Source organism: Cervus elaphus, chromosome 5, assembly GCF_910594005.1.
Source record: "Cervus elaphus chromosome 5, mCerEla1.1, whole genome shotgun sequence".
Lineage (NCBI taxonomy): Eukaryota > Metazoa > Chordata > Mammalia > Artiodactyla > Cervidae > Cervus > Cervus elaphus.
The window spans coordinates 3802056-3907461 of NC_057819.1; the positions used below are offsets into that span (position 1 = coordinate 3802056).

The 105406-nt window shown below is 57.2% G+C and overlaps 6 protein-coding genes and 1 long non-coding RNA gene across 12 annotated transcripts; 5 read left to right on the forward strand and 2 right to left on the reverse strand.

Moving 5' to 3' along the window:
* Positions 1–3510: 3510 nt before the first annotated feature.
* On the forward strand, positions 3511–7643 carry RNF215 (ring finger protein 215). 2 transcript variants are annotated; one of them, XM_043901363.1, is made up of 9 exons: positions 3511–3908; positions 4152–4295; positions 4793–4864; positions 4946–5031; positions 5464–5620; positions 6023–6142; positions 6235–6378; positions 6625–6727; positions 6814–7643. In XM_043901363.1, the coding sequence occupies exons 1-9, from the start codon at positions 3624–3626 to the stop codon at positions 6834–6836; spliced, it is 1134 nt and encodes a 377-aa protein (XP_043757298.1). In that variant the 5' UTR covers positions 3511–3623; the 3' UTR covers positions 6837–7643. The 2 variants fall into 2 exon arrangements, with proteins under 2 accessions (XP_043757298.1, XP_043757297.1); XM_043901362.1 differs by having other exon boundaries at positions 6023–6378.
* Positions 7644–7855: 212 nt separating this feature from the next.
* On the reverse strand, positions 7856–20650 carry CCDC157 (coiled-coil domain containing 157). Its single transcript, XM_043905791.1, has 12 exons — positions 20487–20650; positions 18319–18450; positions 17074–17332; positions 15261–15432; positions 13755–14379; positions 13007–13084; positions 12465–12637; positions 11937–12113; positions 11680–11848; positions 10457–10635; positions 9910–9998; positions 7856–9807 (listed from the first exon to the last, which is right to left on the reverse strand). The coding sequence occupies exons 3-12, from the start codon at positions 17319–17321 to the stop codon at positions 9558–9560; spliced, it is 2160 nt and encodes a 719-aa protein (XP_043761726.1). The 5' UTR covers positions 17322–17332; positions 18319–18450; positions 20487–20650; the 3' UTR covers positions 7856–9557.
* A 91-nt stretch (positions 20651–20741) lies between these two features.
* On the forward strand, positions 20742–39228 carry SF3A1 (splicing factor 3a subunit 1). Its single transcript, XM_043901359.1, has 16 exons — positions 20742–20880; positions 24462–24583; positions 28773–28980; positions 29940–30197; positions 31175–31249; positions 32246–32396; positions 32723–32916; positions 33756–33873; positions 34137–34322; positions 35031–35152; positions 35251–35496; positions 36014–36221; positions 36679–36833; positions 37785–37886; positions 38000–38071; positions 38725–39228. The coding sequence occupies exons 1-16, from the start codon at positions 20818–20820 to the stop codon at positions 38824–38826; spliced, it is 2382 nt and encodes a 793-aa protein (XP_043757294.1). The 5' UTR covers positions 20742–20817; the 3' UTR covers positions 38827–39228.
* An 8254-nt stretch (positions 39229–47482) lies between these two features.
* Positions 47483–76453, forward strand: TBC1D10A (TBC1 domain family member 10A). Of its 2 annotated transcripts, XM_043901361.1 has the most exons (9): positions 47483–47768; positions 65400–65499; positions 69497–69604; positions 72952–73058; positions 73653–73767; positions 73855–73920; positions 74543–74732; positions 74853–75007; positions 75614–76453. In XM_043901361.1, exons 1-9 carry the CDS (start codon positions 47560–47562, stop codon positions 76082–76084), a joined length of 1521 nt encoding a protein of 506 aa, XP_043757296.1. In that variant the 5' UTR covers positions 47483–47559; the 3' UTR covers positions 76085–76453. The 2 variants fall into 2 exon arrangements, with proteins under 2 accessions (XP_043757296.1, XP_043757295.1); XM_043901360.1 differs by having other exon boundaries at positions 74543–75007.
* A 2256-nt stretch (positions 76454–78709) lies between these two features.
* CASTOR1 (cytosolic arginine sensor for mTORC1 subunit 1) lies at positions 78710–83297 on the forward strand. Of its 3 annotated transcripts, none has more exons than XM_043901364.1 (9): positions 78710–78975; positions 79545–79615; positions 80833–81020; positions 81129–81261; positions 81528–81654; positions 82105–82218; positions 82387–82469; positions 82574–82668; positions 82783–83297. In XM_043901364.1, the coding sequence occupies exons 1-9, from the start codon at positions 78863–78865 to the stop codon at positions 82849–82851; spliced, it is 993 nt and encodes a 330-aa protein (XP_043757299.1). In that variant the 5' UTR covers positions 78710–78862; the 3' UTR covers positions 82852–83297. The 3 variants fall into 3 exon arrangements, with proteins under 3 accessions (XP_043757299.1, XP_043757300.1, XP_043757301.1); XM_043901365.1 differs by having other exon boundaries at positions 78712–78975; positions 81531–81654; XM_043901366.1 differs by lacking the exon at positions 78710–78975 and adding an exon at positions 79077–79356.
* A 10274-nt stretch (positions 83298–93571) lies between these two features.
* Positions 93572–98134, reverse strand: LOC122693683. Its single transcript, XR_006340967.1, has 5 exons — positions 98008–98134; positions 97146–97691; positions 96943–97066; positions 96327–96565; positions 93572–96106 (listed from the first exon to the last, which is right to left on the reverse strand). It is a non-coding gene; the product is annotated as an uncharacterized LOC122693683 (long non-coding RNA).
* OSM (oncostatin M) lies at positions 97187–101191 on the forward strand. 2 transcript variants are annotated; one of them, XM_043901368.1, is made up of 4 exons: positions 97221–97294; positions 98616–98683; positions 98901–99034; positions 99598–101185. In XM_043901368.1, the coding sequence occupies exons 3-4, from the start codon at positions 98930–98932 to the stop codon at positions 100150–100152; spliced, it is 660 nt and encodes a 219-aa protein (XP_043757303.1). In that variant the 5' UTR covers positions 97221–97294; positions 98616–98683; positions 98901–98929; the 3' UTR covers positions 100153–101185. The 2 variants fall into 2 exon arrangements, with proteins under 2 accessions (XP_043757302.1, XP_043757303.1); XM_043901367.1 differs by lacking the exon at positions 98616–98683 and having other exon boundaries at positions 97187–97294; positions 99598–101191.
* The last annotated feature ends 4215 nt before the right edge of the window (positions 101192–105406 follow it).

Below are 105406 nucleotides of genomic sequence, written 5' to 3' on the forward strand. Positions count from 1 at the left end.
CAGGGGCCTGGGTTCGATCCCTGGTCAGGGAACTAAGATCCTGCATGCCCCACGGTGAGGCCAAAAATTAAAATAAGTAAGTAAATAAATAATATTGAAAAAAAGATGATTGGCAAAATAACTGAAATCTTTAAAAAATTCAAAAAAAGTAAAAAATTCAGTGGTATTGAGTGTATTCATAATGGTGGGCAACCAGCTTCTCTATTCAGTTTCAAAACCTTTCTGTCACCCCAGAGGGAAGCCCTGAACCATGAAGCAGTCACATGTCATTTCCCCGTCCCCGAGGCCACTCATGTGCTTCCCATCTGATTTACCTATTCTGGACACGTTATACAATAATATTAATACATGGCCTCTTGTGTCTGGCTTCTCACTTAGCATAGTGTCTTCACAGGTCATTCATGTTGTCGCGGACGTCAGCACCTCATTCCTGCTCGTTCTGGGCTCAGTGGCTCATGACTGGCAGCTGTGTCCACCACTTTGTGACCCCACGGACTGTAGTCCACCAGGCTCCTGGGTCCATAGGATTTTCCAAGCAAGAATACTGGAGCGGGTTGTCATTTCCTACTTCAGGGGATTTTCCCATCCCAGGGATTTAACCCGAGCCTCTTGCGTCTCCTGCACTGGCAGGCGGATTCTTTACCACTGTGCCATCTGGGAAGCCCCATTCCTATTTGTGACTAAATAATATTCCATGATATGGATGTATCAAAAGTCAGTTTGGTTCAGTTGCTCAGTCATGTCCGACTCTTTGCGACCCCAGGGACTGCAGCACACCAGGCTTCCCTGTCCATCACCAAGTCCCAGAGTTTACTCAAACTGATGTCCATTGAGTCAGTGATGCTATCCAACCATCTCATCCTCTGTCATCCCCTTCTCCTCCTGCCCTCAATCTTTCCCAGCATCAGGGTCTTTTCAAATGAGTCAGTTCTTCGCATCAATGGCCAAAGTATTGGAGTTTCAGCTTCAGCATCAGTCTTTCCAATGAATATTCAGGACTGATTTCCCTTAGGATTGATTGGTTGGATCTCCTTGCTGTCCAAGGGACTCTCAAGAGTCTTCTCCAACACCACAGTTCAAAAGCATCAATTCTTCCGTGCTCAGCTTTCTTTATAGTCCAACTCCCACATCCTTACATGACCACTGGGAAAACCATAGCCTTGACTAGATGGACCTTTGTTGGCATAGTAATGTCTCTGCTTTTTAATATGCTGTCTAGGTTGGTCATAGCTTTTCTTCCAAGGAGCAAGCATCTTTTAATTTCATGGCAGCAGTCACCATCTGCAGTGATTTTGGAGCGCAAAAAAAATAAAGTCTGTCACTGTTTCCACTGTTTCCCCATCTATTTTCCATGAATTGATGGGACCAGATGCCATGACCTTAGTTTTTCTGTATGTTGAGTTTTAAGCCAACTTTTTCACTCTCCTCTTTCACTTTCAAGAGGCTCTTTAGTGTCTCTTCACTTTCTGCCATAAGGGTGGTGTCATCTGCATATCTGAGGTTTACCCATTTATCCACTGATGGACATTCCAGTTGTGAAACTGAGGGTGATGAGTCAATCCATCTCACCAGCCTTCACTAACCAAGGTCATTTTAAGATGCATGTCCTCTAAGCAGCCCGTGGCATAAACAATAAGATGTTCACCCGAGTTGTTCTCTAGAACTGGAGTCAGCTGTGTTGAGTTTGAGCTGAGCCAATTAAGACTGGATAGGACCACTGACCCTCTACTTGGGCGCATGCTGGGTTTGTGCTTCGAAAACTTTTGATTTCAGAGAGCTGACAATTCCTCCCTCAGATTATGCGATGAACCTGCAGAGGCTTGTAGCTTAGTTACGCCTGTGCAGAATGAAGAATACTGCACTTTCCCCCAATCACCTTTGCTGCTTTTTTTCCACCCCATAAATACTCTTCAGGGAGGCAGACTCAAGACTTGTTCTATTTCCTCACTTGGCTGTCTTGCAAATAAACGCTCTCTTTGCTGCAAACCTCAGTGTCTCAGCGTTTCGCCTCGTGCAACAAGCAAAACAAACCAGTTTCCATCTTTTGGCCATTGTGAATAATGCCCCTATGAATGCTGGTGTACCAACATCTGTTCGAGTTCTTGCTTTCAGTTCTTTTGGATATACCAAGAGGTGGGTCAGAGGGTAATTCTATGTTTGTTTGTTTTTGAGGAACCACCATCCTGATTTCCACAGCAGCTACACCATTTGCATTTCCACTGTTAGTCCATTTTGAGTTAATTTTTGTATGTGGTATGAGGTACGAGTCCCATTCTTTTGCATGTGATAGCCAGTTGTCCCACAACAGTGTGAGGTAGGAGTCCAACTTCACTCTTTTGCATGTGATAGCCAGCACCATTTGTTGAAGACAATGGTCTTGCCCTCACTGAATGGTCTTGGTGCCCTTGTTGAAAATCAATTGGTTGTGGATGTCTGGGTTTATTTCTGGACTCCCAATTCTATTCCATATATCTATATGTCTATCTTTCCCACGCTGTTTTTGATTACTGTGCCTTTGTTCTATGTTTTATTCTCTCCAACTAATTCTTCAGGAACATCTTGGTGGTTCAGTGTTGGTGGTCACACAGGTGGCCCCTGCAATATTCTTTCCGTTTTTCTGCATGCTTGAAATCTTTCATAATAAAATACTGGGGAAAAAAATGTCATGCCTCCTCAGGCCTTTGTTCTTTTATCACCATACAGTTTTTCAAAAGGCCCAGTTTTCAGACTGAGCCAGCTCCCAGCAGCAGCAACCCCTGGGAGTAAAGGACGAGTTTTGGGACCATTCGCATAATTCTCACATTGCTGAGGGCATCAAGAGATGAGTTGTCGGGGGTGTGACAGTGCTGGTCTTCTACCGTGCCCGTTTCAAAGCCCAGGAAAGTGACCAGCCTTAAGACCCAGCCTCAGGACCCCTCTGAGGCACGGGCCCCTGGGGCCGGGAACGCCTGGCATCTCTCTCTGCCCCTCTAGGACTCTTGTCTCAATCTCCCCCCTCCCCATCACCCACCCGCCTGCCAGACCAGTCTCTGGTTCATCTCCTGGAGTTCAGTCTGGTAGAGAAGTGGAGAACCAGGCCGACCTTGTGACCGTCAGGCCAGGCCGCTCAAGAGCAAGGATCAGTGTCTAGACCCCCAGAAGTTCCTTGCTGCTGCCCGTCTGGGCCCCTCAGCGTGCCTCGGCCTCCCCGAGTCACCGACTATCTTTCACCTATCTCTGTCAGTGTCCTTTCCTCTGGTCTCTGCCATCACACAACCGAAAACTGCGAGCGCCGCCTCTCTGACTTTCCACCTCCGCGCGGCTGCCGTCGCTCCGCGTTCTCCGCGGCCACCAGGGGGCGCGCGAGGCCCGGCCTGGGTGCTGGCGGTGCCGAGGGCCCGCCCCGCCTCCCGGCGCCGCGCCCCGCCTCCCGGCGCCCCGCCCCTCAGCGAACCCGCCCCGTCCGGCTGCAGCCCCGCCCCGCCCCTCGGCGCCCCGCCCCGTCCGGCTGCAGCCCCGCCCCCCGCCCCTCAGCGCCCCGCCCCGTCCGGCTGCGCCCTCAGTCCCGCCGCTCCCCCTCGGCCCCCCCGCGCCCGGGATCCCCCCTCCGGCACCCCTGCGTCGTCTGTTCGCCGGGTCCTGCCATGGGCCCCGCCGCTAGCCCCGCGCTGAGGTCGCCGCCGCCGCCGCCTCCTCCGCCGCCGTCGCCGCTGCTGCTGCTGCTGCCCCTACTGCCGCTCTGGCTGGGCCTGGCGGGGCCGGGGGCCGCGGCGGACGGCGGCGAGCCGGCGGCCGGGGCGGGGCGGGGCGGGGCCCGCGCCGTGCGGGTGGACGTGAGGTTGCCGCGGCAGGACGCGCTGGTGCTGCAGGGGGTGAGGATCGGCCCCGAGGCCGACCCGGCGCCCCCGCTGGGCGGCCGCTTGCTGCTGGTGAGCGCCGCTGAGCCGCCGTAGACCCTGCACCCACATCCGGTCTTCATCCTGGACCAAGCCCTGGCAGCCCAGCGCCCCCCTTCCCCCAGGCTGCCCAGGCTCCCAGCCCTCTGCCTTCCAGAACCTGAGATCGGGTGCCTTCTCCTGCGTACTCGTTCCCGAACCCTGGCCTTGCATCCGCTGTGCGTCCGATCCCCTTCCTCCCCGCCCTCCCTCTACCCACGGCCCCTCGCCCCACAGATGGACATCGTGGATGCTGAGCAGGACGCACCCGTAGAAGGCTGGATTGCGGTGGCATACGTGGGCAAAGAGCAGGAGGCCCAGATTCACCAGGAGAGTCAGGGCGGCGGCCCACAGGCCTATCCCAAGGCTCTGGTTCAGCAGGTGCGGGGTTGGGGGGTGGTGGCCGGGGTGGTGGTATATGGAAGAGGAGCTGGAGGAAGGGTTTTCAAGGCAATTGCTAGGACTGGACTACCCGATGGCCCCCTAAGGACCTTCCAGAGAAGCCCTGGTCCTGGGTGGGGCAAGGGACCCCCAGGTGTAGACTCAGATCAGGGTGTTTGGCAGCAGGGAGGTGGCAGGAGACCAGAGAGTGTCCGGAAGCTTGACCAGGCTCTGAGAGTATCCGATGGGGAGTTCCTGCTGGGGGCTGGTGGGCAGGCTTGCTCCACTTGGACCAGGGAAGGCACAGTGCTATTTGGGTGCCACAGGGCATCTGGAGGTGGGAGTGGGAGGAATAAGGGTTTCTGTCCTTGACCTCAAGTTGCTTACAGCTAGTCTGTCCAAGGGAAGTGCTCCCCAGGAGCCGAGAACAGCTGTGGCCGCAGGTGGGGGGCGGGCATGTGGGCAGGCTGTGTGCTGACCTTGGCTCTGCCCTGCAGATGCGGAGGGCACTCTTCCTGGGAGCCTCAGCCCTGCTGCTCCTGGTCCTGAACCACAACGTGGTCCGAGAGGTAAACCGAGTCAGGCTGGGGTGGGGTGGGGCTGGGGGGGACCGTGACCCGGGCAGACTGACCTCCCTGTCCCCCCTCCAGCTGGACATTTCCCAGCTTCTGCTCAGGCCAGTGATCGTCCTGCATTATTCCTCCAATGTCACCAAGCTGTTGGAGGCACTGCTGCAGTGAGTTGGGGCATGGGCTCCAAAGGACGGGGCTTGGGCGCTAGGGTCCCTCCCTGGCTTTGCCGTGAGGTCAGGGGGTCTTGGGACCAGGCCCTTCCATTTAATCTGAGCCTGTAGTCTCTTGGCCTGAGAAATCGGTGAAGAGACTGGAGGGAGGTGCCAGGGCGTGGAGCGAGGAGGCTGCTTTCTGGGTGGAGGGGATTGGGCTCCACACAGAGGAAGCCAGCTCCTGATGGGCTCTTCCCTGTGCTTGCGGGCCTCCTTGTCCGGCTGTTACGAGATATGGATAAACTAGTGGCTGGGAAAGGCCTGGGGCCAAAGCAGTATGGGGTGATACTCAGGGGATCCGCTTCCCAGAAGGCTGGGGCTGGTGGGTCTGAGCCTCTCCTCCCAAGAGCCCTTCTGTCTGGCGCCTCTGGCTTCCCCTCCCAGGAGGACCCAGGCCACGGCTGAGATCACCAGCGGAGAGTCCCTGTCGGCCAACATCGAGTGGAAGCTGACCCTGTGGACCACCTGTGGCCTCTCTAAGGATGGCTACGGAGGATGGCAGGACTTGGTGTGCCTGGGAGGCAGTCGGGCCCAGGAGCAGGTGGGTACTTGGGGGGCTGGGTACACACATGCCTTGCCTCAAGTCCTGTGGCCTCCTTCTGCCCGGGCAGGGAGACCACCTCTTGCACCTCCCAGGGCTGCTCTGAGGGTTCAGGACTGGGTGGGTGCCCTGTGTGGGTGCCTGACCCGGGGTCACGCACAGTCAGAGTTAGCGGCTGCTGTTTCACGTCCATTTGCCTCTTGGAAGCCTTGATTCCCCTTCAGACTCCTTACCTGGGTTTCACGTTTCTCCTGTGAAAGCCAGGAAGGATAGAGGCTTCAGAAGATGAAGCCAGGCGCCTCCGGGGTCATGATTCCCATGGACCTCACCTGCCTGGTCCTTAGGGTGGATTCACTGGGGGATGAAGGGGGGGTGGGGTTGACGCCCGGCTCCCCTCCCCAGAAGCCGCTGCAGCAGCTGTGGAACGCCATCCTGCTGGTGGCCATGCTCCTGTGCACAGGCCTCGTGGTGCAGGCTCAGCGGCAGGCATCCCGGCAGAGCCAGCGGGAGCCCGGAGGCCAGGTGGGAGCCAGCCCTTGGGGGGGGCCCGTGGGAGGGGGGCCTGTGTCTCCGGCGCTAGGAACTGTGCTGCCCTTCCCCCACCTCCCCCCAAGGTGGAGCTGCTCAAGCGCCGGGTGGTGCAGAGGCTGGCATCCCTCAAGACCCGGAGGTGCCGGCTGGGCCGGGCAGCGCAGAGCCCCCTGGAGCCTGGTGCTGAGACCTGCGCTGTGTGTCTGGACTATTTCTGCAACAAGCAGGTTAGTGCCCCGGGCAAAGGTCAGCTGGGGCTATGATGCCTGCCCCGCTTCCGACACACCTGGGAAGTGCCCCCACCGGCCTTCTTCCTGCCCCACCAGAGCTCTGGGAAGCAGAATGGGTTGGGTGGAGGGGGGCGCGGCGGGCCACAGGGGTTCCAGTTCCCAGCTCAGGTGAGGGCACGGGGCCTGGCCTCCAACACCGGAGGCCTTCCCTGTGGCCTGAGCCCACGCCGCCCACCCCTGCAGTGGCTCCGGGTGCTGCCCTGTAAGCATGAGTTCCATCGAGACTGCGTGGACCCCTGGCTAATGCTCCAGCAGACCTGCCCGCTATGCAAATTCAACGTCCTGGGTGAGCAACGAGGGGAGGGGCTCTTGGCCGGCTCCACCTGGTTCCCACCTGACGCCTCCCTCCCTGTTGTTTCTCCTCTCCTCCAGGGAACCGCTACTCCGATGATTAGCTGCCCCAGCGGGGTCTCTGCATGCAGGCAAGGGACCCTGCCTGCCTGCGCCCTGGGCGCCCGGAACAGGACAGCAGCGGGGGGCAGGACAGAAAGCCCTGTGATGGGAGGAGGGATGGGGCCTCCCCGCTCAGGGGCAAGGCGCCCACCACACACATCCATACCAGGAGCGAGGGACCACCGTCCCCAGCCTGAGGATGCACGGCCCGGACCTGGCAGGAAGACAGGCGGCTTTGGGGCCCTTGTCTGCCATCCTGGGTTGTCTCCGTCTGCCTCCTCACAGGCAGCACCCAGGACCCCGGGCAGGCATCTGGGGAAGAGGGTGTGGGCAGCGCCGCTGCTCCCAGAGCTCTGGCAGCTCCCTGGCCTGGCTGGCAGGGCGTCCCTGAGGGCTGCGGCTGCAGTGGCCTGGTTCTGTGCGTATTTATTGGGGGGTGGGGCGGGGGAGGTGCCATCTGGTCTTGGAGGCACCCTAGCCTGACCATCTTGTGGACACACCGTGGTCAAGGCTATGATGTGGAACCTAGAGGCCCCCACTGCCTGCTGTCATTGGGCCTTCGGGCACTGGGGGCCGTGGGTCCCGTGGCCTGTCCAGCTGGGCTCCCATCTGGGGCCTGGCTGGGACCAGAGGCCTTAGAAACCATCTAGCCCTGTGCTTCTCCGTGGGGCTACAGGTTGCTGACCAGGATACTTGAAGCCACAGGGTAGATGTGGTACATTTTCCAGGGTCATCCATTTTTATTGAAAAAAAAATTGGGGTTTGAGGAGGTTTAGTATTAAAATAAACATGGATATATTTTAATATAAGATGTAAGATTTGTGGATGTTTTAAGATAAACAAGTCACCTTGGGGGTCTACTGCCTGTGGGAGGAGGACTCTAAAATGCCTCCTAAGGGGACTTCCCTGGTGGCCCAGTGGTTAAGAACCGCCTGCTAGTGCAGGGGACACGGGTTCAATCCCTGGTCCGGGAAGATTCCACATGCCTCGGGGCAATTAAGGTGGTGTGCCCTACAGCCCATGCTCTGCAACGAGAAGCCCCCAGTGAGAAGCCCTTGCATTGCAACTGGAGAGTAGCCCTTACTCGCCACAACTAGAGAAAGCCCACACACAGCAAGGAAGACCCAGTGCAGCCAAAAATTAAAACAGCCCCTGGGATGCCCCCAGCCCCCGTGAACACTTGTGTGATCCTGGAACTGAGACACCAATGGAGTCTACTCCTGTGATTAGGCTGTGTTGTGTGGCATGGTTGACCTTAATGTGTGGGAAGGTGTCCAGGGAGGCCTGACCTAACCAGGTGAGCCCATTAAAAGCAGAGCGTTTCCTCCAGCTGGTAGAGGAAGAGGAAGCCAGGAATTTGAAGCGTAGAGGGGATCGGAGCCCTGAGATATCCTCTGTTGCTGACTCGAAGATGGAGAAGCCACGTGGCGAGAAGTTGGACAGCCTCTCGGAGCCAAGAGTGGCCCTGATGGCAGCCAGCGGGGAAATGGACCTCCGTTCTGCAGCTGCAGGAGCTGGAACGCGGCCAGCAGTCAGGAGCCTGGAACCTGCCCCAGTCCCTTGCACAAGGAATGCAGCCTGGCAGATGCTTTCATTTCGGCCTGGTTCCCAGGCCCTGAGCAGAGGACCCAGCCACATGGGGCCCAGACGTCTGACCTGCGGACCTGTGAACTGCTGAATGGACACAGAGCGGAGCCGGGCTGAAGGGTTCACCCCCGGCTCTCGGGCCCCTGCCTCAGGGAGCCGCCCTGTGAAGGGCCTAGATCAGGGAGCCCCCCCGGGCTCCACAGAAGCAGGACTTGGGCTCCCCCCAGCCACACCCTGACCACACATGCCCCGCCTTGACCTTTTTCTGTAAACTGAGGTGCTCTATTTGTTGGCTTCCTGACCAGGGAAAACTGTCCCAGAAAGCCAAGAGCACCCCCCACCCCCACCCCCAGAAGTCCTCAGCGAGGTCTGAATGCCTGCCCTTCACAGGTAAGGGGGCTCAGGGCAGGCCGGAGGCTTCGTGAGGAAAGCCGGACTACAGAGGGCTGGTGAGGCTGAAGGCTTCGGTGCTGGGGCCCCGGGATAGGCCTGGGACAGCCAGGCTGGCGGGGGTGTCCCCGCTCTGGCTAGGTAAAGCCTTGCCCTGCCTCCAGTGGCCTCGTGGGGATCCAACCTCCTGGGTTTAGAGAAAGCCTTTGTCGCTCGTGTTTCCTGAGGGTGAGGCATTCCTGAGTCACAGGAAGGCTGACTCTTGGGTCCTTAGTGTCCCATGCCCGGGTGCACAGCTGGCTGGCCCCTGCCTGCCTCTGACCCCTTCCTTGCCTCCGGGTCCCCACCGGGCCATCCCCCTTCGCCTGCACACCCCGACTCTGCCCCTGCTCTTTGTGGGCGGGGGTCAGTGTGTCTGCATTATCCTTTAGCCTTTGCTCTGGGCGGGGGGGGGGGGGTGGTCAAAAGGCTGCCTTTCAGGTTGCCCTGGTGCTGCAAGCTTCCTTCTGCCCTCAGCATGTCCTCATCCGCTGCTGCCCGACAGGAGGGAGGCGGGAGGTTCCCGTCCACTGAGGGCATGTGGTGTGCCAGGCCTCTGCCAGCCAGTGACTCTCAGGACCGGGGAGGAAGGACTCTTCCCCGCGGAGCCAGGGCAGTAAGGCCAAGGTTGCCAAGATGGCCTGGGCTTTATTACGCCTGGTGGGCTGCCAGCTGCCTGCCCTGTGGCCCGCCCCCCAACCTGCAGGTTACATGGGCCGCTTCTGGGGCTGGTGCGCCGGGCTGGCCTGGCCCCTGCCTGGTGACAGCCTCCTCCTCAGCCTGGCCAAGGCCCGAATGGGGTTCTGGGCGCAGTTGGTCAGGTAGGTCATGTCCTCCAGGGAGGACTTGCCAGGCCGGCTGTGGGGCTGCAGAGGCGGGGATGCCCGGGGCTGGCCTGGCAGGGTCCTGCCCGCGCTGGCTGTCCTGCTGCCTGGTGGGTGCCGCCTGCCCGGGGCCCTGTGGGAAGACCAGACGGCAAGACCTCCCGTGAGCGAGCGAGCGAGCGGGCTCCCCCGCGCCCCCAGCCACATGCCCCACCTCTGACAAAGCCTCACTCACCCCGGGGACGTCCTTGGGGCCTGGGCTGGGGGATCCGCTCCCTGAATTCCCTCGCCGGGAGGGACCCAGAGCTGGTCCTCGGGGATCAGCTATGAAGAAAACTGAACTCAGCAAGGCCCAGGGCCCCTCTGCACCCAACAGAGAGGGCGCCATAGAGGGCGGGGTCCGGGAGGGCTTGAACCTGTGGCCCAGGCCTTCCTCTGAGAGGCAGGTTTGGGAAGCCTCCTGGGGCCTGTCAGCTGTTAAGTGTGGGAAGGTTTGCTTTTGGACGAGGCTCCTGGTGCACTTGAAATAAAGGTTCAAAGGGCTGGAAGGGGGCTTGGAGGGGGACGACACATAAACACCCTCATGCCTTACTGAATAGTGGGAGGCTTTGCAGCAGGCACAGCTAAAGTCACCTGCCGGAAGTGCCCTACGTGCTGGGAGCAGGGCTGGCGGCAGGTTCCCCAGGGAAGCCCAAGACCTCCGCTGGGTCGGTGGCGGGGGAGGGCCTCTTCCGAGTCCCCAGGGGCCGGCCCCACTCGGGCGGGGGAGCCATACTGCCCACCTTGAGGCCCCCCTGCTGGGCCACCTCCCGGATCTTGGACAGCATGGACCGCAGCCGCCCGTTCTCCTCCTGCAGGACCCGGATGCGGATGTCGTTGGCCTGCACCTGCCTCTCCATGTCGTCCGTGACGTTGCCAGAGCCTGTGGGGACGCATGCCTGGCACCACACCCCAGCAGGTCAGCCTCTTGCGCTCAACGGGACAGCACTTCTGGGGGCAGACGCGCTGTGCCTTGGGCCGGTGGCCCCATGGGCACGGGGAGGTGGGCGGGGTCGGTGCTCTGGGCCTCCCGCATCTTCCTTCTCCTGAGGCCTTGCCCCCGCTCCGTACCCCCCTGCCTGCTGGGAGGTGACTGCAGCCTTGCAGAATTTGAGCGTTGGGGTGGGGGACAGGAACTGGACCTCACTGAAGATTTAGCAAATAGGTAACGAAGTGAAGCTCTTCCGAGGCTACCCGTTTTTGGAGGGCCCGAGAGACAGTGACTTGCCCAAAGTCATGGCCAGCTCCTGGGTTTGAGTGCCAGGAACTCAGTGAGGCTATTCGTTCCCGCTGCTGAGGGGATGGGTGCTTCCCCCCTCCACCCCGACTCTGTGAACCAGGCAAGCTGCTGCCGCTTGTTATCCATTTCCTGGTTCGTCACCTGCCTGTGGGGCGGTCAACAGGGCATCACGAGGCCCAGCACTCAGAATTGACAACCTACGTGACCAGCTAGATCGCACTGGGTTATCCTGCCAGCTCTGCACCGGATTCACCCAGAGCTCTAGGCACTGGAGGGGTTGGGACGAGGACCCAGGTGGCCTGGCAGCCAGTCTTCCACCGCGCTGGGTCCCTAGCACTCCCGTGCCATGGGGTCTCAGACACTGGACAGTTGGGGGTCACCGTGCCCTTGGAGGTTTGGGGAGATTCCGGGACGGGGGACACGGAAGCTGAGCCAGGACTGGCATGTGGCGTGGCACAGGGCACAGGCCACAGAGGCAGCCAGACTGGTGTCTGGACTTGGCTGCGTGACTCTGAGCGGTCACCTCACTGCTGGGCCTCTGTGTCCCTGTCCACACCAGGAGTGGACAACACAAGGCACCCCGTGTCACAGGGGCTCTGGAGGCCACAGTACTGCACCCCCCACCACCACCCTCGCTGCAGGCCCCAGTGTCGTGCCCAGACAAGCAGCAGCCGCCGGCCCGCCCCAGGCCCCGGCGTGTCCTCTGCACCAAGCCTGGGTCCCTACTTTGGATCTGGGCCTCCGCGGGCCGGTGCAGGTCCGGGAAGGCCACCAGCAGCCTCTCCCGCTGCCTCAGCTCCACGAGCTCCCGCTCCAGCTCCGAGATGGTCAGCCGCAGGTCCGTGGTCGCCTGCTCCAGGCCTTGCTTCTCCCGCTGCAGGCTCTGCAGCAGCTCCTGGGGGCGGGGCAGGCTCGGAGCTGAGGACCGGCTCGCAGCCCCGCCCCCCGGAGGAGCCGGCCCCGCCCCCCGGCCCGCCCCGCACCTGCTGGGCCCGGAGCTGGCACTGCCCCTGCTCCCTCTCGCCCTGCACGCACTGCAGCTGCTCCTCCACGTGGGCCCGCTGGGCCTCGGCCTCGTCCAGGCTGCCCCGCAGCTCCTCGCGCTCCTGGTCCAGGCTGTCCAGCTGCTGCAGCAGGGCTCGCTGTTTGGCCTGCAGGGACTGAGCCGGGGGTGGGCGGGAGGCCATGAGGGGCACAGGAGGCGACCGTCCCCAAGCCCACCCCCTGTGCTGCATCCCGTCTGTGCACCTCCAGGCAGGGGTAGGCGTGGAGGGGCGAAGGGAGCCGGGTCCCAGCCCTGGGCAAGGCCAGGGCCCTAGGCTTGCAGACCCCGCCCCCTGGAAAGCAGTTGGCCGACTCCCATCAGCCTGGCTCCCCCACTTCTTTCGGGTCACGTCTCCACTCAGGAATTCTCCGGAGGTCTCCAGCATGTCCCCCCTCGGTGGAGTTCCGTCTCCCCGCAGCCAGCCTTTGTCGCGGGAGCCCAGGCGCTGAGGAGGCCCCAGCCTCACCTCCTGGTGGCGGACCATGCTGTCCACGCGGGCCTTCTCCTTGTCCAGCTCCGTGCTGGCCCAGCGGATCTGCTGGCTGGCCCCGTCCAACCGCCCTGCCAGCAGCTCCACCTGCTGCTCCAGCTGCCGCACCTGCTGCTCGGCCTCCGCCTGCAGCTGCTGGGCCTTGCTCTCTGCAGGACGGAGCACGTGTGGGGAGGGGCAGGGCCCGGGAGCACCGCGGACTCCCCACATGGCCTCCGACCCAGGATGGGACCTGGGAAGGGGGGTGCAGGGCTTGTCACAGCACGTCTCTGGGCCTCGGTGTTTGTCCTCAGCCACAGAGTGGGGCTCTGAGCCCCGCCCGAGGGTGGGTGCTGCAAACAGAAGGCCCTCTCTGGGTGGGAGGTGGCATCACCCAGCGGTGTGACCAGTCAGTCCCAGCCTCCTCTGTGGTTCCCTTAGCTTTGCCCCCGAAGCCCGGGAGACAGAGACAGGGGGCTGGTGGTCCGGCCGCCGAGCGCAGGGCTCCCGGCGCCAGGCTCCACGGCGGGACTCCTCACCCATGGCCTGCGTGGACTCGCGCTGCTGCTTCAGCTCCCCCTCCAGGCTGGCGACCTTCATCTTGAGGTCACTTGTTTCTGTGGCAGCCACGCGAGAGAGGCCCTTCAGAGGCTCCTTCAGAGGCTCCCCAGGGCCTGGCGGGCGCTTCATGCCTAGTGCGGCCCGCACCATGGTGGGACACTTGGGAGGGGCTCTGGGGAGGTGCTGGCAGGCCTGGCCCCTCCACCGTGCTTTCTCTGGGCGGCTGCCCCGTGTCTGCACCTCTGGGCCTCCATGTCCTCCCGGGTGGCCACAGGGAGGCTCAGAAAAGGCGGCAGCTTGCCCCAGCTCCCTCAGGCTTCACGACCTCCATGGGGGCTGGCCCGCTTCGAGGCCCAAGGCCGTGTCTCTCTGCCTGACGGCTTCTGCGGAGGCCAGAGGGGTGCCTCTGCCGGCTGGGGGTACCAGGGTGGCATGAGCTCCCAGCAGTTCCCTTCTGTGACCCACAGGAGTGTATGAATCCCCCGGCTCCCTTGCCCCTCTGGTGGGACAACTCCTGTTCTCCACAGGCTCCTGCGTTCCCCAGCGGGATGGGGCTTAAGCTCCGGCAGGGTGGCCGGCCTGGCAAGCGCGCCCCTTTCGCTGCCTTCCGCCCCCTGCGTCTCCTGCCCACTCCCAGCCCAGGTTTCTTCCACACCCTTGATGCAGGGTCGGCTCCCTGGGGAGCCCGCACTCCAACGGCAGCACGCCCAGTGCTGGGGGGCTGACCTGCAAGCAGCTGCTGCCTCTCGCGCTCCCACTGGGCCCGGTGCTGCTCCGTCTCCTGGGCCTGCCGCTGCCGCGCCCCCTGCTCCTGCTGCAGGGCCTGCTCCAGCTCGGCCACCTGCATCCTCAGCCCGTCCTTCTGGCCCTCGGCCTCCTCCAGCTGGGCCCTCAGGGGCCCCACAAGCTTGCCGAGGCGCGCCAGGTCTTTGCTCTGCTCGGCCGCCCAGAGGCCCACGGTGGCAGCCGGCAGCGGCCTGTGCCCCATGCTGTCCCGCACCAGCTGCTGGAAGCGGCCCAGCGAAGAGGGCAGGTTCTGGCTCTGACACAGGTTGATGAGCACCTTGCCCACCTCCCGCAGGCTGCCCTGGACACTGGTGCACGCGTCACAGGGCACCAGGGCCGTCTCCACGGTCTGGGCGTGGACACTTCTCGTGTTCACAGCCGTCCTGCCTGGACGCTGTAGCGAGACGCTGACGGCGAGGCCATCCCGCTCTGGGCAGGCCTGGGGCAGACTTGGCACTGGGGAGGGTGGCTTGACGAGCTGGGCGGTCACCAGTTCCGGGCTCCCAGCTGGCTCGCCCTTGGCTGTGGGCTCGGAGGTGAGGGTCTCTCCTTGATTTGCCCTTTTCTGTGGTCGGGGAAAGAAAGGGGAAGCAGGTGAGGGAGACGGGCCTGGGCGGTGACCGGCTCCCTGGGGATCTCTGTGACAGCAGCCTCGCCCGATGCTCAGACGGTATCTGGTAGCAGCGTGAACGGGGGCGCGCCTTCTCCTGTCTGCGGCCTCCGTTACCAAGCCCAGGTCAATGTGGGTACATGCCTGGCACTGGGCGGGTGACGTGGTGACAGACACAGCTGCCGGGCGCTGGGTCCTTGCTGGGTGGATTCACCTGCTCGCGTGTCACCGAAGCCACTCTTGGTTTTGGTTTCCTTACCATTACGGTGACAGCGGTCCTGCCCACAGGTGCTTGTGAGGGTTATGGGGTGACCCAAGACAAATGGGGCTCATGTGAACCCCATCGGGGCTTCCCTGGGGGCTCGGATGGTAAAGAATCCACCTGCGATGCGGGAGATCTGGGTTCGATCCCTGGGTCTGGAAGATTCCCCTGGAGAAGGGAATGGCTACCCACTCCAGTATTCTTGCCTGGAGAATTCCCGTGGAGAGAGGAGCCTGGTGGGCTACAGTCTATGGGGTCGCAGAGGCGGACACGACTGAGCGACTAACACTTTCATAATCCCCATTACTCAGCCACACCCTGGGAGGGAAGAGCTGCCGTCACTTCCACTGCACAGATGAACAAACTGAGGTTCAGCGTGGGCAGCAGTTTCCCGAAGTCCCACAGTGTCAACTACAGAGCCGGGTGGCCTAAACGTGACCCTCAAGGCTTGCGTCGCTAACTTCCAGGCTGCGTAGGAGCCAGCGACGGGCGCGGTGCTTGCGTGGTGGGCAAGGCGGCTGAAGGGGCTGGCCTGAGGGTGACCGCAGTTGGGGAAGGAGAGTGATGGACCCACCTGGAGGGCTGCCTGCTGGCTGAGCATGCCCAGCCTCAGCAGACTGTTCCAGAAGCGTCGTACTGTGAGCCCCACGGACATGCAGGGCCCTGTGGCCCGGGCTGGGGGCACTATCTGCTCCAAGGTTAGGTTCTCCAGGTAGCTCGCGCAGCTCTGAAGCAGCAGCAGGAGCCTGCAGGCGGAGACGGTAGGGTCGACTGGGGCAGAGCCTGGTGCCAACGCACCCGGGCACCACACGACCAGTGGCCTCCGGCTCTGGAGACTGGCCTGGGTCTCAGGGGCTCGGAGCATCTCACAATATGCTCTGCCCAGCCCAAGAGCCACTTCCTCCAGGAAGCCCTCCCTGAGGCCAAGCTTGGGGCCTCTTCGGGGCCTCCTGGGTGGCAGCACTTCTGCTTGGCTGCTCCCCACTGGACGGGAGACTCTGGGAGGTTGGAGGTGCTGGCTGAGCAGCTGCCTTACGTCACGGGGCTCAGGGCCTTTACCTCACAGAGGACACAGCTGAGGCTCCCACGGTGGGGGAGGCCACACACGCCTCAGGGTGAGGGTGCCGGGCAGTGGGCCCTGCAGTCTCCTGGTTCCAGCTGTGTGTGTGTGTTGGGGGGGCGCTTCTCCTGTGTGATGAGCTGCTTCTGTGACAGCAGAGGCTGGAGGGAGAGAGGTTGGTCCCTCTCCTACCCCGACGCAGGGGCTAATTTTAAGGTAAAGGGGTGCTGGGGAGAGACGTAGGCATTTGCATGGGAACCTGGCTGTTTTAAAAGAAGAGGAACTGTGTTTACAAGACAGACCGGGCAGAAAAGTGACTTTCAGTTGTTGCAGGTACAAGAGGGCTGTCCAAACCCCCTGGGGCGTTGGGCCAAGAGGGCCTGCGGGAGGGGGTGCTGGGCGCCTCCCCAGCCCTGCCCCTCTCTGGCAGAGGTGCCTCCTCTGTGAACCGTGACAATGAATGAGCAGCCTGGGGGTGGGGTGGGGGGAGGGTGGCCTGGACGGAGCAGCCAGGCAAGGGCTGGGAAGACATCTCAGCACCAGCTTCCTAGAAGGCGATGGGTAGACTGGGCTGTGCCTGGCAGGTGGGGCTTGGCCGGCCCAGAAAGGAGTGGGCGGGGCCTTCCTGGGAGAGGGCGCAGCAAGGAAGGAAGGAGGGTGTGTTCTGGGCTCACACCCCCTCACAGGGTCCGAGAAGTGCTTTCACACCCCCAGTTCCTCTAGGCCTCTGAGTGGTTACCCCGGGCCTCTTTGTCCCCAGGCAGGTCTCCCCCAAGCCGCTGGGGTCCCTGCCTGTCGGCCTGTGACCTCGTTAGCATGCAAGGTTTGGAGCACAGGGAGCCTGGGGCTGCGGTCCCCAGGGAGTGGAGGGTATTGACCCTGCTAACATGAACGACACTGTAGAAGCGATGGCGCTGCAGGCGGGGAGTCCAGTGACCTCTTCCCAGCGGGGCCAGGATGCGGACAAGCGCACCCTGTGTCTGGTCCCGTGACACAGAGAAGGAACAGGGTAGAGCCTGCAATGGAGACTCTGAGCAGCAGACAAAGCGTCCTCGACATGCAGAAACCCTTAGAGGCAGCTGGAGAAGCAGGTGTCAGAGCCGCGGGGCCACACGGACCGACGGGGTGGCCGGCAACTCCCTGAAGATGGACGGCGAGACACAGCACAGCACAGCACAACACGAGGAGCTGACCTGGCCCTGGACGGCACGCGCTCAAAGGTGATGGCTGTCACCGCCGGTGCCGGAGGGGACCCCGTGGCTGCTGCTGGGGTTTGAGGGGCGGGGGCCGGCATCCTGCGGTGAGCGGGTTCGGGCGAGGCCCTCACCTGTCAATGACCAGCTCCAGCAGCACAGCGTGGGCCAGCTGTGTGAACTCGGGGTCGCCCGGCACGTGGTCGTAGTGCTCCAGCAGGGCCACCATGTCCAGGTCACAGGCCACGCGGTCGGGGAACTTCCAGGAGGGGAAGCGCACAGGCCCGGCGCGGGAGAACACGTCGACGATGGCGCCCTGCAGGTCGGTGAGGTCCTTGCGCAGGCTGTCCATGCAGGCCGGGCTGCCCAGCAGGTGCGCCATCCTTGTGGCTCCTGGGGTGGGCAGAGAGGGCCCCCCATGAGCCAGAGCTGCATGGCTGCTCCTGGAAGAAGCTTCCGGAAGCCCCAGAAAACCTGCTGAAATCCAACCTTGACAGCAGGAAGTCTGTGGCCTGGCCCCTTCGGGACATGCTTGTGGGTGACCTCACCGGCCTCCCTCTCGTCCACCCCACCCCACGCCCACACTGCCGAGGCTGTCGGTCCACAGCTCCTCTGAGGACCTGTGTGCCAGGGCCCCTGCTGAATGCTGGGTGCCTAACAGCTGTGTTCCCAGGCAAGAATACCGGAATGGGTTGCCATTTCCTCCTCCAGGGGATCTCCCCAACCCAGAGATCGAGCCCGAGTCTCTTGTGTCTCCTGCATGTCAGGCAGATTCTTTACCTCTGAGCCACGGACGAAGCCCATTTATTTTTATTTATTTACACAACTGTGCAGGAGGATGTACCCGCCGGCCTCCCCTCCCTGCGCAAAACCCTGGACAGGCCGCTGACAACTAAGAGAGAGTTGTAGCTACAGCAGGACAGGGAGCGCTGGGCCACTGTCATCTCCTGCTTGGGCCGCTGCTGCAGCCGCCAGCTGGGCCACGGGCCTACCCACTGGAATCCGATCCACTTCTGCTATGGAGATCTGGGCCAAGCCTATCTGACCACATTACACTGGCCAGCAGCCGCTTGGGACTCTCTCTGGCCCCGGGGAAAAGGCCGCCCCTGGGTACACTCCTCCCCTTGTTCTCTCTCCTCTCCCGTCCCCTCCACTTTGCACACCGTCGGCTACAAGCGGCAGCTCCCGTGCGGGCACTCATTTCTGAACCCGTGCCCATCTGCTCCTTCTGAGTCACACCTCCCCACTGCAGTGTGACCTGGCCACCTGGGCGGGGACCCTAGGGCCTGCCTGTACCCACAGGGGCAGGGAGACCCAGAGGGCCCCAGGGTAGTTCCTGAGAGCCAGCCAGCCTCCCAGAGGACCAGCCCTGTCCTTACCTCTCTACGAGTGTCTGTCCGTGGAGCTGGACATCTGAATGTGCCTGGCTCTCGGACTTGCCTGCAGGCTCTGGGGCTCAAGGTCAGATGCTCAGCCAGCTGCCTGGCTTCCCGTGTCCAGCCCTTCGGTCCCTGGGAGTAGATTAAGGGAGAATTAGGGAGTGTACACTCTGGGAGGGCTTCCTGGGAGGAGGTTGCTGTGGAAGAAACGGGCTGCCCCAGGCGGGAGGAACAGCGAGGAAAAGAGCAGGTGGGGCTGTTGGCCTTGAGCTTGGGGCGCTGCTGGCTCTGACCACGGGACCTGCTGGGTCCTTTAAACAAATGAGGGAACTGAGGCTCTGGGAAGTTAGGGGGCTAGGCCAAGGTCACTCAGGGAGCTGGCATTCTGGCGTCCAACGTCTCTGCTCTGACTTCAGGCAGTGCTACTTCTAGAGCAGCACTGTCCAAAAGAAATACCATGCGAGCCACACATGGGAATGAAAATTCTATACTCACCACATTAAAAAAAAAAGAGTAAAAAGAAAGAGGTCAATTAATTTTAATAACTATATTATTTAACTTTATATACCGAAAATATTTCTTCAATGTAAAATCAGTATAAAGATATTGTCTCAAAAATCCCATGTCTATGTGACATGCACAGCACATCCCAATGTGGACCAGCCACCATTTTCAAATACAGCACCACGTGGGCTGGTGGCTACTGCACTGGGCAGAGCAGGGGGAGGGGGTCAGATCGTGTTCAGTAAGCAAAAAAAAAAATGGTGACTGAGTACCTGCTATGTGCCGGGCACTGTCTTTAAAGAATAGGGGCAGAGCAGGGCACGCAGCCCAGACCACCAGGAAGCTCCATCTGAGTCTGAGGGTCTCTGCGGGGAGGAAGTCATGGGTGTGTCAGTACTGCAGTTCCACCCACAGGTGGGGTGATGTGGGTGGAAATACACACAGGTCACAAATACACACAGGTCAACGTCCCACCTACGTATGTTGCCCCAGTGACGACGTCTCATGAGATATCACCTATGAGATGTTATGTTCCCAAAGGATGGGGCAGAAACAAATGGAAAAACCGACTGAAACATTCCGGGTTTCCTTCCTGGACTGCAACAAGGAAATAAATAAAGCAAGCAAGAAACCCCACCGTGGGAGGAGGGGTTCTCAGGAGGTAAAGCACCTGGAACTCAGGAGCTTGCTTGTGTAGACACAAAGACACAATAACCTGTTTGCCCTCAAATAACTACAGTGGCCCTCTGGGGCCAGATGTTAGATTATGGTTCTTTTAAAAAAAAATTTATTTATTTTGGACTCTCTGGTTGTGGCATATGGGCTCAGGAGCTGTGGCGTGTGGGCCTAGTTAGTGAAGACAAAGCAAGTAACTGCACTAGTAGAAGAGTAAGAAAGGCCTGGGTTTGGATTCCCACTCCACCATATAAATTGATGATCTGTAAATGAGTTGCTCTAGGAAATAAATGATGGGAATGCATGTAGTGTTTGGCACATGGTCTGGCTCATGGTACATGTTCAATAAATCCTAACTATCGTTATAATTCAACGTTAATAGTAACACTAACGTCAATCAGCTATGGTGTGAGAAAGAGACACGGGAGGAGACTTGGGAGGGCATCTTTTCCTATCACTCCCCCCACCACACCCCCATTTCATAGGTGAAGAAACTGAAGTCCAGGCAAGGCTTCAGAGCCAGACACATTCTGGAGTTGGGAGGGAGGGGAGAGGGGAAAGGGAGAAGTCCCCAGGAGAAGCGAAAAGAGGAGGATTGGGGTGTGCTAGGGGACGGGGAAGTGGTCCGCGGGGACCAACCTGCGGACGTGAGGGGTGGAGCCTAAAGAAGAACCCTAGATCTGAGTCGGTACACCCGGCTCGAGTGCGGGACTATGGAAGGCGGGGGTGGAACTGGAAAAGGCAGGACCGCGGGAAAAGGGACCAGTGGGAATTAGGGATTGAGACTTGGGAAGGGGTCTGGAGGACGTGGAGCTGAAGTAAAGAGGGGCCTGAGAGAACAGGCAGGCGGAGATTTGGCCGAAGTGGTAGGCCAATGGGAGAGAACCCGGGACTTAGAAGGCGGGGGTCGTTGGGAGAAGGGAAATGGCCTGGAAGAGTAAAGGAGAGGGGGATCCAGGCGTCGGGGCGGGAGATGGAAAAAGTCTCACCAGTCTCCGGCGTCGCAGCCTGAGCCCCTGTGTCTGGCGGATTCATGGAACTGCCCCCAGACGCTCCTGCAGCTCCGGGGATCCAGTGCAAAACCTAACCCGGCTCCCCGACCGCTGCCACGGCAACGGCGTCTCGCTAGCTGGAAGGGCGGGAAGTGACGTCACGGATAAGGGGCGGGTCCGGACATGCGTCAGCCTGGCCCCCTCAGCGACAACTCGGTCGGCCGCCGCCATCTTGAGAGCTTGTTGTACTGTTGGTGCGGGGAAGGCGCTTTGACGCCGCACCGCTCACCTACACCGAGGCGGACTGGCAGCCCTGAGCGTCGCAGTCATGCCGGCCGGACCCGTGCAGGCGGTGCCCCCGCCGCCGCCCGCGGCCACCGAGCCCAAACAGGTACGGCGAGGTCTGCACCTCCACCGGCCGCTCGAGCAGGCCTGGGCCCTCCCCTCCGACGCGGGCGCTCCTGACTCGTGCAGGAAGGAGCTGCGGGTTAGGAGGACTTGGGGGCACTCCAAGTCCCAGGAGGCAGCGCGCTTCCCGCCTGCCTTCGGGTAGCGGATGAAGCCTTATTACAACCGTGGTTCTCAAACTGAGGTCCGCGGACCAGCGGCACCTGGGAGTTGATTAGAAATGCTGATTTCCCACCCCAGATCTTCTAAAATCAGAATCTGCGTTTTTAATAAGACCCCACGGTGATTTATTAACGTTTGAGAAGCGCTGTGCTAGCTCATTCTCTGGTCTTGTGTGGTTAATTGGGCCCACCGGCCCCAAGCCTTTGCCCCGGAGTCCCTAATTACCCAGCCTGCACGGTCCATCTTTGAGTGTTAACTCTCAGCATTTGTTCTGTGCTTACTCTAAGCCCGACCCCGTGCCAGGCTCCGGTGTTAGCCAAATGAGTGAAGTACAGTTCGTGCCTTATTTAGGGAGCTCACGGACTAGTGGGGAGACAGATATGAGAGAATACGTAGTAAATATATTTACCGTCTCAGTCACCATAAAAGATACAGTTTCAGACAGCCCTTAAAAAGATTTCAGTCAGCTGAGGAGGAAAGACGGGCGTCAGTAATTGACGAGTGATAAACTATGGGTATTAGGAATGAGGCAGGAATTTTTTTTTTTTTAACTTGAAACTTTTTATTTTGTATCGGAGTATAGCTGATTATCAGTGTTGTGGTAATTTCAGGTGAAAAGCAAAGGACTCAGCCATGCATATACACGTATCTGTTCTCCCTCAAACCCCACTCCCATTCAGGCTACCACATAACTTTGAGTAGAGTTCCTTGTGATATACAATAAATCCTTATTGGTTATCCATTTGGAATATAGCAGTGTACATATGACCTTCCCAAACTCCCTAACTGTTTCTCCCCCCGGCAACCATAAATTTGTTTTCGAAGTCTGTTAGTCTCTTTTTGTTTTGTAAGTTCATTTGTATCATTTCATTTTAGATTCCACACATAAGGGATGCCAGCGGTATTTCTCCTTGTCTGACTTACTTCACTCAGTATGACTCTCTGAGTCCATGCATGTTGCTGTAAATGGCATCATTTCATTCTTTTTAGTGGCTGAGTACTATCCCATCATGTTTACGTACCACATCTTCATCCGTTTGTCTGTCGCTGGATGTTTAGCTTGCTTCCATGTCTGGTGCTGTGCTTAGTTGGTCTGACTCTTTGCAACCCCATGCACTGTGGTCTGCCAGGCTTCTTTGTCCTTGGGGATTCTCCAGGCAGTACTGAAGTGGGTTGCCATGCCCTCCTCCAGGGGTCTTCCCAACCAATGGACCGAACACAGGTCTTTTGCATCGCAGGTGGATTCTTTACTGTCTGAGCCGCCAGGGAAGCCCAGGAATACTGGAGTGGGCAGCCTATCCCTTCTCCAGGGGATCTTTCCAACCCAGGAATCAAACTGGGGTCTCCTGCATTGCAGGCAGATTCCTTACCAGCGGAGCTCCCAGGGAAGCCCTTCCACATCTTGGCTATTTTAAACAGTGGAGGCAGCAATTCTAATCAACATTGCTTTGTTGGGCTAGAGGAGAGGTTAAGGTAGGCAAAGCCCATGGGAGTTTAAGCTAAGTTGTGTTTAGAAGGATGAATCAGTAGTTCACCAGGTAGGTGATGCAGCGGGCAAATACCATTCTTTATTCATTCAGCAAATTTATTGAGCACATCCTGTCTGTTAACCACTACAAGTACCTCTGTATCTCTGGCATTTTCCCAGTATTTGGGGAAAAATAAGCCAGGTAAAGCCACCTAAGTGCAGAGATACCAAGGTCGGATTCAGACGGTGCCTCTGGTCAAGGGTAAAGAAGGTTAAAGCATGGAGTTGGGAAAGTGGTACTTAAGCGCTGTATTGCTGGGGGTTTGAAATTTTCCTAGCAGTCTTTTGGGAGAAGAAGAACGGATGTAAGCTGGAGGCTGACGTGTTTGTGTTTCAGAAATGGAGGTAGACAGTGATGTGGAGAATTGCTTGGAGGAAAGATTGGTCGTGTTATTTAAAAGACGTTGAGGACCTGGCCTACACTGGCTGGGGCATGGGACAGAGGGGACCGGTAAGCTAACATCACGAAAGGGCTGATGTGTACAGGCTCTGCCTCTAAACTGATGTGTTGGAATCGGTTCTGCCACGTGGGCCTCCTCACGGAGAGGTCTCCATTTCTCAGTTCGTTATTTGTAGAACGACAGTAGTAAGGATACCTGACGTCACAGGGCTCTGTAAGGTTTATAGATGTAATATGCTTAAAGTGCTCAGAGAAGTATGTGGAACCTACTCTGTGCTTGAGAAATGTTCCTTATCACTGAATGTGGAGGTTGTGGAAAGGAGAAGAGACCCACGTTTCTGCCCTGGATGACTGGAGGCACGGTTGGCCGTCCACCAGGAAGATGGTTAGAGACGAAAGTGCCCGGGATCGTAGGTTCTCACAGCTCTGTGCCTTGTGAGAGTGACAGGGGGCATTGGTGTGGGCAGGACGGTGCGGCCTAGAGGTGCTGGGAAAGTGGAGGATGTGCTGTCAGTGCCTGCTGAGGACAGTGTGAGGGGGGACACCTCACGTTATAGGGCAGGGGGTGAAACGGGAGCCCAGAGGGAGACTTGGGTGGAACGGTGGGCAGGAGAGACAGGGCTCAGGAGGTGAGGATCTTGTGACGGAGTGGTCACTGGTCACACGGCCAGATAACCACAGTAACTGGCTGTAGGCTGTCTTTCTTTGGCAAGAGCCCTTGACGTGAATGAGGATCAGATGGGAGGTGAGGAAGTGGAGACGACAAGACTGGGGGAACACGGGCTGTTGAGTTACCAGAGGAAGGCGGGGAGAAGATGGTAGCAGTTAGGAACGTGAGGAAGGCGGAGGAACTTTTTCTAAAATGAGAGGCTTGACCCTTTGTTAGAGGAAGAAGCTGGTGAGCAGAGTATTGGAACTTACAGGGCAGTTAATGCTGAGTATTCCAATGGTTTCACAAACCTCTTGAACATTGAATGGTGGTTTAGATCGTGGGACTGATGTAGAGGGAAAGGGCATTCGAGGCAGGAGTGGCCAGCAAGGAGTTTCCCATTTCTTTATTCAGCAGACAGTGGTGAAATATCCTGTATTAGGCACATCCAAGGGTGTGCCTTCTGGATTCTGAATCATGGTTTTTCAGAATGTGGGCAGATCCATGTCCCATTGTTCCCCCTGCCTACGTATCTCAATCACCTGGATGCTTGGTGAAAATGCAGATTCCCAGTGTCACAGAGTTGTTCCAGCTGGGGGGAGCCAGAGAGACTGCTCTTTTCATTGGTTCCTGGGAGAGTCCCGCACAAGCCCAGAGCAGTTGAGAGAAATGGTTCTTCTGGAGCAGAGGTTCCTAACTCCAGGAAGTTGTGATGGATTGAATGGGAGAGAGTCTGTGTTCTCAGTAATATCCCAGAGGAGTTTAATGGTGGGCATCCGACACCAAGCCTGAAACTTCAAGGCCTTCTTTTTCCTGTTTTCACAGCCCACAGAAGAAGAAGCATCTTCAAAGGAGGATTCTACCCCTTCCAAGCCAGTGGTGGGTATTATTTATCCTCCTCCGGAGGTCAGAAACATCGTTGACAAGACTGCCAGCTTCGTGGCCAGGTAACGTAGCTGCTCATGCTCATGTTGGTCGCAGGTGGGTTTTGGCACAAGAACTGGGTTCTCACGAGGGTAACACCTGGGTCTTTAGAGTGGCATTGTCGGCTTGGGCCTGTCAGCTCATCAGAGACCACAGTGTGGTGTGAGGTCGGCTGTGGGCAGGACTGGCATCTCTCACACAGTCTGGCGGTAGCAGAGGACAGGCCCACCCAGCTCCAGCGTCACCGAGAACCTCTGCTTCCTAACCACGCCTGAGGAAATGCCTGGAGGCTGTTTTGTCAGAGATGTGTGTCTGTGTCTGAGCTGCTGGCCTGAGGAAGACAGAACAGGGAGTGGATCAATCTCATGAAGCAAGGACTGCGTTCCCGACCCAACTGCAGAATGGAATAATGTGCCCCCCGCAGAGTTACTATGAGGCCAGAGGGAGGGGACTGGGTGCAATTCAGGTGCATCGTGTAGCTGTCGGCCCAGATGGCATGGAAGTCAGCTGGATTTCCTCTTGTCCCTACCCATTATACTTGAGCACACCCACGCTTCCTCAGATGGAGTCTCCTTGATGGCCACTTGACTCCAAAGGTCAACCATCCCTGGTTTAGGGCATTTCGAGTATCCCTTTGGCAGCCAGCAGGCCACATTCAGCTTTCAGATCTTTTGTTTGTTATCAACAATTTCCCTAACTTTTGAATTGGTTGTCACTGTTTAGAAATGAGATTGCACCGTAAGTCTGGATTTTTGGCTTCTCTTGATGAGTTGGACAGTTCCTTGCATGGAAACGGTAGCTGGCCTCGAGCAGACAGCTGCCCTCAGTCAGGGCCGGCGCTCTCCAGCGAGCCACACCTTGACCCCAAGACAGCGTCCCCACCTAGGAGTGGGCTAGCTTTGGTTCAAGGCAGAAGCATCATTGAGTAGATGGGTTCTTCCTTTCTCAGTCTCCTTATGAAATGAAGCATAGAAAGAGGTTCCTCTGCTTGATGTCTTTCACTGTGTCAGGCTCCATGTAGATTAACTGTCCACGTTTCCAAGGCTTTGATGAACCTGGGTACTGGGTTAAAACAGCTCTGTGCCTGATTAAACACTATCGGGCCATGTCTGATTGAGGGCAGCAGGTATTGCGTTCATAACTGTAATATCTCATAGCAACACTCATTCTTCCCCTTTTCCCCAGATATTCTGAAGACAATAAACAGGAAAAAGGTGTTAGAGGACGAATCACCAGTCTCACAACCAGAATAGTTTCTACCAGCTGTTTTCACTTTTTTCCTGTTTCCTCCTGGGCCTTGGCTTTCTTTTTTAGATTCTTGTAGTACTAGCAGAGATACTTTCACATCCTGCTTTTTCCCATTTGCCCTGTGCTGTGAACTTTTTCCTGGGTTGCCCCCTGGTCTCCTGATGCTGCACGGTCCTCTCTGGAGAAGACGCACCGTGTTGAGGCGTTGCGCCTTCCTTGACCTGGCCAACTCCTCTGTGTCTTCCTTGGAGGTTGTTCCAGCATTTCAGTTTGGCACATAAAGCTGGAAGGAAGTCTCTGAGCATTTTCTTTCCCTTTTTCAATGTTTTCCTAGAAGAAAACTCTGTGTGGCACATTGCTGGCCGAAAGAGCATTTTTAAAGATTTCTTAAACATTTTGCCAAACAGCTTTCCAATAATTTTGTGCCAGCCACAGAAATAAGAATTCTTTCCAAGTTCCCTTAATAATAAATCTGTACGCCCGCATCTCTAGATCTTGACTTTGACTGTGATGCTTGCCCTGTGAGTGCTCAGTTGCTTAGTCATGTCTGACTCTTTGCGACCCCCTGGGCTGTAGCCCACCAGGCTGCTCTGTCCATGGGATGCTCCAGGCAAGACTACTGGAGCAGGTTGCCATGCCCTACCCCAGGGGACTTTCCCGAACCAGAGATTGAACCCATGGCTCCTGCCGGGTCACCTACGTTGCAGGTGGATTCTTTACTACCGTGCCACGTGGGAAGCCCCGATGCCTTGTAGGCATTTCTGAAATCTGTGGACTTGGCTTTTGTTAGTGTTGCAATGAAAGCACAGATCAGCTTCTCAGGCTGGGTTACAGCAAACATGCAGGGCCCTCTGCGTTACTTGTGTGGAGTTCACATGTATTGAGTGAGTAAAATTCACCAGCCGTGTGGTTTTTCAAAAGGAGTTTTTTCTCTCTAGGTTTGGTCTTCCCTTCCCTGCATTTTCCTTTCAAGAAACTGAAGTGGAAATTACCCTTAAAAAGTCCCACCAGCTAGGTTGAGTCAGACTCATGTTTTTTTTCCTGCTGAAATCTATTCCTTGTGTTAGAGAATATAATTCTAAACTTAACATTAAGCCAATTTAAAGCAACAGAGTCGCTTGGAATAAGCATGCCTGCCTTCTCATCATTTTATATTTTCATTGTTACCAGATGTGAGGTTGTGGCTTAGGAGGTGGTGGTAGAGGGGCAACCAGAGCCCCTTCTTTAGCGGCCCTTTGAGTGGTGGCCTGGTTTAGCCGTGTTTAAGTGGACATTGACCTTATGTGGTTCACATTGTTTTAAGGTGGGGGGGACCCTTCGCCCTCGAGCGTGGGTTTCGGCTGGACTAACACACTTGTCACACCCAGACCTCACGGTGTTAGTCACACCGCTGAGTGTGACCAGAACTTGCGGAGGAGCTAGCTGGGGTGCTGATGACCTCGGCCACCGAGGTGGCTAAAGTGGGGCACAGCGTCACCTGCACCCTGCCTCCTCTTCAGCTGACTGGGCCAGGCGTGGAAGTCTGAAGATGGGGTGGCCTGGCTGCCCCCAGCCTCTGGAGCCCTCCCTTGGTGTGTCTGGGGCACTTCTGAGAGCAGGGCTCTGGCCGCAGGAGTGAGGGAGGCCCCGCAGACGTCTCCTGGCTCCCAAATCACCTCTCCTGTTTATAGGGCAGCCTCTTCCAACCTTCAGAGCAGTAACAGCCCCTGGGGTGTTCAGGCCTGTGTGGTTCAATAGACTTTGGCTTCTCATTCACTAATTTAGTTTTCTCAATACTTCAGAGGAGAGATGGAAGGTGGTATTTAGCCATATTGTACACATGGGAAATTTGAGTCAGAGACGTTCAGTAACTTGGTAAGTCAGTAGTGAACCCAGGACTTGAACATGTCCATATCTTGTGTCTTTAAGGTGAGTGCACTTTCTGACTGATACAGGTATTGTGAATGTGTGATACTTTGAAATATTACTGTTGGGACTCTTTATTAAAAAATCAGGGTTCCCTATACATCATGAGAGGGACGTTTTTCATTCTGAGGGTTTAAAGGCATACACACTGGGGACACAGGGTGTGTGTGGGGGAAACTCCTCCAGATACAGAGAGACAGGGGCCTCCCTGACGTCACTGCTCCCTGTCACGTGAGCGTGCTTTATGCAGCTGCTCGGACCCCGGGCCTTGGAGAGCAGTGTTTCCTGTATGAGTCTCACCCAGTAGTAAAGGAGCCGATTATAGCCAGTACTTGGACAAGGTGTTAAATCCTGTTTACATTTTCTTTTTTTCCCTATCCTTGCTAGCTAGAGGACAGCATCTCAGTTCAGTGTTAACATATCCTTGTACCTCCCAAGCAGTCAGTCGTCATGCTTTTCAACTAAGAGAACTGGTGTCAGTCTCAGCAGACTTTGAACTGAACTTGAACCATGCTGCTTTGATTGACTCCTATTGACTTGTATGACTGCCTTTTGTTAGCAAAGCCATATGACTTTTATTTGAAGTAGTAACATATGCCTTCCTCCCCCTGATGCCCCCTTCCCCCCGCAGCACCCTGGCTGCCCCCCGCCCCTGGCCCCGCCTGGAGCCCTCTGCAGTGCAGTGAGGACATGTGGAGTCCTAACTCCTAGACGCCAGGGGATTCCCATGCCTTCCTTTTAAAGTACCTTTTCTTTGAAGTGAATACATTTTATTAAAAGAGCAGTAGTGAGATGGTTTTGGAGATGATGAGACTGGTGGAGGTGCTGCAGGAATGTTGGAGGTCTGAGGCCCTGGGATCGCTGAGGCCTGTGCAGGCAGCAGGAGCCGGGGGCGCCGGCAGCTGATGCCAGGAGTCTTGGGGAGGTGCTCTGCTGTGCCAAGGGAGGGGCCCGTTTGAGTGGGGTGGTGGCAAGAATGGGACTTGAGTGAGCCGTATTCTGGTCTAAGCACTTGAAAGGGCTGCAGTACCGATGCTTCTCTTTTTTCCCTTTTTCTAGAAATGGACCTGAATTTGAAGCGAGGATACGACAGAACGAGATCAACAACCCCAAGTTCAACTTCCTGAACCCCAACGACCCTTATCATGCCTACTACCGCCACAAGGTCAGCGAGTTCAAGGAGGGCAAGGCCCAGGAGCCCTCGGCCGCCATCCCCAAGGTCATGCAGCAGCAGCAGCAGGCCGCCCAGCAGCAGCTGCCCCAGAAGGTGGGCTCCAGCCCCGCGCCTCGCTGCCCCGGGGCTGAGGGAGGGAGACGATGGACTGCTGTCCACACTTCATAGCCACTGGTGCCTCACAGGGGCTGCGTGAGGAGGCCAGTAAAATGACCCTTTTTCAGATGAGGACTCTGAGGCTTAGGGAAGCACAGTTCGCCCAGGGCCACAGAGTCAGGACCCTGAAGTCCAGGCTCCCAGTCCCTGCTCCTTGTCTTGATCGTGGTGTCAGGACAGTGCCACAGCGTGGCTTGTGGACCCCTTCTGGTGTGTCCCCCTCTCCTGTCTTGCCTTCCCAGCACCCCTCTGTGTGGCCTGCCCTCACCCCCATAGCACTGGGAACGACGCGGGCTGTCCGTGAGGACACATTTTGCCTCTTGTGTAAACCTGGACTGGTCCTTTCTCCTTGCTCCCTTCTGAGCCTTGGTGGCAAAGGCTGCCTCTTGTGTTACGGTGGGAAGTAAAGGTTGGAGAAGGTTCTGAGGCCTTGCAGTGCAATTGACTACTCCCGGTGCCTCACGCAACCTTGTTTCCTCATCTGTAGAAAAAATTCACAGTACTTGTGTCCACCTCATGATTCGTGTGGAGGTCAGATGACGGGTCCTCTGCATACATGTAGGGCTTCCTACATCCTCTGTCCCCCTTGGGTGGGATTTAATAAACTATCTCTGTTGGATCTTCTGCCACCCAGTTTTGGTCCTCAGTTTCAGGGCAGCAGTGGAGATGCAGAGAGAGACAGTTCTCACTCAGAAAGCCATTCAGAGAGTTGAGGCCACACTGGGCCGAGACATTGATGCTGTTTGAGTTAGGCTTCTCTCCCACCGTGTGCTGGGGCATGCGTGTGATTAACAGAGGAGTAGAGAGCCGTGCCATCCTCTGGTGGTGTGTTCCTGCCCCGTTTCTGGAGCCAGTCTGCCCCTTGCCTCTCGCCTCACATTCCCTTTGCATCTTAGGTTCAAGCCCAGGTGATACAAGAGACCATTGTGCCCAAAGAGCCCCCTCCCGAGTTTGAGTTCATCGCAGACCCCCCTTCCATCTCAGCCTTCGACCTGGACGTGGTGAAGCTGACGGCTCAGTTTGTGGCCAGGAATGGGCGCCAGTTTCTGACCCAGCTAATGCAGAAAGAGCAGCGCAACTACCAGTTTGACTTCCTCCGCCCGCAGCACAGCCTCTTCAACTACTTCACGAAGCTGGTGGAGCAGTACACCAAGGTGCCTGGACGGGCCCGGGCGGAGAGCACGCCCCCACCGGTGCTCGACCCGCTGCGCGGGGCCCACTCCCGTGTGGGGTCTTGGATAGTCATTCAAGTCACCAGACCCAAGGCCTACTGTAGTTAACAGTGTCAGTTTTAAGTGAGCCCTCGGTTAATTTCCCCTAGTGGGCTGCTGCCAGGGCTAACTGCTTCCTGTTCCTTCTCCCTCCGAACGTGGGTATGGACGTCTAGCACTCTAACCTGAGGGCGCTGGTGTGTCTCTGGACCTGGAAACTCCAGGAACAGATGTGTTCCTGGGGAAGGGGGACAGGGAGGGTGGAAAGGGGCTGAGCTGCTCTGCCAGCGAGGGGGATATGGTTGGGCCAGTTGGAAAGAGTGGCTCTTTTACACAAAGCTACCATTTGTTCTCTCAGCAAATAAGCTTTGAGTATCAGGCGCTACGTCAAGCTCTGGATATGTAGTAGTGAACTGAAGACAAAAATCTCTTGTCTTTATGGAGACTGGTCTAGCAAGGGGGCAACAAGCAAGTGCACCGTTAGTGTGTGTCAGATGGTGATAAACACCGTGGATTAAATGCAGAGAAAGCAGGGCATGGGAGGCCAGGGAGGGGGAACCTGTGGGCTGCAGTCTTCAGCCTGCAGGGACCCTGGGGGGGCGTGTGCAGAAGCCTAAAGGCAGATCCGCCCAGGGGCAGTCACTGCATGCTGATGGTGTGCATGCTGGTCTGATGGTGCTTTTGCTTACTTCCTGCTAATCCTCGCAGCCTTTTAAGCTGACAGTGCCACCTTTAAGTGGCGGTGTCACCGTTTTGTAGAAGCAAACCAAGTTACAGAGATTAAGTAACTTGCCCAGCGTTGCCCAGTCAAGTGAAGCTGAAGCTGGTCCCGTAATCCCGTGCTCTCCTCTCTCCTCCACAGGCCACACTGTCCCCTGTTGTGCTGCACTGACAGTTGCCTTAACTCTTCTGTGTTTCAGATCTTGATTCCACCCAAAGGTTTATTTACCAAGCTTAAGAAAGAGGCAGAGAACCCCCGGGAAGTGTTGGACCAGGTAAACGGGATTTCTTCTTTCTTTCTTTCTGATAGTCTTGTTTATTTGTGGCTGTGCTTTGTGCAGGCTTCCTCTGGTTGTGGCGAGTCGGGGCTGCTCTTCAGTGCGGTGCGTGGGCTTCTCATGTCGCGGAGCACAGACTGGACATGTGGGCTTCAGTGGGCACAGCACGTGGGCCCTCGAGCGCTTGGGCTTAGCTGCTCCGAGGCATGTGGAATCTTCCCAGATCAGGGTTCCAACCTGTGTCCCCTGCATTGGCAGGCGTGCCTCCAGGGAAGTCCAAAACTGAATTTCTTAGAACCAGTTTCTGACAGCACAAGTTACAGTGTGTGGATTCTGTTGTGTGTTTGGAAATGGTCTCTGAATCGGCACCTTGTTATGCTCCAGGCACAGTCGTGGTGGGAAGAAGGGCCTTGAGGCTGCAAAGACCAAAGAAACCTGGGTTCTCTGGTCCCCACCCTGCCGCTTTTCTCTCCACGTCTCTCGGTCTCCAGTTTTCTTCTCTTGATAGAAGCCAGCTTTTGAATGGGTTCTTGGGTGACAACTGCCTTTTGAAGTCCGGCTTTCAGAGTCAGGAGACCAGGCATGTTGATGTTGGCGGTTCTGGGAGGCTGCTTGAAGCCTTCTGTTTTGCAGGCTGTCAGGCTGCCGCAGCTCTTGTGAGCACATGGTTATCACATGGACTTCCTGGGAGGGAGGAGTTTGCTCACCACCTGCCAACTCAAGCAAAAAACTTTGAGGTTCTAACAGAGAGCTAGCTGCCCTTGGGGCCCAGACGGAGGTCTTTGGCATTCACATTTTCAATTCTGTCCAGAGTCTGGGCCTGGCTGAAACCAGATGCAGATTCCGTAGTCTGCTCCAGGAAGTCCCCCTGGTGGGCAGAGTAGCCTCCTGTTCTGAAGGAGACACTGGCTCTGGTGAAGGCCCTGGAGGTGACAGCCTCCTCGAGAGCCGACCCTGATTCAGCTCGGCACTGCGCTGTTCCCCTCCCTTCAGGTGTGTTACCGCGTAGAATGGGCCAAGTTCCAGGAGCGTGAGAGGAAGAAGGAAGAGGAGGAGAAGGAGAAGGAGCGGGTCGCCTACGCTCAGATCGACTGGCATGACTTCGTGGTGGTGGAAACAGTGGACTTCCAACCCAACGAGCAAGGTCGGTCTGTGACTCCTGTTAGCAGAGCCAGGAGCTTGGCGCCATCATCCTGGGGGAGTGTGCCAAGTTGTCCCCGGGTAGCGGGAGGATCCTGTGGAGGCTTCTGTCTCCTCCCTGTTTCCAGAAGACTTCGGTTCTCCCGCTGCCCCAGTTACACCCAGTTCAACAGATACCATTGTGCCCGGCCCTGGGTGGGCCTCTGGAGGTGGGAGAGAGACCAGGCGGCCCCAGCCCTGAGAGCTGACGGTGTGGGGAGGGCTGCTCGACCGGCCTCTGACAGGAGTGTCTGCGGAGCCCTCCCATGACTCCTGCTCGCCCTCTGCCAGGGAACTTCCCCCCACCTACCACCCCGGAGGAGCTGGGGGCCCGGATCCTCATTCAGGAGCGCTACGAGAAGTTTGGGGAGAGCGAGGAGGTCGAGATGGAGGTTGAGTCCGATGAGGAGGATGAGAAACAGGAGAAGGCAGAGGAGCCTCCGTCCCAGCTGGACCAGGACACCCAAGTGCAAGACATGGACGAGGTGCGCTCCTGGGGGGCCTGGGCTGGCTCTTCCCTGGAGCCAAGGGCAAGGGGGTGCACTCCTCCATCAGAGTGAGTGCTCCAGCCCCCTCGTGAGCCCTGGGAGGAGGCCTGGGTCCTGAATAAGGCATCCCTCTTTCCAGCTCGGGCAACAAAGATTCCTTCATAGGCAAGGCTCTGCGAGCTGCGCCGGCCTGTTCGGTGACCTTCCTCTGCCTAGAGGCTCTGCTCGCTACCGCCCCCAGGCTGGCTCTCCTTAGGGAACCCTCTCTGCCGCATACTTGGATGTTGTTGAGCCTAGGCCCGCGCGATCAGCAGTTTCCAGAGCTTTTCTGAGCGTAGCTTGTGCTTTCTCTGGGCGCCTCTGCCCCTTCGAGCCAGGCCTCCCCACAGGCTTAGAGTCTCCAGAGCCAAGCCGCTTTCCTCCCCTCGGAAAGAATTTGTGTGCAGCCTGAGAAGAAAGGCCCACGTGTCTGTGGGAATTGACTTTTTCTCTCCCTCCCAGCATTGCTCCTTGCGCGGCTCCCATTGAGTGCTGACTCGCCCCCCGCGGCCCTCCCCAGCACGTTAAGTGCCCTTGGCCTCCTGGGACTGCCTGGTGCCAGCTGCTGGAAATGCCTGGGCAGAGTGTCAGCACCACGGCCCCCAGCGCTCCCATTCATGCTGTGAGGAAGCTGCTTGGCCTGCTGCCGGCTGGCCCCGGCTGCCCGGGGAGCTCAGCGCAGGGATGCTGGCCGGCAGGGGCCTCGGCTGCTTGCCACCCTGCAAGCTGCCGGGCTCAGCTGCAGGAAGGTGGCTTCTCACTCCTGCTCTGAGTCACACCACTGCCTTGCTTTTCAGGGTTCGGATGATGAAGAAGAAGGGCAGAAAGTGCCCCCACCTCCGGAGACACCCATGCCACCTCCTCTGCCCCCAACTCCAGACCAGGTCATTGTCCGGAAGGACTATGACCCAAAGGGTGGGTTCTGTTTTCCCGCCTCATGCTTCTCAGACCTGTTTGTTTCCAGGATGGCTGGAGGGGGCTTGTCATGAGGCATTGATAGCCCCTGTGTCGTGGGCCTCTCGACAGGGCATGGGGCTTAGTCGTCCCTGGTGCCCTGGCACAGTGCACAGGGCCTGGGACAGCACGGCAGTGAGGGGACGGTGCAGGAATGAAGCAGCACCCTCTTAACCCAGGCTGCCACCCAGGGTTCTCACTCGGCCATCTCTGTTGCCTTTCAGCTTCCAAGCCCCTGCCTCCAGCCCCCGCTCCTGATGAGTATCTTGTGTCCCCCATCACTGGGGAGAAGATCCCTGCCAGCAAGATGCAGGAGCACATGCGCATTGGGCTTCTCGACCCCCGTTGGCTGGAGCAGCGGGATCGCTCCATCCGTGAGAAGCAGAGCGATGACGAGGTGTACGCGCCAGGTGAGGTGGGGTGTTCCCCACTGTGACCACGCCCCTTCTTTGACCCAGCCCTAACTTACTTCAGCCCATTGGAGTCTCTAAATTAATAGTCAACTTTAATCAAATGTAGAAAGCTTTGAGGTCAGCAGGAGCTTTTAAGGATAGGTGCGGGCTAGGAAGCTACAAAAGAACCCCTCATTTTCTAGAAGCTTCTGCAGAGGATTCCTGCAAAGGCGGGCCCGAGATGGGTGGCGAGTGCCTGTCGGTATCCTGGAGCAGGATCTGACTGCAGCCGGGAGGGGTACTCACTCCCAGGCCGTCTTAGAGTAGAGGCTCTGGTGGCTGGAGGGCACTGTGCATCTTGAACTGAGACGTGTTGGTCCCTTGACTGTGAGAAGCAGCCCTTTAGGGAAGGAAGAGACTGTTCTGGAGGATGGAGACCCCACTTTTGGAGTCTGGGCTCTTCTCCTTGCCATGCTGCTCATGTGGCCCTGTCCTCTCAGATGCCTTTCGTTAAGTCAGTGTTTGACACGCCTCGGTTTCCAAGCCTAGTGCTCATCAGGCGGTCTTCCCCAGGCTGAGAGGGCCGGTGCAAGGTTCTGGGACCCACAGATAGCTGTGTCCTGTAAGAACAGCCTCTGCCTGCATCAGTAGAGCCACCGCCTTGTCAGAAGGGCAGTGGGTTTAGTTTCCCTCTCTGTCGCCCACTTCTGTTCTCTGACTGTCCAGGTCTGGATATCGAGAGCAGCTTGAAGCAGCTGGCTGAGCGGCGTACCGACATCTTTGGTGTGGAGGAAACGGCCATCGGTAAGAAGATTGGCGAGGAGGAGATCCAGAAACCGGAAGAGAAGGTGCAGCTGTGACTCTGAGTGCCTTTCCTGCTGTTGGCTCCCCACTTCGGGCTCAGTTCCGGCAGCCCTGACCGGCTCTGGCTTCGCTTCCCACGCAGGTGACCTGGGACGGCCACTCTGGCAGCATGGCCCGGACCCAGCAGGCTGCCCAGGCCAACATCACCCTCCAGGAGCAGATTGAGGCCATCCACAAGGCGAAGGGCCTGGTGCCGGAGGATGACACCAAAGAGAAGATCGGCCCGAGCAAGCCCAACGAGATCCCCCAGCAGCCGCCGCCACCGTCCTCAGCCACCAACATCCCCAGCTCGGCCCCGCCCATTACATCCGTGCCCCGGCCGCCCGCGGTTAGCCCGCAGCCACCCCGGACGGGTCCCTGGGAGCTGGGTTCCCTGGGTTGGACAGTGCTGGCTCAGGGCAGCAGTCTCACAGGAGCCTGAGGGCAGAATGAGTCAAGTCAAGAGAAAGGAACCCTTTAGTTAGAAGTGGGAACCTCCAGCCTGACCTTCCATTTGTGTGGGAGGGCTGGACACGGGAGGGAGGCGGGTGGCAAATGTGAGAAGCGGGCTTGGGTCAGGGAGGCCTGGAGGACTTAAGGGGCCTTGAAGGACTGCTGGCCTGACTCCAGGGGACTGAGTCAAGGGCAGTGTCTTCAGTTGCTCTCACTTGGGTGGAGTCCCAAGTGGCAAGAGTGTCGCCCTGGGGGTCTCAGTGTAGTTCCTGTCAGAGCCTGTGTGAGGCTGCGCTCTGAGCCCCAGGGCGCTGAGTCGAAGCTATCCAGCGCCGTCCCCAGCGACTGCCGGCGGGTGTGCCTTAGGGTGCAGCTGTGGATTCCTGTGACCCGTGGGTCCCTTCCACCCACAGATGCCGCCTCCCGTCCGTACCACGGTCGTGTCCGCAGTACCCGTCATGCCCCGGCCCCCAATGGCGTCCGTGGTCCGGCTGCCCCCAGGCTCGGTGATTGCCCCTATGCCGCCAATCATCCACGCGCCCAGGATCAACGTGGTCCCCATGCCTCCCTCAGCCCCTCCCATCATGGCGCCTCGCCCACCACCCATGATTGTGCCGACAGGTCAGTGTCTCGTGTCGCTTTCCAGGCCACTGGGTCGGTCCTAACAGGCCAAGCCCTGAGCAGAGCAGTGGCTGAGGGGAGGGCCTTGACTTTGCTCTGTGAGAGATCCCTGAGCTGGAGGGGGTTAGGCTCCTGGCTCCTGGGGGAGACAGGCTGACAAGGCAGTGCTGGGCTATGTGCACCCAGTGGGGTCAGGCCTGGATGGGCACTGATCCTGTTGGCTGCCCCTGCTCCATCCATTGGTCCTGCCCCTCCTCCAGTTTCCTGCTACCCAGTCTGGGAAGGCTCCCAGGTCCCCTGCCAGGGAGCTTACTGGCTGCCAGACTCAGCCAGGAGAGGTCTTTCACACCTCTGACTGGGAGAAGTGGGAAACCTGTGCAATCTCCCCTCACTGTCGCCAGCCGGGGTCCTGGGCTCCTTCCTCCCTCTCATGTGGCTGCTCGCTCCTGTCCTGCAGCTTTTGTGCCCGCCCCACCCGTGGCACCCGTCCCCGCTCCAGCCCCCATGCCGCCTGTCCACCCCCCGCCTCCCATGGAAGACGAGCCTACCTCTAAGAAACTGAAGACCGAGGACAGCCTCATGCCCGAGGAGGAGTTTCTGCGCAGAAATAAGGCACGTGACCCCAGAGTGCTGCCCACACATGCAGTGTCTAGACTAGTAGGGGGACCAGTCCCGCCCCCATTACACTCCTTGACCCACCTATGCTGCTCCCATGGTTTTGGCTTCTGGGACCTAGGTCAGCTGCTGGAGGCCCGTGAGGCTTCTGAGCACATGCTCGATGTGGGGTCAGCTGTTAGCGGTCCCCCTGGTGTGAATGGTCATAGAGGCCAGCAGGGAGACCCAGCTGCACAGGCAGCAGGACTCCGGTATGAAAGGGCCTCTGGACACAGGAGGAAATCCTGGAGGCAGTTCTTCATTTCTTTGTGACCTTTGTCTCCAGTTGCAACCTTCAAGAGTCTTGTATCGTAGGGATCCTGTTGGGGTACTGGGAACAAAGACTGGGAACCTCGGCACTTCCGGGGCCTGGGGAAGCTGGCAGGCTCCAGTGAGGAGGCAGAAACAGTCCCAGCCCCACTGCCCCAGGGCATTTGAGCAGATCTTTTTTTTTTCCATTCTGATAGTAGTTTCCATTTCTTGAGTACCTACTCAAGTGCTGGGAGAGAGCCACGCCTTTTACGGAAGGCTCACAGTGTCACCATCCAGCAGTTGTGATCAGCTGCTTCCCTGAGTTGGGAACCCAGGTCTTCTGACCTCACAGTTCATGGTCTTTCCCTTGTGGTGCTTCTTGAGGCTTGCAGAGCACTTTGACGTCCCTTCTCAGCTCCAGCCTCACCAGTAGGCAGGGTAGGGATCATTCTAAAGAAGAGAGATCAATTCTTGAAAAGCGGAGTGATGTGTTCCACACCACAGGTGGTGTCAGTAGTGAATCAGGCCAGAGTCCAGGAGTCCCGATGGACAGGTGACATTGTCTTGGTGACATTGTCTTGAGGGCCCGCAACTAGGAAAGCATAGATCTGGTTGACCCAGGACTTCCCGGGCATAACTGCCATTCCTGATTTGCAGGGTCCAGTGTCCATCAAAGTCCAGGTGCCCAACATGCAGGATAAGACGGAATGGAAACTGAATGGCCAGGTGCTGGTCTTCACCCTCCCCCTCACAGACCAGGTAAGAGTTGCTGCCCCCAACTGGCCTCAGGCACAGGGGCACCAAGGCATCAGGGGGACGCTTCCTCCAACTGACCTTAGCGAGGGGTGACTGACCGTTCCTTCGTTCCACAGGTCTCTGTCATCAAGGTGAAGATTCACGAAGCCACAGGCATGCCAGCAGGGAAACAGAAGTTGCAGTACGAGGTGAGTTGGGTGTCAGCTGTCCTCATCCTGTCTATTGTCCCAGAAGCTAAGCCATTTGTGGGATCAGGAGTGGGGAGACTCCTGGTTGTGGCCATGTGAGTCCATCCTAGAAGCCATGATGCTGGCGGGGAGTGCTGGGGCAGGTTAGTTTGACAGGGTGAGTGAGGCTCTGGGAAGGTCACAGCAGTCTTATGCGGGGTCTGGATGTCTCAGTGACATTTGGGGACAAGACTTGGGGGTGCTTTGGTAGGTTTCTGTCCGGGTGGTGGAGCCAGTCTGGTGAGTGTGGTCTCAGGTAGCCTGGGTTTGTGCTTGGACACAGGTGATGGTCCAGCACACCCTGGTGCCTGCCAGATCATGGGGGACTGCTGTGTTCGCCCTCTTTGGACTTGGATCCCTACTCCAGGCCTGTTTCCTCATCTGTAAAATGAGGCTTTTGGACTAGTTGACCTCTAAAGATCTTATGATTTGAAAGTTAAAATTCCATAGGTTGATCAGGGCCAGATTCTTGGGAGTGTTTCACTCCCGCCCTGCGCCACTCCTGTTCCTGCCCCCGCTGCCTTCAAGCCCTGGTGTTTGCTGAGAGTGTTGGGAGCTGTGAAGCAGCCACACTGCCTGAGGCACTGGGCTGAGGCACTCCTTCTATTTTCTAGGGCATTTTCATCAAGGATTCCAACTCGCTGGCTTACTACAACATGGCCAATGGTGCCGTCATCCACCTGGCACTCAAGGAGAGAGGCGGAAGGAAGAAGTAGAAGAGAAAAGCCTGCTGTCAGGTTCTGGCCACTGCCATTTTGCCTCTCCTGCCCCCACTCCCTGTCCCCGAGCCAGGAGACCCTGACTTGCACAATTGTGTCCCTCTTACTAAGTGTAGAAATTCAGACTGGCCTGCAGAGTTCCCCACCCCCACCCAAAACGGTGACGCAGAGGGCTTTCTCAGGCTCTCTTCTCCCCAGGTCCCTGGAATCCCTTTGTGTTCGGGTCTTGGTTTGAGGGCATTCATTTGTTCAGGCAGCCTGTTAGGAAACGTGAAACCAGGGATGTCCTGTAGGATGTTACCATAGTGCCAAGTGGCTCATAGAGTATGGTTGTCATCATCGTTAATCATTTTGTATTTTGCCATGGGCTAATAAACCTCTTCAACCCTTCTTGTGAAATCACTGTCATGAGACTTGTCTCCTGGCCACCCGTGCCCTGTCTGGACCTAGGAGTATGGCACAGTGCCTGTGGCTCCTCTTCTGCCCTGAGGAATGCTGGGCTTCTCACTGAATTCTTGATTGCATCGTCTTCTATGGCTCTTTCTTACATATGTTTTTATTGCCCTTTTGAAACACATGGATCTTCAAAAAGCATAGCCCTGTACGTTTAACAGACTAACACGGAACACCTTCAACATGCCAGCACCGCAGAAGAACACAGACTGCTGGGCTGCAGTTCTGCGGTCAGTGGGCAGCACGCAGATGAGACCAGAGGCTGGCGGTTTCCCACAGGCCAGGGGTCACTCATCACCTGATAAGTGATCTTGAGCAGGTGGCTTATGCAGAGTGAGCACAAATATATGATGAGGTTTTTTTTCCTAAAACTGTATTTATTTTAAAAATACTTCATTGTTCCAAGGCCGTGAACTGTTTTTGTTAAACTTTATAGAATTATCCAACTACTCCTTACTGTTTCAAGCACTTGGTCAATTTTAATCAGGTGAGTGCTGTGTGGCTTGCAGGACCCTGGCTCCTGGACAGGGATTGGACCAGGGCCAAGGCCGTGAGAGCCCAGAACCCTAACCACTAGGCCAGCAGGGAACTCCCCGAGTCATGTGATTCTGGTGTGGGTGTTCTTTTTCACACGTGAGTGAACTGGGCACAGAGGCTGAATCACATGCCCACAGTCACACAGTAAGAAGATAAAAAGAGAATGTGTGCAAAACACTTGTCGCAGTCCTCGCCCGCTCGCGGGGCCAGGCTCACGGTTATTCTTGGAGTCGTGCTGTTACAGGGAGGAGGGTGCTGCTGTGTGTGGGTGTTCACAGGGAGGAAGGTGAGAGCCTGTTGATAACCATTTCCTGGTTTTAAACCTAATGTCGATTTCATTCTGAAGATATCGGGTGTTTGTCCCCTGAGAGTCCCCCAGTGCCTTTTCCTTGCAGTCCTTCCTTTTCATCCTGAGAAGTCATTTCCCAGGTCCAGAGGGGGAGGCCATCCCCGAAGTCACAGTCTTCTAGTCACCATTCCTTCTACCGCCTCGCCAAGCTCAGTTTCCAACTCTAGACCTTGGGCTCAGGTGGCCCTTCGACAGTGCCAGTTATGTGGCTCCATTACAAACTGCTCACATTTGTAACTTGGTCAGTGGGATGTTACTCCTCACTCTGACATTTGCTTCCCGCCTGGTAGCTAGAAATTTCCCCCGGGGGCCAGGACTGAAATTTGGCTTCCAGAAGCTTCAAGGTTTGGGTGCCAGAAGTGAGCCAGCTGCTTCTCCATGACCAGCACCAGAAATCCCCCTGGACAGCCCCTCGGTCTTGTTCCAGGAGGGAAGGGGGTTAGTAGAACTGGGGGAGTCCCACACTCTAAGCCCTCCTCTCTTCCTGGTATGGCTCTGGGACCAGCCTCTCCTTCACAGATGGGCAGATCTCACAGGACTTCCATGACTGAGGCTGCGCCTGGATGTTGGGAATGCTGCTGGCGGAATGTCAGTGAATGGGTCCTTTGAGCCGCCCTCCAGGGCCCAACTCAGCTTCCCGGAGCTCCTGAATGAACATCTGTTCTGGCTCACTCAGTCGCAGAAGGCCCATTGACCAGGCGGCCCTGTGGTCGCCAGTGGCCGCAGGCCCGGCGTGCAGCCCAGCTCTCTGCACTTCTTGTTTAGAGCCTGCAGCATGTAGGCTGCCCCTTGCTTGCACAGCTTTTCTGACCTCAGTTGCATTCCTCCGGGGATTATCTGGCCCATTTTCTAGATAAGATGGATATCCCGAGGCCAGCAAGGGCTCTGGAAGGCTAAAGCTGCTCTTGTATTCCTGGTGACCACAGGATCCTCACACCCGGCCAGACTGTGAAATGGGGAGAAATGCGCCTGTTGTGAGATTTCTGGGAAAACGGCCTGGCTCGGTGCTTGCACGAAGAGGGTTCTGTGAGTAGTAGACACTGAGGAATTTCAGTTCCACCAGCTGCTTGAAATGAAAACCATGTAGCCCATTGGAGGCCACTAATGATTAAACCCATTTCACATTCTACAATTATGCATTAAAAGAATGTGTACAAAAATTATATTAGAATACTTGAAATATGCGATACACTGTAATTACAGCCATCCTTATAGGTATTATTTCATTTATTCCTATAATGCAGAAATCAAAAAGGCAAAAAAATACAATATAGCTTTCTTTTTTTTTTTTCCCCTTTTTTCTCGGGCCCGCCGCCCGCTCGTGTGCACGGTGCGTGTGTCTGGGTGGCCGTCCGCGGGTGAGTGTAATATAGCTTATTTAAAAGTCCACGAATTAGTATGTAAGATTTTAGAAGTTTGCTTCTTTAAAAGTGAAATGTAAGTTCTTAAGATTATTAACTTGTCTGATTTGGGGATTTGATCTTAACTGTGTATGTTGCTTTATTTTTAAAATACATGTAAGTGAACAATTCTGGTACCCGAGTCATACAATCCATGATGCAGGACAGGATACACTCTTATTCCTTATCATAGTACAGAGAAGGTACTCAGTTCAGTTCAGTTCAGTCACTCAGTTGTGTCTGACTCTGCGACCCCATGGACTGCAGCATTGGAAAAGAGAAGGTACTATTGTTGTCTTAAGCTGGAGTCAACTAAACAAGTTGGTGTTCCCTACCTCTGAGCTGTGGTGATGATTAAATCAGATATAGACCTGTGTCCTAGTACAGAGTGAAGGAATACAGCCTTCTCAACACTGAGCAGTCAGTTCAGTTGCTCAGTTGTGTCCGACTCTGCAACCCCCTGGACTGCAGTATGCCAGGCTTCCCTATCCATCACCAGCTCCTGGAGCTTGCTCAAACTCGTCCACTGAGTCGGTGATGCCATCCAACCATCTCATCCTCTGTCGTCCCCTTCTCCTGCCTTCAATCTTTCCCAGCATCAGGGTCTTTTCTAAGGAGTCAGTTCCTTCACATCAGGTGGCCAAGGGCTTCTGCTTCAGCATCAGTCCTTCCAATGAATATTCAGGACTGATTTCCTTTAGGGTTGACTGGTTTGATCTTGCAGTCCAAGGGACTCAAGAGTCTTCTCCAACACCACAGCGCAAAAGCATCAGTTCTTCATTGCTCAGCCTTCTTTATGGTCCAACCCTCACATCCATACATGACTACTGGAAAAACCATGTCTTTGACTAGACGGACCTTTATTGGCAAAATAATATATCTGCTTTTTAATATGCTGTCTGGGTTGGTCACAGTTTTTCTTCCAGGGAACAAGGGTCTTAATTTCATGGCTGCAGTCACCATCTACAGTGATTTTGGAGTCCAAGAAAATAAAGTCTCACTATTTCCATTGTTTCCCCATCTATTTGCCCTGAAGTGTTGGGACCGGATGCCATGATCTTAGTTTTTTGAATGTTGAGTTTTAAGCTAGCTTTTTCATTCTCCTCTTTCACTTTCATTAAGAGGCTCTTTAGTTCCTCTTTGCTTTCTGCCATAAGGGTGGTGTCATCTGTATATCTGAGGTTATTGATATTTCTCCCGGCAACCTTGATTCCAGCTTGTGCTTCATCCAACCTGGCATTTCTCATGATGTTCTCTGCATATAAGTTAAATAAGCAGAGTGACAATATATAGCCTTGTCGTACTCCTTTCCCACCATTGAACAGAAGCTACCAGAAGAGTCATCCACTGGATGGATGGATGGAGGAAGCATGTGAGCCTGGAGCTGCTACCATGAGGAGTTCTAGCTTGAGGATGAAGTGACTACAGGAAGGAGGACAAAGAGAAAAGGGGGCAACAAGGCTGTCATTCTTGGTGACAACCTCTGTATCAAACTGCTCCTGCAGCTTACATACAAAAAAGTGAATGTTTTTAAGCTGTGGGACCTACTAACTGCAGTTTTGGGCTAACCCCATTTGTGTTGTCTGCCAAAACAGTCTTAACTATTATCCTCAGTGTAGGGATAAAGAGCCTCTTGATGAAAGTGAAAGAGGAGAGTGAAAAAGTTGGCTTAAAACTCAACATTCAGAAAACTAAGACCATGGCATCCAGTCCCATCACTTCATGGCAAATAGATGAGGAAACAATGGAAATGGTGAGAGACTTTATTAACTAAAAAGCTATGGTTTTTCCAGTAGTCATGTATGGATGTGAAAGTTGGACTATAAAGAAAGCTGAGTGCTGAAGAATTGATGTTTTGAACTGTGGTGTTGGAGAAGACTCTTGAGAGTCCCTTGGACAGCAAGGAGATCCAACCAGTCCATACAACCAGGAAATCAGTCCTGAATATTCATTGGAAGGACTGATGCTGAAGCTGAAACTCCCAATAGTTTGACCACCTGATGCAAAGAACTGACTCATTGGAAAAGACCCTGATGCTGGGAAAGATCAAAGGCAGGAGGAGAAGGGGACAACAGAGGATGAAATCATTGGATGGCATCACCAACTCTATGGACGTGAGTTTGAGTAAGCTCCCAGAGTTAGTGATGGACAGAGAAACCTGGTGTGCTGCAGTCCATGGGTTGCAAAGAGTCGGCACGACTGAGCAACTGAACTGAACCGAAGGGATAAAGAAGCTTTATAGTTTGTTTACTCTTCACAGGCTCCTGGGCACCAGCTATCTACTTTATGAACGTCAGCTCTGCTCTCATAAAGACTATGATATCTGGACATCTGTTTGCTCCTGGCGAACACTGACATTTCCTGAGCATTTTCCAGGATCCAGGATGGTGCTGACCAGAGGCCTGTGTCAGGGCCTCATACACTCCTACTTATGATGCCAGGAAGATGAGACACACAGGTTTTCAACACATTCCTGTAGGTCTGGCCATGCATCTCTCATCCTTTAAAGAATACAGCAGCTGGTCTACCAGGGTGTTTCACAGTGTTGCCAAAGGCCTCTTATTTTGTGCTCCAGTGAACCACGTGATTGTGCAGGGCATTCCTTTGGACCATCCATTCATTCATTTCTGCTTTCTTACTCCACTCAACTACACCATCTTCTGAACCTGCTTCCTCTTCAGGGCCTTTGTGCTTGCTGCCCTGCTTGCTGTATACTGTTCTCCCAGAGCACTGCAGAGAGCCTTCCTCATTTCCTTCCGCCTCCACTTCTGTCCACCCCTCCCCCAGAGTTACTAGAGTAACATGAGATAAGTTAAAGAGCTCTGGAGCCGGAAGTGAAGAACTGTAACATTTATTTAGTACCTACTGTATGCTGAAGGCTTCGGAGATAGTCCACCAACTCTTCACCAAGTAATTACTGACATTCCTATTTTTTAGAAGAGGAAACAGGATCTGAGAAGCTAAGCAATTTTTTTTTTTTAAATTCTGGCCACAACACAGGGCATGTGGGATCTTAGTTCCCTGAACAGGGATCGAACCCACCCACCCCCTGCAGTGGAATTTCAGTCTTAGCCATTGGACCACCAGCCAAGTCCCAAGCTAAGCAATTTTGCATGAGAATATCCAGTTACTGAGGGGCACAGCCATGAAGTGAAGTCTCCCAAGCCAAAAATTAGGAAAACTCCCCTGCTACAGCCACAGACTATGGTGGGAGACACTCAAGACAATAATGAATTTGCAAGTGTTTGGCAAACTACAGATGCTGCCACTCCTGGCTCCCATTGACTGGGTATTTCCATGTGCCAGATGCTTACCACATACTATCATACTAAAAATCTCAAGGCAACAACTCCAAGGAGACATTTTTTCATTTATTTACATTTTACAGGTAAGGACATGGGCTCAGAGAGAAGTGATTTGCTCAATGTCACACAGTGACAGCAGAGATTCAAACCAAGGGTTGTCTTTTTTTTTTTTTCCATCCCATGTGGCTTGTGGGATCCCAGTTCCCTGTGCCCTCGGCAATGAAAGTGCCATCATAACCACTGGGACACCAGGGAACTCCCCCTGGATGGTCTTATGTAAGAAAATTAGAAGCTGGAGCCTCAAGGCCTTAACTCAAGATAAACATCTATCCAGTCTCCTAAGGAGGGACACTGGATGCTTCTAACCTGCCCACCCCCACCCCCACCCCAAAAACCCCTGGAGTGAACATCACTGTACAGGTGCCTCATAGAGGTGAACGTGTTTGGGATATGTGTGTTGAACCAGAATTGCAGTCAAAGGGCTGTGGATACTTTGCCAGACCTGGGCTTCACATCTGATCCAGGCATGTGACTCTCTCTTCCTTCCTTGGGATAGGCCCTCATCCTCTGGCCAGGTGTACTCTGCCCTTCCTGGGAGCTGGGACTAAGAGCCCACCACTCTGGATCTGCTAGAGAGGTGGAACACATCCTCCCAGACTGAGAATTTAAGACCAAATAGCACATGCTCACCCCTGTGTCTGTTATTGCCCTGTTTATGGAAAATCAGAAGCCTATGGAATGTCAAGACTGCACAGTGAAGTCTTCAAGAGTGTCTGAGCCACATGGCATTAAGGAAACGGCTGGTGAAGTCACTCACGGCTTAAGACCGCCCTTCTTGGGGCTGCTTTGGGCCCCTTAGCAGCCTGTCCCAGGCTCTGCAGCTCAGGCTTGGGTCTTCTGGTCTCTTCTCCTCTCTAAGCCTGTCTCCCAATAGGTCTGCAGGGGAGTGTCAAATGACAATATGGTTGTGACTTATGAGCCATGAAGTACTGGACTGAGGTGAGGAGTTACCATTACAATTCTACGAGTTGATAATCCCTGGGTCAGAAGTTGGCTGCCAGGAGCTAAGTCTATATAAATACTATTAGCCTGTGCTTCCTAATAGAAGCTGTTGGTAAGTAGTAGTGCTAGTAGTGTTAGTCACTCAGTCATGTCCGACTCTTTGCGATCCCATGGACTCTGGCCTGCCAGGCTCCTCTGTCCATGGGATTCTCCAGGCAAGAATACCTGTTGCCAAGAATGCTGTTGGTAAGAACTGGATTCAAATCTTGGCTCTGCCACAAGTTAGTTCTGAGACTTCAGGAAGCTGACATCACTTCCCTGCACCTCAGTTTCTTTAATTGTAAAATGGGACTAAATAAAAAATAAATAAAATAAAATGGGACTAAATAGTCTCTGTTGTTTAGTCACTAAGTCATGTTGGACTCTTTTGTGACATCATGGACTGTAGCCCGTCCATGGACTTTCCCAGGCAGGAATACTGGAGCAGGTTGCCATTTACTTCTCCAGGGAATTTTCGAGACCCAGGGATTGAACTCGAGTCTCCTGCATTTGCAGGTAAATTCTTTACCACTGAGCCACCAGCGAAACCCAAAAATAGTATCTACCTCCTTGCTAAAAGATTGCAAGAGATGGTGTGACCAATTTGGAAAACAGCTTGCCAGTTCCTCAAATGGTTAAAGACCCAGCAATTCCCACTCCTAGCTATCTACCCAAGAGAAATGAAAATGGATGAACCTTGAAAACATCTGAGGTGAAAGAAACCAGACACAAGGCCACATGTATGATTCCATTTATATGAAAGGTCCAGAAAAAGCAAAACTATGGAGACAGATTAGTGGTTGCCAGGGACTGGGGGAGGAAGGATGGGGAGTGACTGGTAAGGATAGGAATGAATTTCTTTTTGGAGTGATGAAAACGTTCTAAAATTAGGTTACAGTGATGGCTGCACAACAATACAAATATTCTTAAAACACAATTATATACTTTAAATGGGCGATTTTTATGGTATCTCAATAAGGCTCTTGGAAAAATAAGTAGGTAGAATTCGTTCAGGGCAGTGAGTGGCTCAATAGTCGCTGGTCATTATTCTTATTAATTAGGTCTCCCTAATAGGCCCCAGAAGCAGTGAGCAGGGGAAGGAAAAGGCTGCTGAATTTCCATCTCAGCCTACCTCTTCAAGCTGCCATGTCCCTGGATGAGTCCCCGAACCCATCTCGAGTCTCCTCAGAGCTACTCATAAATGAATGGGAGAACAATCCTCACCCACGTCTTTAAGGTCTCGCGAGGAGAGGGCGAGTGTTCCCAGAGGGCGCCCTCGGTCTCTGCCTGCGCGGTGCTGCAGGTATACTCCAGGCCGAGGCTAATCCGGAAAAGCCCTAAAGCTCTTTCAGGTGAGCTCTCTGTGATTGGCAGCTCGGGGGGAGGGATTCGGGTGACGGCTGCCCCGCCCCCTCACGTCGGGCCTGTTGGCGCCAGCCTGGGGGAGGTGGGCGGGCCCTGGGGTCCGCGGCACCCATTGGGCATTGCGGGGAGGAAGCGCCGGGGAAGTCCTAGGGCCCCGCCCCCGGCCTTGCGGCGACCAATGGGCGCGGCGCGTGGGCGGGGCGTCGGCGGCGTCGGCGGAGGTCGGGTGGCTGAGGCGGCTGAGGTGGCCGCTGAAGCTGAGGCGGCGGGCGCGGCCAGGATGGCGAAGAGCCTAGAAGAGAATGGGCCGCGCGCGCCCGCAGCTGAGGGGAGCCTGTCGGGGACCCGGGAGAGCTTGGCCCCGGGCCCCGACGCCGCAGCCACCGACGAGCTTAGCTCTCTGGGCTCCGACTCAGAGACCAACGGCTTCGCCGAGCGCCGCATCGACAAGTTCGGCTTCATCGTGGGCTCGCAGGGCGCAGAGGGCGCGTGAGTATCGCCGGGGCTCGGAGCCAGGGGATCAGGGGCCGGGGCAGGACCCGCGGCGGTGCCTCGACGCTGACAGCCGCTCTCAGGAAGGACAGACAGGTCTCCCTTCCAACCAGGAACAACAATCTCTTATCTCCTTTGCCCCACCCGCACCTCCCCCCCACCCCCGGCGGACTGACCCGCCCCTAGGAAGGGCCTCGAGTGCTCTCCTCACCTGAGCTCACAGGTCGACTGATACCTTTCCCAACCCCAGCGCTGCCACCCTCGCCTTAGGGCTGGTTGGCTCGGCCAGCTCCCAGGCTCACAGGTGGTCTCCCCTCCCCCAACAGCGCGGTATTCTCCGTATCCCGCCCCCTGCAAGACCCCCTGACGTCCTTGTCTCAGCACCCACCACCGCCACATCGGGGGACACCTTAGGCTTCAGAGGGACGGGCTGCCCTGCCCCCACCGCGCTCGGGCACAGACTGACCCTCATCTCAAGGCACAGGGACCTCTAGATAGACTGACATTGGTCACCTCCCTCCTACCTTGGGATAGACAGTCACTTCCCCTCATGGAAGGGACAGAGAGTGCCCCCCTCCCCCTCAGAGGCAGGTTTCTCCCTGTCACCAGCAACAGGTGGGCAGGCACTGCCCCTTCCCAGTACCCACAGGGGGATGGTACCTCACCTCTAGGACAGACTGTCGGTGCTTCCTCTCCAAATGCAGACTAGGGGGCAGGCAAGGAGACAGCAGGGTCCCCACTTGTAGGACACCTAGATCCCCCCACCCCGGGGCCCCCAGCTGGCAGGCAGAGCAATGTGAGGCGGTGGAGCAGCACCTTCCCTCCAAGCTGGGTGAGCTGAGCAGCCACATTCTGCCCCCAGTCCTCACAGGGATCATATGTATGGATTGGTGATCCCTCTAGGAAAGATGGACTCCATAGCCCACTCACATCCCAGCTGTCCTGTCACTTGAGACCAGTGTTCTGCACGGAACTTACAAGCCTCCCTTGAGATGTACCTCCCCTTCAATAGAGAGTGCCACACAATCACCTGGGAAAGCCTACAGGACTCAGCCATGACCCTATTCTAGAGAGTCCTTCCTCCCCTTCTCTGACCAGCTGTGATCGTCTAAGGCTTCTTCAGCCTCTCTTATGACTTATGGAAGAGCCTTGACCGTCTGTAAGATCCCCACCCCACACAAGCAACCCCATAAAGTTCACTTCTGGGATTTTCCACAATCCCAAAGCCTCATATTCACCAGGCCTCCTTCTTTGGAAAGTTGGAGAGAAATGCAGGCCCCTCCCCTAAGGAGAGTTCTCTTTTACCCACTGGATCTGTCTCCTCCAGCCTCTTCCCACTTGCTTAGAGCAAGCCAAGCCTAGTCTAGTCCAGAACTCAGAGAACACCCCTTATTTTGATCCTTCACTCTGACTTGAAGCTTTGTCACAGTTACCCAGGGAATAGCTTGTGAGAACCCAAAGAGGACTTAGGGTATATTTTTGAATTGAAGAGCAAATACCAGATTACGGTCCTGGGAGGGATGAGGTCTAGAAAAGTGGGAAAGGAGTTACCAGTTGCATTTGTGGGTGCTTGGAAGGAAGAGTTCAGATTTGCTGGTGAATTCTGGGAGATAAAAACTCCTACTTAAAAAAAGAATCCTACTACATGCTTATCAGGAAGTTAACTAGATCTCAGGGTACAAAGCAGTGTGAAATAGTGGGAAAAGGCCAGATTTAGGAAGAAATCACACTTCCTGGCTGTGTGACCTTGGGCAAGAGCTTGAATCTCTGAGCCTGTTTACTCACTGTAAAGGGCAACAGTAACACCTATTCCCAAGATTACTATAGAGATTAAGTATTCAAAGGTGCCTAGCACAGTGCCTGGTGCAAGTAGTGGCCCAGGAAAATGTTAGTTTCCTTTCTTTGCCTTCTAAGGGTCTGAAAATTGAGGAGAAAATGAGGGCATACCTCTGGTATTTGTGAACAGAGAGAGGCCCCAGTGGGAGCACCTCCCTTTGGCTGTAGTCCCCAACCAAGCAGCCAGACATCTGTCTTTCCCACCCTCCAACCGCAAACCCGAACTTTGCAAGACTCCCTCTGCATCATTGGTGTCTATAGGGCTGGGGCTGAGGTGGGATTCCAGGTCTCTTCCTCTCTCTCTGCTTCACTTTCTTAACCCTGTTGGCCACCCTAAAATCTCTGGTGTCTGAAAACTTGGATGTTCCCTGTAGAGTCAATATTGTGGTTCAAAAAAAATAGCCAAAAGTAAGTCCCTGCCCAAGGCCATAAGAGAGGAAGTTATGGGAAGTTTCAGAGTGACCGCCCTGAACCCAGTCTCGTGGTTGAAGGCTAAGAGTCCATGTGCTAGCCCAGAGAAGTGAAACATTAGCCCTGATGGCTGCAGTGGAGATGGCTAGGACTCTGGCTCTGGATTAAAGGTCTGTCTCAGCCATCCTGGGCCAAAGGTTGTCTTAAGACAGTTTTGGCAATTGCCAGGGGCTAGTGGGGTAGGGGAAGAAAGTAGATCAGAAGCTACCTCCTCAGGTGACTGCTTGGTGCCTGTTGTGAGTAGATCATAAAATCATAGACTTATATCCCTCCCATAGAAGGGATCTTAAGAATTTGACCAGTGTAACCCTAACTTCTTATACGATGAGGAAACTGAGGTCACAGAGAAGAGAAGAACTTGCTTAAGCTTACACAGTACACTAGTGGCAGAACCAGGTCTTGAAACCACAGTTTCTGACTCCCAAGTCAGGACAGTTTCCATTGCCTTTACCACCCATTAATATGGCCTGGTGGCCCCAGCAGTAAACTGAGTCCTGGACAGAACTCAAGATCCCTAACAGGAACCTGTGTGCCCTTACCTTCCCTGGCTTAGCTCAGTACTTTTGACTCCCTCAGCAGTGTGGGAGGTCCACAGGGATGGTCCAGCAAGGATAAGACTGTGTTGTCATTACCACTTTGTTACACTTCATTAGACTGATGAGCTTCAGAACTAGGACCAGGCCTTTTTTATTTGGCTGCAGTTTTTTATTTGGCTGTGGGATCTTGAGTTGGGATTGACCAGGGATTGAACACAGACCCTTGGCAGTTTGGCAGTGAAAGCCCAGAGTCCTAACCACTGGACCACCAGGGAATTCCCTGGGACCAGGCTTATTCACTTTGTTCTCAGGCCTGCAGAGAAGTAAGTGATCGGTTAACATTTTCTGACACACATTTCAAGTCAGGAAGGTGAGAGCCACGTTATAGATGGCCATCTTCCTATGGATAGGTAAACTGAGGCCTGAAGGAAATGATTAACCTCACCTGTTCAGTCACTTGGGAGCAAAGCCAGGAAGTAAACCCAGAACTCCTGATTCCCAGCCCTAGGCTCTCTTTACTTCACCTTGTCTATCTTTTGAGTCTGCTCTGCAGGGAACCTTTGTGGGGTCTGAGATGGTCCCTGCCTGCTATGGAGCAGTAGCCAGTGATGGGGAGAGGCAAGAAAGCAGCCAGCCAGTGAAGGGCCCTGTGGTGGTGTGAGTGCAGACCAAGTGCTGAGAGCATTGGCTCCTTCAGCTTGGCTCGCAGCTGAGCTAGCTGTTGGAGCCCAAAATGGACCGGAGAAGAAAGAAGGGTCTTCCTCAGGGACGGGTGGCCAGAGGACTTTGGGAACAGGAGGAGCAGACCTGTTTGTGGGGAGGGTGTCCCTTTGGAGTTGGTCAAGAAAGGACAGAAGGATACCAGTGGATACCAGGTCTCTGGCCTGAGGAAGATGGCCTGAGGGGGGCGGGTCCCTGCCCTCCCCCTCCTTTTCCTATGTGATTGCCAAGACTGGTCTTGAAACTGGAGTTTCCCACCCAGCTTCAGTGCTCAGTGCTGCAGGCCAGATGAGGTGAGGAGCTGTGCTGTCTGGGATCCCGTGGGTGTTGGCTTCCTGTTCGGGGAGAAATGGATCTGAACTGGGCCCAGGGAGAAACATCTGGAACAGCAGTTTGTCTTTTGCTGATTCGGTTCCCCTGTCCCCTGGGCCCTCCACTATTCCTAGTCAACTGTGACTTTGGAAATCATGTAACTGGCTCCGTTGACATGCCTATAGTTTGGTCTCTGCCACTTACTGTTGGGCCAGGGCCCTCCTGACAGGCTAGGTCCTGCCTCCCTGCTTTTCCACCACCTTCTCTAGTTTGTAAATTCAGGACATCCTCTTTTCTTGAGCTGTTACAGTTCCCAGGAGAGCCTAGAGCTGGATGTGGAGTGGTCCCTGGGTGGCCCATCTGGAAAGAGACTACTGCACATGTGGGGCCCCGGTCTATGACTCGGGGCACATGTCCTTCATTTTCTCTCCTCCTCCTCTTCCTCCAGCTTCAAAGGAAAATCCGGTTTGGTAGCCCTGTGGGTGTTCTAGGACCTCAGATAAGACTTGACTTGGTGAAGGAGGGGGCCAGATCACCAGCTGCTGCCCTGGGAAGGTGACTGTGTGCCGCCTGCTAGGAAACTCTAAGCTGTGGGAAAGAGATAAAGCAGTGGGACCTGCTTGATGTTTTGTATTCCCAGCATCTAGGTTTGAAACAGGACCTTCGGGGGGCCAGTCAGGCCTGGCTCCGGTCCAGCCTCCCAGTCTGTTTACACTGAGGGAGGGGAAAGAAGGTGCTCTGTTCGCCCTCACACCTAAGGCTTTGAGCCCAGATGTTTGTGTGACCTTGGACATACTGCTTCACTCTTCTGAGCCTCAGTTTTTCACTGTGAAAGAGTTATGATAACACTGACTTTGCAGGATTGTTGTGGGGGTTAAAAGAACTGATGCTTGCAAAGAGCCTGACAACACTGTAGGTGCTCAGTGAATGTTCTGCCTCCTCATAGAGATTGGAGTACCTGGTGCGTCCTGTCTTTTCATTTTCTACTTTCCATCTCTGGCTGTGATGATGAGCATCAGTGAGATCCATCCCCTGTGAGCAGGAGTGAACACCAACCCATGATGAACCCTCACTTTCCCCTGAGAAGCGTGGTTATCCCATTTTGCAGATGAGTACACTGACGTTCTGAGAAGAAGGCACTCAAGGTTTGCCAGCTGGTAAATGGCAGAACTGGGACTGGAACCTGTTTCTTGACACCGAATCCAGTGACTAAGCCTTGCTAAGGTGTAGCAGGTAGGGTGCCAGGTGCTCACCATCCCTGAGGCCCCCACACCCAGGGCAGGAAGCCTGTGGGTAATATGGGGATATATAGGAAGAAGCAGCCAGCTCCACCCATTGGAGCTCAGAAAGAAGAAGTGGCATTTGATTCAGGCTTCAGAAGGAGCAAGGAAGGGCAATCCGCGATATGAGAGGGGAAGTGTGTGAAGAAAAGCCAGCTGTTTGAGAAATGTGTGCCAAGAGGCGACAGGAAGAGCGGGAGGTGGGAGGATGAGGTGAAGCATAGGGAGGGAGGGAAGTGGGTTGGGCAGAGGTCACTGGCCGTGAGTGTCAGACTGAGGCCTCCTGTGTTTCATTAAGGTCAGTCTGGTGCAGGCATGGAAGATGGTATGAAGAGGAGCTGGACCACAGGCAGTGAGAGCAGTTGGGAAAGTTTGGGACAGCCCAGAAGGGCTGCAGAGAGGTCTGGAAGGTTCTGGAGCCGAGAGGATGAAGAGTCAGCAAGTAGGGCATGGTACCTGATCAGCTGTGTGGACCTATAGGGACTTACAAAGGCTTTGGCTAAGCTGAAGTGGCCCTCACCATCCCAGGGCCTCTGACTACAGGGAAGGAAGGCCATCTGCAACCTTCCTTTGAAGCAGACAGTGGGCTGCTGCTGACTGCTTTGTCACAGCGCTGGGATCCCCAAGGTGCCTGGCATGGCTGGCACGCTCAGGGCCCATCAAGGGGTTCTTTGTATCTCTCCAGTAAGAGAGCGGATTAGCTGGCCTGGTTGGGAAGGGGTGGGTGAGTGGAACTGAGCTTTGTGGTCTCTCCTGGTAGACCTATTGGATGGCAAGGAAGGCTGTCAGAAGAGCTAGCCACCTCTCTATGCAGAGAGGAGGAAGCCCTGAGGGCATGGAAAACCTCCCTTAGGGCAGCGTGTAGCTTGGCCGGGGGTGGGGGGGGCATGTTTATAAGGCTCTTAGGCACAGCATAAGCTCATCGGGGGTTTCGAGGGTTTCTTACCTGGTTCAGTGGTAAAGAATCCGCCTGCCAGTGCAGGAGATGCTAGTTCGATCCCTGTGTCAGAAACATCCCCTGGAGAGGGAAATGACAATCCACTCCAGTATTCTTGCCTGGGAAATCCCATGGACAGAGGAACCTTGTACGCTGTAGTCTATAGGGTCACAAAGAGTCCGACACAGCTTGGCAACTAAACAACAATAAAAGCTGATCAAGAGGAGGCAGCCTGGCAGCAGAGGGCTGACTTCCTCCCACCTCCAGTCTTTATTTTGTTCTTGGAGCTGGTGCCTCAGCTGGGAAATGGAAGCAAGTCCAGTGCCTGTGAGAACATGAACCCCTCAGCCCTTACGGGCACCACCATGCTCTTCTCAGAGATGATTCTGGCTGGACATGGGGATTTATGCTAGTATGGGAAAGGGTTCTGAACACAGGGACCAAGGTGCCAGGGCTGGCTCCACCACCTGGTGGTCTGTGAGTTAAGCATGTCCTCTCACCTGACCATAGGACTAATGCTCCTTGCTTTTCATCTAGCACATGCTACGTGTTCAGCCATGTGCTAGGCTCTGGGGATGCAGAGCTGGAGCATAGCAGGCCAGGAGATAAAGGTGTGGTCTGATGATGAGGATCAAATGAGGTGACTGGATTAGGAGCATGTATAAACAAACAGTGCTGACCAGGGATCAGGAAACCCAAGTCCTAGGCTTCACTGGGCCCCTAACTAACCCTGTGGCCTCGAGAAATTTGCTTAATTTTTCTAAGCCTCAGTTTCCCTTACGTATAAACTAAGGTAGCTTTATTGAATGAAGTTGAAGAGTTCTTCTGCTTCTAACATACTGAGGCTGCCCTTGGAGTATACGAAAAGGGCTTTGAGAAGTTTTTTCCCCCTGGGTTGGGAAGATCCCCTGGAGAAGGAAATGGCAACCCACTCCAGTACTCTTGCCTGGAAAATCCCATGGACGGGAGGAGCCTACTAGGCTATAGTACATGGGGTCGCAAAGAATCGGACACGACTGAGCGACTTCACTTTCGTCTTCACTTTTGTCAGGTACCTCATAAGTGCAGGGGTGGTCAGGGCACAGCCCACAGAGGCCAGAGCTTGCAGCATGCTGTGTTTCTCTTAGGAGAGGACCTCTCTTTGTTTGTCAGACCAGTGGCCCTCATGTCTTTGGGAGTGCAGTCAAATCAAAGAATGCTTTGATCTGTCTAGCTCTTTGCTCTGCACAGTGCTTTCTTTCTCATTGCCTTGCAGTGATCCTAACAGGAGCAGTGGGAACTCAGGAGGGTGAGTTTTATTTTGCCCTGTTTACAGACAGGGAAACGTAAGCTGAACAAGCAAGGAAACTGTGCCTGGAAGCCAGGGTTCTGCCTTTCCAATTTTCCACCTTACCAAAGCTGGTTGCCTCTGTGTGGCCACTCCTCCCTCTTCCTGTCCCAGCCTTAGGACTTTCAGCCCAGCTCCAAATGTCTATACTTCTCCTAGTGGGTTTCTCAAGTTGTTTTTCTTGGCTTTTTTCTTTCTTTCTTTAAAAAAAAAATTTTATTTGACTGTGCTGAGTCTTAATTGTGTCATGTGGGATCTAGTTCCCTGAGTAGGGATCAGACCTGGGCGCCCTGCATTGGGAGCAGGGGTTGGGAGTTCCAGCCACTGGACCACCACTGAAGTCCTGTTTTTGTTGTTGAGTTGTTATAATGGATGGCACACTTCCTATCCCAGGTCCTCCACACATAGCACCTCACGCAAGATGAGGCGGGAGCAGCTGAATGCTAAGGGAGCCCAGGAACATAGTATGGAGAACTCTTGTTCTTCCTCCCTGCCTTCTGGGCCCTGGATTCTGTGTGTCCAGAAGTGGTCCTTCCTAGCCAGCCACATTTGGAGGATGCTTCCCTTTCTGTCTTGATTTCAAAACAGGAGAAACTAAGTTTGGGAGATCCTGGGTTCAGGACACCAGCAGACTGGCTTCAAGCCCTGGCTTTGTCACTTTCTATCCATGTGACCTCTCTGAGTCTGCAGATGGGCCAGGTGGTGGCGTTGGGAGTGGGAACTGACCTCATGTGAGTTATAGTTATGAGTACTAAGGAGATGATGTTGGTAAAGTGCCCAGCAGTGTCTACCACCAAGTAAGGGTTCTGTGGTACATGGTGGCTCTTATAATTCAAGTGTGAATTATCCTCTAAGGTTTACTTCAGGCCTTTGGCCTAATGGTGAGAGAACAAGGCAGCCTGGAAGATCCATACTCCTCCTTGTGCTCTGCCTACATACCCTTGGACCCTGGGGGCAAGATGGGAGCCAGTCCCACTCAGCTTGTGGTCTGGAGCTTTCTGACCTGCCAGGGCAGGTTGGGAATCCCCCAGTCAGTTCCTCATTGAGTCATCTGGAACAGGGCTGCAGGTGACCCTGACTCTGAGGGCCTGATGCGAGGGCCTTGTCTTCTCTTTGGCGTGAAGATAAAGCGGAAGTGAGAACAGAGGTGGGTCTCCTGAAAGATTCCATTCGAAGCAGGCAGTCGTAGGGCTGCCTGGGGCCTCTGCCCTCTTGGATAGAGATAGTCACTTGGGGAAGAAATCAGAGTTTGCTTCACAATTACCCCCACCCTCCTGTGTTCCTCGTGAACTTTCACCCTGGGCTCCCTGTCCTGCCTCTGAGTGACCCCCTCCGTCCTCCTAGCACAGTCACTTGGTCATGCCACTTTGCAGAAGCTTCTGCATGGTGGACCAGGCTTTCGCCAAGACCACCGTGTTTAACTCCGTGAGATATGGTTATTATCATCATAATCTCCATTTTACAGAGGTAGATCCCAGATCCCAGAGTGGTAAAGTGACTTGCCAAGCATCACACAGCATGTGGCTCTGTGTTCAGGGAGTTCCAAGCTCCCTGGGAAGAGGGCTTGCACCCACCCAGCCGAGTGGATAGCAGCCAGTGCCAGAGCTGAGTGACAAAGCAGAAGAAGGGCCTGAGTACACCTCCCAGAGCTGTCCTCTGCTCCCCTTGGATGGTGCCTAGTTACTGGCTTGCTGAAAAACCTGAATTTCTACATCTGCCCAAGGGTGGGGTGGAGGTGATAATTAGAGGACCTATTTCATATGCTTGTTGTCAGGATTAAATGAAATAATCTAAGTGCTGAGCACCATGTCTGGTCCATAGCAAGTGCCTGGTAAGGGTTATAACAGACATTCAATTATGTTAATTGAATATAGAATTATAACGTTGTAAAAGGCCATCATCAAACACATCTGGGCTCAGCCCTGTGCTGGGCTTCAGGGAGGATCTGTAGCTGGACTCAGGCCAGGGAGGGAGCGCCCTTCATCAAGCAGTTTCTGTGCCCATGCTTTTCCCATCTGATTTCACGGAAGAGGATAGTATTCCCATCTCACTGGGGAGAAAGCTGAAACTTAGAGTGCCCGAGGTCACAGAGCGACCGAATCTGTCATCAGACATTTATTGAGCACCAGCTAGGCAGCAGGCCTGGAGAAGGGCATGGCAACCCACTCCAGTCTTCTTGCTTGGAGAATCCTACGGACAGAGGAGCCTGGTGGGCTACAGTCCTTGGGGTCGCAAAGAGCCGGACACGACTGAGCGACTAACAGAGGCCCCAGGCTCTGTTCTAGTGTCAGGACACACTGGGGAGAGTGGTTGGCAGAGTCCCTGCCCCCCAGGAGCACACCTTCTCTTGGAATGCCGCCTCAGTGAGCAGACGGGACAGTCAGGTGGAGAAGCCAGACTCGCTCCACTGGACTGCTCACATTCCCCGAACACACCAGGCTCTTTTCCATTAACGTGTGCTTTCTCATCCTGGGTCTTCTGCCTGATGTGCTGTTTCCCCTTTCTCACCCTGGCCACTTCCTGTCACCCTTCAAGGATCATCCCAACAGTCAGCTCCCCTTTAAGGTTTTCCCTGAACACGTGCACCCCTACCCTGGGGGCTTCTTGCAGTCTCCTAGCACCTTCCACCCTCCTCCTCACTTCTGTGATAGCACCTCTGTGTGGGCTAGTTATTTACTCCCCCATCTGTCTCCTCTGCCAGATTGACCTCCTCAAGGGCAGGACCTACATTTTATTCAACTTTGTAGATTCAGGGCCTGGAACACATCTGGAGAGATGTGTGTGGAATGTAATGAGGTGCTGTTTGTGTTCTGTCCCTTCAATGGCTAGGAGGGACTTTGTAGAGATGAGAGGCTGGTCTGAATGAGGCCTTGGGAAACAAGTGGGACTGAATTAGAGTCGGGGTAGGGGTGAGGGTGGGCAGCTTAGAGAGAGGGCCATCTAGAAATAGGGCTGGGGGATGTGCAGAGGGACTAGGAAGGCCTGGGAGCCAGGGCCTGAAGTTCTGTTGAACAAGGAGGGCAGTAGGGAGCCTTGCAGGAGTCTTGGCAGAGATAAACAGTGAGTCAAGACTAAATTGATAAGATCTATCAATCAAATCTAGCAGTTTTGTAAGGGTGGGTGAGGGGAGCTGTGTATGAGTCATGGTGCCCACAGTGATATTGTGAGCTGAGGACCCAGTTGCCAGTGGGGAGTTTCAGGTAATACTCTGCCCGGTAGGGGTGGGGACTTGGAGAAGAGATGTCCCCAGTTGAGAATAGTCTCCATTTTCATTGTTGTTGTTTAGTTGCTCAGTTGTGTCTGACTCTTTGCGACCCCATGGACTGTAGCCTGCCAGGCTCCTCTGTGCATGGGACTTCCCAGGCAGGAATACTGGGGTGGGTTGCCATTTCCTTCTCCAGGTGATCTTCCCAACCCGGGGATGAAACCCGCATCTCCTGCACTGGCAGGTGGATTCTTTACCGCCGAGCCACCAGGGAAGACCGAATAGTCTCCATACCTTTCTGCATTGGTCAGAGAGAGCTGCCCTGGGGGTTTTTGCTCTGATCTTTGCCTTTCCCTAGCTGAGTGGGAGTCAGGGGAGGGGGATTCCTTGCTTTTTGGAGCCAGCAAGGCTGGTGCTTAAAGGAACTATTTCTTGCCTCTGACATCAAGGGGGGTGGGGCTGTGCCGAGTGGAGAGTTGGGCAGAGGCCCAGGGCACGGAGGCCAGAGATGGGTGGAGAGAACCTGTTTACTATTGTGCGCTGACCCAGGGCTGGAAGGAGCAAAGCCAGGGAATTCCTTGTGGGAAAGGGAGGCAGGCCCAGACCTAGCTTGCACGGGGTGTTGGGGAAGACTGAAGCAAGCGGGACTCTTTCACCTAGACCGGGAGCCTGCGTACTGCCCTGCCTCCATGCAGGGGCTGCCAGGCCGCAGGAGGGTGCACCGGGCTGCTGCAGACCATCCTCCTTCCCCACACTGACTCACAGCGCGACCTCGGGCAGATCACTTACCCTTCGGTCCCTAGGCCTCCCTCGCTGTCTGGGGACTCACTCCAGAACCTTACAGGCCTCCCAGCCCTGACCGTCGGCCATTTGTAGATCACCAGCCCACCCTCTCTTGCCTTCTCGTTTCCTATCATGGATGATTATGGGGCTGGCATAAAGGCTGTTTATACTTTTAGTCATCACCACCGCTTAGATTAATGAACTCCAGAGTTTGTTACTCAGTGTGCAAAGTAGGTCAGCCTTTTTGTTTAGCCTCACTCCTTTTTCCAGCTCTGGGTGGGAGAGAGGAGTTCCCCCACCCTTGTTGTCCCTGGATCTGTGATTGTGCATCCAGTTCCCGATTTCCCACACTTGCATCTTGCTCACTCTTGCCGTCTCGGCACAGAGAGCAGTGGTTGTCTCCTGGGTGGTAAAGGAAGAGGGGGGGACCGTACCGGGTACTGAGGCCCTGCTACACGTGGGCCACCAAGTGCTTACTGGATGGCTCAGTGCCCAGTGGCATCTCTACTTCCAGGCTGTGTGACCTTGGATGGATTACTCAGCTCTGCTAAACTTGAGTTTTCATGTGCTTCCTTGGGGAATTGTGTGCCTGCGTAGTGCTGGGCAGAATGGTGCAGAATGGGTGCTGGAAGTGTGTCCATTCTTCCTGTTTCATGTGGTCTTTACTGCTGCCCTCCAAAGGGGTGGCCTTGCCCCCGTGTTACAGGTGGCGAGCTGGAAGCTCACAGAGTGGCAGAACTGGGTCAGAAGCCAAGAGTTACAGTCTGTGTATCACTGAGTAAACGACTTAATCTCTTGGGGTCTCAGTTGCTTCCTGGGTAAAATGGGGATAGTCCTGCCCTGCTCTGTGTGTGTGTAAACCAGTCAGATGAGAAGAGGGATGTGAAGGTGCTAGGCAAGCTGCAAATACTGGTCACCTCAGTGCTACCATTAGCTGGCCACCCACCAGGCTGGGTCCTTATACACATGTATTCTTCATTTAGACCTTATGTGTGTGGTCCCACTTGAAGATGAAGTTGAGACTTCAAGGTCTGTCTCCCAGGTGGAAGAGCTGGAATGGAAACCTCGGTTGGTTGGCTTCAAGGTCCCCACTCTTTTTACTGTCTCCCACACTCCACATGGCCTTCCTGACGGTTGAGATGAGGAGAATCCATCCCGAGGTCTCGACCTTGGACCTTATGCTTGGGCTGTGTTTCTCTTTGTTTGGGCTGGTTTGGAGAGGGAGGCTTAGCGGAGGGGGGTTACATTGGTTCCTTGGGACCAGGTTTATCTGACACCTTTGCATAAAGGGGTCATGGGCACAGGCACCACACCTGGCTGAGTCTGCCAACCAGGGGGGCTGAGGCATGCTTGGGCGGAAAGTGCATGACTGGAAGGACTAGGCAGAGAGAGCTCGGTAGCCAGGTAGCCTTGGGAGCTGGTCTTGTCCATCTCGTCTCTTGGAAGTCTTCAGCTTCTGGGTTTGGGGAGAAGGTTGGGGAGCCTGGCATCAGTGGGCTGTCATTGCTGCCTTGGGCCGTGGCATGGCACAGCACAGCTAAGCTTAGTTTAGCTGAGAGCCCAGCAGAATCTGGGCTCAGTCACTCTCTGGCTGCACATTTCTGTCCCCTCTGTGCCTCCCTCCCCAGGAGGTGGTGGTCAAGGTGTACTTGTGAGCTTTGCCCATCCAGCATATTGGCCTCACTGAGCTCTCCTAGGTTTGGGCAGGCTGCTCACTGGGACAGTCAGAGCACTGGAGGAAGGCTTAGACTGTCTCCAGGGGGTTGAGGGCCAGAGATGGAGCCCCACAGTGGCCTCTGGAGAACGGGCTGATTTCCTCCCAGTCTTCCCGGGGCGGGAGAAGCAGCACAGGAGTCACTGTGGCAAAGGAAAGCTCTGGTTTTGCCACTTAATAGCTTTGTGACTTTGCCCAAGTCATACAATCTATCTGATTGGGTCAGGTTTCTCATGGGTCCAGTGGAAATAGTAATTAATCTGTGAGGCTCTCACTGGGCTACTAGGGGCACAAATACAATTGCTGTAGGCAGCAGTGGCTTGTAGCCCTGAAGGCAATAGATGAAAGTAATGATGTCATGGAGAAAACCAGGCAGGCATCTGTTGGTATCCGTAAGGTACACAGTGGGAGTTACATAGTTCAAGACCCAGTCCAGTTAGGGAGTGACAGGGCTGAGCAACATGACCAAGTTGTAATGAACTGCTCATTTCACATCACATCTTGATTCATTGGTGATTTAGTGCTGAAATCAATTGGTGATTGATGTGTGATTTAGTGCTGAAATTGATTTTAGGGGATTGTGACCAGTATTAAAAGAAAAAGAAGTAGGAAGTAGGATGGAATAATACAAAAATTGAACTGAAAATATCAGGTGCTTTAGTACATGTAGGAGTAAATTGTTTCATAAAATGTATTTTGGTTACCTGTGTATGTGTATAGTCTCAGTACAAAATGTATTTCTTACTGTGAGTTTCAGTTTAAAAACTTGGAGAGATGGTGTTGTAAGTAGTCGAGATAAACGTCTTCAGGTTGGAAGACAGCTAACAACATCTGGGCAGGCACAGCCGCCGTGTGGAGGCTTAGGGAGTGACCTTGGGGTTCAGAGCATGCACTGTGGACTGAGGCAAGCCTAGGTTTGAATGCAGCTGCATGGCCTTAGGGGCTTCCCTGGTGGCTCAGCGGTAAAGAACCTGCCTGCCAAGCAGAAGGTTCAATCCCTGGGTCAGGAAGATCCCCTGAAGAAGGAAATGGCAACCCACTCAGTATCCTTGCCTGGGAAACCCCATGGACAGAGGAGCTCGGTGGGCTGCAGTCATGGGGTCACGAAAGAGTCAGACATGACTGAGACTAACCAGCAGCATGGCCTCGAGAAGGCCCTTACCTTTCCTAAGTCTAGGGCTCTGCTTCTGGAAAGTGGAGATAACGTTGCAGTGGGTTATTATGAAAGGTATATGAAATTATATATATATATGTATTTTATGTAATATATATGTATTTTGAAAGATGTTGGTAAGGTAGTAAATGATTTTAAAATGGTAACTACGGTTGCTGCTGTTATTGTTGAAGTTGTCATTTTTATTATGTTGGGCCCCTAAAGTGTTGCTGTGACTTGGAGAGGGGAGAAGAGGCATTCCAGGTAGGGCTGGGTGGGTGACGAGGGATAATTACGTTTGCCTAGTATGAGGCTGATTTGGCTGAGACTTGTGCAGCCTTGGAAGGGGGTGTTGCAATAGACAGAAGGTACCAGAAAACTTAACAGTATGGCTTCAGCTTCACCTGGAGATGACGAAGGCCCAGCCCTGAGGAGTTCCACTAGACACCGTCCTCATTAGACTCTTTTGGTTGCGGAGACTCCTTCAGGCCACCTTAAGGACAGAGGAGTTTTCTGCAAGAGTGAGTGAAACTCTCAGACCGGAAGCATCCCCATGGGCCGTTTGGCCTCTTAAGTTGGTCATTTGGTCAGCCTCCCTGTCACTGGCAACTGGCACACACTCTCCCCCCACTGTTAGGAGGAAGCCACCTCAGGGCCTCCACACCGTCATGTCATTTGCAGAGATGCCCAGACCCAAGTCCACGTCACGGCTCCTTTCTGGGCATCTTTGGAGGGTCAGTTCACAAGGCAGGCCATCCAGTTGTATAGCAGACAGGCTCAGAGAGGGCAAGGGGCTATTGCAGAAGGAGTTTCTGTATCAGACAGCAGTCTGGTCAGATGCCCTCTGAGATCCTGACCCACCAGACTGGAGAGTTTGTGAACCTTCTGATTTTTAAAGAAAATGGATAGTGTCCAGCCATTCAGGAACACATTCTGTATGTGACAAGAAGTTCACCTATAGTTGGAATGTCAAGTGCTGAGTGCCAGGTACAGCAGGTGGTTAAACTCCTTTGCTATTGGAGGAGAGGCCACTCAAATGACCATCTTTCCTCCAAAATTTCCCAATTTAAGGTTTTGAAAATAAAAATAGATCTTTCAATGGACATATACATTTAAAGTAGTAGTGGATTTTTTGTTTGTTTCTGAGACGACCTTACCAAATCAATGGTGTAGTTTAAAATCAGTAGTGCCTTAGAATCCAGGAAATATGGTCGTTTGTTTTGTACCCGTTTGAAATTCCGGTTTGAGGTTTGATGCTGGGTCTTTGAAACTGCAAAAGCTGTTATCTGGCATCATTTAAAAGAACACTGAGCTTGAACGTGTTCCCCTGTGTATTTGTAGTTGGGAGACTGGGTATCTCTGAGGCCCTGCTGTCAGATCTTATCAGCAGAGATAGACTAGAGGGTCAGGGTGTCACATGGATATGTATTTAATCAGCTGGGAATTCTCTGGAAACTGGTAATCTCAGGCAAAAGCCTTGCCCTCTTATGAGCCTCCATTTTCTCTTCTGCTCAATGGGACGATTGGATTAGATGTTATCCACATCCATAGCTGCCAGAACTTCCTTTAGTGTTCTGTGGAACACCTCCTTTAGTTTTAGATAACTAGAAGGCTCATCCCCTGACTTCTGTGACTGAGTGCTTTGTAGTGATGGGAGGTGACCTGGCCTGTGATGCTGGGCCTTTGGTTTGGGCTCCCTGGGTGTTTGGGGGCTGCCTGGAGATATGCATACATTTGTTTGTAAATTACCTGATCTAAAGGTGTGGTCTCTGCTTTTCTCCTGAGGGGAGGGATAGGAAGGAGCCAGTCCTTGTGCCTTGGTTCTGCTTCCAGGTGGTGAGAGGGTGGGTCGGTGGCCTGTGTGGAGGGGCCGTCATCTCTCCTCGGCTAATCAGCTCTAGGGCTGCTCTCAGGCCCCTGCAGTTCTCCAGATAAAAAAGAAGAGGACCTGCCTGTTTGTGTCTGGGAGCTCTGCTCTGCCAGGGCCCCTCCCACTGCTCGTCCAACCAGTAAAAGTTCTAGCAGTGCATTTCCTTCCTGTAGAAAGAGAATCAGAGGCTCAAGGCCTGGGCCAAACCCTGGCCCCACTGTGTCCTGTTCCTGAGAGCCTCCACCCCGCGCTGCGTTCCGGGAAGTCAGGCAGTGCTGAGTGCAGGCCCTTGGCTATGACTGACTTGGATTCGAGTCTGGGTTTCTCCACTGACTTGCTGCTTGACTCTGAGCAGAATGCCCTTCCTGGATGTCTCACCTCTGGTGAGGCCAGTGCTTTTCTCACAGGGAAAGGGGTGGGGGGAGGCACAAGGAAGAAACGCAAGAGATCCATAATCTACTACTTTAAAAGTAATTCTGAGAGTGTGTACGTGTGTAGAGAAGGACACATACACGGTATTTTCATTGTTTTCTTACCAGTATTGCTCTGTAGGCTGAACACAAGGAAGGACATGTAGAGTACGCAGTCTTCAAATGCTAGTCATCTTCTCTTTGCCGCATGGTTATGTGAACTCAGGAACTTCCAGGGACTCCCTCCTTGGAAGGAGCCCACTCACTCGAAGCACCCTCTAAGCCAGGGGTGTCGCCCAGCCTGCCGCAGCTGCTTCAGGGCTGCCCAGGGTGGGTCTCCAAGCTGAGATGTTTCCCCACCAGCTCTCATGGGCGTTCAGAGCCTGTGGAATGTCAGTGCCATGAGGGCTGGGACTTGTTCTAGTCACAGGACTGTTCCCCACAGTCTACCCAGACGCCCTAGCCCTAGAGCTCTCTCTGCATAGCTGTGACAGCTGCTCCGTGAGTAAATGTGCAAATCTGAGTGGTGTCTGATGGGGCTTTGAAGTATATTTTGAATTTGGATAGGCAGAGACAACTTGGAGTGTTCCTGCAAAGGGACTGGCATGAGCAAAGGCTGAGAGGGGAACAGGGCCAGGGTGTAATTGGGGAAACCATGAGTAACTAGTTTTGTTAGAGTGCAGAGGTGAGCATGTTATCCCTGTACTTGTTTGACTAGTTTTTCGTCCAGCTCCGTACCGTGTATGCCGGTTCTCTGGAGAGGCTTGTTTATCGGCACAGATCCAGGGTGCGAATGCTGTGCTTTGGGGCACAGGTGCAGGCACTGGGGCCCCTGGCCCCTTGACACACAGGGGAGTGAGTGCTTGAACCTAGTGTCTGTCCAGCCTGTGCCTTCTGGGGAGGGCGTTGTGTTCCCTTGGCTCTGTGTTAGAAGGTTCGCGAGTTAGCCCCGAAGGGAACAGCGGGATGAGGGGCAGGGGGAGGGACGGGGACTGGCCAGGCTGGTACCTGTGGCCTCAGCCAGGGCCTTTGCTCTCTTGGCACCTCTGACGGGCCCTGCCCTCTGTTCCACAGGCTGGAGGAAGTCCCCCTGGAGGTTCTGAGGCAGAGGGAGTCCAAGTGGCTGGACATGCTCAACAACTGGGACAAGTGGATGGCCAAGAAGCACAAAAAGGTGAGGGGCCTGGCCTTAGGCCTGGGGCTGGGAGTTGCAGTGGGGGAGGCATGGGGCTGAAGAGGCAGGGGCTGCATCAGCACGGAGGAGCAGGAGGGTCTCCGGCCGCCCGCTGTCCCCCCACCGGCTTGGAAAGGGGGACAGAAGCTGGTCTTCCCGGATAACACCAGACTCATGCGGAGTTCTTTCCTCCAGTCACACTTCAAAGCTGCTCTCAGCTGAAGGCCCTTCAGGCAGCTTTCCTCCAGTGCTCGCGGGCAAGTCTTTACTACTGCCTACCAGCCAGGGGAGGACTTGATGTACTAATAGTGGCTAATGTGTGTTGACGCAGCGTGCTGGGCACTTAGCCGGGTCATCCTTACAGCACCCCAGTGAGGCTGGTGGCGGTGGTATCAGGTATGACTGATGGCAGAGTCAAAGTTTGAACCCAGGAGTCTCACTTCAGTGCCTGCACACTTCGCACCATAATAAGGGGCCTTCTTTACCCTCTAGATTAATTCGATGAGTTCCCTTTTGTCCCCTAGCCAAAGCAAAAAGAAGGAAAAGTGACTTCACAGTTTAATGGTCTCATAAAAATGAAAATACCAGTGGTTCTTTTCTGGTGGGCTGTATTTAGGCGCCAGCTCTGCCACACTGTAGGCGCATCCTTGTCCACCACACATGTGTTGATCCTGTTGTTCACCTTAGCAGGGTCTGCTTACTCCCTGGCTGAGAGGAGGCCTGTCCACAGTCCCACAGCCGGGGGACCCCCCTGGCCTGCATCGTCAGCTGACATGCTGGTCTGGGCCAAGCTGGCACAGCCGCTGCAGGGCCTAGCAGAAACCGAGGGCTAAAGGTCACACTTGGGCTTGGGTTCAGCCACACAGCCCCCACTCTCCATGCCCATGGCTATCGGAGTGACTTTGGGCGATCACCTCACTCCCCCAGCCTCAGTTTCCCTGCTCAAGTGGGAATGAGTGTCTTGTTGCAAGGCTCCTCCTGTAAAGCCCTGTGCCCGTGGGAGGAGAGGTGCACCCAGACTGGGGCTCTTTCTTACTGTTCTGTGTGGACTTTGGGGCTATCATTTTTTGCTTATTAGAAAAAATTTCACTTAAAAAAACACTTTTTTAAGGCAGTTGTTACCCAGCTGCTTCCTGCCTGACTCTGGGGTCTGTTTTCCTGCTTCCTCAGCCCTCGGGCCTTTATCCTGAGCTTCAGCTCCTCTCACCGCCTGCGGAGGTGACTCGTGGCTGGCAGGGAGATGGCTGTGGCATTCTTACCCCCGCCTCCTTGCAGATGGGGATTCCAGAGGGGAGCCGTGGGGAGCTCCTCTCCGCAGAGCAGCCAGCATCACTTCCTCTTCCTCTTTGCTTCCCTGGCACTGCGGTTAGAGACCAGGGCTACCCGCCCAGCCGGGGCCACCAGAGGAGGCTGCACTCCACCCTCCCCAGGGACCCTAGTGTACCGCTTGTCTCCTGCCGCTCTGGCCCCGGAGCTCTCACTGCCTTGCCGCGCCAGCTGGGTCGGGAGGTGGTGGCACCAGAAGGACGACACCTGCACCAGAAATGGATCCAGACCCGCCACACTGATGCTGAGTCCCCGGGACCCGGTCAGGCCCTGCAGAGAGACAGGGCGCTGGTTGGAATGCTGTCTTCCCCTGTCGGGCTCTGCTTGAAGTTTGCCCTGCCCTCCTTGAGCTCAGCAGCTGGGTGTGGCTTCTCTCAGTTGTCATCAGAACTCTCCTTTCCCAAGGCCTTACCTCAGATAATGGCAATTCCTGTGCTTTCTGTTTGCTGAGCACTCTCTGGCTTTACCCTTGCTCTTCCCCACCTCTGCCTTTCCCTAAGAGGTTATCATCTCCAGCACCCTGAGCTGAGGAGGCTGCCAGAGATCAGAGGAGGAAGGTTAGTCGCTCAGTCAACGTCTGACTCTTTGCGACCCCATGGACTGTATCCCGCCAGGCTCCTTTCTCCATGGGATTTCCCAGGCAAGAATACTGGAGTGGTTGCCATTTCCTCCTCCAGGAGATCTTCCTGACCTAGGGATCGAACCCGAATCTCCTGTATTACAGGCAGATTCTTTACCACTGAGCCACCAAGGAAGCTGGTTGTATTCCCAGCTCTCCATCCCCACCTCCCCCACCTCGGGCCTGGGTGAGGCCGGGCCGCTCTGAGAGCTTAGTGGACTGAAGGTATTCCTGGACTCTCCTCGGTCCTGAGCAGGCTGAGGGTGGTGGGGCTGCAATGATATGTGGGGGCCGGCTCAGCTGAGCTTGTCCCTGGGGAGCCTGAAGGGCCTATAGTTCTAGGTCATGTGCACCCCTTCGCCAAAGCCCATCCAGACCACGCGGCTTCCTTCAGGAGACCCCAGTCCCACAGCAGCGGGAAACTGTCCGTGGAGTCAGGCGGGTCCCTTCTGCTCCCTTCCTCTCCCCGCTTTGCAGGCAGTTCCAGAAGTGCAACTTGGCTCCTCTGACCAGCCATTCTGCTCTTCCCGCACTGCCCTCAGCCTGCCTGCCTGTCTCCTTCCTGGTTCTTGACTCCCTCTGACCCTTGGAAAGTTTTCTCTTGTTTGCGCTGGTCATCAGGAAGCCCGGGCCTCCTGTGCTCCCTTCTCAGCCTCCAAGGGGACTCTCTGAGGGGGTTTCCAGATGAGGGGACTTAGGAGTGAGCCCGGGGTCCAGGGCCTCTGAGTCAGGTGTCCTCCTGGGATTGGAGGGGCAGAGAGGAAGCCATCATTTGTTAACACCGACCCTTTGCACCACTTCTGATAGAATCCTAGTTGTTACCAGTTTGATCTTACAGTTGATGAGAGGTGATGGGCTGAGGTCAGTGCTGGATTCAAACCCATCACCCAAGCACCGCCCACTTCCCACTGCCCTGAGCCCCATCTCCACCCCAGGCCAGGCTGCTCGGTACAGGGGCCCAGGGCAGTGTCACTGGACAGTCCCCCACCCTCTTTCCAGGGGAATGGTGCCTCTGCCTTTGCCCTCAATCTCCTTGACCCTTGGCCTGAGGTCAAGGAGGATGATCAGGGCACCTGCCTTCGAGCCTCACTCTGCCCTGAAGCCTAGAAGAAGCTCATCTCCCCATGGGACTTGGAGAGGCCTGAGGAGCACCCAGGGCTCGGTCCTCCAGCCTGTGCAGTGTGGCTGGGAGTTGGCATGGTCCCTGATGGAATGACCTTAATATTATCCCCACTCTGTGCCTCAGTTTCTCCATCTGTGAAACACATGATGCTTTCTCAAGCCGGGTTTTGGCAGTGGAAGACTTTTTTCTGTTGAAGAGTACAAGCGTATGCATTGAGCACTAGCTCTGGGTCGTGAGCTCCCCAGGCACTTCCTCCCCTCTCCCAGCCCGTGATGGGGAAGGCCGGCGCCGGTTTAGCCTGGGATCAGGACTCATACCCAGACCAGCTGTCTCCACCCCGGTCTGGAAATTGTGCGAGCTCGGGGTCAAGGAGAGCAGAAGAGGGGGATTCTTGACCAAACAAAGGGGAAGCCATTCTGATTGGCTCCCGTCTTCTTCCTGAATTCTGCTGAGATCTTTCCTCTCTAGGCTGGATGTGTCCTGCCACACGGCTGCTTAAACACTCCCATGAAAGCACCCAGGACACGTCTCTGGGCACATTCTGAGTCATCTTGTGAGCTGCGTTCCCTGCGGCTGAGCCATGTTCCACATCGTGCAGATCCCTTCCTGGTGACATCCCAGGGGCTTCTCTAACTTGTCTGGTTCCATTTGGATTCAGAAAATGGAGATGGGGATTCATAGTCCCTTGTGGATGTCAAGAATCCCTGCGTTGTCACTGGACCAGGGAACATGGGGCCGCTGCCATCACCTGGTGGCAGCCGACCCAGTGCAGCGTTGGAGCAACAGGGGTGAAGTCCTCTTTTCCCCCTGTTCCGCTCTTGCCCCCGTGCTCACTGAAGGACTGATGAGCACCAGCCTCTTGGGGGCTGGGGCGGGGGCAGCGGGCAGCCTGGCTGGATGCACAGGCACGGCCTCCCTTTGACTTCCAGATCCGACTGCGGTGCCAGAAGGGCATCCCACCTTCTCTGCGGGGCCGTGCTTGGCAGTACCTGTCAGGAGGCAAGGTGAAGCTGCAGCAGAACCCTGGAAAGTTCGACGTGAGTTGCCCTTCCCTCCCCTGCCCTCCCTTCCTCGTCTCTGGACATCTTCTGGGGGCGGTGATCCTCTGTGCCTAGGGGACCTCTCTCCTCCAGAGCCAACTGTCAGGCCTGGTCAGTCTGTGACTCCGGGGGCTCCGCTCATCTGAGGCGCCAGCTCTGAGCGGGCCTCAGTGGGGTGGACAAATTGGCAGCCCCCAGTTCCAGCTGTTTCTCTTGACAGCCGCCCAGGTTTGCTCTCTTGGACTTGGTGGGCTACCTCTCAGCTCTTGGTTATTTGGAGGGACACTCAGAGCACTTCCCTGACCACCTGGGGCCTGAGCTCTGGGCCTTTGGGGGCTTCCCAGCAGGGTCACAGGACCCTAACACCTTTTGACTTCCCATTCTCTACTCTTTCTCCTGCCTCATCCAAGCCAGCTAGACATGGTTCACCCATGTTGCTTATGGGCTTGTCTGTTCCGGGGGTGGCAGAGCCAAACCAGTGTCCTTAGAGTTTAGAAGCCAGTCAGGGGTCAGACGGGGTACCCTCTGACAGCCATGCCTTCCCCTCCCGCTGCTCCTCACCCCAGATTGCCAAGGTGAAGAACACCCCTCCATTCATGAGGCTTCTTGGGGCACCCCTGGCCCGGGCTGCTCATCCAGCCTGCTCCTCTAGGGAACTCGGGGAGTCAGTTGGCTTTCCCAGGGTTGCCCCAGCTCACTGGCCAGACTTGGCCCCAGGCCTCCGGGTACCTCCCAGGCTCTTGGGACTGATGACAGGCAGTGAGAGGGCTGTCAGTCAGCAGCTCCCTGTTGACAAAAGTCATGCTTCAGTGAACAGCCCTCTCCCGCCAAACCTGTTCCTGGAGTTGCTGCTGCAGACCAGGAGGCGGGGAGAGTGGCCCAGGGACGGGGGTTGGTGGAGTGTCTGGCTGAGGGCAGGCCTGAATCAGGGATCCGGCTGTCCCACAGAGCACCAACATCATGCCCACTCAGGCAGCCTCTTGGCTCCGGTCTTCCTCCCTGTGGCTACATCACTTCCATGTCAGGGGGCTGCCTTCTGGCAGAGTGGGAGGCTCAGGGGTGGGGTGGGAGAGTCTCCAAGGCCCTAGGTTACCTTTGGCTGCCAGAGCACAGACTCAGAGCCGAGGGAGCGCGGGGGCTGGTCAGCCTCCTGGTTCCACACTTAGCAGACATGAGCACATCTGAGGAGCCGCGGAGTGCAGAGCTGTCTATGCTGTGTGTGTCTGGGGAGTGGTACGTCCCAAGAGGGTCGGCCACCTCTGTGGGGTCTGAAGGTTGCTTATGGGAGGAGGTAGACTGGCCCAGAAAGCCCTTCATGATGTTTTGAAGCTTAGTGGCAGGGCCCCGGCGCAGTCCTGGGGGCCAGAACAGTGGTTTGTGAGCACAGCAGGAGGGACTCTGCGTGTCTGTGGGGTGGAAGAAGTGGACGGGGAGAGAAGCTGCCTCCGGCTGCCGGGGCACAAGAGCCCAGAGGCAGGGGTGCCGTGGGGGGCTGTGGGGCAGCGATCCTGCCCCCGGAGGCCCGCGTGGACCCCAGCCTCTGCTGTCAGCACAGGCTCCACACCCCGGCAGCGTCTCCTCCTCTGCGCTGGCCACTTCTTCCTCCTTCCTCAGGCAGGACAGGACCTTCTAGTCTTTTTCTTCCCTGGTTTTCTTCTCCGGCAGGCTCCATGGGGGGCTGCGGTAGTTGCATTGCCCCCAGCGGCCCCTACCTGCCTTGGACTCTCGGCACCCTTTCTCCCTGCAGGCCCTTCAGCTGCACCTTTCCCTTTCTGAAGGGTGGTGACCCTCTGTGGCTGAGTGCCGTGAGCTGCTGAGGAACCCAGTGAGCATGTTCTAGGAGCCTTGGGTTCCCAGGTCTGCACCTCAGTGGAACCTTCAGGAGAACTTGTGGGACCCTCCTTTCCTTCCTGACAAAAGCAGACCTGCACTGTACTCAAGACCGTGTCTAGGATCAGGACAGCATCCTGACCTGCAGGGTGCCTAGGATACTAGCGGCCCCCATCGAGGGGGGTTGCACACACACAGGTTGCGTGTGTGTGTCTTTAGATGGGCACCTGCTCCAGGGCCCGCTGTCCAGACCCCGGGCCCCTCCCTCACCCTCCAGCCTCCAACACTCCATCAGTTTTTTGTCTCAGTGTTCACCCTCTTGTGTCAAGTTAGCCGACACCCTAGGGTCCTCATTTCAATCCTGGGACACCCCCACTGAGGGGGCACAGAGGGAAAGGGACTTGTATGAAGTCACCTGCCGGGCAGGGGCCTGCGCCTACACCCACTGATGTGTTTGCTGAGGACCCAGCCTTCCTCCTGGGGCCCTCCTTGCACTGCCCAACACGTAGACAGCGAGGGCTCTGTCTGCTTCCCCACTCAGCCCTCCAGGCATCCTTTCCACTGAGTTGTTTCTTTCTTTTTTGAAAGCTGAGGTATGAACTTACATAAAGTAAAGTGCACAGATCTTAAGCACACAGTTCAGAGAGTCTGGACAAACAATACATACCCGTGTAACCAACAAGCAAGTAAGATAGAGGACATTTCAAGTGACGAGAAAGGATCTTTCTTTGTGTAGTAGCTTTGTTTACATAAATGGAACTCATGCAGAAGTGTTCACGGAAGTTCAAAGAAAAGAGTAAAAATCTGCTGAAACTCCAGCACCCAGAGATGGCTCTGAGGCTGCCGGTTTGACAGACGTCGTGGCATTACTCAGTGCAGCACACACACGCACACACACACGCCCACGCCCACTTCCTGACTAGGTGGCACTGCTTGTACATGGAGGTGGGTAGCACAGGAGTCGGGCTGACGGCTCTGAGTCAGCCTGGCTTCCAGACCCAGCTGCACCATTTTTCTAGCCACAAGGCATCAGGCAAGTGGCTTGTCTTTGACCCTCAGTTCCTCACCTGTGAACAGTGTAATGATAGGACCTGTCTTTGGGGGGCTGAGGCGAACAGTCGGCGAGGCCCACATGTGCCATCTCAAGTGGTGCTCAGGGTGGTGCTCCCAGGTAGGAGTCATTGCTTCCAAGTTGCCTTCCATCTTCAGGGGGTAACAAGGTGTTTGAGTCCTGAATGAAGTGCCTGGAGATTATCTCAAGCCACAGCTATGTCAGGCACTCTTACCCACGTGGGTCTTCCTCCTGAAGCCTAGGTAGCCCCTCAGGGTTTCCAGGACTCTGCTCCGCTCATCTCTGCCCCGCCCAAGCTTCCTGACTTGTCCTCGGGGAGGCCCAGTCAGGATGGGATTGGGTGGACATTGTCCCTGTTGATGGGCCTCCTCCACAACCTGGGACAGTGATATCCTCCCAGCCATCCCTAACTCCTAAGAGACGCTCTTGACCTTGCTTCCAGGAGCTGGACATGTCCCCTGGGGACCCCAAGTGGCTGGATGTGATTGAGCGTGACCTGCACCGACAGTTCCCTTTCCACGAGATGTTTGTGTCCCGGGGGGGCCACGGGTGAGCAGGCTGGGCCTTGTGGGCTGTCCCTTTCCCTCAGAGAGAGGAGGTAAAATAAATTTGGGGGCATGTTGGGGGTCCCAGAAGCTGGAGGGTCCTGACTACTCTGTTAGTTCCCTCTTTGGTTTGAGTCTGATGGGTCCTCTTAGTTCTGGGGCAGCTTCATCCTGTACTTCCCAGAGTGCTAGGCTTGCCTGGCCTGGCCTTCCTCTCGAAACAGGAAGATGCACAGATTGAGTGGGCAGAAAGAGGCTGGAGAGAGCTGGGTGGGCACAAGGCGTGCAGGAGAGGAGAGGCGTGGCGGCCGGGCCGGGACCGAGGCAGTCCTGGGACGGGGCTGGCCTGTCTGGGGGCCACAGCTGCCAAGCCGGGGGCCACGCGCCCTGCCCCGGCCCTGCTCCCCACTTTCTCTTTGAGCCTCCGCCCTCACCTGTCAAAGGAGGGTGCAGGGGCTACAGTGGGAGACTGACCCTGCGTGACCACAGTCTGCAGGGAAATGCAGCCTCTGAGTCAGGTCTGGCCCAGTGGGGCGCAGGTAAGGCCTGTGGGTGGCGAGTCCCATCCGTCAGCCCTTCCCCACTCGCCTCTCTGCAGCCAGCAGGACCTGTTCCGGGTGCTGAAGGCCTACACGCTGTACCGACCCGAGGAGGGCTACTGCCAGGCCCAGGCGCCCATCGCTGCCGTGCTGCTCATGCACATGCCTGCCGAGGTACCCCCAGGCCGCGGGCGGGCAGGCGGGTGGGCGGGCGGGCGAGGAACACCCAGCAGCCAGGCATCACGTCTCTCTTGCCCACAGCAAGCCTTCTGGTGCCTGGTGCAGATCTGTGAGAAGTACCTGCCTGGCTACTACAGTGAGAAGCTGGTGAGTGCTTGCAGCATGGCCCTGGCCTGAGACCCGCCCCCAGACCTGACACCTTTGTGGCCTCTCCAGGCCTCAACTCAGCCATCCCATTGCCTGTGGAAGTCCTTCTCGGCCTCCTGTTGCCTGAGGCTGGAGTCCGCAAGCTGCCAGGGTCAGGGCTCCTGGGCTCCGGCCTCCCACTTCCACCCTCTCTCCACCTCTGCCTCCCTGTTCCTCCAGGGCACCACAGTCCTCCTGCCTTGGCCTTCGAATAGGCTTAATCCTCCGCCCCTTCTTTCCTCTGATAACCTTTCTTTCCCCTCAGCTTTCAGCCCATCGGAGCGATCCCTGACCTGACGGGGGCCTCCGGCACACGCCCCCCAGGGTCTTGTTCCTGCCCTGCCCTGGGCACCTTAGCCCCCTCCCTCCCTCCACTCCCTCGGCTCCCGATGCTCCTGTGGTTCGTGTCTGTCTGTCTCTCTGCACAACACGCTTGGCGGGGGGACCAGCTGTGTCTGGTCTGCTTGTCATCACCCCCAGCACCCAGCAGGAGCTTGGCACCCTGCAGCCTGAGCCGCCTGAGGAGCCAGGGGTGGCTGCCGCGGGCCCTCGGTCACGGCCCAGTGGTTCCCTGTCCCCCCAGGAGGCCATCCAGCTGGACGGGGAGATTCTTTTCTCGCTGCTGCAGAAGGTGTCTCCTGTGGCCCACAAGCACCTCAGCCAGCAGAAGATCGACCCGCTGCTCTACATGACCGAGTGGTTCATGTGCGCCTTCTCGCGTACCTTGCCCTGGAGCTCCGTGCTGCGCGTCTGGGACATGTTCTTCTGCGAAGGTACCGGGTGGGCCCGGGACAGCAGCCCTGCCGCCAGCCCAGCTCATGGGGGCCTCTGTTTGCAAAGAGGCTCCCCAGAGCAGCCCCCACCGCCGGCACTCACCGCCCGCTCCCTGACAGGAGTCAAGATCATCTTCCGGGTGGGCCTGGTGCTGCTGAAGCACGCGCTGGGCTCCCCCGAGAAGGTCAAAGGCTGCCAAGGCCAGTACGAGACCATTGAGCGACTGCGGAGCCTCAGCCCCAAGGTCATGCAGGAGGCCTTCCTGGTGCAGGAGGTATGGCCACCCCTGCCCCTCACCCCGGAGATGGGGGGACTGATGGTCACCCTTGCCCCTCACCCCCAGAGGGAAGGGGGACTGACAGCCACCCCTGCCCCTCCTCCTGCGGAGCCTCAGCCCCAAGGTCACGCAGGAGGCCTTCCTGGTGCAGGAGGTATGGCCACCCCTACCCCCTCACCCCCGGAGGGAGGGCGAGCCTGAGGGCCCTGGTGGGGGCCTGCGGCCTTGTGCTTAGCAGCCCAGGACAGTGTGGACAGACCTCGTCCTTCTGTCTGAATGAGGAGAGGGGGCACAGAGAGGCCCAGATCCACCTAGAGGGAATGAGAGTAGGTGCGGCCCACCCCCCATCACAGCCTTGGCTTTATTTTCCTGTTTTTCTCTTTTGTGGATCTTTGTCTCTGGGGGTCTGTAGTGAGGTGATACACAGGTAGGCGGGAGGACTCATGGCTTTCTTCTCTGAGACGGGGGGCCTCAAGGGCCTCCTCACCTGGCACTCACTCTGGGGCTTGTGACCACCATCCTGTGGTCAGCCCGCCTGACCTGGGCCGGGAGGCGGAAGGGGATGGCTCTTCCTGACGGCCCCCGCCTGTCGCCGCCCCACAGGTGGTGGAGCTGCCCGTGACGGAGCGCCAGATCGAGCGCGAGCACCTAATCCAGCTGCGGCGCTGGCAGGAGACGCGGGGGGAGCTGCAGTGCCCGTCCCCGCCCAGGCTGCACGGCGCCAAGGCCATCCTGGAGGCAGAGCCGGGCCCGCGGCCCAGCCTGCAGCCCTCACCGTCCATCCGCCTGCCCCCAGACGCCCCCCTCTCTGGTTCCAAAGGCAAGTCCAAGACATCCAAGCAGGTGCAGAAGGAGCCACGGAAGCCGGGGAAGGAGAGTGGGCAGCAGGACCGGCCCCCTGCCCCAAGTCAAGCCAAAGCAGTGGCCGCCGCGGGAGATGCATCTCCTCCACAGGATGTGCCCCCGAAGGACCTGGCCCCCCAGGACCCCCAGGGCTCGGCTCCCCAGGACTCAGCCCACCACCGCTCCCAGGAGAGCCTGACATCCCAGGAGAGTGAGGACACCTACTTGTAACCCTGGCAGCTCAGGCCCCTGAGCTGGGGTCTCCACACACCACACGGTTCACCGACTGACTTACACTCCAGGGCCCGCCCGCCCCCCGAGGGCCTGCTGCCTGGCCCCGGGTGGCAGGGAGTCTGGCTGGCCCAGCACAGATTCTGCTTGAGTCTCCTTATTTATTTTCTCCAGAGCGGAGCTCGGCCGGCCCAGCTGGGGCAGGCAGAAGTGCGGGCCAACGGGTGGGGCCTCACTCAGCCCCTCCTGGGGAGCATCCCCCCAGGGCTAGGGCATGGATGTGAGGTGGGGCGGGGGGGGGGGGGGGGAGGTTCTTTGTGTAAAATAGAAACATGGTTTTGTACAGAAATAAACAGGCTTGTGTAGAGAGCTGGTGTGCAGCTTGGGACTGGGAAGGGGGTGCCACCCCTAGGGCTCAGCATCTCCTCCACACCCTACAGAGGCCCCCATCCCAGCCCCCGTTTCCCCTACTTCATCCCCCTTGCCCCACGGCCACCGCCTGCCATGGGTGAGGGTCACCAGGGCCCAGGCAGAGCAGGGCCTGCTCCCCAAGCCTTGACCCTGCACGTCACAGGGGGAGGGGCTCCGCAAGTCCTTCCACAGTCCTCCAGGGGCTGGCCTGGGTGCCACTTCGGACCCCAGTAAGGTACTCGTTCTGGGCCGGGTGCTGGTGCCAAGGGTGGGTGATTATGAAGAACTGCCCTCCCATGCTCAGCCCAGGCCTCCATCCAAGTTAGAGGGGCACAGGGCGGAGTCTGACTCTGTGATATGAGGCGCCCACTGGCCGCTTACCGAGCTGAGCACGTGCCAGGCTGGGCTGGCTGTCTGACGACTGGGTGGGCTTCATCCCTATCCCCATTTTACAGAGGAGGAAGCAGAGGAGCTGAGTGGGAGAGGTGAAGCCGATCCAGATTGGGGCCCAGAGCCCCTCGCTGCCTCTCCCAACTAGGGTGACCTGACTCCGCATTGAGGACCCAGGCAGGCAGTGTGGTGACCAGCAAGGGTGAAAACAGGGTGTCCCGGGAGAGGCCCCCCTTCTGCTGAGGAAGCAGCTTTTCCAGTCAAACAATAGTGGCTGTTCCTGGCAGGCCACCAGGCTGGGCCAGGCCGGGGTGGGGGCGCGGGGGGAGAGGGAGGGAGGAGCAGAGCCTCCCTGGGAGCGTTTAGGCATCGAAGGGCTGCAGCCTTGGCCTGGGACGTCCTGTTCTGGTAGAACGCAGAACCGGGGATACTGAGGCTGAGGAGGTCAAGGGTCACATGAACCTTTCAGGGCAAACCACCTACTTCTCACCTCCCGCCACTCCCCCCGTGGCTTCCTATGCCACCTGCCCCTGAGACGAGGGCTAGGCCTCAGAGGACACTGCCCTCCCCCAGCCCTCCAAGGGCCTGGCCAGGATGCGGTGGCTGCAGTGTTCCGTGGGGACCCACCGAGCCGGAGGGTCTAGGGAGGGCAGGTGCCGCCCCACTTCCATCCGCCTACCATAAAGACTGCTGAGCGGGCGGGAGGCCTGCTCAGACCTGCTGGGTCCATCAAACCCGAGTCCTGCTCTAACCTGTTTGGTTCAGAGCCTTGGCGGTGGGGCCTGAGGACCAGGCAAGGGCCCCTGGAGCACGTTCTGTCCTGCTGTGGAGCCAGCCTCCCTGGCCCATGCCTGTGCGTGCCGGGGTCTTTGCAGGCCTGAGGATGCCTGAGCGGAGCCCAGCCCTGCTGTGGAAACGAGCCCACGTTGGCACTCACCAGCCTCAGATCTGGGGCGTCTGCCAGCGCTGGGGGCCTCCTCAGGCATGAAGCATGAAGTTTAGATGTGCTCAGGCCACGTCGGTCCTGCTCATGACTGCAGCCTTATGTCTCGGTGGAGAACTGAGGACCCAGTGAGCCCCAGGTGCATGGCCCTGTTCCCCCAAAGGCTGAGCTTTGGGCATTTCTGGCCCAAACAACTGTTCAGCCTGGTGGCCTTCAGCTCCCTCCCCACCACATGCTGCTCACAGAATGGCTGGGGCCCTCCCTTCTGCTCTGGAAGCTGCGTGAGAAACATGGGGCCACTGAGTCCAGGTCAAGCTTCACCTTGTCAGTCCACTCACAGGGCTCACGAAGCAGGGAGGGTGTGTGTCAATACTAGTCCCGGGCAGCCCTCGCTGGGGGACTTTTGTCCCCACCACCCTGCCGGCTCTGGTGGCCCTGCCCCACGCTAAGCCACGAGAGGAAGGAGGGGCAAGGCACCAGGACGCTCTCAGGGCCGAGAACCGCACGGCTGCCTGGGCTGCGGCAGCGGACCCCGCCCCTCGCACGCTCCAGGAGTTTGGGGGCTGCGTTCTGTCCCAGGCGCGCCTCCAAGGCTCAGCGAAATTAATTCTAAGGCCCAAGGACAGATACGACTCCCAGTCTCCGCCGGCTCGGGACCCCAGCGCAGCGAGCGTCCTACGGAAAGCGCGGAGCCCCGAGAGGCGGAGAGGCGCGGCCGGGTCCCCCCCAGGAGGACTCGACGGGGGTGGGGTCAGCGGGCGATTCCCGAGCCCAAACCGGTGGGGCGGAGCCAGCAGGGGCGGGCAGGGCAGGCCGGACCGAGCAGAGTGAGGCTCCGGCGCTAGAAGGAGGCGTGGCCACCCCGGATTGGCCGCCCGGCCCGCACGGCGTGGCCTTCGGGGAGTTGGCGTAGCTGGCGGCGTGCACTCGGCCGCGCAGCGGCCCCTTTAAGCCCCCCGGCACCGCCCCCAGCGACCCGCCCCCAGCACTGCCTGGGTCCTGCGGGCAGCGGGGTCGGGTCCGCGCGGGCCGCGATGGAGCTGCACATCCTAGAGCACCGGGTGCGGGTGCTGAGCCTCGCCCGCCCAGGTCTCTGGCTCTACACCCACCCGCTCATCAAGCTGCTCTTCCTGCCCCGCCGAAGCCGGTGCGCGCCCGGGTCCGCGGCACAGATGGGGGTGGGCTGCACTGTCGCTCTGGGACGGGGTCGGGAGATTAGGGCCGTCGTGGGGCCAGCGGGAGCCGGCGGGGAGAGCCCTCCCTGCCTTCCTCCCTCCCCCGCCCCCGGCCGCCATCCGGCCTGGGCCTAACCTCCTCGGGACCGCCGCCTATCCGGCCCCGTGAGGCCCCCTCCCAGGGCCGGTTAAGGCGCAAACAGCCCGGGATGGTCAATGCTTAACCCTAGTGGTGTCAGGTGGGGGCATTCTTTCCTGGCGGCTCCGTGGAACTTTTTCCAGTTGCCTCCCGTCGGGTCAGAGGGGCTGGTCTAGAGGGCTCAAGGTTCGACGGCCCGGGTTTGTAGCCGCGGGTGAGCCTCTCCTCGTGTCCCGGCGTGGAGGTCGGGGAGGCGGAAAGCAGTTCGGAGTTCTGGAAGTGGGGCACACACCCCACCGTCCTGGGACGAAAACAGGCTTGAGGGGGCAGGGAGGCGCCCGGCCGGGTCTACCCGCCCCCTCCGCCCCACCCAGGCTGAAGATGCCCCCCGCCCCCAACCAGGTGCAAGTTCTTCAGCCTGACGGAGACCCCCGAGGATTACACGCTCATGGTGGACGAGGAGGGCTTCAAAGGTGGGGGCTGGGCTGGGGAGGGGGCGTAAGGGAGGAGACCGCGCTCGTCTCTTTGCGGGATTCTCACCGAATGCTAGGATCCATGGTCGCAAGAGCTGGGGGCCTGGAAGGCGGATGGATCTGGGTTCGAATCCATTCCCACTTTTCACTGGCTGTGTGCCCTTAAGCAAGTCACTTCCCCTCTCTGAGCTGTTTGTTTCCTCTTATGTAAAATGGAATAGTTATGGCTCTGATCTAATAGGGTCCCTCGAGGGCTTTATAAACGGGGCTGTGTGTGAAGGGCGGTTAGCAGCCCCTGGCCGGCCAGCAGGGCCTCAATTACAGTTCTGGGGCAAGAATCGGTTTACTGTGACTGTTTCCCCACCCCACCCCACCCCTGCCGTTATCCCCCCCGACTGACTTCCCTCATCTCTGGTGTGTGTCACCCCCTCCCCAACTGGTCTGGCGGCTCCAGGAGTCTGAGAGTGTTGGGGAAGGAATGCAGGAGGAGCAGGCAGCCAGCCAGGGCAGGGTCCTGGCGGGCCTCCTAGCTGTGCTTGGGCAATTAGCAGCCACCCTGGCCGTGGCCCCTGCTCCAGACTGGACTCCAGCCTGGTCTGTCCCTGATCCCTGGAGCGGACATCTACCTCCCTACTCCTGCCAGCCTGGCCCAGGCTGACAGGCTTGGAGTCTCAGGCCAGACCACTGGGGCTTCACTGGCAGGCATAGCTCTGCTTCAGGCCTTAGTTTCCCTATTTGTGCAGCAGGAAAGTTTGGATCTGCTCAGGAAAGGGCATCCCCTAGCCAACTTGGTCTGCTGGCTCCCCCTGGTGGTGCCACACGGTATGAGGCCTCTGTTTGCCCAAGGAACACTCGTCTTGAGGTCCATACCGTCACCCCATTTTACAGAAGAGGAAACTGAGGCTCAGAGAAGTCAAATCATTTGCCCCAGGTCAACAGAAAGTAGATGGTGAGGCTGGGATTGGAACCCAGCTCTGTCTGAATTCGGAGCTTCGATCCTAACTGGGAAGTTTCAATCCCTGACAGGCCAACACCTGAAGCACCTCTCAGTCCTTGCAGACATGCAGGTCTCAGGAGCAGAACTTGGGGGAGGAAGACAGCTCCAGTCTCCAGACCTGACCTGACCTTGGTAGAGCTCCCCATAAGGCTCAGACAGGGAAACAGGGCAGGGGCCAGCCCTGTAGGCCCTGACCAGGCCTGTGCCCCCTGCCCCACAGAGCTGCCCCCATCCGAGTTCCTGCAAGTGGCCGAGGCCACCTGGCTGGTGCTGAACGTGCCATCCCCCAGTGGCGCGGCCGTGCAGGCTGCCGGGGTCACCAAGATCGCCCGGTCCGTAATCGCACCGCTGGCCGAGCACCACGTGTCGGTGCTGATGCTGTCCACCTACCAGACAGACTTCATCCTGGTGAGTTTCCCGCTGGTGCTGGCTGGGGGGTTGGGGGGAGGAGGCGTGCGGGCAGGGTGGGCCCCATGGGTGCTTGGGGACCCATGCGTTGTGCCTCTCCTGGCCCAGGTGCGGGAGCAGGACCTGTCCGTGGTGATCCACACGCTGGCCCGGGAGTTCGACATTTACCGAGAGGTGGGCGGGGAGCCAGTGCCGGTTGCCAGGGACGATTCCAGTAACGGCTTTCCCCGTGCTCAGCATGGTGAGACCCGCCCTCTGACACCCGGGCCTCGGCGGGGGCTCCCCTTCCCACCGGGGGCCCTTCCCTTGTGCAGGTTGGGCTGTGGGTTTGGGGAGACCAGCTGACATGCACCCCCCTCCTCACAAGAGGGGGCCGGGAGAACCCAGGTAGCTTCCTGCAGGTGCTGCGTGACCTCCTCCCAGCCCAGGCTGTCTCTCTCTGGCTGGCCACCAGGGGGCGCGCTCGCCCACAGTCGCCCCTTGACCTCCGCCACCAACCCTCCCCAGCAGGGCCCAGCCCCACGGTGCACCCCATCCAGAGCCCACAGAACCGATTCTGCGTCCTCACGCTGGACCCTGAGACTCTGCCAGCCATCGCCACCACCCTCATCGACGTCCTCTTCTATACGCATAGGTGGGCCCTCGTTGGCATTGGTCCTCACAACCTTGTTCCCAAGCTCCTTCCCACCACCTTCCGCCCACCCCTGGGTTCTGCAGTTCTGTGCCCTGTTCGGTGGCTGGGGTTCCCGGCCGCCTGCGACACCCCTGTGCCCAGCACTGAGGTCCAGGCAAGGTCCCGAAGCCACAGCTGGAGCCCCCTCCCCACCCTGGCGTGGGCAGGGCCCCCTGAGCTGTGCCCTGGTCAAGCCCTCTGGACCTGGGGTAAAATCCTCTTTGTCACACTCAGGGTTCGTCATCCTCTCCCATCCCCAGCCATACCAGCAGGTCAGGGCCCTCAGACGAGGGGTGAGGGCAGGGGGCCAGGAGGGTCTGCCCAGGGCCGCCTGTGCCAGCCCCTTCGCGGGCATGGAGCCTGGCTGGGAGGTGGAGCTGGCTGAGCACCTGAGGCTCCCCTCCTCCGCAGCCCCCCTAGGGAGGCAGCCTCTGGCGGTCCCGGATCCAGTTCCATCACCTTCTTTGCCTTCTCCCTCATCGAAGGCTACATCTCCATCGTCATGGATGCTGAGACGCAGAAAAAGTAAGTGACCCCTGACCCCAGGTGGCACACAGGCCCCCGGCCAGCCCCAGGGAGGGGGCAGCTAGAGCGTCCAACGCTGAGGTCAGCCGGCTGACCTCCTCCTGGGGCTCACAGCAGAGGCAAGGAGGGACCCGCATGCCCCCGCCCACCGCCCTCCTACCGCCCCAGGTTCCCCAGTGACCTGCTGCTGACCAGCTCCTCGGGCGAGCTGTGGAGGATGGTGCGCATTGGCGGACAGCCCCTGGGCTTCGGTGAGGGGCCGCGCCTTGTGTTGGGGGTGGCGGAAGGGCTGGCGCCTGGGGGGGTTGCGAGGGGGGGACCGGGGTGACCCACACAGCCCTTCCTCGACCCTCAGATGAGTGTGGGATCGTGGCCCAGATCGCCGGCCCCCTGGCTGCGGCCGACATCTCCGCCTACTACATCAGCACCTTCAACTTTGACCATGCCTTGGTGAGCCGGCTGGCTGGGGCGGGGCCCTGGGGAAGGGGGCGGGGCCCTGGGGGAAGGGGGCGGGGAGCGGGGGCGGGGCGGCCCTGAAGCCTCCCTGTGCCCGCCGGCCCGCAGGTGCCCGAGGACGGCATCAGCAGCGTCATCGAGGTCCTCCAGCGCCGGCAGGACGGCCTGGGCTCCTGAGGCTCCAGGGGCGGGGGGCAACAGCAGCCTCCGGGGTCTTCCCTTGCCCTCTGGCTTCCAGAGACTTCTCAAAGCTGTGTGCTCCAGCTCTGGGACGTTCCCAGAGGCCCCCTCCTTCCGCTCTGTGTATGTAAGCTGCGAGCAGACTCCGGCTCTCAACGTGGCTGCCGCGTGTCTGCCCAACGCAGGGGACGTGGTGCTCGGGGCTTCCTCCAGGAAGCCCTCAACTCATCACTGCCTGCGGGGCCTCGGGGTTTGCACATTCCCTGCCTGAGGCCTGAGCCTCCACCCTCTCCGCCACCCCCAGCTGGGTTGCCTGACCCAGCAAAGGAGTTCTGACTGTGCCTTCCCTTCCTGGGGCCTCCAAGAAAAGTATTTTTACACCTTTCTCTCTCTCTCTCTTTCCTTTTTAAGTCAACTTGTTAATAAAGAGCTTATAGTGAGCAGACCGGGCTGTGGTCCTTGGGGTTGTCCGAGCCTCAGCCACGGGGCTGCCCCCTGAGGTCCTGGACTCTACCCCCTTCTCTCACCCCATCCCGTGAAGCCGGCTCTGGGCCGGGCTTGCTTGAACCTCGCTCAGTGCTCACCTGAGAGCCGTCGCCCCCGTTCTCAAGACAAAGTGACTGGAGCTCTGGCAGGGGGAGTGACCCAAGCCAGGACCACGTGGTTCCCGCCCGGGCTGCCTGGCTCTGAGGCTCAGGCTCTCGCTTCATTCCTTTCTGGGTCCGAACAGCCCAGAAGGTTCAGAGCAGAGGCTCCCAGACCCTGCTGTCTGGGGTGGGGGGGTCCCACAACTCCCCCTGACCCCCCTGCCACCTTGGCTGTGGCTGGCCTACTGGTGGCTTTCTCTTAGACCACGCCTGAGTTCTGGCCATCCCTCTGTGGGAGTGATCACTCAGTTCTTGCCCCCAGGGCTTTCCCGGAGCAGTGCTGGGCTGGGCAGCCAGAGTGGGCCACTGAGAGTCCGCGCTGGGCTTGGGCTTGGCCCAACCATGCAGACGGAACAGGGGCCAGAGGCCCCCCGGAGCCTCCGCAGCCAGAGGCTCCACAAACCTGGGCCCCGGTTTCCTGTCGCCGTGGGGCCACCTTCCCGTTCCGCGGGCTGGGATTCCGCTGTGACCCGGTGGGGCCCTGCAGATGTGCTGGGGAGGTTATCGGGTGCCCTCAGCCCAGACCCGCCCGCGCACGGGAAGGGAAGAAGGGTGTGACTTCGGGGTACTCTGAGGTCGTGGTGGCTCCCCAGAAAAGCCAGAGCAGGGCCAGGCCTCTGGCAGCACGCCCGCCCTGCCCCTGGGAACCTGGGGGCTGCAGATCAGAGGAGCAGGGAGCACGGCCCAGCCCGGTGAGTGGTGGTCGGGGGCCCAGGCCAGCCTCTTCCTTCCTCCCCCTGGCCTCAGTTTCCCCAGTACCTGGAGACCCGGGAGGCAGCCCCCTCAGGATCTGATACACGCTGGGCCCTGGGGAGGGGGCATTTGTTTGTGGATTGTCTTTGGGGTGAGGGGAGTCTTGCTTCTCTCCCTGGAGGGCCCACTCTGGGCCTTGGCTGGAGGGATGTCCCGGGCTGAGATGGGGGCTTTAGAACCAGAATTCCTGGGGCTGCCTGACCTGCAGCTAGAGAGCTCCTGGCCGCCTGTCCAGCTCTGCGGGGGCGGGGGCCTTTCTGGGGGGGTCTGTCTATCTCTCTGTCCGTTTGTGAGTCACTGCCTTATTTGGGTGTTCCTGTCACCCCAGCTTTCCAAGTGGGTCCGGCCTCTCCCAGTCCTCCAAACTGGATTTTAACACAGCATCGGTTAGTTCTGGGGCCTGCCCTCGGGACTGGCCTGGGCAGGAGCCACAGGTGCCCTGCTGGGTCGGCCTGACTCAGGCCCAGGCCTCGAGGCCAGCACACCAGCCTGCATCTCCTCCCCACGCGTGTGTGTGAGTGGAGGGGGGTCGTTAGCTCTCGGGGCGTTAGGGCCCTTGGGGGTCACCGGGCTGGCTCTCGGCAGGTTACAGATGGGGAGACTGAGACCCACAGGGCTTGGGCAGCGCCTGCAGCACACAGTTGCCTGGAGACAGGGATGTGACTGTGGCCCTCTCACAGAGCTGATTCAGTGGGTGCCGTCAGACGGACGGGTCCAGGCCCGAGTCCCAGGCCAGTGGGGTGGGGCAGCGGTGGCTCATGGACCGACCTTCTTAGCCTCCCAGGCCCCAGAGAGTTCCAGGGAGAAGGAAGTCAGTTTGGTCATCCCAGGCTTGGGCTTGAGGTCATTCATAACTGAGGTTGGGGGCCCTCAGTGGCACACCCGGAGCCTCGGGGCGGCCGCTCCTGAGCGCGAGGTTGAGGCCCCAGACTGCAGGGCCTGACGCTTGTCCTCAAAGATCAGCCTGTGACCCGGGAGGGGGGCGGGCCCCGCGGGTAGCCCCTCAGCCCCATGTCCTTCATCTGCTGGGGGGTATGAGCCTGGGCGGGGGGCTCTGGGTGGTGGGGAAAGGAGGTGGGCACACCTCAGGGGGAAGAACCCAGGGCTCATTTCCACGCTTTCTGGTTTCCACGGTCATACAGAGGTGACCTCGTCAGCCTTCCTCCAAGCGTTTGAGCAGAAATTCAAGGTTTAATGTCCTCACCCGCCTCGGCCAGGCCGGGCCATGTGGTCCTGTGCTTGCAAAATTGCCGCAAAGAGGGTTTCTTTTCCTGCATAGAGGGGAGGATAAACCTACTCCCCCAGCATGGTCTACTGGTCCCACTGGGTGGGACGGGTCCAGGCTGGAGGCAGGAGGAACAGCCCAGTCTGCAGCAGGCCAGTCAGCCACCCAGGGAGGCCGTGGTCCCCCCTGCAGGTGGGGGAGGGGTGTGGCATGCTGCATTAATTCACATATTCACCACGCCCTCCCATCGGCCCCCTTTGCCAGGAGAAATGAAACGCAGAGCTGTGAAGGCCACACAGCTGGGCACGGCAGAAGCAGAATTTAAAAAGAAGGCCAATAGTGCCCATGGGGCCTGGGGAGGTCCCCGGGGCGGGGTGGGGGGGCGGGTGGGCAGGGACAGTGTAGCTGACCCCTGAGGGACCCAGGTGATTTTGCAAGCTCCCTCGCAATCCCGGCTGTCTGCGTCGCTGGCTGGGCGTCTGCCGCCGGTGCGTGGGCAGGCACGCGCGGCCTGGCCCTGGCTCCTCCCTGACCCCGGGCTGGGTGTTGGGCAACAGCTGCGGTTTGTGTCTCCCTTTCCCAGGCGGGCCCTGGTGCTGGGGTTCCTGAATCCAGGGGTGTCTCAAAGGGGGGTGCCCAGAGCTCCCTTCCCCGAGGGGAGGGGGTCGGTCACGGTGCTGCATGGAGGGGAGGTGTGCACTTGTGGTGTGCAGGCCTTGTTTGTGCAAAACAAACGAGTCTGTTTTGGCCACAGTATGTATGTGTGTCTGCCTGCCTGCACGTGCTTCTGAGTGTCCATGTGTCTGTGTACTTGTGCTCCCGTGTCGGAGGTCTGGGTGTCCACGGCTGTACGTGCACCCAGCTACTCATAACCCTCAGCCGTGTGCCTGGCTCTGTCCCAGCACGTGTCCCGTGTATGCGTGGCTGGCGTGTGCATCTGCTCCGTTGTGTGCGTGTGAGCGTTTGCGGCACGTGTTTCTGCGTGTGTTTTCACCTGTGGCTGGGCCCGTTTTCCTGTGTCCGTGTGTGCACGCACACGTCTGCATGCTTTGTCTTCACGTCCACCCTGCCCCTCGTGTACCCTCATGTGCACCTTCCTTCCTGGACTCACACCACCCGGGGCCCCTCTGCCTCTCCCCGAGGCCGGAAGGCCCAGCCCCCTGCAGTCCCCAGGGGAGCGGTGCGCTGTGCTGCCCTCCCCACCCCTGCCCTCTGCCTGGCCCCCGCCCGCCTCCGCCCTCAGCCTCTCCGACCCCCTCCTCCCCCTCTGCCCACATTTCCGTCCCTCCTCGTCTGCCTGCAGCCCCAAGGGAGCCTGGCTCTGCTTTCTGGGCCCTCGTGTGTGCGCCCCTCAGCCTGAGCTCTCTACAGGGACCCAGCCCCGCTGCCCTGAGTCAGCCCAGGGTTGTCCTCGCTAGCATGGCTGCCCCAGGCCTCCCGCTGCTCTCCCCGCCTGGGTCCCATCCTGGCCTTGTACATTTAGGTGTGCCTTTTCTTTTTTTTTGCGTGGCATGTGAAATCTTAGTTCCCCAGTCGTGGATTGAACCGGCGCCCCCTGCACTGGAAGCATGGAGTGTTAGCCACTGGACCACCAGGCGCACCTTTTCTAAGTTGACAAAGGCGAGCCCAGGGTGCAGGCGCTGCTCCGGCACTCACCCAGGAGGGGCTGCGGAGACCCCGTGACTCCCTCCTGCCTCTTTGGAGCCCACTTCCTGCCTCCGAAACTCTTTGTGTTCCTGGAGTGGTGTTTTTTTAACTCTGCCTTAATTTTTTTTTTCCCCTAATTGAGGCGCAATTCACACAATGTCAAGTTGACCATTTAAAAGTGAAGAGCTACCTCCGAGGCATTTAGCGCATGTGTTGAGCAACCATCACCTCATCTAATTCCAGAACACTTTCATCACCCCAAGAGGAAACCCTGTACCGCTCAGCTGTCACTTCCCATTCCCCTCCCGCAGCCCCTGGCAGTCACCAGTGTGTCTTCATGGATTTCTCTATTCTGGACATTTCCTACAAACACAGTCATCTCATATGTGACTTTTGACGTCTAGGCTTTTCACTCAGCGTGATGCTTTTGAGGCACATACAGGTGAATGCACATGTTAGTACTCCATTCTTTTTAATGGCTGAATAATATTCCAGTGCATGACAGAATCATGTTTTTTGGACATAACCACATTTAAAAATTTTTATCAGAGTATAGTTTCTTTACAGTGTCGTTAGTTCCTGCTTTATGGCAAAGTGAATCAGCTGTATGTACACCTATATCCCCTCTTTTTTTCGACTTCCTTCCCATTAAGGCTGGGCTTTCCTGGTGGCTCAAATGGTAAAGAATCTGCCTGCGATGCAGGAGAACCCAGGTTCAATCTCTGGGTCAGGAAGATCCCCTGGAGAAGGAAATGCAACTCCCACTCCAGTATCCTTGACTGGAGAATCCCACGGACAGAGGAGCCTGGCGGGCTACAGTCCGTGGAGTCATAAAGACTCAGACACGGCTGAGTGACTAACACTTTTTCCCATTTAGGTCGCCCCAGAGCACGGAGTAGAGCCCCTTGAACTAGACAGGAATTCTCACAGTAGATGCTCACCAGTTACCTGTTTTATACACAGCAGTGTGTATGACATAACCACTTTTTTTTTAATCCATTATTCGCTGATGGACATTCGGGTTGTTCCCACCTTTGGCCTGTTTAAGCTCTGCTTCCTTGACCATGGGGCTGCACAGCAGTTGTGTTCAATGCCCTACTGTCCTCCTCCTCACATGCTTGTTCTGTGGATGGCCCCAAACGGACACACTGTCACCCAACTGAATGGCCACCAACCAGTCGGCCCTTGGACAGAGCAAGTCTTTTCTCCCCTCGGACCTGGAGGATGTTTCTGTCTCCATATCAGAATGAATGCTTGGAGTTTCCTTAGCATGTCCCCAAGAACAGGAGGAGGAAGAAAGCAAGTCTTCCCAGTGCCCATCCCAGGTCGTTTCCTCCAGAGCCCGTAATCGGCATCTCTGCAAAGCGAATCCTGCCTCAAGCGTTTACCACTTTGTAGACAGCCACGTGGGGCGCCCAGCCTGTTCCCCCATCTCCTTCCAGTTGCCAAGCAAAGCTGGTGAGCTTGGGCTGCAGCTGGCACCCAGAGCAGGCTCAGCCATCCCACTTCCTCCCTCCACGCCCTCCACCCCGAGGACTGAGGACTCCCCGGAGGTACTGGGAAGCCAGCTCAGCTAGCAGAACTGGCCTCTTGGCACGTCCTGTATAGCTGCAACCTGACTTTGTGCAGGGACCAGGGGCTCAGGAAAATCCCTCGGCCTCTCTGGCTGCACCAGCCACATTCTCGCCTGCGTGGCAGGACCCCACTCTCACCTGTGACATCCCGGTTCAGAAACTCCAGCCATGCCAGGGAGGCGTGTCTCCTCGGTCTCACCATCAGTCCCGGGAAGGACTCTGATGGGGGGAGGGCAGACAGGATGCAGGTGCATTGCTAGGTCCCGGGGTACCACGACGATCAGGTTGGGTCAGCGTTCACTCCTGCAGCAAGAAACGGGCAGCCTGGCAAATGAGTCTTCCAGGTCCCTCCGGGCTTCACAGTAATTTCACTCACCTGTGAGTAAGCCTTGTCTTGGGGATTTATCACTTGCACCTGGCCTGGTGCCCCACACATGCAGCAGGTTCTTTATTACCTAGAGGTTGAATGAGGGACGGTAGGCTTGTCCCCTCCAATGGAGGCTGGCGCCTTTCTATGAGGCTTACGTAGAATTTGTCCTGAAATGCATTCTTGAAAGGAAGTGGGAGAAATGCTTTGGCTTTTTCCTTTTCAGTTTGTTTTTGCAGGGAAGTGTTGAAATCTGCAGAGGATGAAAGAATAGATGTTGAATTCACTTTTGAAAAATCATCATAAAAGAAAAAGTCAGCATCTTTAACCATCAAGGCTTCCTGAAAAGGAGGGATCACATGCCTTGGTGTACCGTGAGTGATGCGATTCTGACGTTCCTCGGAAAGAGGGCACTGGAAAGGCTCCAAGAGGCCTGGTCCCACCCAGCATTGAAGCAGGCCTACGCTTGTAGAGGCCCGGCTGCAGGGGTCTCTACATGGCGGCTGGGGACGTGCCTGGGCCCCGTAGCCGCATCTGCACGGTCGTGCATCCATCCATTCATTAAGGATTTATTGAGCACCTACTGCATTCCAGGGCTTCCCTGGTGGCTCAGATGGTAAAGAATCCACCCGCCAATGCAGGAGACCTGGGATCGATCCCGGGGTTGGGAAGCTCCCCTGGAGAAGGAAATGGCAACCCACTCCAATACTCTTGCCTGGAGAATCCGCATGGGCAGAGGAGCCTGGCAGGCCGCAGTCCATGGGGTCACAAAGAGTTGGACAGGACAGAGGGAGTAACACTTTCACTTTCACTACTACATTCCGAGGCCTCGGCTATGCTCTGGAGACAGGCGATGGGGAACCACCACCAACAGTGCACACCCTCTTGGAATTTACATTCTGGCTGGGGACACAATCCCACAGTTGTAGAAGTTTACGGTTCTGAAGAATGCTACAGAGAGGGGTATGTGGTACTCTGACGTGGGGGCGGGGGTACGGAAACTAGGCTGGAGTAGAGGAAGGTCACTTGAAGAACTGAAAGTTGGTGTCCGATGGCAGTTCAGTAGGAGGAGTGTTCAGGCAGTGGGTACAGCATGTGCCAAGGCCCTGCGGTAAGAGCTCGGCTCCTCTGGGGGCTGAGGAAGGTCAGAGGGAGTGGCGGGCAGGCCGGAGAGGTGTTGGGTGAAGCTGGGTAGGGGGGCAGGGACTGGGGGCTGTGGCTATGACTTTGGCCTTATCCAAGAGGCAACAGGAAGCCAGGGAGTGTGTTGAGCAAGAGGATCAGACCAGGTTGTGTTGTACAAGCCCCTCTGGAGGGTGGCTTGGTGTTTATTTGGCTGTGTTGGGTCTTGGTTGCAGCACACAAGATCTTCATTGCGGGCTTAATTGCCTGCTACAGGTGGGACCTTAGTTACTGAATGACCAGGGATCGAACCTGCGTACCCTGCATTGCAGGCATCACTGCAAGAGGGATTCTTAATCTCTGGATCTCCAGGGTAGTTCCCTGCCCCTCTGCAACCTCCCCATTCAACTTCGAGCCACACCCTTCATCCTGTAAACTGTTCCATGAGGTCCTGCTTGCCCTTACAATTCTCTCGACCTGGAATTTGTAGTATTTCTTTTCTGCCTTTCTGCCAACGAAACCTGGAATTTCACAGGTTTCACTGTGGAATTCACAATTTCAGCGATGTCTGTGCAGAGCCTTGGAAATACCCACCTCCGCCCCCAGCGTCCCCAGGCAGCCAACCCCGTGACAGCGGACCTCCCAGCTCCCTGCTCTGGGAGCCGCTGGCGTTTGTTTCTGTGGCGTCTTTGCCTGCTCCTAGCTGTGCACCTTTCCGCAAGCTCCCACCTCTCAGGCCTCAGTTTCCCCACCTGCAGGGCAAGGACCATGGGCTCTGCCTCATTAGAGGGTTTCAAGGATGCAGGGAGCTGACCCAGGAGAGAGGCCTGGTCCTGGCCCCCAGAAGAGCTGCAGAAATGAGCCCGATTGTCACCACTGGGCACACAGCACGTGCCTGGAGCACCAAAACATTTTTGGCAAGAATGTGATGTTTCAAAATAGGCCTCGTGGGTTGTCATCGTGAGAAAAGCCAGGACTCCATTCGCTGGACTCCTTGATCCTCTTGGATGTTTGCCAGGTCACTCAGTCGTGTCCGACTCTTTGCGACCCGGGACTGTGGCCCGCCAGGCTCCTCTGTCCGTGGGATTTCCCAGGCAGAAATACTGGAGTGGGTTGCCGTGCCCTCCTCCAGGGGATCTTCCTGACCCAGGGACTGAACACGAGTCCCTTCTGTCTCCTGCATTGACTGGAGGCTGGATGTTTAGGTTTGCTTTTATTTACGGTGACATCTCAGCGTTTGGAGCTGCCACGGGACCCTATGGCGCTTTGTAGGGTTGCGGACCCTCTGTGATCATCTCTCCTGTCCCAGGACCTCACAGAGGAGACCCTGGGCTCAAAGAGGGTGGCCCAGGGGTGGGGTCATCTGTAGGCTCGGCTCCTGTCCATCACACCTCAGAGTAGATGAAGCAGCCCCCAGTAGCCTTCGCCTTGGCCTTGGGGGGGGGGTTCCCTGTGGCCGGGCCCGGTCTGGGGGCTGACAGCTGACGGCTAAGGTGAGGTTGCTGCGGAGAAGCAAGTCCCTCTTCTCTCTCTGCACTTCCCTGGATAGGTGTTCAGGCTCCTGGAAGCGGGGGCCAGTCGCCTGATTTGGGGGAACCACTGGGTGCAGGGGAGGGCATGCAGTCCCATCCCCACAGACACACCAGGTCCCAGGAGCACCCTGGCAGGTCTTGAGTCAGATGACCCCCAGGCCAAGGGTGACCTTGCTGACCTCACAGGGGCCCTGGAAGAGCCTTGCTCACCCGGCGTTTATGTAACGTGAGTTTCCCAACCGCCCTCAGAGTCACCCGGTGACATGCAGATCGGCGCCGCCGTCTGCCCCAGTGGCTGGTGGGTGAGGGCTCGCGCACACTCGCTACAGGCCAGGCATCGGCGTGCCCCGTCCACAGGATTTCGGTACCACCCATGTACCTCTAGGCATGAAGGCTCTGGTGCTTGTGGCACATAGGCTTAGTTGCTCCTAGGGATGTGGGATCTCCCCTAGCCAGGGATCGAACCCGCGTTCCCCTCATTGGAAGGCAGATTCCTATCCACTGCACCGCCGGGGAAGTGCCCATCAAGTGCATTTAAAGTGTATATAATTCAAGGACTTATATCCAACTGCTGGAGCCTGCGTGCCTTAGAGCCCGTGCTCTGCAACAAGACAGGCCACCACAGCAAGAAACCTGTTCTCTGCAAATCAAGAGTAGCCCCTGCTGGCCACAACCAGAGGAGAGCCTCCATGCAGCAGTGAAGCTCTAGCCCAGCCAAAAATAATAAATAAACAAATAAAAAGTAAATAAATTATAAAAGCCATAATTCAGTGGTTTAAGTACATTTATAAGACAGTGAAATCATCTGTTTGATAGTTAAAAAAATATTTTCATCCCCACCCCCCAAAGAAACCCTATCCATAAGCTATCACTTCTTGCCTGTCCCCAGACCCCCCAACCCCTGGCAACCACTAATCCACTCTCTGTCTCTATGGATTCACCTATTCTGGACATTTCATATAAAGGAATCATACGTGGCCTTTTCTGACTGACTTTCATGGGGTATAATGATTTTGAGGTTCATCCATGTTGCATCCATCAATACCTCATCTCTCTTTCTGGCTGAATAATATTCCAACGTATGGACAGACCACGTTTTAAAATCCATTTCCTGTTGATGGACAATTGGGTTGCTTCTCCATTCGGGCTATTGTGCATGAATGCTTCTGTGAACTTCTGTGTGCAAGCTTTTGTGTGATCACTTGATTTCAGTTCTCTGGCGTGCATACCCAGGAGTGGAACCGCTGGTTGTCTGAGATTTCTATGTTCACCATTGGAGGAAGAGACATTCTTTTTCCTAAAGTGGCTGAATGCACCCTCTTTAATTCCCACCAGCAGTGCACAAGGGCTCCGACTTCTCCCCGTCCAATAAGTCAAACGTATTGTCTGTGTTTGACTGCAGATGCCCTAGTGGAGGTGGAGTGGCATCTCGGTGTAGTTTGGATGTGCATCTTCCTGATGGCTAATGACACTGACATCTTTTCACCTACTTATTGGCCATTTATATCCGGTTTGGAGAAAAGTCTTTTTAATTCCCTTGCCCATTTAAAAATTGGGTTGTAGGCACTTCCCTGATGGTCCAGTGGTTAAGACTTAGCCTTCCTTGCATAGGCTTGGCTGATTCCCTTCCCCATTCCCCTGAGACTATCACAACATTGTTAATCGGCTATACGCCAATACAAAACAAAAACTTTGAGAGGAAAAAAAAAAGACTTCACCTTCCAACACAGAGGGTGTGGGTTCAACCCCTGGTCAGGGAGCTGAGATCCCACATGCCTCGCAGCCAAAAACCAAAACAGAAGAGAAGCCGTATCGTAACAAATTCAATAGAGACTTAAAAACGGCCCACGTCAAAAAAAATTTTTGTTTAATTAAAAAATGGGGTTGTTTGTCTTCTCCGTTGTTTAACTGTGGCACTGTGGTGGCAAGAGGGGAAACTGAGGTTCAGAAGAGGGGGGTGTGACTGGGCCAAGAATTCCAGGCCCACAAGCAGATGGAGACTGGAGCCTGGGTTGGTCTCCACCCATAGTCTGCAGGCCTCTGCACCCAGGGGCCTCCTGCGTCCACTGTTGACCTGTCCCAGGTCACATCAAATCCCTTCCTTGTGTTTAAAGTGGGGGTGGATCCCCAGCTGGAGGGTGGATCAGAAAGGCAAGGAAACAGCAGTTCTGAGGAACCAAGTGGGCCCTCTCTTCCCCTCCGGATCACGCGGACCTGGCTGACGTGGCCTGGGAAGCGGGGACAGCCTGGGCCCTGTGGTCGCGGAGCCTATTTATACCGACGGGGGCCGTGTCGCAAGCCTTTCCTGCTGGCAGGAGGGACGTCACCAGGCGCTGACCTCACCAGAAATGCTGACGCATCTTCCCCTTACGCTTCATTCGGATGGGGCTGTGGGGCTACCTCACCTCAGCCTCCTCCCACCCAGCTCCGGGCTTCTCCCCAGTGTCCCCACTCCCTGCAGCCCCCCAACCACACCCTCTACCTGAAGCCGTTGATTTGCATCCCTCAAGTGCGTGCACTGAGGTCACAACCCCCAGCACCTCAAAATATGAGTGTGCACAGAGCCAGGGCCTGGAAAGGGGCAATCGGGGTAAAGTGGGGCCATTGGGTGGGCCCCATTGCAACGTAACAGGTGTCCTTAGAAGAGGAGGTCGGGGCTTCCCTGGTGTGGTTCAGTGGTAAAGAAGCCACCGGCCAGCGCAGGGGATGTGAGTTCGATCCCTGGTCCGGGAGGCTCCCACGTGCCGTGAAGCAGCAAAGCCTGTGCACCACAGCTACGGAAGCCCACGAGCCCTAGGTCCTCTGCAACAAGAGAAGCCACCGCAATGAGGAGCCCGTGGGCCACAACTAGAGAAAAGCCCATGCAGCAATGAAGACCCAACACGGCCCCAAATATTGTTTTTAAAAAGGAGAAGAGATCTGGGCACAGACAGACACGGCAGGGCAGCCGTGGGAGGAGATGACGAGAAGCCGGCCATCTGCGAGCTGAGGAGGGCGGCCTCAGGATGAATCCAGCACCTTGAGCTCGGACTTTCAGCTCCAGGACTGTGAGAAAACACTGTTGTACACTTCTGTCTGTGGTACCTGGTTATGGCAGCTCCAGCAAACTCACATGTAAGTTTAAAGCTCCGTGCTCAGAGCCAGCTCTTTCAGATGTGCAAGCACCCTCCTCTTAAATATTTTTATAAAAGGTACACCACAAAAAAAAAAAAAAAGGTACACCACAGGTGGGTTGATCTCAATGTCTCTGGGACTTGGAGGCCTCTTTAAACCCAGGAGAAAAAATAAATAAAGAAAGAAACACAGGAGACCCTACTGCCTGGACCGAGGGGTGAAAACCCTGGGCTGTCCCCTGGGCGTGGAGGCCGCTCAGCAAGGGCATGAGGCTCTCTGGCCAGACCTGGCTCTCCTACATGGAGCCCAGCCCTGAGCTTTTCCAAGGTTCTGTTTTTCTCTCATTACCAGGAGCCAGGGAACTTCCCTGGTGGTCCAGTGGTTAAGAATCCACCTTCCAATGCAGGAGATGCAGGTTTGATCCCTGGTTGGGGAACTAAGATGCCACAAGCCACAGGGCAGCCAAGCCCAGGCACCACACTTGAAACCCACTCACCACAACAAAAGATCCTGCGTTCTGCAGCTAAGACCCAACATAGCCAAATAAGTACATTTTTTTTTTTTTTTTAAAAAGCAAACGACTATTAAGGGAGCTGAGGCACGCATGCCAGGCCACTGTCCCTCCCAGGGCTGCAGCGAGATGAGATCAGAGAGTGAAATGAACAAGGATCTGGACCCGGCCTGGGCCCAGGAAGCCACCTCGTGGGAGTGGGCGCCGGGACGGGGAGTCGAGCGGAAGTGACATTCTCAGGAGGAGAATCCAGAACTGGGCCTTGATGGTGGCGAGGGTGTGATGAGGCCCAGGGAGTAGGCTGGGGGGGGGGGTGGGTGAAGAGAAGCCTCCGGGGTTTGGGATGAGGGGGTGCCCCTGGTGTTGCCCATTGCTAGTTCCTTAGCACTTGGAAAAGAGCAGGCCAAATAAATGTTTGTTGACTGCATAAATGAGCCTGCAGAGGGGCGGGCTGCTGGGAATGGCCTTGGGGGTATTGATGGGTGCTGGGGTGGGTGCCCGGCCTCCCTCCTTCCAGCCACCTTGGCATTCCTGATCCGGGCTCCGCAGGGCCCAAGCGGCTCAGGCCTCCCTGGTCCCACGCCCCTCCAAGGGCCCCACCCCGATTCTCAGCCTTTGACACCCTCCTGCCCACGGCACTCCTCAGGGTGCAGGCCAAGGACCCCCAGCCGGTCTGCTGGAGGCGCTGAGGTGGCCAGGCATGGTGTGCGGGCCAGCCCTCGGCCGCTTCGTCCGCGCGCTCACGGGGCCTCCGTTCATCCTGTGGGGAAGCAGCAGGTTGACTCAGGAGGCTGTGTCCGGAGCCCCTCCTCTCGTTTCTTTGAGAAGCAGAGGACCTACTCGAGATCACTATCTTTCAGAGAAAGTGAAACCTGGTCCCCAACCGTCACCACAGCGGCTCCCCCCTCCAGCTTCCCCTCTGAGCTCACAGCTTCCCCATCCCCTCCGCCCCCCTACCCCGCCTCCCCGACAGCCAGTACTTGGAATCAGACTGCTTCATCGCTCCTTTTCCCTTCAAAGGGCCTTTGCCTTTTATGTCCATGATGGCAGCAGCCCGGTGAGGTAGCTGGGAGATACTTTTCAAATCCTCATTTTGCAGGTGGAAGGGGCCTCCGAGGCCCAGGGAGGCGAAGTGAATTGCCTTGGGCCACACAGCATGTCAGAGGGCTTGAGTCCTGATCTCCCTTTCCTCTTGCCCCAAGCGCCTGGTTCGATGGGCCTGGGATGGGGAACACTGGTTATATGCGCGGTGCCTCATGGGGGAGAGGAGATGGCGGGGAGCCCCACTGAGGGATGCAGGTCTTGGGGCCAGAACCACAATCTCAGGGCTGCCAGCCTGGGTCTGGCTCTGTGCCCAGAGCCCCGTGGTTTCCGCTCACAGATGTCCCAACAGCCCCGCGGGAGGGCGGGAAGGGCACCCGAGAAGGAAGATGTCTCGCTCCCCTCACCCCCCAACCACAGTGGCCTGCAAGGCCGACGGCTCCCGGGCAGGGACCAGGCTATGGGCCCTCCAAGGACCCGGCTGGCAAACCCTCCCATCCATCCCGGACACGGCACCCCTGCAGCGGGCATGGACCCCCTTGCTTCCCTGCTCACCCCAGGAAGGCTGAGGCTGTGGTTTGCATCATCCTTGGGCGTGGGGGGCTGACCTCGAAGAACGAATTCGAAGAAAACAGGAGGAGGAGCAGGCATGCCACCGCACTGGGCGCCCATTGGCCGCCTGTAGAAACTTTGGTTTTTTTTAGGGTCATGTTCCCAGAAGGCCTCCCCTCCCCCCACCCCACCCCCTCCCCACCCACCTCACGAGGTGTTGGCCAATCACCCCGACGGGCATAAAGGGGCTGCCAGCCCTCAGGGCTCCAGGCAGGGAGGTGTCACCCCCAGCGGGCACAGGCCGGAGCTCGGTCACCCAGCATGCGGGCACAGAGTATGCAGAGGACACTCCTCAGTGAGTACTTCCTTCCTTCCCGCCGGCACCTGCCTGCCGGGCTCACGGGCACCCGCGGGGAGCAGGGCCACCCTTTGCCCTCTGGGAACCGTGCAGAAGGATGCTGACAAGGGGAGAGAGCCAGGGGGTCAGAAAGGGACCCACAGAGAACACAGCATCTTCACAGGAGAAGGGCATCCTCGGAGGGCTTCCAGGTGGAGGTGATGCAGAGTCGTGGACTCTGGGAGCAAAGGAGTGAGGGAAGGAGATCACCACTGCGGGAGAAGCCAGGGAAGCAGGAGGGAGGCGGGAGATGTGCTGGGGGCAGAGGAGGAGGCCGGGGAAGCTGAGCAGGATTGCGGTGTGATGTCTGGAAGGCCGGTGGGGTGCCTCCTTTTTTTGCCCGGATTCGCAGGCCCTGGGATGGATGGGTACTGTCAGCCGGGTCTGGGGGCCCGGGAGCCCACACAATCACACAGCACCCACAGCCACACCCACAGGGTGACAGGCACACAGAGCCGCGTGACGTCATCGGGGCCCTCGGTGGCAGCATCTGGGAAGCCCCGCAAGCAGCCCGGGGCCCCTGCGGCCGGCGGGGCACAACGGCTGGCCGTGTGTGGCGGGCGGTTCCCTCGGGCCTTGCGCAGACCCAGACACACGCCCACACAGGCACCCTGGTCCCACGTGCTCGGGGCTCACCCCAGCGCCCCCCGCCCCAGCCCTGCAGCAGGTACCTGAGGGGCGGCAGGGGGTGCCTGTGGTCGCGTTTCCTGGGCGCCCAGCCCCCTGGGCCCCGGCTGCAGCGTCTTCCCCAAGGGGCCACGGTTCCTAGGAAGGGAAGGTGGTGTCACTGCCTTCCGGGCCATTGCACCACAGGCCCTTCCGACCACGTGGTTGGCGGTGCCCGGTGGGTGGGTGGGGGGAGGCGGGGGAGGGGCGGGGGGACGCTGTGACGGTGCCCGCCCACTGGGGGGCGCTCTGGCTCACCGCATCTCTTGGGGGGCGCCTGAAAGAAGTGGCCGTTTCCAGAGAGAGGAGGGAGGCCCGAGAGATGGGGGCAGAGGGTGGCCTTCGGTGACCCGAGCAAGCCCTTCTCCTTTGGCGCCTTGGTTCTCCTGTGGGTCAGACGGGGGCGTAGACCAGTTGATCTCACGCATCCTCTCCAGGTAGAGAGGCAGACCCTCCTGGTACTCCAGACAGAGCTCCGGGCTGGGGCTGCAAACCCCTCTGGAGGCCCCCTGCAGGGGTGGGGGGGACTGGGGCCTGTCCCGGGGAGGGGGGCCTGCAGCAATGGCGGATCCTTAGCCCAGAGGTCTCATGAGCCCCATCTGGGTCTCTGCAGGTCAGCTCCCGAGGTTGGCAGGCTGGACCCCGGCTGGGCCCCACCTCCGCTTCTCAAAGGCTTGCTTGGTACGTCGCAGCCACTGTTTCAGATGCAGGGCAGCGGCTCTCTGGACGGTGGTGCTGGGTTTCGCAGGGGTCCCTGGGCACGCCCAGTGCCCAGCCCCGGCCTCCACGCGGATGAGGGATGGGCCGTGCCCCCTGAGGCCCGTGTGAGCGCCCTCCCCTCTTCAGGGCGCCCCCCGGCAGAGACTGAAGCCGGCCCCTCGTCTTCCCTCTGCCCCAGGTCTGGTCCTCAGACTCCTGCTCCTGTGCATGGTGGCCACGAGCAAGTGCTCAGGCAAGTACCACGAGCTTCTCCTGCAGCTCCAGCGCCAGGCGGACCTCATGCAGAACCCCAGCACGCTCCTGGACCCCTATGTGAGTGCCCGGCCCCCCTGGGGGGCACCTGAGTCTCAGAGAACTGTGGGTGGAGCTGGGGCTGGAGTGATCCCCAGAGAGGACCCGCTCAGTCTGGGGCTGGCAGGGAAACCGAGGCTCCACGTTATTCCTGGGCCACAGTGACCATACCGGGTCTAACCCTGAGACGTCAAGGAAACAGTGGGTGGGCCTGGAGGGTGAACCCCGACTCCATCATCTCCTTCATCTGTTTGCCTGCACACCTACCACGGGCCTTGTTCTAGGCACTGGAACGTCGCAGTGAACAGTCCCGCCCTCCTAAGCTCAGGTCACCTCCCATCACTTCCACAATGACACACCTCAGGCCACCGTCACCACCTGTGTGGTCACCCCTGCCAGTCCTGCCTGCAGTGACCCGGGAGTCCCCTCCCTTCTCGGGCCTCAGTTTCTTGATCTGTACAATGGGAGGGTTGGATGGGGGAGGGGCGCATGTGGTCCAGCGGCTCAAGGCTGAGCAGGTATGCGTGCGTGTGTGGTCGGGGCTCCAGGGCTCACCTCTGGACTATCCTTTTCACCCTCCCCAGATCCACCTCCAAGGCCTGCACAGTCCTGTACTGAAGGGATCCTGCATGGAGCGCCCGGGGGACTTCCCCAGCGAGGACGCCCTGTGGAGGCTCAGCAGGCAGGACTTCCTGCGGACCCTCAACACCACGCTGGGCCTCTTCCTTCGCATGCTGAGCGCCCTTCAGCAGGACCTCCCGAAAGCAGCCCATCAACAGGCGGAGATGAACATCCGCGGGCTCGGGAACAACATCCACTGCATGGCCCAGCTGCTGCGCGGCTCCTCGGACCCAGAGGCTGCTGAGCCCACTCAGCCGGGCCCGGGGCCCACGCCGCCACCGCCGCCGCTGCCCACGCTGCCGTTGGACACCTTCAAGCGCAAGCTCAGGATCTGCGAGTTCCTGCAAGGCTACCACCACTTCATGCGCAGGGCCGGGCAGGTCCTCCGGGGCTGGGGGGAGAGACGGGGCCGCAACCGCAGACACAGCCCCCTCCGGGGCCTGCAGAGGGCTGCCCGCAGGACGTGGCCCTTCCCGGGGCTCAGGAGACTTGCGCCCCAGGGCCAGCTGCCCCGGTAGCCTTCGGGGCACCCTGCCAGGTGAAAGGTCAGCAGGTGGCGTGCAGGACGGCAGGCTGCCGCCACCCATCTCCTCTCCGCTCCCCACCTCTCTGAAGCGCACTTTAAGGGGTGTAAGCCAGGCAGCCCCCTCTACCTCCCCCAAGGCCGGGCTGCAGGGAAGATGGTCAGGCTGTGGAGCGCCCCCAGCCCTGGGTTCCTTGGCCCTCGGGGGGTGGCCGGGTCAGGTCCATACGGGGCCAACTTTCCATTGATTCAGGGGTCGGATGACACAGGCTGACTCACGGCCAGACTGGCCCCCCCACCCCCCGCTCCCCGGAGACCGGCCGGACTGTCCCTCTCATGACTTGCATGGCTCTTGCCCCCGTACTTCCTCCTTTCCCTAGTGGCCCAGCTCCAAGGCGGTGGGGGTCAGGGCCTGAGTTGGCCGACTATGCCTCATCGCGTCTCGGGCCAGATCCCTGGATGCCTGGGAGGCCTCACTTTAGGCAGCTGTGATGGGGCGGAGGGCGCAGGAAGGAGCACTGATTGGGTGGGGGGTGTCGGTCCGAGGTTGGCCTCTAATTCGCTGTGTGACCTCATCAAGGCCACCTTGCTTCTCAGGACCGCAGTTTACTCTGTGATTTGAAGGGCTTGGGGACCACGTGCAGCCCTCTCTGCTTGTCAGTTGCTGGGACTCTGTGACACAGGGTGGATATCAGATTCTCTCCATACAGAAGGACACACGGGGCAGACGGCCCCTGGGCACAGGCTCCGCTCTCTGGAGGAGACCTAGTCTGGAGGAGAGCCTGGTCTTGGGTCCCGGCTGCTGGCTGCGCTCCCTGGTGGTGCATCATGGTATTTTTTCGTGCTGAAATCATCGCCCTCCTGGAGGGGGGGTCCCAGAAGCTTCTGGGCCAATTCCTTGGAGGGACAGGACTAATTTATAGACTTTTTTTTAAATCAGTTTTTTAAATCTGTTTTCTATTTATAAGGCTTATTTATGATGTGTATTTAATGTTAATATTGTGCATATATTTAAAATTTGCGTGGTTTCTAAAGCCCTTGTGTGTCTCTGCTGCATTGTAGGGGGGTTTGGGGAAGCCTCTTGGAGATGGGGGGGGTCCCTAGGTGGCAAGGCCACAAGCGTCCACCACTGGAGGGCTGGGCTGGGGGTCCTTGCTCTATCCAGGAAGGGAAGCCGCACACCCTCGTCAGCTGTGGGCTCTGACTGTGGGGGCATCTCAGAGAAGGTGCCCATTTTCTCTGAGTGGGTCTCCCTTGAGAATCTGGGGACCAGACGTTGGGGAACCAGAGAGAATAGGGGAAAGATGGAGAATGTGGGTTGTTCTCAGTCCTCGTGGGTGAGCGGCTGGGGGTATGTGTGCCGTGGGTGTCGTGTGAAACAGTGAAGTGAAGTGAAAGTCACTCAGTTGTGTCCGACTCTTTGCGACCCCATGGACTATACCGTCCATGGAATTCTCCAGGCCGGAATAATGGAGTGGGTAGCCTGTCCCTTCTCCAGGGGATCTTCCCAACCCAGGGTTTAAACCCAGGTCTCCCACATTGCAGGCAGATTCTTTACCAACTGAGCCACAAGGGAAGCCCAATACTGGAGTGGGTAGCCTATCCCTTCTCCAGCGGATCTTCCTGACCCAGGAATCAACCTGGGGTCTCCTGCATTGCAGGCAGATTCTTTACCAACTGAGCCACAAGGGAAGCCCAATACTGGAGTGGGTAGCCTATCCCTTCTCCAGCGGATCTTCCTGACCCAGGAATCAACCTGGGGTCTCCTGCATTGCAGGCAGATTCTTTACCAACTGAGCTCTCAGGGAAGTCACTAAGTCATGTCCAACTCTTGCGACCCCATGGACTGTAACTCTCCAGGCTCCTCTGTCCGTCGGATTTCCCAAGCGGGAATGCTGGAGTGGGTAGCCATTTCCTTCTCCAGAGGATCTTCCTGATCCAGGGATAGAACCCAGGTCTCCTGCACTGCAGGCAGAATCTTTATCACCTGAGCCTCCAGGGAAGCCCCTGGTGAGTTGTGTGAAACAGACAAGATAATAATAGATCTTGTCTCAGCTGTGGCCTGTGACCTGGTAGCTGCTTGAAACTGCTTCCTGAAGGGCCCCAGGCTGGGTAGGGATTCCACCTGGCTGCCCCCTGATGCTCAGGGCCTCGCCCCCGGAAAGTCATCTATAGACCAGTGACATGCGAAGTGGCAGCTACAAAGGAAGGGCTCACAGAATCAGATGAACTTGACCTAGATCAGTCCCTGGCCACCCCCACTTCTGGTGGGAACAAGATTTAACATGGGGTGGAAGAGAACTCTGTGTGGGACACCCTGGAGTAGATACGACCCAGTTTGCTGATGAGAAGACTGAGGCTCAGAGAGTTTGAGTGACCTGCCCAGGTCCTTAGAGCCAACGTCCTGGGGGTGGGCACATTTTGAATTCAGGTCCATTGGATGTCAGGGTGGGAGCACCCTCCCATCACCTTTCAACCTCTGTAACTCTGCTGGCAAGTTCAGGAGTCCCCCCGGGGCACAGAGCTCCCAGAAGAGGGGGCAGACAGATGACAGACACGCAAAAGAACCGACAGGAGCACCTGAGTTTGCAGTGCGAGCGTGAGCTCGGCAAAAGCAAAGCGGTGAGGAAACAGAGAGTGAGGGTCTGGAGACGGGGGTGGTCAGCGGGGCGCCCGGAAGAGGCGCTGTCCAGTCTGCAGCCCGAATGACGCACCGCAGGAGGGGTGGAGCCTCTAGGTGGCGGGAAGGGCCGGGGCAAAACTCGCTCTGAGCAGTCAAGGATCAGAGTGCAGTGAGTGAGGGTACTGCTGATTTATCAAAAGGGCCCAGAGCGGGACAGCATCTTGCGCAAGGTCACAGAGCAAGTTAGTGCAGGGCTGGGGCTAGAACTCCAGGTCTCCGACTCCCAGCCAGAGTGTGCCCTCTGTACTGCAGGCTGTTTACAAAGTACTCAGTAAAGACTCTCCATTGCCTGCCCCCCACCCACCGCCCACCGCCCCACTGGGGCTCCATCTTGCTCTTGAGCTTCCTGCCACACCAGCCACTTTGGGGTCCCGGGGGACCTCCCCGCACCAGGCCCCTGACAGTGCTCTCTGTCTGTGGTGCTGCGCTCCTTTTGGTCAGCGCATCCTTGATGAGCTTGAACCACGTTGGTCCAGCAACGTGGTTACTTTTCTTAAAAGTGTCCAATGGGGCAGCGGGGGCCTCAGTTCGTGTGGCATTTGCACTGCCTGTCCACCTCCCCTGCTAGCCTGGAGCCTCCAAGGACAGAGACCACCTCTGTCTTCTCTGCCCGGTCCCAGCATGCAGCAGAAGCCCAGTGAGGAGTCGGGCAGGGAGACCAGCCTAGACTGGTGCTCCCCAGTTGCCCTCGATGGCAGACGGCCGGCCTCGGTCTTTGCGGCCCTGCTGCAGCGCGGTGGTGCTGGTCTTTCCTCGGACCGGGCTGCTGGGAAGCTGTGGGTGGGAGGTGGGCAGACCCTGAGAGCCAGGCACCGCAGGCTCCCTGAGCGGAAGGGGATCCGGCTCTGCAGCAGCCCGCGGAGAGGCCGAGGCGGTTCTGGGCGAGGAAGAGCGGGCAAGCCCGGGGTGGCGGCTCTCCGCCCCTGCCTGGACCCCTGCCGGCCCCCTCCCCTCTGTGGTTAGGCCCCTGGAGAGGCCTCTGGGGGTTGCCTTTGAAGCGGAGCTGCACCAGCAGGCAGGAAGCAGATCAGGGAGCCCCCAGACGCGGGGGTGGAGGCCTGGGGGTCGGTCAATGAGGAGGTGTCACCTCCATGGCGCTGTCTCCCGGGGAGGCCACAAGCGGCAGGCGCTGCATCTCCAGCTCGGCCCCAGAGCCGCAGACCCGGCTGCCACAACCTCGGCCGGCGCCCCGTGGATGCCTCAAGGCCGTGCTCAGCCCCAAGCCCGCACCTATCCGCTCCCCACGTGCCCTCACAGACGCTCAGCACCCCAGCGCACCTCCCGCAGCCTGCAGCCTCCGTCTGAGGGTCATTTCTATCGTCTGCGCCAGGAGTCAGGAGAAGCCCTCTCAGCTCCCCTCCCCGTTCCCTGCGGCCCCAGCTGTGTGAGGTTGGGGTCGGGGGCGGAGGCTCTAGGAAAGCTTTTGCACCTTAGGGTGCGTGGACTCCCCGCGCCCCGCGGGCCCGCAAACAGCATAAGCTCCCCGCGGAGGCGGCTTGTGTGACGGGGCGCCGTCCACAGGCCAGCTGGTCCAGGGGCAGGGAGAGAGACGAGGCCTCTGGCAGCCCTGCCGCTGGAACCGACCGGGAGCTGGGTCTGCGTTGCTGTCTCAAGCTTTTCAGGGTGACGGCCACAGCCGCTCAGTCAACCCTGCACGGCACACACACGGATGGAAAGTTCCCTGGAACGGGGGGAGCCTGGAGGGCGGGGAAACGGCAGGGATGCGGGCCGGCACTTAGTCTGCCTCCAGAAGAGACTCCCGGCGGGCTCGGGCCTCCACGCCTTCGCCGCCCGCCATCTTTGCGTCTCTCTCCAGAGACGGGAGAGGACGGCAGAGGACGCGGAGGTTCAGCGAAATGACTTCACGGCCGCCCCGGGGTCCGCGTCCTCCCCGCTGAGCCTCGGTAGACGCGGTTTCCAGGCCGCCTCCCAGGCCGGGCCGAGGTCTTCCCCAAGACAGTGGAGCACGGGGCCTGCGGGGCTGTCATGGAGCCACGTCTCCTCTCTTTTCTCTCCCTCATTTTCCCCTTTCCTCGCTGGTTTTCTTTCTTTGCAGCTCTCCTCCTCTCTGTCCCTGTGGCCCCCCGCTCCCCGCCCGCCTCTCCCCACTGCCCACGCCAGGCCTGGGACCCGGAGTGCCCACAGAACACCTTTTCCACGCCGAGGAAAGGGTCACAGTCTACGGTCAGAGTGGGGAGACCCCGGCTCGACCAGCCGCTGGCTTCCTGGGGCGTCCCTGAGGGCTGGGCTCCCAGCTCGGGGAGAGGTGAAGGTCTCCCTGGGGGTGGAGTGGGGTTGGGCAGGTGGGGGCCCTTGCCCGTGGAGGAAGGCGGGCCAGGCGGGCCGGAGGGCTCCGGGGCTCCGAGGTGGGTACCAGGGCAGAGAGAGACAGCTCGAGGGGCACCGTGTCCGGGGGTGGGGGCTGGCTGCAGCCCTGTGACTCCTCCAGGGACCGGGACGAGGGGACACGGCCCAGTGCACACGGCCCATGGCAGGTCTGAGTCAAAACACCTAAAGCCGACCCCGGCCGGTCATGCGGAGGGCTGCCCAGTCATCGCCTTATGCC

Bases quoted from the DNA above. Each gene is read 5' to 3' on its own strand.
- TBC1D10A (XM_043901360.1), top strand. From the start codon at position 47,560: ATGGCGAAGAGCCTAGAAGAGAATGGGCCGCGCGCGCCCGCAGCTGAG. The intron at 73,059-73,652 runs GTGAGCAGGCTG...GCCTCTCTGCAG, and splicing joins GTGTCCCGGGGGGGCCACGG to CCAGCAGGACCTGTTCCGGG. The intron at 75,008-75,613 runs GTATGGCCACCC...GCCGCCCCACAG, and splicing joins AGGCCTTCCTGGTGCAGGAG to GTGGTGGAGCTGCCCGTGAC.
- RNF215 (XM_043901362.1), top strand. From the start codon at position 3,624: ATGGGCCCCGCCGCTAGCCCCGCGCTGAGGTCGCCGCCGCCGCCGCCT. The intron at 5,032-5,463 runs GTGAGTTGGGGC...TTCCCCTCCCAG, and splicing joins CTGTTGGAGGCACTGCTGCA to GAGGACCCAGGCCACGGCTG. The intron at 6,379-6,624 runs GTTAGTGCCCCG...CCACCCCTGCAG, and splicing joins ACTATTTCTGCAACAAGCAG to TGGCTCCGGGTGCTGCCCTG.
- OSM (XM_043901367.1), top strand. From the start codon at position 97,261: ATGCGGGCACAGAGTATGCAGAGGACACTCCTCA. The intron at 97,295-98,900 runs GTGAGTACTTCC...CCTCTGCCCCAG, and splicing joins TATGCAGAGGACACTCCTCA to GTCTGGTCCTCAGACTCCTG. The intron at 99,035-99,597 runs GTGAGTGCCCGG...CACCCTCCCCAG, and splicing joins GCACGCTCCTGGACCCCTAT to ATCCACCTCCAAGGCCTGCA.
- CCDC157 (XM_043905791.1), bottom strand. From the start codon at position 17,321: ATGGCGCACCTGCTGGGCAGCCCGGCCTGCATGGACAGCCTGCGCAAG. The intron at 12,638-13,006 runs GTGAGGAGTCCC...TCCGTCCTGCAG, and splicing joins CGAGTCCACGCAGGCCATGG to AGAGCAAGGCCCAGCAGCTG. The intron at 10,636-11,679 runs GTAGGGACCCAG...GCGCAAGAGGCT, and splicing joins CGCGGAGGCCCAGATCCAAA to GACCTGCTGGGGTGTGGTGC.
- CASTOR1 (XM_043901364.1), top strand. From the start codon at position 78,863: ATGGAGCTGCACATCCTAGAGCACCGGGTGCGGGTGCTGAGCCTCGCC. The intron at 82,219-82,386 runs GTAAGTGACCCC...CTACCGCCCCAG, and splicing joins GATGCTGAGACGCAGAAAAA to GTTCCCCAGTGACCTGCTGC. The intron at 82,470-82,573 runs GTGAGGGGCCGC...CTCGACCCTCAG, and splicing joins CGGACAGCCCCTGGGCTTCG to ATGAGTGTGGGATCGTGGCC.
- SF3A1 (XM_043901359.1), top strand. From the start codon at position 20,818: ATGCCGGCCGGACCCGTGCAGGCGGTGCCCCCGCCGCCGCCCGCGGCC. The intron at 30,198-31,174 runs GTGCCTGGACGG...TCTGTGTTTCAG, and splicing joins TGGTGGAGCAGTACACCAAG to ATCTTGATTCCACCCAAAGG. The intron at 31,250-32,245 runs GTAAACGGGATT...CCCTCCCTTCAG, and splicing joins CCCGGGAAGTGTTGGACCAG to GTGTGTTACCGCGTAGAATG.